General features: G+C 50.3%; 4 protein-coding genes and 1 long non-coding RNA gene across 11 annotated transcripts; 2 read left to right on the top strand and 3 right to left on the bottom strand.

The window, feature by feature from the left end:
• Positions 1–296: 296 nt before the first annotated feature.
• LOC143826969 (kinesin-like protein KIF19) lies at positions 297–21,905 on the bottom strand. 3 transcript variants are annotated; one of them, XM_077316039.1, is made up of 20 exons: positions 21,589–21,905; positions 18,133–18,213; positions 16,247–16,357; positions 15,588–15,675; positions 14,910–15,046; positions 13,942–14,067; positions 13,038–13,232; positions 12,391–12,543; positions 11,199–11,321; positions 10,453–10,612; positions 9,263–9,437; positions 8,310–8,529; positions 7,440–7,710; positions 6,487–6,608; positions 5,447–5,580; positions 4,039–4,144; positions 2,518–2,967; positions 2,248–2,398; positions 1,386–1,493; positions 297–793 (listed from the first exon to the last, which is right to left on the bottom strand). In XM_077316039.1, the coding sequence occupies exons 1-20, from the start codon at positions 21,712–21,714 to the stop codon at positions 717–719; spliced, it is 3,114 nt and encodes a 1,037-aa protein (XP_077172154.1). In that variant the 5' UTR covers positions 21,715–21,905; the 3' UTR covers positions 297–716. The 3 variants fall into 3 exon arrangements, with proteins under 3 accessions (XP_077172154.1, XP_077172153.1, XP_077172155.1); XM_077316038.1 differs by having other exon boundaries at positions 2,248–2,425; XM_077316040.1 differs by lacking the exon at positions 21,589–21,905 and adding an exon at positions 21,186–21,325 and having other exon boundaries at positions 2,248–2,425.
• Positions 21,906–24,518: 2,613 nt separating this feature from the next.
• EIF3B (eukaryotic translation initiation factor 3 subunit B) lies at positions 24,519–43,085 on the bottom strand. Its single transcript, XM_077316159.1, has 19 exons — positions 42,334–43,085; positions 37,841–38,033; positions 36,961–37,080; positions 36,812–36,869; positions 35,802–35,930; positions 34,583–34,740; positions 33,857–33,988; positions 33,689–33,755; positions 32,692–32,738; positions 31,736–31,946; positions 31,072–31,144; positions 29,355–29,477; positions 28,462–28,540; positions 27,669–27,807; positions 27,354–27,479; positions 26,900–26,977; positions 26,114–26,222; positions 25,186–25,302; positions 24,519–25,096 (listed from the first exon to the last, which is right to left on the bottom strand). Exons 1-18 carry the CDS (start codon positions 43,007–43,009, stop codon positions 25,199–25,201), a joined length of 2,622 nt encoding a protein of 873 aa, XP_077172274.1. The 5' UTR covers positions 43,010–43,085; the 3' UTR covers positions 24,519–25,096; positions 25,186–25,198.
• Positions 43,086–47,683: 4,598 nt separating this feature from the next.
• Positions 47,684–73,132, top strand: SNX8 (sorting nexin 8). Of its 3 annotated transcripts, none has more exons than XM_077316400.1 (11): positions 47,684–47,935; positions 61,840–62,030; positions 63,794–63,911; positions 65,580–65,701; positions 66,166–66,246; positions 67,178–67,338; positions 68,236–68,368; positions 68,557–68,625; positions 69,451–69,600; positions 70,600–70,749; positions 71,209–73,132. In XM_077316400.1, the coding sequence occupies exons 1-11, from the start codon at positions 47,869–47,871 to the stop codon at positions 71,296–71,298; spliced, it is 1,332 nt and encodes a 443-aa protein (XP_077172515.1). In that variant the 5' UTR covers positions 47,684–47,868; the 3' UTR covers positions 71,299–73,132. The 3 variants fall into 3 exon arrangements, with proteins under 3 accessions (XP_077172515.1, XP_077172517.1, XP_077172516.1); XM_077316402.1 differs by lacking the exon at positions 47,684–47,935 and adding an exon at positions 50,349–50,533; XM_077316401.1 differs by lacking the exon at positions 47,684–47,935 and adding an exon at positions 61,591–61,703.
• A 166-nt stretch (positions 73,133–73,298) lies between these two features.
• On the bottom strand, positions 73,299–97,841 carry LOC143827498 (uncharacterized). The gene is given in 19 exon segments (XM_077317092.1): positions 73,299–75,288; positions 75,607–75,735; positions 76,437–76,563; positions 76,786–76,853; positions 77,390–77,599; positions 83,383–83,717; positions 83,719–85,495; positions 85,879–86,007; positions 86,507–86,633; positions 86,840–86,919; positions 87,423–87,555; positions 87,823–88,043; positions 92,778–92,917; positions 92,919–94,602; positions 94,875–95,003; positions 96,128–96,254; positions 96,460–96,539; positions 96,901–97,033; positions 97,688–97,841. Coding segments are annotated over 18 exon segments (6,714 nt in total). The 5' UTR covers positions 96,962–97,033; positions 97,688–97,841; the 3' UTR covers positions 73,299–74,131.
• On the top strand, positions 77,551–83,386 carry LOC143827130 (uncharacterized). 3 transcript variants are annotated; one of them, XR_013227195.1, is made up of 3 exons: positions 77,551–78,031; positions 78,972–79,558; positions 82,214–83,386. It is a non-coding gene; the product is annotated as an uncharacterized LOC143827130 (long non-coding RNA). The 3 variants fall into 3 exon arrangements; XR_013227196.1 differs by having other exon boundaries at positions 82,546–83,386; XR_013227194.1 differs by having other exon boundaries at positions 78,972–83,386.
• Positions 97,842–101,162: the final 3,321 nt, after the last annotated feature.

Below are 101,162 nucleotides of genomic sequence, written 5' to 3' on the forward strand. Positions count from 1 at the left end.
CATGTCGTTGTGAATTCTTGCATTGTGCAGGGGGTTGGACTAGATGACCCTGGAGGCCCCTTCCTACTCTATGATTCTATAAGACGTAAGAACATAAGAAAAGCCATGCTGGATCAGGCCAGTGGCCCATCCAGTCCAACACTGTGGCCAAAACCCAGGGGCCCTCAGGAGGTCCACCAGCTGGGCCAGAGCTACAGAAGCTCTCCCAATCTTGCCCCCAAGCGCCAAGATGGCAGAGCATGACTGCCCGGCGAGAATTGGCAAGACACACGTAGAGAGAATCCAAGTCGGTCACGTAAAACGAAGAAACCTTTATTTCTTGAGAACCCAACTGAGTCTCTCGGGGGGGGGGATTCCAAAATCCCCCCCAAGTACGTAACCATATCAAGGGGGCAGTGGAAGCTTAGCCTTGAAGAAAACCAAGTTGTGTTTTGTCCGGAATGTGGTAAGAGGTGGGAGGGAAGGAGTCCATAATCCGGGAACTGAATCGGTGATGGCCTCCAGATCTACTCCTTGCTGCCAGGCGTTTTCTCCCAGCTTCTGAAGGAGGTGTGCAAACGTTCTTTTCTTTGGCTGGCTGCTAAAGCACAGGCCGCTGTCGGTATGATTTCTCAGCTCCTCCCCTTTTCCAGCCTGATCCCCGTTAGTGAGAAAACTTCTTGGCAAAGGAGGACCCTTCTGCTGCCAGGAGCAAAAAATCTGCCTTCCCTCTGCCTTTATTTAGCCTTTGGCAGATTTCTCGGTTTGATGCCTTGACTCTGCTTTGGGTGTCCGGCGGCACTCTCTGCAGGCCCTGAGTGCGAAATAAGGCGACATTTGTCAGCTCCTTGATTACATTATTTCAAAATGACATTGGGAGCTCTCTGAATCAGGTGGTGTCGTGGTTAAGACCGGCCTCGAATCTAGAGAGCTGGGTTTGATTCCCTGCTCCTCCTACACAAGCAGCCACCTGGCTGACCTTGAGCCAGTCACAGTCCTGATAGAGCAATGCTCACAGAGCAGTTCTCTTAGAGCTCACTTGGCCTCACCTACCTCATGGTGAGTGTCTGTTGCGGGGAGAGGAAGGGAAAGGGGCTGGTGAGTCGCTTCTGAGACTCTTTCAGATAGTGAAAAGTGAGGTATAAAAAACAGCTCTTCTTATTCTCCAAAATAGCACGGGAAACCCGTGTGGCAGAACGTTGTCCAAAGAAAATCCTGCCTGGAAATGCTATTTTCCAACCGGGACTGGATTTGCAGTTTCCAGTCGCTGTACCACACCGGCTCTCTCAGCTGACAGTTCTTTCCAAATTTCCCCGGGCGGAGAAGCCAAAAGTAAAAGGAGAAGGGTCTTCCTGAGCCAACCATGGCTGGCTCAAGGCGTTGGCTTTGACAGCCCTGCTACTGACCTTTGACCCTCTTCTGGAGAACCTGGCCTCCGCTTTCCCCCGAATTGCTCTGCTGGACGGTGCTTGGGGCCGTGTCGCTGACCACCAGAACCTGCAACGGGTTATCCTCTGCAAGGCAACACAAACAGAGCGATTTTCCCCCCCTCCTGGGTCGTGACTGGATGCTGCTTTCCACTTCCGCCCTGCCGCCACGAATGAAACGGAAGATCTCTAGGCTTCTCCCGACTACATTCTGGGTTTAGAGTCAAGGAACCCTAAAAAAGCCTTGTTTCGAGTCAGGCTTGGGGTCCTCAACTCGGGCTTGGGAAATTCTTGGAGATTTGGGGATGTAACTTGAGGAGGGCAGGGTTTTTGGGACCTCTGTGGGGGGATAATCCCATAGAGTCCACTTTGTAGAGGGGCCTGGAGACCAGTTAAGGTTGCCAGGCAACGAGGAAGGGAAGGGGAGGCACTTGCCTGGAGAAAGAAAAAGGCCCGGGCCTTGATGCCGATGTCACACAGGAAGTGACATCATCACATCCATGTGACGTTCTGGTACTTGGGCAAAACCTCTATGGTAAAACTGGCTTCTACCATATTTTTGCCCAAATAGCAGAACAGCACCTGGACGTCAACTGGTGTAACGATGTCACGTTTTGGACTATACCAGCAATGAGGTCTGGGCTTCTCTCCTTCTCCAGATAAGTCCTCCAGTTGGGGGGGCGGCACTGCCTGGGAGCAGGGGGCCCCCACCTCTATCTGTGGGTCTGGCAACCCTGAAATCAGTTGTCATTCGAGAGTCTGGCCCAATCGAGGAAGGACAGACTGCCAGCACGTGGCAACGACCCTATGACCAGGGAGACATCATCTCGCACAGCTTCACCTGTTGGGCGGCTGGTGGGAAATTTGATTTTCGCGGCTCCCGACGGGGCGTGATTCGCATGGCTCACGGCGACATCAGGTGACCGGCAAAGCTGGCTCTGAGAGACGTGGTCTGTCTGGCTGGAGGGACTCCGCGGTTTAACTTGCGAGGCCTGTAAAAGATGCCCCTTCCCCCACGGCTGCTGTTAATTCAGATTCACACCTGGGAATCTGCCTCCCGCCATTCCCCCATCCCCCCTGCCCTATTCCCCAGTGGCCGGTTGGTCCTTACCGTCGGGAAAGTGGGCTCAAGGGAGCGCGATCTTTTCTTCCCAGGTTTCTTTCCCCAGAATCTCTTCCTCCCTCTCTCTTTCTCCGGCCCTTTCCAAGGCTTGGGGTACGGACGTTCCTTCCCCTTGGCCTCCGTCAGGACGCCCTCGATGCTCTCGGCGTCTTTGAAGTTATGCTCCGGAGTGGCGCTGGGCTGGAGGAACTTCAGCTCCAACAATTCATCCTCCAAACCGTGCAGGGAAGAGAGCTCGCTGCTGGGGTGTCTGTCCCGGGCCCGGGAGCGGCGGGTGGCCGCGATGAGAGCAATCCGTTTTGTGCCGTCGGCGATCTCCTTCAGCGTTTCCTTTCTCGGCAGGACGTCTGCCTGGGACTTTTTCCGAATGAAGTCGTGGGAGATCGGGGAATTGACCTTGGATGCTGGCTTTTTTGAAGCAACACCAGGGACCTTCGGCTGGAAAGCAAGGCAACAGAAAATGCAGGGCGTGTTCATTTTGGGGTGGGGAAATTCCCGGGGACGGCGGAGTTTGAGGAGAGGAGGGAATTACGGTGGGATATAAGGGCATAGAGTATAGATGGCCAAACTGGTTCTCCAGTTACAATTCCCATGGGTCTCGGCTAGGACTTCTTGGCAGGGGCTCATGAGAATTGTAGGCCATTTTCCCCAAAGCAACTAATCTCCGTTGATCACATGTTCCCGAATGTCCCATCAATCAAAGAAGCTTGTTTGATGGGTACACATCACAGGGCCTTTTTGGTGGCAGCCCCCTGACCAGGAACCTGGCCCCTTCCCTTCCCATCTTTAGGAGGCAGCTGAAGATGGTTTTATTTAGGACTGTCGCCTTGACCTCCATAAGGTAGCTAATAAATGCATTAAAGAAATAAAACAGATTAATAGTCTGGAGGTCAGTTGGAATTCTGGGAGAATTCTGGGAATCCTGCCTGGAGGTTGGCTACCCCTGTCCTTAACAAGTGTCTCACCTTCAAATGAGTTTTGAAGCAGGAATGGTTCCAAGGGTCAGCAAGGTTAATAAATCATATTATGCCTTTTCTTGGGAATAACTATTGGCTAGCAGGCAAACAGAAGGCAGAACAACATTTGAAAGCCATTAAGGAAAAAAAACACCCTATTGCATCAAATGTCACGATTTTAAAAACATGGCATCAAATTCTGTTGTTCTCTCCCACAACTTCTGGGAAATATTTTGTTCTGTGTTGATTTCCCTCCCTTCTGCGCTCAGTTTGCTTTCCGGGTGCTGTTGCCTCGGGTTTTCTGAGAGTGGTTTCGTGGCGGTTTTCCCTTCAAAAGCATTCAAATTTCCCTGCCTGCCCTTTTCCCTCCCCGAGGGGAAAGGTTTGGTATAAATTATGCAGATAAGCAAGATTACATTAGAGTAAACACGGTACACTAGACAAGAGAGATGAGCTTGGTAAGGATAAGTTAGATAAGAGAGGATCAACAGCAAACTTGATAAGACAGATAAGATTACACAGATGAGTTAGACGAGATTTCTGACTGACTGACTTGGTGGAGGGGCGTCCTCAAGAAGTGCAGCAGAGTCGGGCTACGGTTCCATTCCCAGATTTTCTTTTTCCGAGCCGGGGTATTTTTAGCTGATCTGTGGCTGTCGCTGAGGGAAAGAAAACACAGGCGGGTGAGCAAAAGAACAGGCCCGTGTTCTTCAGGGCCTGGAAAACTACCGACCACAGGAGCTCCCTAACCCTGGCTGACCTCTAGCAAAACCCGGTGGAAAATTTTTGGGATTCTTAGAAAACCAGCATGGAAAGGGAGGAGGGCAACCAAGAAAGGGCTGCAAGATGGAAGTGTTCTCATCCACAGTTTTGCTTCTTCTCTCTGTGGAAGGGTGTCAAGCTCCAGGGATGGTGTCTGAGAATCTCCCGGGATTACAACTGATCCCATTAAGAAAATTGCCACTCTGGGAGGTGGGCACAATGCCACCATGCCCCATCCCTCCTCTCCTACCCTCCTCAGCCTCCATTCTCAAAAAATCTCCCAAGTATTTCCCACCCTCGAGCTGGCAATCCTGCTTTTTGGAGCGTGTAAGCAAAGTCCCCAAAACTGGCGTTTTCACTTGCAAATATTCCTTTGTTTCAACATACTGATGTCCCTCTCTTCTTCTGTTCCCAAGTTGGCATCCGACATTCCTCTCACAACAAAGGCAATGACACAAAACTATACATCTTTTAAAAAAAAAACCAGCAGCATAAAGCAGGGGGCAGCGTCTAACCCAGGTTAAGAGTGGCACAACATTCACACAACTAGAAATCCCATTTATTTGTCAAATCAGCTTGTTTTCTGGTCTTAGTGAATCCGGGACCCTGATCAAAAGTAGAGCCCCTTCCCCCCCCAAAAAAACCACTCTGTTTAATTCTACCCGAACCACGCTGAATAAGCCTAGGTAAAAAGGGATAAAGGTATCCCCTGTGCAAGCACCGAGTCATGTCTGACCCTTGGGGTGACGCCCTCCAGCGTTTTCATGGCAGACTCAACACGGGGTGGTTTGCCAGTGCCTTCCCCAGTCATTACCGTTTACCCCCCAGCAGCAAGCTGGGTACTCATTTTACCGACCTCGGAAGGAGGGAAGGCTGAGTCAACCTTGAGCCGGCTGCTGGGATCGAACTCCCAGCCTCATGGGCAAAGCTTTCAGACAGCTGCCTTACCACTCTGCGCCACAAGAGGCTCTTCAAATAAGCCTAACATTCTTGTTTTTCACCACAGTTGTCCCTTTGAAAATGCACAGTAATTTGTGTTTTGGTTCTGTTTCCCACCACCATTTTCCATTCCCCCTCCCCATTGTGAATTCAACCCCTGACTCTTGTAACTGCGTCAATCCCTCCCAGGGAAGAGCAGGGTTTCGCTGGACCAAAATAAGGCGGGTGAAGATCGGAGGCAGTGAGGAGAAGAGCAATACCTGTCGGGTTCTACAACAATCGGGGGCAGTTCAAATTTTGGTCCCCCGGAGAGCTCCTTGTGATCAAGTGATCCTTTCCGGTTCTCTTCTTTATTTATCTCTCCCTGCTGAGCTGAGTCTAGGACAGAGCGTTCCTGAGGAAGCAGAGGAGACATGTGCTTTATACAGGGGAGGACAAACCATGAGGAATAAAAAATAGAACAATGGCAGGACATCCATAGGGTGAGAGAATACTTGGAGGGCTCTTCCATGAGGAGGGGATCTACTTAAATGGTGCTGCTATTGTACTAAATGTACCGGCATAACCGCCTTTCAGATGATAACAGCGGCATCCCAGTAGTGGCGTCTGCATCCCTGCCTTGCAGTTACTCTTCCCTACCACAGGGAGTGCTGTAAAAGCTCCCAGTTTGGAGTAACAACAGCCCCCCAGTGGTTTGGATACATTCCTTGCCTTGCAGTAACCCCACCTCACCACAGAGAGTGCTGCAACGCCTCCCTGATTGGAGTAGTTGCAGCAGCCCGGTAGTGTATCTGCATTTCTGCTGTGCAATACCTCATCTCTACCACGGGGAATGCTATAACACCTCTCTGATCGGAGTAGCAACAGTCGCCTTGTGGGGGGCATGTATTACTGCAAGGAAGAGTCCTTGCAGTAATTCTGCCTCACCACCAGGAGTGCTATAACACCCCCTGATTGGAATGGCAAGAGCCACCTTTGCCTTACAGTAAATCTTTCCTACCACAGGGAGTGCTATAACACCTCCCTGCTGGGAGTGCCAGCAATGTAATGTGCCTGTATTTATGACTCGCAAGTTCTCTTCCCCACCACAGGGAGCGCTGCTCGATAGAGCCAGAACCAGCCTGGTACTGTGCCTGCCTTGCAGTATTTCCTCCCCACCACTGGGGGCAGGGTTTCCAATTTTGCCTTGGGAAATTCCAGGTGTGAGGCTGGTGCCTGTTGAGAGGGGATTCTGGGAAGGATTTCACCTGGAACCTGTTTTGCCACGTATGTTTCTAAGGAAGGAACAGGGTGACCTCACCCGAATGGCGCTGGACATCAGGGAGTGAAATGCAAGCAGACGGTTCAGGGTCCCTTCTTCTAATTCGCGGGAATACAGCCGGTACAGCTTTCCCAGTGGGGGCGGAACAGGGATGTTGTGGTCTGGGGTGAAAGGAAGGAAACAGCAGATGGACAAGGTCACAAGACCAATGATTTGTTTGACACCTCAAGAAACTGAGCAAACTTAAAGCGCTTGGAGATTCGTGCACCCTGGGGCGCAAACTGTGCCAGAAACCCCGAGGTAAAACCATGGCATTTTTGGTGATTCCTAGAGTAGGAGTGATATCACTTCTAGGGGAAACGTCAGCCATCTCTAGGCATGGGCAAAAACGGGTTTTACCATAGAGTTTCCATATATTCCTAGAAAGGTGTGATGTGACTTCCAGGTAACACAATACATAATGTCGGTCATCTCTAGGAATGGCTGGAAACAGGTTTTACCATAGAATTTCCAGAGATTCCTAGAGGGGCGTGATGTGACTTCCAGGTGACATCATGCATAATGTTGGCCATCTCTAAAATGGGCGGAAACTATTTTTACCATAGTTTCCAGAGATTCCTAGAGAGACATTATGTGACTTCCAGGTGACATCATGCATAATGTTGGCCATCTCTAGAATGGGCGGAAACTATTTTTACCATAGTTTCCATAGATTCCTAGAGGGGCATGATGTGACTTCCAGGTGACATCATACATAATGTTGGCCAATTCTAGAATGGGCGGAAACTATTTTTACCATAGAGTTTCCAGAGATTCCTAGAGAGGCAAGATGTGACTACCAGTGACATCATACCATAGGCACAGCGACTGTTTTTTAACAAAATTGCCACTGTTAGTGGAGGCAGGAAATGAGGGCTGGGCGTGGGGCATCCCTCATCCCCATTGGAGGATCAGAGGCCCTACCAGAGACGCCTGCAGAACCAGGGCCTTACCCTTTATCAGCAAGCGCTGCTGCCGGATGATCTCCTCGCACAGGCGCCGGTGCTGCTGGTGGCGCTGGATGAGGAAGTCCTTCTGGCACAGGAGGCTCTCCTTGTACAAGGCGCCGGCCTGTAGCTCCGTGCTGCCCACCTCCAGCTCGTGAGCCCTGCAGAGGAGGCGAAGGACCTCTCGCTGGTCCTCACTGGTGATCTGCTGGGGCAGGAGCTTCTCCATCTGCGAGGCCTTCCTCTTGGCGTTGGCCAGGCGCTGCTCCAGGTCGGCCTGAGCGGGGAAAGGGAAGGGCCCTTGTCAACCACCGGCTTTAGCCCCGCGTTGCAATGTCCTGGGGTGTTGCTCGTTTCACGGAATGCATCAGAGAAGTGGGGCCTGCAACGGTCTCCCTTGAGGACCCTGCACTTTGGTTGCCGCCCCGAGGATGTTGATCCTGTGAGGAAGCCCCCACAGAAGAAAAAGGGTTCGCCACAGAGCTTGCACACGATCCTGAAATTAAACCAGAGACCCTTTGCGCGCTTAAGAAAATGGACATTTATTCCAGCAGGTGCCTTTGTGAATTGGGACTCACTTCTTCAGTTGCACCTGAGTGTTTATCTTTTAGGCAGGCACTTTAGGGGCTGGAATCCCCGTTGGATCGAGGCCCACATCAGCAACCTCGCTGCCAAAAGAAGCTCTCTAAATGACAGGGGATCGCCCAATGACAGAGATGTGGTCCCTTGGAGGAAGCAGCTGCTCTGGATTATCTCTCATGGAGATCCCGCCTCCTTCTCCAAGCTCCTCCCCCCAGGTCTCCAGGATTTCGGAGCTGGTCCTCCTATCCCTCTGCCCTGTACAATTCTTGTACAAATCAGTCCCTCCGCCATTACCTTTAGGGCTGCCGTTTTCCGCTGCTCCGCCAACAACATGTTGATCTCCTCCCGGGCTACGGCCACCTCGTGAGGCTCTGGTGAATCTTCTCGGGACCCCTCTCCGTCTTTCTCCTCCTCCTTCTCCTCCTCCTTCTCTCCCTCCACGGCTTCATCATGCCTTTCATCCCCACACTGCTTGAGATACTTCCCGTCCTGGTGAGCTTTTTCTTGTTCCCAACTGCAAGGAAAGTGCCTTTGAGCGAGAGGCGGTCCCATCTTGGGACGCCCGTGTCCATTGTACCCCAAAGAATCGGGGCCCAATCCACAGGGGGCTCTCCAGCCCACCGTTCCCACTATCCTAGAGCCCAAGATACCACTTCTTTGGCCAGGCAAACCACAACAGATATTATCATAGAATCATAGCATCCTAGAGTTGGAAGGGGTCCTACAGGCCATCTAGTCCAACCCCCTGCTCAACGCAGGATCAGCCCTAAGCATCCTAAAGCATCCATTATGTTCACCAGGGACCTTGCAATACAGGGGTACCCAACATGGTACTGCTTGGCACCCACCAACCCCTTTTCTGATGCCCACCAAGTGGTTGTACAGACAAATCTGGCTGTACAGATAAAGGGGCATCCTGTTAAATAGGACCGTTATCAGCGGTGTCGTGGTCAAGAGCGGCAGCCTCTGATCTGGAGAACCGGGTTTGATTCCTCACTCCTTCTCCACGTGTAGCCAGCTGGGGGAGCTCGGCCCTGTCCAATCCCCCCTCTGCCTCATCTACCTCAAAGGGTTGTTGTGAAGATAATATGGGTGAGGGGGTGGGTGAGCTGCTCCACTCAAGGGCTGGGTAGAAGGGGAATGGACATGCCAACAGGCAAAAGTCCCTGATGCCCAGATCCGGTCTCATCTGCTTGCGAAGAGAACGAAAACGCGACTTTTTGGGGGGATTGGATGGCATGACTCACTCGGCAATGGTCAGCAGGTGCCTCGAGGTGTCGACGTGCAGCTCCATGTTCGTGTTCTCGAGCTCCATGAGGCTGCGGCGCATGTCCATCTGGTCTTTGAACGCCTCGACCAGCTGCGTGCAAAGCTTGTTCATTTCTTGGCGGCTGCTCTCCTCCAGGTCCGGATGGGTCTCGCCTGGGAGGGAAGCACGAGAGGGACCGTTTCTCCCCTTCTGCTTTGACACTGGGAACTGGAATCTCTGGCCCTTCATATTCCTTCGAAAGTGACCCCTAGAGAAATCTCAGGGTGGGGATTCCGGGTTTCCATTGGTCAAGGGGAAGAGATTCTCTGAACGTCCCCCATGCTGGTTTTTCACCAGATCCTGGAGAACTAATTTAGAAATGATACACTTAAATGTTGTGAGAATGCTGTTCGGTTCCAATACTACTCTTATTCAAAGGTTATTGTGTTTTGAATTCGACTAACAGAAGTCCAGAAGCATTCCACCGTATTTCTGCTCTGTTCCAGCAAGACAGGTCAATTAAGGTGGAGAAATGGGATTTATTCCCTAAGAATCAGTTATGATGATGATGATATAGCAAGGATAAAACCGCTTGCTCTAAAGAAAAGCCGAAAGCTAAGTCCACTAGAGGGCAACCTTGAGAATTTAATTACTCACTAACCGTACAATATGGATGTATAATCATAACTGCTTGGTTTTTAAAAGCCATCTGTTCTTGCCTAGACTGAAGCCAAGTTTAAACAGTGCAAAACAAAGCAATTTAGAACCTAAGAGAAGCCATGTTGGATCAGGCCAATGACCCATCCAGTCCAACACTCTGTGTCACACACTGGCTAAAACCCAGGTGCCGTCAGGAGGTCCTCCAGAAGCCATCTCAATCTTCTGCCAAGCATCAAGAAGACAGAGCATCATTGCCCCAGACAGAGTGTCCCATCTAAACCTTGTGGCTACTAGTCATTAATGGACATCTGCTTCAGATATTTAACCAATCCCCTCTCTAAGCTGTCGGTACTCATGGCTGCCACCACTTCTTGTGACAGGGAATTCCATGTCTGAATGACTCTTTGGTGAAGAAGTACTTTTATCTATTCTAAAGATGGGTAAGGTGTCCAATAAACTGTCAGTACCGTGGGAGCCTGCTGGGCCCATAACCCTGTTGGCTGAGCAATTACGCAACAAATTTCCCACCTCTGACGTGTATATCTTTGGCCCCAGAACCGAGCAAACTTCTGTCCTTCTCTTGGTTTTCAACCTTCGCCTTCAAGCGCTCGATCTCCCGGCGCAGGTCCGAAATGATGCTCGTATACTGGGCAATGTGGTAGGAGACATTAAGCAGGTTCCTCTTCACCTGTTGGGTCAGAACCACCACCAGATCCAATCAGAAGAAGAAGAAGAAGAAGAAGAAGAAGAAGAAAACATATTGCAATTCTGCAGCTATCAGATGAAAGGAGAGGTTTAGTGAATCTGAATGTGGAATTTGTGGCCAGAGGATGTAGTGATGGCCACAGGAATTAACAACTCAAAAGGGGAATTTGATAGATATATGGAGGGTAAGTCCATCAATGGCAGTTAGCGATGGTGGCTGAGGGGAACCTCCACATTCAGAAGCACTAAACCTTTGAATCCCAGATCCAAGAGGCAACCTCAGGGGTAAGCCAAGGCCTCTATGCCCTGTTGCTGGCTGTCCAGAGAAACTGGTTGGCCACTGCGTGAGACGGGATGCTCGACTAGATGGGCCACAGGTCTGATCTAGCAGGGCAAGAGGACAAGAGAGGAAGTCACCAAGAGCAGGAAGTGGAACAGGAGAAGCCAGGATAAAGAGACAATATATTTATGTTTTTTACCCCTTTCCCCAGAGCTCTCAAGACACATTCAACTACTGCATGCGCTTCAGAGCTGCCAAACTGATTTCTAGCGCCGTTTGGCTTCCTCACCCGGGTTTTGATGTTTTTCGCTCGATATGCGTAGATCAGGGTGGTCCGAGATTCCTCGAAATAAGTGCTGGCCGGGCTGATGTGAGCGATCATGACAGTCCTGCAGTTTCCTCCCAAGGAGTCCTACTGGATAACACAGCCATTAATAGACCCCCGACAGGACCCAGGGCTCTGAGCCTCATCATAATGCCTCAAAGAAAGGCCTTGGAGGGTTTGGGGATTATCAGCCCACCCAAGAGAGTGGGGAAAAATTACGACAAGCCAGGCAGATACTGAGTTATCTCTCTCGTGAGCCTGTCTTGGATGTGAATTTGAGGTCGGGAAATCCCTAGAACTTTTAGGGGTGGAGCCTGAGGGCGGGGCTTGGGGAGGGGCGGGGCCTCTGGGCGGGTATAATGGTAGTGTAATGCCCAAAGCTGCCATTTTCTGTAGCGGATTAACGGCACTATTAAAGGGCAACAACCTGGAGAAATACTGGGAACAGTGGGCACCTTTCCGGAACTATGTGAAGAAAACTTTTCCGGGCTCTGCAAAAGTTTACAAAACATAAAGAAAGTGAAGCAGCAGATAAATTCTAATGAATTTTTCTTCGCTCAGGAAGGAGGGTTTATATGTCCAGGAGGTTGAGCTGGGTGGGAAGTCAAATCTGAGGCTGTGATTGTGATGTGTGTGTTATTTTTGTATGAGTTTTGTGTTGTTGTTTTTTTGTTCAGTGGTGATGTTGTTTGTAGCATAATAAAATATTTTTTAAAATGTTTTTTAAAAAGCAGCTATTTTCTCCATAGGGAACAGGTCTGTGTTGTTTAATAATCAATTATTATTCTGTGAAATATCCGTCTGGGTTGCCAGCTCTGGGTTGCGGAATACCTGGAGACTTTGGGGGTGGAGCCAGGAGTGGGCGGGGTTTAGGGTGGGGAGAGACCTCAGTGGAGGATAATGCTCTGGAGTCGCCCCTCCAAACCAGCCCTCTTCTCCAGGGGAGCTGATCTCTGTCTCCAGGAGATGAGCTATCGCTTCAGGGCATCCCCAGGTCCCACCTGGAGGCTGGCATCCCTAGCAAGCTTAGGCCAGGACTATCCTCGGACAAATCCCCGGTGCATTTTTAAGCCCGGCCTCTGGATGAACATGCGATCGAGCACCCAGTGGGATCAGCATTACGGGTGCCACAACTAATTCCAAACAAACAGAGTACCTTCAGGAGACGGGTGAGTTTGCTGTCTCGAAAGTTGACATATTGGGCCCGGCTGCCCCCTTTCTCACTGAGGGCATTGATACAGTTTCCCAGGGCCAGAAGCGAACGGTTGATGTGAGCACCCTCTTTCATCCTCTTGCCCCGGTTCTGCGTCTACACAGGAAGAGGAGCAAACTAGTTCGTCTCTGCATCCGGAAGGAACTCGGAGAAATTGGCAACGGGTGGCCAGAAGCAGAAGAAGAGTTGTTGTTTTTTTGAACCCCAAAAGGCATCTCAAAGCGGCTGACAATCGCCTTCTCTTCTTCTCCCCACACCAGGCAGCCTGTGAGGAAGGCGAGGCTGAGAGAGCTCTGGGAGAACTGCAGCCAGCCCAAGGTCACTGAGCAGCCCCATCGTGGGACTCAAAGTGGCTTACAGCTGCCTATCCTTTCTCTCCCCACAACAGACACTGCCCATGAGGTCTGCTGAAGATCTTTCCCATCGCCTCCTGCTAGATCTTTTGACTGGAGATGCTGGGGATTGAACCAGGGACCTTCTGCATGCCAAGCAGATCTTCTGCCACTGATCCACAGCCCTTCCAAGCCTTGGAGGACCTTGACTAAGGAACTATGGGGGCTTGAGGGGTGGGGTAGAGGACTGAGCTGTACCTGAGCTGCTCTTTCTGACCCCGCCAGGTCAACCATAAAGAGCCTCCCGACTCGCACTTCCTCGTTGGTATCCTTCACCCGGTTCGTCTGCTTCACCGTCACCTGGAGGATGGCATGAGACCGGGAGGAGGTCTTGTTGGCGGCCGTGGGCTCCTGAGTGCGTTCCTTGTTCCCTTTCGTCAACAGCTCCATGATCTAAACGAGGCGGAAGAAGAGGCCAGCTGGGCTTGTGGAGGTGCAGAGGTGGCTTTCGAAGACGGATCCAGGGATCCACCGACGGATGGCCAACGAGAACCTCCACAGCCAGGGGCGGTCAATCTCTGAACAGCCATGCTGGAATTTGTTGGCCCCTCCAGGATCACCAGTTGGCCATGCTGTGGAATAGGATGTTGGACTAGATGGGTCACTGGTGCTAGATCATGTTTTGGACAGTTCCATGGATGGTGAAGTCAATTTCAGGGGCCATTTTCCAGATCAGCATTGAATTTGGGCAGGATGACAATACGGGTCTGCCATCTCCTTCCTGCTTCTGCATCTTGTGTCACGGATGCTGGCCCTCCGATGGGGACTCAGAGTGGTGGTGTGAGACAAAGTGTGTGAAGGGGGAGGAAATGCAGCCGTGTGCACCTACTGGACGTTCTTACAGGAAGCCATGATGGGCAGGTCTAGGAATTGCCGGAAACTCTATGATTTCTGCCATAGAGTTTCTGGAGATTCCTAGAGCTACCCGTCATCACTTCCGGGAAGAACCTTTGGTAAGTCCATGAAGATGCCTTTCAATAATATATATCTCACGATGCTGTGCCAATTCTAACAAAAGCTCTGACCTTCTGTGAGCGCTCTGCTAAATTTGTTTCTACACCGGCCGCTCCCTCCTTCCCTACAGAAGGCCGTCCAAGTGTACCTCCTGTGCATTTGTGGTCGACACTTCCGTAATGCCGGCAATTTGGATGCTCCCCTTCGAGTCCTCTCTGAGTTCCAGGAACCCCGAAGATGGATTCAGGAGGTCACGGATGACTTCGTTATAAATCTGAAAGAAAAGGACCGTGTTCTTGAAAGCAGGTGGGGAGGGGGTTTTTAAATCCAGGCTGCGGCAGAATATTTTAGGGTTTATTTAGGTGGGTACTTGGGGTGCCAGCTTCCGGGGGGGGGGGGGCTGGAGATTTCTACTGTACTCTGTGGCAGGATACCTCAGTGACGTTCCTCCTCTCCCAGGTTACTCCCGATGAATGTCCGTGCCTCATCTTCAGGCTCCATTCCCCAAATTTCCAGGAATTTCCCAACATGGTTGGATAGACCACGCAGGGCATCACACCATGTGTGTCCACATGGACCCTAGGAGACCCCGTTCCAAATCCCCTCTCCGCCCTTGGAAGGGCCTGGATGCCCCCCCCCTCCCCTCTTTCTGAGATCACGGACAGCCAGCGTGGAGAACCGAGAACCCATCTTCTGGAGAACCTGGTTTGATTCCCCGTTCTTCCTCCACATGTAGCCAGCTGGGCGACCTTGGGCTAGTCCCTGTTCTTTCGGAGCTCTCTCACCCACCTCACACGGTGTCTGTTGTGGGGAGAGGAAGGGCAGGCGATTGTGATCCACTTTTGAGACACGAGGCCAGCTGGGTGACCTTGGGCCAGTCACCCTTCTGAGAGAGCTCTCTCAGCCCCACCTACCTCGCAGGGTGTCTGTCGTGGGGAGAGGAAAGGAAGGTGATGGGAAGCCGCTTGGAGACTCCTTTGGGGGGTAAAACGTGGGTTGCAAAAACAGCTCTTCTTCTCTTCCTCGGCCTACCCTACTCCACAGGGTTGTTAGGGAAGAAATCAACATGAACACACCACCCCTGAGCGCCTTCTTGGTGGAGCCCAGCCAACCTACCTCTAAGTACGACATGCAGACTGAGTAGGCCATGTCCCCACTGGTGGCCTCAATAGCTCTGAAGAGGTCATGGAGTGTGCGGATGTAGATGCCTGGTTCTGAGTCCACACCCAGCATTGTGTATGTTTTCCCAGCCCCTGGATAAAACCCAGAGAAAGGCAGAGATCAGAATATTCCCCATAACTGTGCCGGACCCGAGTTCAAATTCCCCCAGTTGGCTGTGAAAGCTTGCTGGGCGACCATGATCTGGTTATTCTCTCTTTGGCTAGCCTACCTCACAGGGAGGTTTTTGTGAGGACAAAACGGAGGATGTAAAGGGGCAAAGTGATTCTCCACTGAGAGAAAAACCAAGGAACAATCACGTTCCCTTCCTAAACCATAAAGCACAGGCCAGGCAAGATTCTGCGGGGAGCCTTGAGTTCGAATCTCTACTGTGGAAGTTCACTAAGCAACCTTGGAGCAGTCACACGGTCTCAGCCTGGCCCGCTTGACAGGGTTGTTGTGAAGATAAAGGCAGGGAAGGGTGAATGCTGTTATAAGCCAGTCGGAGTGGAAAGTGGGGGTGAGGGGGGGCTAAATTAAACAAATAAATGTTATGATTTGGCTCTCCCTAATCTGTGATTCCAGATGTAGTCCACAAGAAAGAGCAGACCAACAATACCACTTAAACCCTTTTACCTGTGGGCCCATAGGCAAAAACGGTCGCGTTGTATCCCGAAATGACCCCGTCGATGAGGTTTTTGGTGGTGCACACATACACCTCCTCCTAAGAGCAAGGAAAGGCGGCCGGTCAGATTTCGCAGCACTTCGATGGAGCTCAATAAGAAGACCGTGTGCCTTCGGCTAATCCAAAGCGCAATACAAAACCGCAGTTCATAGCTCTTCTTAACCTGTGGGTTACCCAAGTGGGCCAAAGAGCCCCTCTGCAATCCCCCTCCGAATTGGGCACAGAAACACAGGAGAACCTGCCCCTACTTGGCTCTGGTGTTGACAGAGAGTCGGCGTCCCTGGATCTGATTCAGGAGTTCCCTTGTTTTGGTCATTTGGGTCACAGATAGACAAAGGACAATCGGCCCCCTTTTAGCAGGTTGCCCTCAATTCTTGCATCCGCCCTGCCCAATTCAGATCACAACTGCGGTGCTTACAGGGGAATCTATAATGCTCCTTGGGTCGGATGTGTTTGCTCTTCCATTGCAGGTGCCCACGACTTTCCTGCCATGAACGTCCCACCTGGAAATCACAGCAGCAATTGCTCGAAGAAGGAAGCAGGAATAGGATTTTGCTCCCAGGACGACAGAACCTAAATCATGTCAGAGGGACGGGGGCAATTGCCTCACCTGGCTCGCCGCGTGGTCAAAAACCATGTCGAAGATGAAAGTCTTCTCCCGGGAGCGGTTGGCACGCAAGATGTCGTCCGGATCTTCTGACGGATCCATCAGAACCACCATCTGCCACGGAGAAATGACTCACGAGTTCAGCTTGGCGGACAGAGAGAACAGTGTCATTTTTAAACACTTTTTTATATGTATCAGGAAGGGCATGGCTAGAACAGGCAGGGGCTCATGGGAATTGTAGTCCATGGACATTTGGAGAGCCTCAATTTGGCCACCCCTGGTTTGTTTGATTGTTGGTTGGTTGGTTTTATTACATTTATATACCGCCTTGCCCTGCGGCTCAGGGCGGTTTACATGAAACTCAATAATTACAGCAGATAGAAATAACAATGGTAAATTGTCATTTTTTTCCTTAGTCACCAAGTAAGGTGAATTCTATGGCACTATACACCAGTGAGATCTCTCCCTTTTATGATACTAATACCAATAATAATAATAATTAATAAAATTGCATTTATAGCCTGCCCTTCCTCTAGGACTCAAGAGGTAGCAACCTTTTTAAAAACAGTATTAAAAACAATATTATCATACCTTATTTTAAAAATATAACGGAGCCCTGAAAATATTTCTAAGTCCTTCTGCTCTTGTAGTGGAAGGGCTGATGCAGAGCAAATATCCAGGCTCATAGATAATTTGGCTGGTGTTTTGAACACCTTCTTGTAAGCCCTGCGGAACTGTCCATGGTTCCTCATGGCCCAGTTCTTGCCAAAGGGATCATTCCACCAGACTGGGGCCAGGGCAGAAAAGGCCCTGGTCCCAGTTTGGGGCCAACAGGATAGCTTTGGGGACGGGGATTGTGAACAGGTTTTGCTTCCCAGTTCTTCCTTGTAGGGGATATATGGGAAGAGGCAGTCCCCCAAGATACAAGGGTACCAGTAAAAGGTAAAGGGTGTCAAGCCAAAGCATCTGTGTCACATCAGGGCAAGATAGGTCAAAGCAATCAATAAAATCAAATCATGGAAACAGAATCAAATCATGGCAGAAAACCTGGGGATTATGATATGATCCAATATCCAATCTGGAGCCAGGAATTTCCTGACTCAGAGTTGGTGACTGTATAGAGTCTATATCTTCTTTCATGTCACATGGAGAGTTTGTGTCTGGGAGATGTTCGGTAGAAAATGGAAATAATTAAAATGGAAAATCGAAGACCCGATTTGTTCTCTCTGGACTCTTTGGGAGCGATTTCCCTCACAGAAAAACAAGCACGAGGGGGAGAAACGTATTCCTTTATCTCAAGGAGAGCAGGAGCTGTTTAACCTCCAGGGAAATCCTGCCTTTGAAAGAACCACACGTGACAATGCTCCAGGGGAACTTTGGCAGCGTCTTCGATAAATACATCATTAGGGAGATTTCTGCAGTGCCAGTGTCAAGCCGTCTGCTCTGGGAAGTAAACAAAAGCGACTCACAGGCCGTGAATCAAGCAGAGATAGAGATGGGATTGAACGTTTGGCCCATAGACGGAGGAACCCAAGAGAAGCCATTTTGGAACAGACCAATGGCCCCTCCAGTCCAACACTCTGTGTCACGCAGTGGCCAAAATCCAGGGGCCATCAGGAGGTCCACCAGCAGGGCCAGAACTCCAAAAGAGCTTCCCCTGTTGACCCCCAAATGCCAAAAATACAGAGTTCCCCCACTCTACCTTGTGGCTTGGTCTCTGAACCCATGGATTTAACAGGGACCTCAGTGGGGTACAATGCCACAGTATTTCCCCAATCAGGGGAACTGTATTTGGGAGATGAGCTGCAATTCGGAGGGGATATCAACCCCCACCTGGAGGCTGCCATCCTGACCACCAACACCCCCAAAAAACTGGCTCCTCTTCTTACCTGACCCCCCACCTTGTGGGCGATAATGCTGGCTCCTTCCTCCAACTCCGTTTCGTTAATGGGACGGATGCGGAGAGCCACCTGCAAGCAGAACGGAGAAGCCGCAAGAACTTGAAAGAAAAACCCAGCTGGATTGGCATTCTGCATTTCGAGGAATTTGGGTGCTCTGTAGGTTTAAGTGCGCTCTGCACATGGATGTGTAAAGGGGTTATGGAGGGTGGGGGTGAACCATGTCTTTGTCCCACACTAACTATTCCAGAGGTCCTTGACCTTTTATGAGCCTGGTGGCACCTTCGGAAAGAGCAGTTTGCCGGCTATTGTTCCCAAGAGAGCATGAAGAGTTGATTGTGCTTTTCCTCTCGTGTGCATATAAATGCTGACAAAGAAACGTCAAAGCAGTTGTGTTTGCTCAGGGATTGTGGTTTAATTAAATAAGAGTTTACGGAAAGATTTCACACTGCTTTGGCCAATTTCCATTTTTCGCCTACACGGTTTCTCTCTCTGCAATTCTGACACGGTATGTTGGTCGCCACCCTAACATGGCTGACACAGGAGGCGGGGCCACCCACAAAATGGCGGCCACCACTTCCTTACAGTCACACAGCCACTATCCTTAATTAAAAAAAAAAATCTGCACATCCAACCAAATCTACAACCGCCTTGCTGGGCTAAAGGCCCACCCACTTTTTCAAAATTCTTAGCAGATTCCTGGAAAGTTGTGGTTGTGAATTTCTTGCCGTCTGCAGCGGGTTGGACTAGATGACCATGGAGGTCCTTTCCAACTCTATGATTCTATGACTGAACATCCATATGGGCTTTCAGATAAAGGCTCCTGCTGTTTAGATTTAGTAGAATAATCAATAATCCAGCATGGTGTAGTGGTTAAGAGATTTTCACGGGATGGTCCACACACAGCTAGCTGGGTAACCTTGGGCCAGTCCCAGTTCTCTCAGAGCTCTTCTCACAGATCAGTTCTCTCAGAGCTCTCTCCGCCCCACCAACTTGGCACGGTGTTTTAATGAAGAGCAAGGAGTAAAAAAAAAAAAAAAAAAGCAGCTCTTCTCTCCTAACCCATGACAACATCTGAGAAGTAGCCAGGCGTTCAAATGAGCAAGGGAGTCTGTTTCTAAGCTGGATTTGGACCAAGTCATGAAGCAATCCATACCAAACGTTGCCCCAGTAATTGTATCCCGGTCATACCTATGGGGAGCACCAAACCACACAATAACAATTCTCCGTGAGTGATACATTAATGCTTTTCAGCTCTCGGGTCTAGAATTTTTTTTTCAGACTTTTCTGTTCCTTAATGCCAAAGATTCTGGCAGAGTGATTCCGATCAGCCAGACAGAATAGCCCCGTAGACCAGGGGTAGTCAAACTGCGGCCCTCCAGATGTCCATGGACTACAATTCCCATGAGCCCCTGCCAGCAAACGCTGGCAGGGGCTCATGGGAATTGTAGTCCATGGACATCTGGAAAGGCCGCAGTTTGACTACCCCTGCCGTAGACTCTGCCGTGTGAGGGGAAGAAGAAGAACATGCCGAATTCTCTTGGCCCAAGTATTGCATCCCGTGAAAATCTCTTACCCCTACCCCCATAATCTTCTGGGTCAGTCCCCCTTCCTTTTCATGGCGTCGTGGCTAGAGGACTGGACAAGGACCCGAGAAACCCAGGTTCGAACCCCCTCTCTGGCTGGGTGACCTTGGGCCTGTCATATTATCCCGGGCTACCCTACCCCGCAGGGTTCTTGCAAGGAGAAAACAGAAGGGAGAAGACGTCAGCCACCTTGGTTTCCCAGCGGGGAGAAAATCGGCAGCGCCTAGAGGGATCAAGCAAATAAATTTCTGCCCCACTGGGGGCAAGCACACACTGACACATACCTGTTTTCTTTTTGGCTCCCTTGTTTGAAATTCGACAAACAGGGGAAGGAGGAAAAGGGGTAATGGGTGGGAATTCACCGACGCCACCGGTCAAGCGTGTGGAACTAGTGAGGGGGGGGGAACCCGGGTCCATTTCTCCCTTGCTGTAAAATGTCAGCCAGCTAGACTTTCTAGCCTACCTCTCAGGGCTGTTGTGAGCACCATGAGGTGGAGGAAGCATGAGCCGTAATGGGTGGCCTCATCCGAGTGGGACTGTCACCTATCTGGGGAGGGGGGGATAAAACAGGGGAGGGGACACCCATGCGTACCACCTTGAGCTGTTTTGAGGACACGTGGTTTCAAGAAACACACTAAATAAATAGAATTCTCCTACAAAAAGGTTGAATCATAGAATCCCAGAGTGGGAAGGGGCCATTTAGGGCCATCTAGTCCAGCCACCTGGTCAAGGCAGGATCAGCCTCCAGCATCCAGGAGAAGGATCTGCCCCGTTGAAGACTGCCAGTGAGGGGGAGCCCCCCACCTCCTCAGGCAGCCCCTTGAGTGGCTATGCGGTGCAGGGTTCAGGCTGGGGGATTTGAATAGGAACCTACAAAGGTTGAGGAATCTGCTGTTGTATATGGACATAATAACTAACATATATGTGTGATCTTTGTCCCTCCCGGCTGTTTTGATTGTTTTTAATATTTTTATATCTTTGAGCTCCATAAATAAATTCCAAATGAAATACGTTTTGTATTATACCAAGCAGGTTCCTTACTTTATTCCAGATTGGTTTTTTCCTCCCCCTTTTTGTTTGTCGTTTGGGGGATCTGGATAGACACAAGTTCAGAAACTTTTTGTTCCTTATATTCTTGTATGTTGGCCTAAATATTTATCGACTCGAGTTCCAATCCCGGCTCTGCCTTGGGCAATGCCGGGTGACCTTTTTCTCTGCCTGGCTGACCTCGCAGGCTTGTTGTAAGGACAGTTCTCCAGAAGGAGAGGAGAAGGATGCACAGGCATGCAGGGTTGGAAACATACATTTCCTTTCGGCCTGCTTGGTAAGAAACCTGATTTAGAAAACAACAAAACGAAACCCTGAATCTTTCTTGGGAGGTTGTTCGTTCCTTTTTTCTGTGTTGGGAGATCAGGGGAAAGATGCAGGGGGGGGGGGAGGGAGAAGGATGTGTCTTACCTGTGCTTATTCAAAGCAGGACGTCCGCCCCGGTCTACTTTTGAGTAAAGGGGGAGGAAAAACACAGCAAACATAGCCCTGCATCTCCGCACGCACGCACACACACACACACACACACACACACACACGGTGCATCAACCCATGTTGCAAACCTTGACAGGCTAGGGAGGAGGCTTGCCAACTCTAGGTCGGGGCCTCCTGGAGATTTGGTGGGGGTGGGTCCTGGGGAAGGCAGCGGTTTGAAGACTGCAGACGTCCACGGGCTACAGTCACCATCTGGCAGGGGGACCATGGTCATTGTAGTCCGCGGACGTCCGGAGAGCCAGCTGCCATCCCGGGAGATCCCCAGGGGAGTCCTGGAGGCTGGCAACCTCGCCCGGGTGGGCGCCTTCTGGGCACTCACCACCAGCTGCTGCTCGGCTCGCAGCTCCTTCAGGGCGGCCGGGCTGGGGGTGGCCGTGGCGGTCCCGGAGCCGGGCGGGGGTCTCCTCCGGGCGGGGGTGGGCGGCGCCGTCGAGGGAGACCCCATCCCGCCCGCCGCAGATGCCCAAACTCAGCCCTCCGCGGAGCAGTCGGTGCAGAAAGCGAGCCAGCCGTGCGTCCCCTCGGGGGACAGCCACGCCGGTGACATCACGCGCTTCTCCAAGCTCCGCTCCCCAAAAAGACACAAACAAACACATACACACACACACACAGACACACATCCTAGAAGCCACAGTGCCAGGGCGCTGCAAAACTGCATTTTGAGCAGGAATCGTCCCACTCCACCGGTTGGATGGCTGTCTCCTCTGCGGGGAAAGCTCCGCCGGTTGGATGGCTGCCTGCTCTGGGGCTGTTCGGAGCAAGGACAGGGCGGGGTGGGGGGAGAAAGGTGGGAGCCGCAAGACTGGCGGGGGAAGGTGGGCGCAGCCGGCTTGCCATCTGCACGGGCTCAGAGGAAAGGGCTGCCTCCCTGGGGCTTGTGGAGTTTCATCCCAATTGCAACTAGGTTTTCAAACGGTATTTAGAATCATAGAATCATAGAAGAGTTGGAAGGGACCTCCTGGGTCATCTAGTCCAACCCCCTGCGCTATGTAGGACACTCGCATCCCAATCGCTCATCCACTGTCACCTGCCACCCCCTTGAGCCTTCACAGAATCAGTCTCTCCATCAAATGGGTATCTAGCCTCTGTTTTAAAATCTCCAAAGATGGAGAACCCACCACCTCCAGAGGTGTTTTGTATTGCTATTTTGAGCTGGCTATTCCACACACTGGATTTGGGGCAGAGTTTGAACGTGCTGAGAGCAGGGCGCCCAGGCCGCTTAAAGACCAAAACAGGTTTTCTTCAGATGAGAAACATCTATGTAAAGGGAGAGAGTGTGCTATTTAACTTACTGTATCTGCAGTCGTTCTTCTGCTCAATTGCTGTTCAGGAGGCAAGCAGGGAGGAAGTGAACTCAAAGAAACAGGAAGTTTCCTATGCACATGGCAGATTTTCCATATCCTGACTCCTCCAACCCCAACTGGCTTGACTATGAAGATATTTTAAAATATTGCTTTGGCAGCTGTCGCCTCACAGCCCAAGGAAGGCTCTTTGCGGTGTGACTGAAGGGCAACTGAGGCAGCCATTTTGGGGCTGATCTCCTTAGGGTGTCAGGATTCCAGAGGTGCACCCTGCAGGCTCGATAAGTCTGGGGGCCCCCAATTTAAGGAGACTTTCCACAACAACACAGGCTCATTTTGGGTTTGAGGACTCACTGCCCCTCCCCAGCCATTCTGGTGATGGAAACAAAAAAAAATAATCTAAGACAAAAGAAACACACCCCACAAGGAAATTCATTTATTTGGTGTTGTGTTTTGTTTAAAAGCATAGCACAATTAATGCAAACTTTGCATTAAGTAGAATAACAGATTCTATAGATGTATAAAGGTGAAATGCCCGGCCTGATGGGTATAGCCAAGGAGTGAACAATGCGAAGGATGCTGGGTTGCCGGAGGAAGAAGAAAAAGACAAAAACCCTCAGAAGAGCCCTGCTGGATCAGACCAGTGGTCCACCTAGTCCAGCATCCTGCTTCACTGGGTTTACCAACTAGCAACACCTCGCAAGGGAAATCATAGAATCATGCGAGTGGGAAGTTATTTACAACCTCGATTTGAAGATTTCACCTCCCGTCGATGGGCTGAACGGTCAATAACCAACCCCGCACGGGCTTACGGTTCCATAGCTGGCCCTAGCGGATCTTTTATAATGACCATCTCCAGCCTTCACATCTAGAGCGGAAGAAACCCCCTTGAGCCAGACAAAACTTTCAAGTTCCGCGGAAGTCCTGGGAGCGCCGTCTCTCTTGGATACCTTGCTGGCAAGCCCCACCCATTAATTCTTGACGGAATAGGCAAGGAAAGGCATCCTCTCCGAAACCACAGCGCTCAAATGCCTGCAAAGGTGGTTTCATTTTTTGGCTTGCAGCTTCAGACAAAAACCCTGTCTGGCTGTTCAGGAGCGAACACAAGTCTGTGTATTAGCCGCTCAATGGCATTTCATCTGCCCGGGGGCATCCTCAAAGGGCGCTCCCTTCAAACGCGGTCAGGGTATATTGCTTTTTGACGCTCCCGCCAGCGTTGGGGCACCCGGACAGGAAGCGATTCGGCACCCTGACGACTGATGGAGCACCCAGAAAACCAACCCACAGGCCTGCCTGCCCGATTCAGGGTGTTGGTTTTGACCTTTGAAGCCGTACTCTGGAGCTGACACCAGGATATCTGAAGGACTGTCTTCCCCCTCACATTCCTTCCTGGGAATTAGAATCCCACGAACCACAAAAAACAGGTATGTGTACGTGTGTGAGGGAGAGAGAGCAGAGACAGGGCCTTTTCAGTGGCAGCCCCATAATAATGGGACAACCTCCCCGAGGAGCTGTGCCTGGTACCCCTCACTTTCAATCGTTAGAAGGCAGCTGAAGACAGATTTCTTGACGAACTAGCTGCAAAGCCCGTTCCTAAGAACGGTCTTTGAAAGGGTCCCCCTCCCCCGGCCCCCAGCCAGGCAGCTTAAGGTGGCTTTGGGCTGCAGCTCAAGTGGGGTGGGCAGGGGCTGGCCAGCTCCTTAGCAGGCCCAGCCTAGCAGGCCAAGAGGCCCTCATTAGCAGGCCCTCCACCACGACCCTTTGTCTTGTGCTGTCATTAGAAACGTTGAGCTGACTTATTCCATTTGTAATTGTGAGCCCTCTTGAGATCACATGTTTTAAATACATAAACTAGCAATAAATGCATTCCCGGAGGTCCCGGCCCCCAGGGAAAGTGCAAACCGACCTCCGCGGAAAGGAGGAGAGCCACAGACGACACGAGCCACCGTTGTTTAAGCACAGAGGTCTGCTTTATTTCCATGTTCAACTCGTGGAGAGATCCCGTCGCAATCTGAACGGAGGAGGGTAAAGCCCGCTGTAGTGCTCCTTCGGCACCCTAAAGCACGCAATGCAGAGAACGCGGCGCTCGCTGGCCCCGCCCCGCGCGGAAACCACGCCCGTCCGTGCGCCTGGGACGCCGGGAGAGTCTTTGGCGGACGGGGACATCACGAGCTTGTGGCAAAGAGGCTGTCCGTGGGTAGGCGGCAGTCCCAAGCTACCCGATTCGGGGAGCTCCGCTGGCGTGGAGAGCGGCGAATACTGGTGGGGTGGATTTCCTCGTTTAAAAAAAAAACAGATAACCGGACCCTCCCCCGGGAAAGGAATAAAAATTTAAAAGCAGTGCCTTTCAGAGGACCCCACTGTAGCAGCGGAGGTGTTAAAAGGCACTACAGGGTGTCAGGCGGAACTAACTCTGCGCATTCACTGTCCAGAGAGAGAAAATGGAGGTGTAGAAATTCCAAAAGGTGTGCGGAGACCTTCGGAGAAACCAACGGCGCCTTCCTCGGGGCGAGATATGGTGGGGGGCTGCAAAGGAGAGAGACAAAGATGTTCACAGAGCCCCCGCAGAGTTCTGAATAATCCCCCCAAGTTACAAAGATGGGTTCTGCTTTTACCGCGGCTCACGGACTACTCCGACTCTGTAACGGGGATAATTTCTTCGTTGATGAAAAATTCAATCGTCTCCTCCTCCCAGTCTTCCACGTTGCTGTCTAGCTCGTCCGTGTCCACTCCTGGAAGGGAGGCGGGAGAGAAAGAGGGAGAGGGGGTGGGTGACATTTCAAGCAATTGATTTCATTTATCTGGAAGACTTTATCCCGCTGCTGAACCACAATAAAAACAAGGGATTTCAAACATATTCCCAATCGTATAACCGAAGCTAGAAGCGGTGCGTAAAGCAGCAGTAATAATGGTGACAGCAACCATACCAGCAATTTTAATCTTTGGGGACATTTAAAAGAGCATGAGCTACATCATTAGAGTGGCCAAAGAGCCCTTTCCAATAATTAAGGTAAAGGTAAAGGTAAAGGTATGCCCTGTGCAAGCACCAGGTCATGTCTGACCCTTGGGGTGACGCCCTCCAGCGTTTTCATGGCAGACTCAATACGGGGTGGTTTGCCAGTGCCTTCCCCAGTCATGACCGTTTACCCCCCAGCAAGGTGGATACTCATTTTATCGACCTCGGAAGGGTGGAAGGCTGAGTCAACCTTGAGCCGCCTGCTGGGACCGAACGATAATTAAGACAGCACATAAAACTATTTCAACAACGGACTGCGTAGAAGACAACTGGAGGGAGAGGAAGGAAGAGAACTAGGAACACGTGGGCCTTCTCCGGGCCACAGAATGAACAGCGAGGCAACATTAGACATTGGAGAGGGGGCCTCCACGAAAAAGGCCCTGCTTCTAGCGCCAGCCAATCAGAACCTACTAGGAAGTAAAGCAAGGCCTCTGACGGAGAACTTAAAAGACAAGAGGAAACGTCCAGGACTCAGGGCCTTGCTCTCAAGCCCGGCGGGGCTTCCAAGTGGGGTACGTCTGACTCACCTCCTCTGAGCTCCAGCCGTTCGTTCCTTTGCTCCATGTACAGCTCCTGGGCCATCTTCCGGTACTTCTTGAAGTCTTCCATCATTGTCTTCCTCCTGTCAACCAGCTCCTGCAGAAAACAGACGCTCCCTGTGAAGCCTTCGCCGGAAGCAACGGGGAACCTCCCTAACGGCAGCGGCGGCGAAGGGGCCGCCTCCCTCCGAGGCTGCCGCTCCAAAGCTTGGGGGGGGGGGGCACGGACATGGAGCCAGCTAGCTTGGGGCCTGCGGAGTTTGGCCTCTCCCTCCCCACTGAGGTGGCGGCTTAAGGGCGAGACGGCCACGAGCCAGGATTTCTGACAAGGGCGGGATATAAATCAAATGGTAAATGGATATGAATAAATAAGAACTCTGGGAGTTGGAATGACCTAATGCAGGGGTAGTCAACCTGTGGTCCTCCGGATGTCCATGGACTACAATTCCCATGAGCCCCTGCCAGCCTTGCTGGCAGGGGCTCATGGGAATTGTAGTCCATGGACATCTGGAGGACCACAGGTTGAGCACCCCTGACCTAATGGCTCTTGCTTTCCAGTTAAGAGCTCCAATGAGGAGGACTGAGAGAGAGCCAGTGAGGGCAAACCACGCTGTCACCCTCGGAGAAGATTCATCAATACAGTTCTGGGCTAATGGGAGCCCCCCAACCCAAAGGCCACGAGGGCGGCATCATTCGCTTCCGAGTGTCACTCATTTCCCTCTTCAATTCGTGCTCCGACGGAGCCCCCCGCCCCCGCCCCAAACAGCGGCCTACCTTTGAGGCTTTGGATTGGCTCAGGCGATCCTTCTGTTCAAATATTTTCGAGTACCTCTTCAGGTCTTTCTTGATTTGCTGCGGACACGGAAAAGGGCATCAAACGAGGGCCGGACGGGCGGCATTCGAGTGCTCAGCCAAGCAGGATCGCAGCGGTGTTTGGGACACGAGAGCTTGCGGTGGGATTTGCGGGGTTCTCGAGGGGCTTTGGACTCGACGGGCTTTCCTACGTGCTTTGGACAGGAGATCCCGATTTCTACCCCCAAGGGGGACTGAACTGCTAGGGGGGACCTGTGTTTTCACAATCCTGAAACGCCAGCCAGGCCTCAGAGAACCGCCGATGGAGGAAGCAAAAACAGAGTATTTGGGACAAATCCGGAACACCCCCCGTGGACATGCCCTGCGCGTCCCGTTCAACTCCCCAACCACCCCGAGCCGGAAAGGGAATCAATACCTTTATTTGATCCTGGGTGAGCAGGGTAGGAGGCCGGGGTCTCCAGAGCAACTGGCAGAACCTGTCTTTGATGTTCTTCTGGAGGAGACGGCCTTGGAAAGTCCACAGCCAGAAGGCGTTGTCCACCTATGAAGACATTTCGGTCAGGCCACGCCCGGGGAGGGGGGCATTTGCAGGCAGAAGGTTCCCGGCTAGGTCCCAGGCATGTCCGGCAGGGAGGGCAGGCGAAGGAAAGACACACTTGTCTGTGGACTAAGAGGAAATGGACCCTTTTCCGGATCCACCTGGAGGCGTAAGAGGCCAAAGAAAAGGTACCTTGTGGCTCCACCAAGAGACTGAGGTCACCAGGTATCGGCCGGTAGGGTCCCACTCGACGTCCGAGGCTGTGTAATGTTCGGCGATGTTCATCATGGTGCAGTCAGATGTATCGACGAATGCTAAGGCACCGTTCATGCTGCAGAAAGGAAGGAAATAGGCACGGTTTCAGGCGAGCGCTCTCCCCAAGCAACTGAGGCTACCAGAAATCTCCAAGAACCAGTTTCTGTTTCCCATACTGGGAAACTGCTAGGAACTCAGTTTTCATGGCTTTTTGTCAGAGAAAGCCTCTGAAAAACCTAGATTGGAGTCCAGTAGCAGCTTAGAGAAAAACAATAATAATAATAAAAATTGGTTCTCATATGCTGCTTTTCCCCCAGCCACTTCGCCAAGATTTTTTTCATTTGAGATCAAGGAAAAGTTACTTGACAGGAATGGGAGACCAGCAGAGAAATGTAATTCTGCCAAACTGTTTGAATAACACACAATCTGGCGCTATTCCTTCCTTGGTGCATAGCTACGGCAGCTAGGACAGCCACCCCTCTAGAATGTTTCAAGCCGACCACTGCGCAGACATGATGAGTAAACTCACAGAGGGCTGATGAGAAAACCTCCCCTCCCTACACGCTTAATATTTGTGATTGGGAAGGCCCTCCCATCTTTTCAAATAAAGGTTTCCATCTTCAGCTACACTTTTATACAAGTGATGAAGACCACGCAAACAGCAGAATGTCACGGTCAAGCATTTGGGGGCCCGCAGAGTCTCTTTGCCTTCCCCGGAGAGAATACGTACCTCCTGAGACCGGCCAACACCACGAATTGACCTTGGGGACTCCAGAATATCGTATTGGCTTGCTGCTTATCGAAGATTTCTGGGGAAAAAACCATCGATTAAAACCAGGAACGACCGAACTTCCCTCCCACCCCCTGCTTTTTCACTGCAGGGTTGTTGTTTTTTCTTAAATGCAGCCATTCAAAAAGAACCAGCCATCCCGTCCTGGGAATTTTAGATGCTAGGGATCGCCTGCCTACGAGATAGATCTTTGGAGAAGCCTTAGGATCCACACCGAGCGTCTTTCTGCCACCCTGGAGTCTCGAGACTGATCTAATGACGGTGCTTAACTTTGGCTTGTTCGTTTCTTTGGGAACTTGAACTCAGAGAAACCTAAGCGGCCTTTGGAGGGGCCGACGAAAGCTATCTTCAGCCGAAGAAAGAACTTCTAAGAAGTTCGTGTGGTGAACTCAGCACCAAGAAGGTTTTGCCCTGGCATTTACTGGAGGCCGAGCTCCGCAGAGCAAGGGAAGCAGACTCCAAGACAGGATCTAGGAGGCAAAAGACACAGAACTGTCCTCCATGCAAACGTCACTGTCAAATGATGCAACGACAGAATTTACATTTGGGTTTGTTTTTTTTTTAAAGCACCAGCCTCAGCCTCTCTGCTCTGTTTTCAGCTCTCCAGAGGAGCTGGTTGGCTGCAGTGTGAGATGGGAAGCTGGACTAGGTGGACCTCCTATCTGATCTTCTCTTATGCTCTAATGTGTATATGACGGGCCGTATATTTGAGGACTTGAGCTACAGCTGGGCATGCGCTCGCCCTGACGCCGAAGCGAATGCCAAGTGGGCAAGCAGGCCCCCCTCCCAAACCAGCTCCCAGATCGCTCCTCTTCTGGCTGACGCCCACTTACTGATCAGCTCGATCTTCCCGTTGTTCTTCACGTGGTAGAAGGAGCAGAAGATCCGCGGTGTCTCGCCATGCAGGACGGCAAACTTGCTTCCGTTCGGCTCCCAAGCAAAAGCTATGATGCTTTCTGAAGGAAGAAGAAGAAGAAGAAGAAGAGTTGGTTCTTATATGCCGTTTTTCCCTACCCAAAGGAGGCTCAGAGCGGCTTACAGTCGCCTTCCCTTTCCTCTCCCGTCAACAGACACCCTGTGGCGTGGGTGAGGCTGAGAGAGCCCTGAGATTACTGAAGAAGAAGAAGAGTTGGTTCTTATATGCCGCTTTTCTCTACCCGAAGGAGGCTCAAAGCGGCTTCCATTCGCCTTCCCATTCCTCTCCCCACAACAGACACCCTGTGGGGTGGGTGAGGCTGAGAGAGCCCTGAGATTACTGAAGAAGAAGAAGAAGAGTTGGTTCTTATATGCCGCTTTTCCCTACCCGAAGGAGGCTCAAAGCGGCTTCCATTCGCCTTCCCATTCCTCTCCCCACAACAGACACCCTGTGGGGTGGGTGAGGCTGAGAGAGCCCTGAGATTACTGAAGAAGAAGAAGAGTTGGTTCTTATATGCCGCTTTTCTCTACCCGAAGGAGGCTCAAAGCGGCTTCCATTCGCCTTCCCATTCCTCTCCCCACAACAGACACCCTGTGGGGTGGGTGAGGCTGAGAGAGCCCTGAGATTACTGAAGAAGAAGAAGAGTTGGTTCTTATATGCCGCTTTTCTCTACCCGAAGGAGGCTCAAAGCGGCTTCCATTCGCCTTCCCATTCCTCTCCCCACAACAGACACCCTGTGGGGTGGGTGAGGCTGAGAGAGCCCTGAGATTACTGAAGAAGAAGAAGAAGAGTTGGTTCTTATATGCCGCTTTTCCCTACCCAAAGGAGGCTCAAAGCGGCTTACAATCGCCTGCCCATTCCTCTCCCCACAACAGACACCCTGTGGGGTGGGTGAGGCTGAGAGAGCCCTGAGATTACTGAAGAAGAAGAAGAAGAGTTGGTTCTTATATGCCGCTTTTCCCTACCCAAAGGAGGCTCAAAGTGTCTTACAGTCGCCTTCCCATTCCCCTCCCCACAACAGACACCCTGTGAGGTGGGTGAGGCTGAGAGAGCCCGGATATTCCTGCTCGGTCAGAACAGTTTTATCAGTGCCATGGCGAGCCCAAGGTCACCCAGCTGGCTGCACGTGTGGGAGTGGGGAATCAAACCCGGCATGCCAGATTAGAAGTCCGCACTCCTAACCACTGCACCAAACTGGAAAGGGGGGGGGGGGAGAAAACATGGGTCAGCGGGGTGACATCGGCGGAAGAAGGCCCTTTCTGCTGCAAATCCCCCCCCCCCCCCCAAGCTGCAAGGAAACGCAATGCACCACCTGCATGCAAAGTTTAACCCTGCTGGGAATAAAGATCTCAGCTGGTCTCGCCACAAAGCACCAAATGATTCTGTTCTGTTCCACCGGTTTAAAGTACCGATTTTAACTTGAGGTTTGTTCTGCATTTTAATATTATTTATCATCGTCATTGCACTGAAAGCCACCCTGAATTCCGAGAAGGTAGAAAGGCAGCTAAGACGAGTTTTAAATAAAGAAGAAGCAAAATTAAGAACACTCAGTGACTTTGGGCCAGGCACCCAAAGTCTCAGAAGGAGGTTGTGACGATAAAAGGGCAAAAGAGGAAAACGTATTTGCCCCTCACCTTTCATTTCTACCACATCGACCGGGACTTGTTTCTCTCGCATACGGAATATTTCAAAGTTGGTCACAACACCCTAAAAAACAGGAGAGAGGGAGGGAAGGAAGGAGGGAGGGAGGGAGGGAGAGAAAAGCAATGTTGGATCTTTGACATGTTTTATAGGTGTGAGAATCTCCGATAACTCTCAATAACCAGGTTTCGTTTGAAGAAGAAAAGCTCTTTATTGAAGGAACGATGCTCACAGGGTCCTTGCTAAAACTAGCGAATCAAAACATAAATCCAGCTTCATCCACCCAATGATCACAGCCGTTGATGACAAATGGACAGTGTCCAAGGGGATACAGATGCAATTTACTGACAAGGAGTAGGCAAGTAACAAAGACCAGGTTACATGGCAAAACGTCAATCAAGGTTTTGACAACAGGAAGGGCAGGCCTGCTGCAATGGGTGAGCCTGGAGCCTCAAGGCAGGAGCCTAGAATGCGTCTCCAACATCGGGAGAGAACAAGCCATCAAATTTTCTGTCCAAATGCCGAGCCAGCATTACGGTCAGAGGGCACCTGGATCCCTCTGATTCGGCAGGCAGCAGGAGAACTCTGAAGAACTCTGCCAAGTCCATGGAACTCCCAAGGGCCAGGGCGGGCAAGACGAAACCGGTTATGACGTACCTGTGTGCCCTTGGGGGTCCGGTCGACCTTGACGCAAAGGTAATCCCCGTTCTTCTGCCAGTGGAGCTTGCAGTCCACCACGTTGAACAGATTCCGAACTCTGATCTCCTGCCTGGAGGGCAGCTGCATCAACGTCACTCTTGCGGGAATGTCCTTGTCTTCGGGCACCCAGAAGGCGATGATGTTGCCGCCAGGAGACCAGGAGAAGTCTCTGAGGGACGACGGGAAAAACGCACGTAGGATAAGCAGAGCTCTGCTGGACCAGACTGGAGAGGGTCCATCCAGTCCAGCATCCTGCCTCACTCAGCAGTAAACAACAGGGCAGAGAGGCTGAGACTCTCCCCTAATAAGAGCCTCAAAAGAGCCCTGCTAGATCAGGCCAGTGGTACACCTTGTCCAGCATCCTGCCTCATGCAGGGTGCCCCTTTCAGTGGGGAAGATGCACCACTTCAATCGTTTTTTTGGGGGGGGTTTCATTAAGTTCCCAAAGCAAAGACATCAACAGTTGACTTGCTGTCAAGTTCATAAAATGCTGATCTTATGAATTTAGGTCAATTGTAAGTAGGTGGGCAGCAAGGGATGGGCCAGGGTTTGTCTCTTGGAGCCCTTCCTTGCAGACCCAGGGAATTGCTAATGGCCACTGTGGGATGGCGTGGGAATTCCCGCCAGGACAGGCTGGATTCTGGGGATTTTTTTGGTGGGGGGGTCATCTGGGAATTAAATTGGGTCCACTGTGGGTGGGTAGGTAGTTGTGTCCTGCATTGTACAGGGGGGTTGGACTAGATGACCCTGGAGGTCCCTTCTAACTCTAGGATTCTATGACATTGCCCATTTATCCAGAGAAGGAAAAAAGGAGGGGGGCGTCCATAGAAGCAATGGGGCAACTGTTTCCATGCCTCAGTGAATGTCAAAAGGATTCAGAGCTCAAGAGGGGGGGGGGAATGGGGCACACTCACTTGATCCCACAGATTTTCAAGCTCTTCTTGTCCAACAGGCCCATCGACTAAGGAGAAAAACACCGTCCCAGTCAGTCCATTTATCGCAAATAACTTTGCAAACGCCAGAATCCTACCAAGAACACGCTTAGGGGTTATAAATTCAGCTCGTGAAGATTTGCAACTCTCTCGCTCTCTCTGGCCGGAAAAGAATTCCACGCAAGTGACAATCTTTCTTAGGGACGTGAATATCCGCAGGGGTCCTGCCAAGACGTTGACACGGGTTTTGCAGCCACACATCTGCAGGACCCCCACCTTGCATCGTGGCTGGCTTGTTCCTTGCAGGAGCAACAAAAAATCCAAACGCTGCCCAAACACGGAGGCCGACGGTAGCTTTCGAGTGGGGTCGCCAAGGGGGTGATTCTTAATAATTTACGTGGATTTCAAGCCTCGGCCGACTTACGATAACCCCACGGGGTTTTCAAAGCACGACATGATCAGAGGGGGTTGCAACCCTGGACCCCCTTGGTGTTCTCCCATTCAAGCGCCAACCAGGACTAACCCTGCTTAGCTTCCGAAATCTCACCCAGGCGCTGAGGAGGCACATGGCCGACTAAGACGGGGAGCGTGGAACCCGAAAACAAGACAAAACAGCGATGCCCTCTCTGCTAAAGCGTCTGTAATGCCGTTACAGAGCGGGACTCGGAGGAGAGAAGACAGAGGTGAGAGCGGGGGCCTTGAACTTCTTCTCTTTCTTAACCCCTACCCTTCCATTATGTTTATCCACACCAAGCTCCCAAGCCAAGAAACAACAGTGAAAAACTAAGACAGGGGGAGAGGGAAGGATTAAGCACACGTCCTCCCTCCCACTCTCCCCCTCTGTTCTTCTGCAAGTGGGGGTTTAAGGCTTGCAGATGGCCCAGGGGACACTGCCTTTCCCCTACTTCTGGGCATCTCTGGACAGCGAGCCAAGCATTTCACAGAACCTTTCTGAGACGCACCAACGACGGAGACTTACGGGGGTTTCGTAGATGCTGAGCGTATCGGACGTCATGCGGGCAAAGAATTTCCCGTCGTGGCTCCACCTGAGCAAGAAAGAAATTGGGAGGGATCAGGTTGCAGGCTGCCGGCTTCCCTCTCGGGCAGCCAAGACCGTCCCCCACCTGCTCTCGGCCTCTTAACTTACTTAAAAATGGGCCAGTGGGCGGAGCTTTCGCAGTGGAACCCTCGCTTCTTCTGGCCCGTGAGGGTGTCCCAGATAATGATGGCTTGAGGGTCGTCCTGCGTGTCCATCAGGGGGCTGAAGGTCACCATGTATCTGCATTAAAAGAATAAAAGACCGAAGTCACACAGATGCAGCCGCTGGGCTTTTAGTCCAAGCGTCAGAGACCTGCGCTTCAACACCAGCAGACCGGATGTCTCTTTTGCAGCCTCCGTTCCCAGGACTGTGCCAGGTTTTGGCGGTCAAGTCGCAGCTGACCCTTTCCCTTCGACAGAGAGGCCTGGGGTATAAAACCAAGGAAGCTTCCCTTGGCCTCCTTCAGAGAGAGGGCCCCAATGTTCTCCTGCAGCTCTTTGTTTTAAAGAGGCTTTAACACAAACCCACATACACACGGGCCTATGAGTCCCCGAAGGTGTCTCCAGCACAACAAGACGGCCTTTGAAATTCAGAACACAATTCACCATTCTGGCGATCGTGGCAAGCAGAAAGTTGCAGAGATTTAGCGGCGACCGAGCCAATTCAAGGCCTCTCCCCTCTACCGTGAGGCCGAAAAATTGCACTCATTTAACGGAATGGAAAGCGGTTACAGCTTTGAGGGGCAAGCAAAGCTCAACATCTGAATTGAGCAAAAGACCAAGAAGACACGCAGCGCCCGCCCGAGAATCGTTTTGAGGCAGCTGCTGAGAATACCTTTCGCAGGGCGAGAAGTCGATGAGCTGGACCCCCTGATGGCCAAACTTCTGGATCTGCTTGAATTTCTCTCCGCCCCACAGAGCAATGCCCTTCTGATGGAAGGTAGCCAGGTAGGTGCCCTTCGGCGACCAGCGTACGTAGGTTTCTGTCCATCGCTAGAGGGGGAGAAAAAAGCATCCATCCCAAACGGGAACTCATCTCATTGATTGTATTTTGCTAAAATCAAGTGGGCAGCCGTGTCGGTCGGAAGCAGCAGGACGCATTTTGAACCCAGCGGCTCCTTTAAGGCCAACAAAGTTTTACTCAAGGAGTGAGCTTTTGTGAGCACGCACACCTGTAGGGTGAGGAAGTGCACGTGCCCACGAAAGCTCATGCCTTGAGCAAAGGTTTGTAGGCCTTAAAGGTGCCCCTGGAGTCTAAATTTGGTCGGTACTTTGACAAGCCCAAGACGACATTTGGTGAACTCTGCTGGGGTCGTCAGCCTCTTAAACATCCATTAACGACAAGGAATCTTGTCCCTGACCACCCCCTTTTCCTTCCACTTCCCTCGGATGCTTGGCCCCTAGTCTTAAATAATACGCTACTTGTATTTACAATCGAATACCTGTTCCTATAAAACAGCTGGTTTTGTAAGCTGATTGGCAGAAAAACAGGATGTCAACAGAGCTATTTTTTTAAAAATATATATATATATATCATTTGCTGGTAGAGATGGCCCAGTGACTCTAGAACAGGGGTAGTCAAACTGCGGCCCTCCAGATGGCAGGGGCTCATGGGAACTGTAGTCCACAGACATTTGGAGGGCCACAGTTTGACTACCCCTGCTCTAAAACCAGGGATTCACTCATATTACCCACATGATGGTTTCAGCTGCTAACAGGGCACTGCTCAAAGGAACTGCCCCCTTCTAAGTCCAGTGACTCCAAACAGACTCAGAAGGGCGTAACTCCACTTAGGACTTGCATTCTAAACCCTTTCCCCTCACTCTCCGAAGAATTAAGCTCCCAGCAGTATATCTTCCTGACACGAATACACAAAATATTCCATCTAGCAGGCATTTGGCAAGGTGTTCTCGAAAGCCGAGCCAAATCACATACCGAGCGCCCAAATATTTTAAATCCAGTTGCAGATTGGATTCCTTTGCTTGCTTTTTCCCCCCCTATCAAGTCTTTGAGCACAACACTGTTCTACACATGCTGAAAACCCCCAAACTCACGGGTCTTTCTTCTACTGTCACTGGCTCCTTGACGTCGTTCCAGTAGATAGAGGTTCGGTCTCCTGATTCGAAGATCACGCTGTACTGGTCCCGACAGTCCGGGTCTTCCAGCCAGTAGCGCAAATTGCCCTGTGGGGGCGGGGAGTCGAAAGAAAGGCGGGAGAAGAGACCATTAAGAACATTCCACTGGTGGGCATGAATTACCCTTCCCCCATCGTATCTCCGAGAGTGACGAACGCAAAATGCAAACATTAAAACCTTTTGAGATCTTGCAATTTCCGTGCGTTCTCGTGAATGTCTGACATCTGACGCAAGCCGACGTCCTGCTCACGGACTCTGACATCCCAGGTAAGCTTTGTGAGATGTCTTAAACTCTAAGGACTTCAAAGGTACACCAGAGCATGCTGGCACCTATGTGTTGTTACTGAGTTTGTGTTTTGTGGATTGTTGTGTTTTAGTGGGTTTTTCTTTTTAGGGGACTTGTATTTTACTTATTTTATCTTGTAACCTGCCGCGAGGCGGCTTTGCCAAGAGCGGCAGGTAATAAATTCTAATAACAATAATAACAATAATAACAATAATAACAATAATAATAATAAGAAGAAGAAGAAGAAGAAGAAGAAGAGGAAGAAGAAGAGGAAGAAGAAGAAGAAGAAGAAGAAGAGGAAGAAGAAGAAGAAGAGGAAGAAGAAGAGGAAGAAGAAGAAGAAGAAGAAGAGGAAGAAGAAGAAGAAGAAGAAGAGGAAGAAGAAGAAGAAGAAGAAGAAGACAAAGGCCTTGCCCCCTCTTAGCTCATGACAGCCAGGGCAGTGCAAGTTCCAACATGCAAACAGGAAAAAAGCCACAATGGCCTAGATAGGTGCTTTCTCTGCTAGGGCTCCTGCCTTGTGGGATGGCCTGCTGGAGAAGTCAGGAAAGAACTGCCCTTCTCAGAACTGCAGCTCTCGGGAGTCACAGAGGTTCCCCTGAAGCAAGCCTCACACATCACGAACGCACTTTCCAAGGCTCACCAGATCTTTGAAGGGCTGTTTCTCAGGAATGTCCCAGTCGTCGCTGATGTTCATGTACCTGCAAGAGGGAAGGATTCAGTCATACCGACCGGCACCCGGACGGCCAAGGGCGTGGCGTCTGGGCAGAAGGTGACGGTGCGCGTACTCACTTGTCAAAGTCAGTGAAGAGGTTGACCCTGAAGGTGTGCTGTTTGTCCAACTTGTAGTTGTCGGCGTTCTTCACGGCATCCAGGGCGTGGGTGGGAGAGGTGTATTCCAGGAAAATATACCTGCCACAAACGGACACCGACGCCGTTAGAGATTGCATTCCCCGCACAAGGAAAGGGATGAAACAGAGGGTCAGGCTCTAATGCCACCAACTGAAAAGGCACCAACTCCCAAGTACTAAACTGGGCCAAACCTTGCTCAGCTCCTGAGATCTGGTGAGATCGAGCTAGTCTGGCCCGTCCAGGTCAGGGCGGAATACACCTCTGCACGCAGGAAAAGCGGACAATCGTTCAACCAACAATCCAAGCACAAGACAGCTGCCCAGAAACAAAACTGACTTTCCGGGCAATCTATCTTGCCTCCTGCACAAGCGACTTAAGAAGGGAAATGGAGGGAAATCACGGGAGAAACCGGCTCCGAAACGCCAAAGCAAAGACGAGAACTCAGCAGGCACTTCAACACGGGGCACGTGGGAAGGGAGAAAACCAGCCAAATTCGGCAGCTGTCTGCCTAAAGGCAAGAGCCAAGCTGAGCTTAAATTTTCCAGCCATTTTCCTAAAACTTCCAGGAGGGGGGGAGGAATCCAAGGAGTGAATCACACTAATTCAAATATTCTACCTTTGTAGAGAATTCCCCCTTCCCGAGGCTTTTCTACTTAAGCTGCTTTCCCCCCCACTCAGCTCCGCCGGACTTTTGTAACGGGTGCCGGGAATGCACAGTCAGCAGCTTAGGCGACGGTCCGGCAGCCTGCAACTTTCACGTCAGCAACTTAATTCTCCCAGCCACCAAACCGAATTCGGTTTCTCGTCCTCGGGTACTCACCCTTTTGTCTGCCCGTCAGATTCCGGGTAATATTCATTGGTGATCTTCCCAAACTTGGAGAAAATCTTATGGATAACGTTCTTCAGTTTCTCAAGCCGGTCAGGCCCGACCTGGGGGACGTTGTCCACGACAATCACGGAGTCGATTCCGTCGGCCTCCTGGGGACGTTCTTGCAGGATATCTCCCAGTAATTCTGTAGGGAATAAACAGAACGAAATTGGCATGTTTGGCGTTTTGGGAAAGGAAAAGGCGGCCCATTCGTACAAGACAGAAACCAACCGCCCGCATGAGACCTATTTTCTGATACGAAGCAGATGGACTTTGTACGTGACCCGGGAATTTAGCTTGCTACGTCTCCAAGATATTACAGGACTTCTGGATTTCTTGTGGGACTTTCCCAAACATCGTATCCTAGCTTGCTGAGCACCCACCCATGCTGATTTCAGTAGAAACTGTGCAGGATCCTGCTAGTGACTCAATCCTGGGCATCTAGTCCAAGCCCTACGCAGGACACTCACAACCCTATCGCTCATCCACTGTCAACCGTCACCCCCTTGACTCGACGACCCAGGAGATCTCTTCCAACTCTGATCTTAATACAGCCAGTCATAGTCTCTGTCCAGCTAAGCTCGCAGGGCTGCGGGGACCGAAAGGATTAGACAACTGTGTATGCGGCCCTAAATTCATGAAAACGGACAGAAAGAACTTGCTCCGGCCATGGCGCTGAGCAAGCCTCCCTTCACGCCACTGCTACGCCGTTTGGGCCTCAGCACTGAACGAAGCCGCCTCCGTGGCTACCCGCCACCGCCTTTCCAAACAAAATCACACAGCACGGCCCACTGGGTGGAGAGCGTTACATGCTGCGGCGTTGTTATAATCAGACGTACAGCCACATGCAGGCACCCTAATTACAGCAGCAGAACAAGTTCCCCCTGCTTCCAATGACACCTTTAGTGCTTTTATCACTCAGCGAACTCAAGACACCTGTATGGCTTCGCCCACCTGGATCTGTTCACTTCACTTGCCCTTGCGGTCGTAGCATCCCCGTCTCGGAGGACGATAACAAGATGCGGTTTTAGCATCTCTGGATTGTTACAAGCACAGGACGTTTGGCGCAGCCGTGGCCTGAACGCGACATTTCTTTAAGAAGACGCTTCATCCCCAAATAATTAAGTTAATAATCAGGTGCTGCCAGTTAATTAAGTTAATGATCAGGTACTGCACAGGACCCAAGCTGCATGAGTTTCAAAAAAAAAAAATTTGCTGCTGCATCAGAATATGGCAGCCGGTCAAACGCATTCCAGTTAGGGACAAGAGCACCCAGCTGCCAAGAGCGATGCCCTATCATGACCTCTGGCTGTATTTTTATTTTACAAGCTTCTGAGCAGAAGGCCCATGTTTCTCCTCCACACACCAAAGGAAAACCCTGGACATGAGATGTCTTAACTCCAAAAAGGTAGATAAATCTCGGATTTCGGGATGAGGCTTCACAAGAGCAAGGTGAAGAGACTGGTTCACATGTTGTCAAAGGTCCATGAAGGTTATTGTGGCTAACCAGCCACGGTTCAGCAACTCCCTTCTCATCTCACGGTTTTACCACTTGCGTTCTCCGCCAGGGTTTCGTGACGGCCTTGGGAGGGTTTCGCAAGTGGGTGGTAGGGCATGGCAAAAATCTGGCTTTTTTGACGGTGTTTAGCCGCACGCTTCCTGCCCCAAGGACTGGGAACACGTGCCTCGATTTACAGGCAGTTGGTTATGACTGCCGTCCAGCAAAATCATGAGACGGTTGAGCACCATGGGCTGGAAGTGGCCACGCTTCTTCATATTAAAAGCTCAATCTATGCCATCTCAGCTTGCTTGTTTCCCTTAAAAACTTAGGTCCTCTTTTGCCTGGAGGCCACTGGGTCCTTTTCCCATTAACACAAAATACCTGAGTCATTCTGTCACACAAAAGCTGGACCCACGCGGGAATCTGCATGACGTTACCCAGCTAAAGCTGTTTAACTGCAGTGACTAATAAATGCTATCCCAGCTGGCCACTCAGAACTCTCACCCAGAGATGGTGAAAATGCTTTCAAGGAAAAAGATCTAGCCTTGGAGTAAAACCTCCTGCTGGCAGGGGGCTCCTGGGAATTGTAGTCCATGGACATCTGGAGGGCCGCAGTTTGACTACCCCTGATCTAGGCGGATCAGCACTAGAGTTGGAACTGAGGCGGCCTTAAGAACAACATCTCAAGAGGTCTGCTAGTCCAGCATCCTGTTTCACACAGTGGCCAACCAGTTCGTCTGGAGGGCCAACAACAGGGCAGAGGGGCCGAGGCCTTCCGCTGGTGTTGCCTCCTGGCTTTGGGATTCAGAGATCGAGTGCCTCTGAACAAGGAACTTCACAAGGACCTTGGGATGGTCAGTCTCGCAGCCCATTCTTGGCGTAGAGATTAAACACACCCACTCACCCACCCAAGACTCCCGGCTGGGTGACTGCACATAGGTGGAGGGATTCAAACAGGATGCTTATGCCCCTTCAACGTGTGCTTAGGTGCATCCTGAACACAGCAGTGTGTACTTCAGACAGGCAGGGGCTCTCCAAGGTCCCAAGGAGAAGACTTCCACAGGGCCTACTGCCTGATCACTCGAACTGGAAGCTGGGATCTCCCGCATCCCAAGCAAATGTTCCATCCATTGAACCACAGCCACACCTCTCATGCAACCCTGTGCTGCAGTAGATAACACGCCATGCCTCTTCCCCCCATGAAACGTGCTTGCATGACTTTGGGTGAGCCTCTCTTTTGGGCGCACTCTCTCTCGCTCTCAGCTAGGTCTGCCTCCTAAAGTTGTTTTTGGGAATTAAATAGAAAAGATTCACAGATCTTACTAACCTTGGGTCAGTCATGCTCTCAAGCTGGTCTGAGTCACAGGGTGGTTACAAGAATAGAAGAGAAAAACTTGAGGGTTGTATACCCCTTTTTTTTTTTTACTACCTGGAGGAATACCAAAGCAGCTTACAAACAGCTTTCCCTGCAACAGACACCCTGTAAGGGAGGTGGAGCTGAGAGAGCCCCAAGAGAACTGTGACTGACCCAAGGTTACCCAGCTGGTTGCATGTGGAGGAGGAATGGGAAATCAAGCCCGGCTTTCCAGATTAGAGCCCACCGTTCTTTAACAGTGCTGCAGGGGAGTGACTCTGGGTCAGCTACCCTCTCAGCCTGGCCTTCCTCACAGGGTTACTGTTAAGATATGCTAGATAGAGATCTTTGCACCTTACTGAGGGTTTAGACCAGCTGGGCACTCTTTCAGCCTGGCCTGCCAGCTAGAGCTGTCATAAAAACAAGAGAGAAGAAAATAATGGGGATGCATGAACTTTTCTGGTTTTAGGGTAGCCACTCTCTTCTAAGCCCAGCCTACCACATAGGGATGTGAGAAAAAAATGAAAGGGGGCCCAACAAATCTCACTTTCTCCACGCCTGGCCTACCTGGCAAGGTCATTGTAAAAGCAAGGCAGAGAAATGAACTACAAACCTTATGTTGGGCCTTCTGGCCAGCTGCCTTTTCAAACCTGGCCTACCTCACAAGGCTATCAGGAGAAGAAATGAAATTGGACCCACAAACCTCACTTCCTCCCAGTCTGGCCTACCTGGAGCAAGCTGTCATTCTTGCAAACCTGGCCTGCCTCATAAGACTGTCAGAAGATCAAAACAGAGGAGACTCACAAACCACACTGAATTACATCAGCTGTCCCTCCCAGCTTGGCCTACCTGGTAGGGTCCTTGCGAAAGGCAAGCTAGAGGTACAGAGTGCCTTTGGGCTTGTCACTTTCAACCCTGGGCTACCCCGCAGGGCTGTCACATGAACAAAGCAGAGGGGATCCACAAATTTCTCTCCCTCTCAACTTGGCAATAGCAGTGTCTTCCAACCAGATATCTTAAATGGTTTTAAATATCTGAGCTCCAATAAAATGATTCTCTTTTAATAATTGTTTTCATCCCTAAACCCTTCTGGTTCTTGCCTGCTTCTCAGGTTGGGTTTTCTGTCTCCCTTTATGGTACCTGTCACTGTGAAAGCAAACTGGAGTAAAGGACCATATGGAACAACCCCTGCCCAGTCACTCTTTCCAACCTGGCCTACCTCCCAGGGCTGTCACACCTCTCTCCCTGGCCTTCCTAAGCTCCTGTGCCCGTGTGGACTTCACTCTGCGTTCAGGATGATATCCAACCTCTGACTTCCCACCCTTTGAGCAAGAGCCTCCATCCCGGACCATTCCTTACGATGCTCCGGGGATATTTCTCCATTTAAGTGCCCAAATTAAAGCAATCAATCCAGACATAGACATCCATACATACATTTGACGCATAAGCAACTGACGGCTCTACTAGGACCTCCTTCCCACCTGGCCTGCCTCACAGGGCTGTCATCAGTTCCAAAGAGAGGAGACCCTCAATTCTCCCTCCCTCCCTCCCACCCACCCACCCACCCGAGATGCCACCAAAGCACGGTACCTTCTTCCTCAACATCGTCCACAAAGTCTTCAGGGTCGCTGAAGGAGACACCCTCGTCCTCCTCCTCCTCCTCAGGGGGCTTCTCCTTGTCCGACCCCCCCTCCCCTTCCTCCTCTGCTTCCTCCTTCTCCTCCTCCTCCTTCTTCCCCTCTCCCTCCTCCTCCTCCTCTTCCTCCTTCAGCCCGGGGCTCGGCGTCTTCTCGGGGGCAGAAGGCGGCGACGGGGACGAGGAAGGCGGCGGGGGCAGTGGCGGGGCGGCCTCTTCTTCCTCCTCTTCCTCTTCTCCCTCTTCCTGCTGCTTCTCTTCTTCCTCCTGCTCCTCTCCCTCCTTCTTCTCTTCTTCTTCCTCCTCCTCCTTCACTTCCTCCTCCTCCTCCTCCTTCTTTTCCTCCTTCTTCTCTTCTTCCTCCTCCTTCTCTTCTTCCTCGCCCTCCTCCTCCTTCTTCTTCTCTTCCTCCTCCTCCTTCTCCTCCTTCACGGCCTCGCCTCCCACCTCCTCGTCACCACCACCATCTTCATCATCATCATCTTCGCCCGCGTCGTTGCCCATGGCGGCCTGGGGCTTGGCCGGGGGCTTCCCCTGCGGTTCCTCCTCCTCCTCCTCGGGGGCCGGGGCGGGGGTCGCGGGGGTCGCGGGGTCGGCGGGCGCGGCGGGGCTCTCCTGGGCCTCCTGCATGGCCGCCGCGAAAAAGAGCAACGGGAAGGGGGAGGGGCGCGCGCTCGGACGTCACGCACGCGCGCAACGCTCCCCGACTACCGGGCCATGTGCGCGAGGCGAGCCGGCGGCGCGTCTCGCGAGAGCGCGGGGGGGCCGTTCCAACGCGCGCGTTCCAAAAGGGGGGGTGTTTTTCGCAGGAAAAAAAAAAAAAAGGCCGTCTCGGGGCTATGCGGAGACAGCGCCGCTCTTTTCTTTTTGATTTATTGGATTTATTTATTTGGCATGTCCGATGTGGGGTTAAGGGGTCGGGGTAGGGTGGCTCGTTCCGCCTTCTCTCCCCCCCCCTCTGTTTGCGTGTGTGTTGGTTGGGGCCAGGGCGGTTTGCGTCAGGTCCGTCTTCGGGGCGGGACCATCTCGGAAGGGGTGGGGTGTTTTTTTTTAAACAGAGGAAGGGACATGTTTTTTCTTCGTTTTTTTTTTTTTTTGGAGCTCTCGCGTTTTCAGTTCACTTTGGAAAGGGGGCCGAGGTTTCGGGGGAGGTCGGGTGGGTTGTCACCCAACTCGCCTACTTTTCTCCCCCCCCCGTGATTTTTTTTGGTTGGGTCCAAACTGAAGGGTGGCGCGGCTCACGTCAGCCCCGCTTCCGGGGAGGGCGTTGGCGGCGGAACCATCTCAGAAGGGGGTGTCATTTTTAAGAAATAAAGAAATACTCGTTTGTTGGGTTCATTTTTTTTTTGTATCTCTCTTTCCGAGTTGTGCTGTTTAAAGTTGTACCAGAATAAATAGTTTCCTCTCCTTTAAACTCTCCCGGCTTCCGGGACTATTTCTCAATGGTACGGCCCGACGAGCCTGGCCACATCAGCGGTTCGCCGTTCACGTGACTCTGTTCCCAAGTCCCGGATGTAGCAAGGACCACTGCGCCGCCATGACACTAGAGGCAAAATGAACCTTGCCTGGGTAGCTATACTAATACTACCACCGAGAGGAAAGTCGCTTACTTAGCAGCTGCAGTTTTATTTTAGCGAAGGCAGATTTGCCTGGGATGTATTTACTTGTTTTCATTTCACCTTGTTTTGCAGCTAAAAGTTGCATCCCAAAGAAATTCGCAGCAACCAGATTTTTGCTTAACATTAAATTGCATATGAATCGTATTCTTTGCACAGGTTGAGCTGCGTTCAGATCCGAGTATCGCTTCCTGATGGCTCCATAAAGCGGTTAATAGCAGACATGAAGGTGCTGATGGAGAAATCCTGAATATCTCCATTTCCTGTCCTGTGTCCCTGGATGTGTCCTGTCCTGTGTCCCCCTTTATGTGCTGCAACCAGTTGTTTTGGGTTTTTTATATAGATTGATGGATAGATATATAGATAGATGTGATATATGAGATGCTGATTATTTCCGTTGTTTATTACTGCCTTTCGCACTTGGGTTCAAGGCAGATTTCACCCGGGCGACAAAACATCCCATAAACAGAAAACAAAACCCGGAAACGAACTGATAGGTAAGAACAGGATACATTGAATGATGTGGAAATGACATCCTTTCAATAACCTAAACCAGCCATTCTCAACTGAGGTCCATATGGCCCTCTGGTGGGGGGGGGGATCTCTGGTAGTTTGGAAGGGGGCCACACTCTGAAAACTGTGAAGGGAAGCCCAAAGTGTTGAAGGAGGAGTTCTGGTAACTGCACTGATGAAATACCCTTTTTGGCACGGATGGCGGTCATGAATTTCTAGAAAGCTCGACCTTTGTCAAAGAACAGGGGCAGAAAGCATGTAGTCCCTTCCTTTTGAGTGTTTTTGAATGAACGCATCCAGGAAAAATTAATGCATATGCTTCTCCATGTCCTACAAACCTGGATTGCATATATATTAAATTCATGGGTTCAGAAGTGGATGCAGACACCAGTAATGATTTGAGCTTGTTATTAGGACCCCAGCATGGTCCAAGCAGAACTTAGAACTGAACCAAAAATTCCCCAGGTAACCCCAATTTATATACATGAGCAAAAGATGGATCTTCCCACCAATCGGTGCTCTCGGTCAATTTCGGTTTAAGCTGACTGGATCTGGGAGCTGGGATCTAGCCTTGCGTTGGTCAATTACATTGTAAGCTACGATCTGCCTTGGACCTCAAGCTCATTCTCAGCAGGTCTACAGACACAACAATATAAGACAAGGTATGTTGAGCCTAGTTATTTGCACTCAGGAACTGATCACTGTCCCCTGGAGATGAGCTGCAATTCTGGGGGATCCCCAGGTGCCACCTGGAGGCTGGCACCCCTGCTTATGAGATGTATTACCCTGTTGGTTATGTTTGATTCCACCTATTACAGACCAGTGACGCTTCTGATTCTGTTGGCATCTGTTTCCTGTGAAGCAGCCTACGCTTTGGGCTCAAATAAATATCTAAATAAATACAATTTAATTTATTTATTTAGGAAGCCATCTCCCAAGATGGGGGGGGGGGAGAGAAGGATAGTGGGATTGCACAGTATCAGGCCTATTAAAACAAAACATACCTTTTACCAAAGAAAAATATGTATTACACAGAAATTTAGATATATCTTGGTTGCATACTGAACGGGAAGCAAGGGAGCACGGCAGAAAATAAATGAATTGTAAGGTCAGTGAAAAGCATAATTTGATTGAACCATTTCTTAAATGCCTGTATGAATGTACGGCCGCCTCTTAAAAACGGCAGAGCGCAAGAAATCCCCGTTTTTCTCATGAGGATTGATTCAAATTACTGGTAAAAGACAGAATTTTTCAGCTTGTCAGGACAGCAGCCTGGCCAGATGTTAGATATCGAAGAGCACGGCCCGTTTTTTTTTCAAATTATGATGCAGTTTGATTCCAACCTGGGTCTGTTCCTCTCAGCGGCGTTTGCTGAAGGGACGTTTTTATTCTCACATGGTTGCTCTTGCAGATTAAAGTCTTATCGGGTTTCCCATAATGTTGGTGCTATCTGGACATGATCTACAGTAATCTCCCCTCTCTGGGTTTCCTGTTTTGTCACCATCTGATCACTACTCTCCACTGTAAGGTCTGATAACATTTTCCACTCGTGTTGCTTTTCGGTTGCCACTGGTGGAGTTTTGACTGACTTGTGCAGTTAATCTTACTGAGGGTTTTAATTGTATTTTTGTCCTTGCTTTACACTGGACTGGGCCTTTTCTGGCAGCATTTTTCTGGGGATATTTGGAGAGCCACGGTTTAGCTATCCCTGCCATAGGGTATAGTGGACCTGAAAAAAAATTGGATATTTTCCAGGTCCTGTATATTTGAATTAAAAAAAACCACCATTTTAAAAATCATGCTCTCTTATTTATTCTCCAGTTTTCACTCAAGTTATTTAGCAGTATTACGGCACACCACTAGACGGCCCTCTCCTTGTCCCTTTCAGAGATACTACCTGAGATTTTTCCGTTTCTTTTTTATTCTGTGGGGGATCTTTTCTTTAAATCTCAAGCAATAACGTTCCAAATCTCCACTGCAAAGAGAAACCCTTGCTTCCCACATTCGGTCGTGTGGTCTTCAGCACCCCATCCTAAGCATGTTAACCAGGTAGTAAAGCCGGGCTTGCCCCACGCCAGCCACGAAACCAGATGGGACTCCCTCCGACTTCTGATGCCCTCAGGTCAAAGGGAGCCGGGTGGTGTAGAGTGATGTACTAGGAACTGGGAGAATCAGGTTCAAATCTCCACTCTGCCACAAAGTTCACCAGGTGACCTTGGGCCAGTTCCAGACTCTTGGCCTGACCTACCTTGCAGGGTTGTTGAGAAGATAAAACGGCGGAGAGGATAATTATACAGGCCACCTTCGGTCCTCTTTGCAGAGAATGGAACACATGAATAAATTCACAGTAGCCCCACTACAGCAATCCTGTAGTCTTTTCAAGGCAGTAGGCCCAACAGAGGTGGTTTGCCTCCCTCTGCAGGGTGACCCTAACTTCCTCGGTGGTCTCCTATCCAAATCCTAACCAGGGCTGACCCTGCTTAGCTTCCGAGATCTGACAAGATGTTCTGCTGGCTCAAAAGCAAGGTGGGATTGGCACCCCAGATAACAATATTAATGTATTATTAATAATAATTAATTAATTGCTTGTTGATTTGATTTGAATTTTAGACCTCCTCTTTCTAACAACTTGAGGCAGGTTCCATCAGGCCTAAAAGCCAGTAAAAGCCCCTACCCCAGACTCTCTCATCCCACCCCACCCCACATCACCCCCATTCTGCCCCCCCCCCCGTATAGGGGCACTGGATTAAAATGTATGCGTTAAAACGTGCATGCAAACAGTGACTTGCAAGACGGTTAAAAGCAACACTCAAATGCATCATTCCAACAACTTTAAAAGCAAACTTTATTATTATTATTTTATTTATTATTATTTAAATTTATATACCGCCGCTTCCCGATCGGGCTCACAGCGGTTTACACAATAAAGGGATAAAACACAATAAAACGATTACTGAAGGTAAAGGAGGACACACAAAAGTTGTGGGTTTTAAAACAAAGAACAATTTCAGTATTAGCGAGGGGGGCAGGAGGGCGCGTTACGGGCGACTCTCCGCAAGCATTCCAAACAGCTGGCTCCGGAGCGACTCCGGAGCAAGGGGCTCGCCTTCAGACGCAGGGGGTTGACGCGGAAGCGAGCCAGAAAGGCTTCCCTCCTCCCCCCCTGCGTCCGGCATGAGCTTGCCAAGGACGTCCCGCTGAGCCGGCGTCGCAAAGCGGAGTCACTCCGGTTCGTCCCGCCGCGGTCCGCAGGAGGCTGAATTCGGAGCGGGCCTGCCTTGGCCGGGGCTTCTCGCCCGCCCCTGCCGGAGGAGGCGGGGAAGGGAAAGGAGAGGAGAGCTCCTTCCCTCCTTCTCTCACATGACTGCGGGCGAAGAGAGAGGCATGGACGGGGAGTCGCCCGTGGGCACCGCCGCGGGCGCCACAGGTAAGGCGGGCGGGCGCACGGAGAGACCCCCGCGACCCTCCTCTTGCACCCGTGGGGGAGACGGGACTCTTTGCCCCCCTGGGAGGGAGGCTGGGAGGGAGTTGCCTCCGTAAACGCAAGCCTTCCCTGGAAATTTAAGCTTGCCAACTTCCAGGCGGCGCCTGGAGGTCTCCCGGAATGCCGCTGCAGAAACCAGCCCCTCTGCAGGAAAGGACAGCGGGCTCCGTGGCGTCGGTCAGCTCTCCTGCTTGCTCCTTCCAGCCTTCTCCCCCCCCCCCCACCAAATCTCCAGCCAGAGTTGGCAACCTGAACCGACACAAGGCTGGGGGGGGGGGTTCTCCCCAAGAGGAGAGCGTCTTGGGTAGGCGTGAAAGTGTCTGTTATGTGGCTAATGAAAATACTGCCAGGGAGGCTGCCTGGTGTTGAGGTTGAGAGTGGCAGGTTCTAATCCGGAGAACCGGGTTCGATTCTCCCTCCTCCACACGCCGCCAGCAGTCCCAGTTCTCTCCGAACTGTTCTCCCCGTTCAGCCGTTGGGAAGAAGGGAAAGGGGTTTATAAGCTGCTTCAGAATGCGAAAAACTGGGTTAAAAATAAAACAAAGCAGCTCTTCTTCATTTTTGTGCGGGACTGTGGGGTTGACAACCTCCAGGCAGGAGCTGGAGATCCCTCAGGATCTGAACTCGACTCCCAGAGCTGGAAACTCTAGGGTATAACATTTTAAGGGCTGGTCGTCATTCGTTTGTGTAAATATAGGCATTAATAGTAATAAACACTAATAGTAGTAATGATTTAGCAATACTATAGTAGTAAAAATTTCCATCTTTAGACATTTTTAAGCAGAGTCTGGACAGCCCTGTGATGGCGAGGCTAATTCTGTGAAAGTTCAAGGGGTTGGCAGATTACCGTGGACAGGGTTGTGAGTGTCCTGCATAGTGCAGGGGGTTGGACTAGATGACCCAGGAGGTCCCTTCCAACTCTGTGATTCTATGATTCTAAATTTCGTCTCAACATCCGGAAGAAGTTCCTGACAGTTAGAGAGGTTCCTCAGTGGAAGAGGCTTCCTCGGGAGGTGGTGGGTTCTCTGGAGGTTTTTAAGCAGAGGCTGGAGAGCCATCTGACGGAGAGGCTGATTCTGTGAAGGCTCAAGGGGGTGACAGGTGACAGTGGATGAGCGAGAGGGATGTGAGTGTCCTGCATAGTGCAGGGGGTTGGACTAGATGACCCAGGAGGTCCCTTCCAGCTCTGTTATTCTGCGATTCTAATAATTCTGACAGGCCCCACTTCCCACTCAAGCTCCCTCCAGTGGCAAACGGCATAAAATCACTTTTTGCGTTTGTGGCCTCCAAAGGTAATTCAGATTGGGAAACAGGTTTTTGTTTTATTAATATCGAGCAGGGGTGAGCCGACTTTGGCTCCCCACATGTCAATGGACTCCAATTACCATGAGCCCCTGACTCTTGGGCCACCCCTGATAGAGAGGTTTATAAAATTACGCGGGGACGGGAGAGAGTTGAGAAAAACAACTTTTTCCCCCGTCCCTTTCCCCAAATTCAAGAACTGAAGGGCATCCAGTGAACCTGATGGCCAGTAGGTTCAAAACAGGCAAAAGGAAATACTGTTTTACACCGAGAGGGACCGAAATGTAGTATGTGGTGACGGCCACAGGAATAAACACACCTTTAAAAGGGGATGACAGATTCATGGGGGAGGAACGGATAGGCCAACAGGTAAACCAGGGTGCTAGATTACTGGTCTATTCCAGCAGGGCTCTTTAGATGCTCTTATTCTAGGATAAATTTCTCGGGTTTGTTTAGAAGCTTTGAGCGGGAGGGCTGCAATACAATGTACCATTTTGCAGCGGCGTTTTCTGATTTGGGTAATCCAGGTTACGCGCTGCTTACGGTTCATATAATAGGTGCGTTTCCCCTCTTTGATTATGTTGTTTTCTGATTTTTGCCGCATGCCTGGCGGAACCTCGGTGAGAGAGCCAATTTATAAATAAATACCTATTCCCCGCAGTGAGATTCCACAGGGGAAGCTGGCAGAGTCTCAGAAAGCAAGTGGGAAGGTGTCGGGTTTATCCCGTAGCTGCAGAGTGAATGAAAAGGGGCAGGGAATGTCCAGCCTTAATCCCCCCCCACAACCAAAACATATTTCAGCAGTCAAAGTGTTGTGGTTAAGAGCGGCAGCTTCTAATCTGGACAGCTGGGGTTGATTTCCTGATCCTCTTCCACACGCAGCCAGCTGGGTGACCTGGGGCCGTCACTGTTCTCTCAGAGCTAGTCTTGCAGAGCAGTTCTCTCACAGCCCCACCTCCCTCACAGGGTGTCTGTTGTGGGGAGAGGAAGGGAAGGTGTTTGGAAGCCGCTTGGAGACTCCTTCAGGGGGGGTGAAAAGAGAGGCATAACAAACAACAAGCCATTCTTCTTCTAAATTCTGAATTTTGTCATCCATAAGATTCTACTTTCAATCCCTGGACTCTCCTGTTTAAAGGATCTTGAGTTCGTGGCTTTTGGGCAGAATCCCTCCGAAAGCTTTTGGTTTAGAACGCGGGGCGGCTTTCGACCCATGATGCTCAGCCTTTCCTGTTTCTAAAGGTAAGGTCTTGTTGATCTTTCCGCTTGGGCTTGGAGTATCGCAACGGTGAGATGATTGATACAGAATCGGACGTTGGATCTGTCATTGGACCGGCTTCAGCGCTGTTGAACAGAAGCCCTGCTGGGGACAAGCCCCGCCATACCTGGCCCATTTCTCTGAAAACGTTTGACAGACCCCAGGGAAAGTGTCGGGGGACAAGGTGGCCCCCCTGGGTGCCATGCTGGGGACCCCTGGCGTATTCCGTTAGTTCCTGCCTAAGATCTGGCTCAAGGAGACAGCTGTGCGGTGCGTTTTTAAAGCGCTGATCTTCGTATAATTTGGATCGCTCTTTGGGTTTCCGGGGGGCTGATTTGACTGGTGCAAAATGCCACGCGTTTTCTTTTGGACTGATCGCTTCCCGGGCTGGTGGGGTGATGTCAACAATATTCAGGCATCCTGTTTCCAGCGGCATCTAGCCAGGAGCGTCCCGGAGGGCCCAGCGCGAGTGCTAAAATGACGGCCGCAGATCTCATGTTTATCCCGAACCGTAGATCCTCAGAGGTTTATATGGCTCCTGCCCACGGGGTGTTCCTATGAGGTTATCTTGGCGAATAGCCGCGGGGCAGGCTTCATGAAATAATCCGTTATTTATAATCTTTTACTACACGCTTGCACGGCCCGGGTGGGGACGCTACTGGAGAAATCTATGCCGTGAATCTCCGCCGTCCGGAGGGAAGTGAAAATATTAGGTTTTCCGGGCTTCGTGGCTGTGGTTTAGGTCGTTTTTGTCTTTCTTTCTGAGAAGAAGTTGGTTTTTATACCCCGCTTTTCACCCCCCAGAAGGGGTTTCAAAGTGGCTTCCCCTTCCTCTCCTCACAATAGACACCCTGTGAGATGGGTGGGGTGGGGGGAGCTTTTGGAGAACTGCTCCAGGAGAACAGCGCTAACAGGACTGTGACTAGCCCAAGGCCACCCCAGCAGGCTAAAAGTGGAGGCGTGGGGAATTAGAAGCTGGGGGATTCTCCAGATGAGAAGCTGCCGCTTTTGACCATGACATTCCACCAGGATTTTTGGCCTAGAGAGATTCCCAGCTGGCCGTGTCCGGCCTCTTATGACGCCGGCCGCAGTTACAGGCGAAAATTTGGGGCTTAAAACGGCCAGAAAACCCAAAACACAGCCTGGAAAACCCAAAACGGCCCGCTGATTCCGGCTGCGAAAGCCTCCCGCAATGAATTGATAGCCAGGCTGGGATTGGGACACGTTTCTCCCCTATAACAAATCCCACACAGCCTTGTAAAAAAAAAAAAAATGCCACACAGTCTAGTAAAAAGAATGCCTTTGGCTCGATCCCCAAGAAAATGCAGAGTATCCCAGATGTTTTTCATTGGGAGTTGTTTTTGAGCCCCAGCGTGTGATTTTCCTGGCCTGAGGAGAAGAGGCCAATTGACATTTCTGTCATTCGGGGAAGTTCTCTTGGAATTGGAGGAGAGGGGGATTTTTAAGCATGCGGCCGCAGCTGCACATTTCCTCCCATGGACCTTCGTACGAGGAAGTCTGTGGCGAGCGGTTACAAAGATCCACTTTAGGAAGCTGAACGTTTGGCTCAAACGTCAGGTCGAGTTGCATGCCAGGATTCGTTGCGGGCACTTCGGGAAAGCTCAGAATAGGGGCCTAAGAAGCCAACTTCCCGAAAAGGGCCGTTCCTGCTTGAACAAAGAATTGAGCAGGGTTTTAGTCCTTGAAATGGTTGGCAGTGTGACGTCCCAGGGCTGAAGTGTCGTTTCAGGATTTTCACGAAGCCACTTCCCCTTCGGTGACCTTTGGCATGTACTGGAGGACCAAGGGTTGGTTCACACAAAGATCCACTCCGCCATCCCCCCCCCCAAGCTAACTTTGAACAGGCATGACTTCCCAAAAGGCGTGTGTGAACCGCCAGATGTGGGTTTAGTCTCCCCCCACCTTGATTTTCCCAACCAAAAACAGTCATGGGAAGCCCAGTTAGGGAATCATAGAGTTGGAAGGGATCTCCGGGGTCATCTAGTCCAACCCCCTGCACAACACAGGAACTCACTCCTAACTGCTCACCCACGGTGACCCCAATTTCGTGACCCAATGATTTCCCCCTCCCCAAAAGGCAAGCGTAGCCTTTGGTACGTGCAAACTGGGGGGTATTTTTGCATTGTCGCTGTTTACCGAATTTGAGATTTCGGTGGTTTGTTTGCTTTGACTTGTAAGTTGCTTTGGGAAATGGGGCTAGAAGAGTAATTTAAGAAACCCTGGCAAATATTTACTGGGGATTTGTGGAGTTTGCTTCCCAGAGATTGCGTTTTGGATTGTGCCTTTGGTCAGGCGACTGCATTCGGTCTGAAACTTCGGATTCTACTTTACGCAGGGAGTGATTCATGGATATGTCAATCAATGATGACTGATGGGAAACTCCACCTTCAGAGGCATTAAGTCTCTGAATCTCAGAGCCAGGAGACAACACTAGAAGACCTTGGCGTGTCTGCCCTGTTGTTGGCCCACCAGAGGAACTGGTTGGCCACTGCATGAGACAGGATGCTGGACTAGATGGACCTTCATTGGTTTGATCCAGCAGGGCTCTTCTGTGGTTCTTACGAGGGGAAGGTCTCAAGCTCTAAGCTCAGTTGTTGGCCCTCCAGAGGAACTAGTTGGCCGCGGTGTGAGATGGGATGGTGGACCAGATGGACCACTGGTCTGATCCACCAGGGCTTTTCAGATGTTCTTATGAAGGCCTCAGCCTCTATGCCCTGTTGTTGGCCCTCCAGAGGAACTGGTTAGTCACTGTGTGAGACAAGATGGTGGAATAGATGGACCTCTGGTCTGATCCTCTGATGTTCTTATGAAGGCATCAGCCTCTATGCCCTGTTGTTGGCCCTCCAGAGGAACTGGTTGGCCAGTGTGTGAGACAGGATGCTGGACTACATGGACCACTGATCTGATCCAGCAGGGCTTCTTCGGTCCTTATCAGGGCTTAGCCTTTATGACCTTGTCAGACCCTGTTTGTTGGCCCTCCAGAGGAACTGGTTGGCCACTGTGTGCGACAGGATGGTGGACCAGAAGGACCACTGGTCTGATCCAGCAGGGCTTTCCAGATGTTCTTATGAAGGCCTCATCCTCCATGCTGTATTGGTGGCCTCCCAGGGGAACTGGTTGGCCACTTTGTGGGACAGGATGCTAGACGAGATGGTCAGATCCAACAGGGCTCTTCTGATGTTCTTAGGCTGATGAATGAGTCTTATTATTGCGTCCAGATTTCTGGCTCTGACAGGGAAAGGAAACATCTGGTTTTGCAACAGGGAAATTGGGATCCATCTTTTTTTCTTGAGGCCCAAGGCAGCTGTAACGCAACCTCAGCTTCCCTTCCTGAAGGACCTTCCATCTTAATTCTTGAGGAATGCTTTTCCTCTCTTCTTGGTTTCAGTAGCGTGCGATGACGCGAGCTCTCTGACTCAGGGGCAGTTTCGCAAGAGTAAACTCTGTCTGTTAAGAAACGAAAAGCTTGTGGTGCTTTGGGGTAAAAGGTCAGTCGATAAGGTGTTGAAATTTAAAAGATGCATTACAGTTGATTGGACAGCCCTCAAGTGCCTTGAACTGCGTCCTGTGATTGTTATCAATATTATTATGTTTACCAGAACAAGAGCTAAGGAGCTTTCTATTTAAAGTAACACAGCTACCGGTAACAGCAGCTAAACGGGAGAGAAGAAAAGGACTTGGCAGGTTTCCAGGAACGCTGGTGGTTATTCCCCGTCTTATCTACAATTTGCTGATATGGAAATGATAAACTCCTTCCAAGGAGGCGGCTGTATGCTGTTCAGTTAAAGGGGATATTTGCGACTGGATAAATATTCTGATTTTTTTTGTTGCTGTTGGCTGCAGCGTCTCGTATCAATGACAGCATTATTCACCCGAGTGTTTTTGGCAGATAATCTCGGGCGCGTCCCTCCCTGGCCCACGGCAGCCCGATGATAAATGTGTCACTAACATCATCTACAAATCCTGGCCGGCCGAGAGGGCTGCAATCTTTCCATCGCCTGCCAAGCTGGTGAAATTGCGGGGGCTGCTTCATGAATAGTATGACTTGGCACGGAAGTCAATCTCGGCTTTATCAGCGTGAAATATCTCAGGACCGAGTTTTGCTGGGTCGCACCAATATACCTCAGCATCCTCTTCCCCCAAAGGGGTCAAGCGTACGCCTTGGGAACGTGGTACACAACCACTGACCGTGGAGGTTCTGCTTAGCAGTCGTGGTCTGTAGGAGGGGTCGCCAACTTTTTGGAGCCTGAGGTATCTTCAGCATTCTGGCACAACGTGGTCGGCCCAGCCACACGACGGCTGTAGAACGCATAGCCAGCAACAAAATGGCTGCCGTAGCTATCTGATTTCTAGTAGGTGGGGAGCTGCCTGCGATGGAAGCTCCCTCGTGCTGTCAGCCAACGCTACCTCGCAGGGCTGTTGTGCGGACGAAACAAGAAATCAGAGGAAATACCGAAGCAAATTATAACAATGCTTCGTTTTCAGTTCACAAACCTGCGTCAAACCCCCCCCCACACACACACACACACACACATTTTGGGGAACTGTGGCAAGCCAAAATGGGGTGGGGAGGGGGAGGGACCTTTCCCCCGCTCCTCTCCTGTCCCTCCCCTCTCTCCGTCTTTTTGTTAGCGGTTTGTTCCGCCTGCCCAAGGAAACGGGTCGGATTGATGGATTGTTTTTCGCAAATGGATTCCGGGTGCTTTTCCTTCCCCGCTGCCAACGGAGCCTGTGGCCAGTGAAGTTCATCCGCTCGTGTTTTCACACCTCAGAGTTTTGGAGTCTTCAGAAATGCACGTTCTTTGGAAGGACTTGTAATCATGCGCAGCCTTCCTGTTTATCTGTCCTGTCCCTTGCCGGGCTGTCCGGGGCAGCAGGAAAAGAAGGGCATCCGGGCAGCGGACATAGCCCGTGACTTCCCCATCGGTTCTGCATGCCGGTTTTCTTCTGAAAAGAGGAGTGAGCGTGCTCTTGAGTAATGCAGCCTTGCCAGAAAAATTGAGCAAACGCAGGGCCAAGTTTTGGACGGGAGGGGAGCCAGGGCAGAGCGAGAACTCTTGCAGAGTCAAATACGGATATTGCAGAGCGAGGATTTTGGGCTCCCCTAACAGAGACGCTGCCTTCACCTGGATGGGCCAGGTTGGCCCCATCTCATCTCAGAAGCTAATTCGGGTTAGCTCTTGAATGGGGATTGACTCGGAAAGTTCCGGGTCTCTACCTAGGGGCAGGCAAACTACATCTCCAGCCTTGAAAACCTTACGGCAGGGGTAGTCAACCCGTGGTCCTCCAGATGGCCATGGACTACAATTCCCATGAGCCCCTGCCAGCATTTGTAGTCCATGGATATCTGGAGGACCACAGGTCGACTGCCCCTGCCTTACGGGATCGTCATAGCTGAACCACGATTTTATGTCACTTGACGGCACAACAGATACATTTGAGTCCAACAGCGCCTGCACAACCGTGAAAAGATACAGGCCACGCCGAGGCAAAACGAAGAGAAAGAAACAAAAGTGGGAAACCAAAAGAAGCCTTTAACAGTTGAACAAGCCCTGTGCATTTTGTGTTCAGCTTCTTCATCAAGGGTTGTACGGGAAGGAGTTGAAAAAGTACCTAGGAGCAAATTCGCGCTGACGAAGCTGAACTGCAAACTATTCAGCCATTAAAGATTCTTTTCCTTTTGCAACATCTGTTTAAGGCCAAAAAGTTGCAGTATGGGGGTCGTTTTTTGTGTACACACCTTGCGAACAATCGCAACCTCCCTCCCACCGTTTGCACACGCGAATGCTGATACCCAGAATTCAACGTCGTTGTTCTTAAAGGCGCCACTGGACTCCAAATTTGCTCTGCGGAGTCAGACCAAAACGGCCGCCTTAACCTGAATCTGACAACAGATACATTGTGCTGAGGCTGACCGCTGAAGCAATCTGACTGAGGATCAGTTCGTCGAGTGACTCTCAATGAGCACGTAGATTCCCGCAACCTTCGTGTAGACGGAAGCGTGAGCAAAACGGGCGATTGAATAAAACGCCGACGCTCATGACCCAAAGAAAGAGCCATCTTTTTAATCGCCCCCCTTCCCCCTCTCCCCCGGTTTGGCTACCTCCAGGCCCCGGACACAAAACCTCTGTTTGTTAGAGGAACAAGACCATGTCCTCGGAAGACCCGGAGCTCGGGGAAAGCCAGGAAACCTCCGATAAACAGAATTGCGCTGTGACATTTGGGGTTTCTTGTTGCTGAAACAAATTGCCTCCTGCGTATCGCTTAGGAGCCACAGTTTAAAGAGAGACAGAATCCTCATTTGTCCAAAGGACACTTGGGTAAGTGTCCCATTCGGGCTCTGTAACAAATGGGGATTTATTGATGGTTCCCTGACTCGCGGTTCCAGGGCTGCAGGGGAGAAGGAAAGGTTCAGAACTAAAGGCACGCAGGCCAATCCAGAGTCATTTAAAAGGGTAGCACGTCCACCTAGGATACAGGGAGACGAGGATTAGCAGTTCTCGGTTGAGGAATTCCTGGAGATTTAGGAGGTTGATCCTTGGTAGGGCAGAGTTGATCTCCTTGAGTTTATCATTAGCTTGACGCATGTTCACCGTAGTGTAATCAGCATTTTTTCACATGCGCCAGGCCCACCAGCTGGGTTCTTATTTTTCTGGGTCCTACTTTGCCGCGCTGAGTCATACAAAATCACTTCCAGAGCCCTGCAGGTGGCCCAGAATTCAGGTGAGAGCCAGTTTAGTGTAGTGTTTAAGAGCCGCGAACTCTAATCTGGAGAATCCGGTTTGATTCTGTACTCCTCTTCCAGACGCAGCCAGCTGGGTGACCTTGGGCCAGTCATGGTTCTATCAGAGCTCTCTCAGGCTCACCCACCTCACAGGGTATCTGTTGTGGGGAGAGGAAGGGGAGGCGATTGTAAGCTATTGTAAGCTGCTATCTTTGGGTATTAAAAAGCAGGGTACCAAAAAACAAAAACAAAACAGCTCTTCTTCACAGTCATCTTATGTTATTCTAATTTTGTGGCAGCTGCAGTGGCTAACAAATAGTCTCATGTTTAACCTCAGGCCTTTAACTGGAGGCCTTTAAATAGCTCTGTTTAACTGGAGGCCTTTAAACCCACAGCCAATCAGAAGCACTGATGGGGAAAAGCCCCACCCAGCCCCGCCCACTTTCTAAAAGCACTCAGTTATTAGATAGATTCAGGTGGGTCACTGTGTTTCTCTGAAGCAGCAGAGAATGGTTTGAGTCCAGAGGCACCTTTAAGACCAATCAAGTGGTATTCAATGGATATTGATATATCCTTGGAAAGCAAAGACACACGTGAAAATTTATACCTTGAATAAAACCTGCCACCTGTATTCATCCAAACGCTGTGTAAAATTCACTAGGAGCATGCAACCAACTTGAACAAGAGAGACCCACGTCCAATGGCACTGGCTGTATTTTCTGGACAGACTTCCTGCAATCTATTGATAAGCTCCAATGATAGACCAAATTTTTATTTTCCCAGGTATCTTGCAATCACAATTCAAGGCTCAAAAATGTTGGGACCCCCCAGATGATAATTTTCCAGTATCATTTTCAGAGACGTGTGGCTTATTGAGGCTGGAGCCGAGGTTTGGTGCAGGAGGGAGTGGTTTGTGTATGATTATTAAGCTGGATTTTAGGTGGAGCACAGAGCTTGGGGGAATGGTAGGTGTTGAAAGCATGCTTATCCAAACCGGTGTGAGCAAGTTTCGAGGTCCTTTGGGAACTGGGGTGGGGGGACTTGGGTCATCATGGCTGCCTGAGGGGATTGTCGGTTTGGCTTGTTGCTTGAGGAATTGCACCATGAGGGGTTTGACAGGGATTTCTATATCTTGGGGAGGGGGTGTGGCTGAGTGGTGTGTTATTAGGGCTGCCGACCTCCAGGTGGGACCGGGAGGTTTCCCTGTGGCATTGTACCCTGCTGAAATCACCCTGCCATTTCCAAAATCTCCAGCTATTTCTCCCCCTGGAGCTGGCAAACCCATCTGCTATACTTGGACACTTTTCTAAACTAGGTGAAGCATCTGGGAAAAGGAAGGATTCAAGTTTCTGTGGGGTCCAAGAGGGAATTTGGGGGGGAGAAGGAAAACAGGCCAAAGCAAGATAGCGACGAAATGTGTGTGTTTTTGTCTTTCGACACAAAACTGGAAACTGCTGTGTATCAGTCTGCCTCTCTCCGGGGTCTCATGCATTTTGAGCCTGTGGAGGCTTTTGACATTCTCGTTCAGAGGAGGGGGCGTGGTCCCCAAAATGACTGCCACAGTAGGTGGAACCAGACACAAAAGGGCTGCCGCAAGAGGCCCAACCAATGAGAGAGAGGTTGCGTGTAACTCGTAATAGTTAGCCTTCAGCCTTCCACGCAGAGGCTCTGCTGAGTAGGATGCCTTTTTAAATTAACATAATGTTTAAATATTTTCTTGCTCCCACATAGCTTCACTCGTACAGGGAAGAGCGCCTTCTGCTGTGGTGGTGGGAGCTACTGCCAAAGCAACACCTTAGAAATTTGCATAGCACATCAGATCTCACAAGTCCTGTTAGGCAAAATCCTCACCAGGCCCTAATCCAGGGTTGGCCAAACTATGGCTCTTTAGAGGTCCATGAAACACAATTCCCATGAGCCACTGCTAGCATGGTTATGCTAGCATGGGCTCATGGGAATTGTAGTCCATGGGCATTTGGCCCGTCACCATTTGGCCACCCTTCCCCTAACTTGCTCAACATCATAACCCGGGAATTGCCTTGCTGCATCAGACCAAGGTCCTGTATTCTTCTAATCAACAGTGGTAGAGCCCAGTGCTGGGTGGTTCTCCCCTTTCCCACTACATTGCCCATCTGATGTCTTGGAGGTACACTGCTCCTGAATACGGAGGTTCTATCCCTAACTCATCAAACCGTTGACGATAGGCTTCTCCATTTAATTAAACGGACTGAGAATGGTAGCCAGGGCATTTGTTAAGTCTGGGAAGGTCTCCCTCTGAATTTAGGAACCCTGTTGATTGCTCGTTCTTCCTCCCCACCCTGCCTTTTTGATGAGCCAGTGTTTGCTTTTTACCATTAGTCGTCTTAGGTGTGTCATCCTTCCGTGGCTGTGATTGATGGCCACAAGGAGCTGGTGATGACGACAGACTTTCGGGGGAATTGTATCGGCCAGTGACTATAGCTATGTCATTTATGTTTTGTAGATCTCACTAGGCTGGGATTCAAATCTTGACATGGGGTTGCCAGCTCTGGCTTGGGAAATCCCTGGAGACTTTGGAGTAGGAGCCAGGAGTGGGTTGGGTTTGGGGCAGGGAGGGGCCTCAGTGGAAGGTAATGCTACAGACTCCCCCCTCCGGAGCAGCCATTTTCTCCAGGGGAACAGGTGTCTGTCACTTGGAGTTGAGTTCCAAAGGATCCTCAAGTCCCACCTGGGGATAGGCCATCGTCATGTGGTCCAGAGAGTGCATTTGCTTTCTTTTTGGAAACAAGATTCCTCCCCGGTCCCTTAATTACACACTTATAGAATCATAAAGTTGGAAGGGACCTCCCAGGTCATATAGAATGCAGAAAATTGGGGCAGAAACTGACTCGTGGTCCCCCTCCAGCTGTGGTTGCCTCTTCCCTGCTTCCGTTAAGGGAGTAACATAGGCCAACCTCACAAGGGTGTTGTTAGCGTTGCGGAGATAACGTACAGCGATTGGCCGCAGGTGTTCCGCTGGGCGCTTCTGTGTTAGTGCAAAGGAGATGGATGGGAAGGAGGGGCAGGGCCTTACCAGCCACGGTTGTAATTCCAGGAGAGAATTCTGACTTTACGTGCCTCCAAGATCCTTTCAAAATGATGCTATATTCCAAAAGCATCTCTCCCCTTGCCAAGGATAAACCTTTAACGATCGATTGGCTGTAATTGCTGTCCGCTTTTCTCCACGAGGCTCACGGCCGATTGCAAAATCGGAAAAGCGAGGCAATGCTGACAAACAGTATCGGACACAAGGTAGACAATGCCACAGCTGGGCGTCAAGAGCCGACAAGACAACCAGGATCGGGCGCACAATTAGCCACGCGCTGCGTGTTGGAACAGATTGGGATGTCAAAATCCCTCTCCACCTTCCAAGAGGGGTTTAGCTTTGATCTGGACTTGGCCTTCGCAGCCAGGCAGGTGAATTCGTAGCTTTCGTTTTCGTGAGACGTGGATTATTAGGTGCATACATGCTTTTAAGCTCCCCGTTCCAATTCTAATTACAAATCAATTAAACGTATCAGTTGTGTAATTATAGGGAGGCTCGCCAACCTCCAGGTGGCCCCTGGAGATTTTGAACCATCACCAATTGACCTCAGGGCAACCAAGATCAACTCCCCTGGAGAAAACGGCTGCTCTGGAGCATGGACTCAATGGTCCCTGCCCTGCGCAGAGTCCGTCCCCCAAATTTCTAGGAAGGGCCCAACGGACCATTGGCAACTCTATGGAGAAAGCGTAGAGATAGAATCCTAGAATTACAGAGTTGGTTAGGGACCTCCTGGGTGATCTTGTCCAGATGGCTTGCTAGGGGAAGCGGGTAAGAAATCTAATACAATAATAATAAAATAGCAAAGTTGAGAAAGGCTGGGTTAGAGCGAAAGGCAAGGTTCTGAGACAAGAGTTGGGTTCGAATCCCTCCTCTGCCGTGGATCCTCTGGGCCAGGCACAAGTTACCAGCCTAGGCCACCTGACAAGGTTGTGGTGAAGGCCACAGACTTTGGGTCCCCACTGGAGAGAAAGGTGAGATATAAAATAAAGTCAGAGCACAAAGAAGCCCCTCGCAGGATTGTCGTGAGGGTAAAGCTTTGCAGAACAACCCCTCCTCCCTCGACCCCGTGGAAATCCCGAGCCTTCGCCTTCCTCGCTGGGGTTTTAAAATAACAGTTCCTTTCCTTCCCGGTGCCGGGAGCAGGATCCAGCCGTGCCGTGTCAGCCGCCCGGATTCTTGCGTTAGCACAAACAGGTCGAACAGGAAATGCGGGCCTCTCGCCTTCGTTGGGCTCCTCAGATGTAAAGACCTGGCGGGCTTTTGGAGGGTTTCCTCTCTTCTTTTTTTTTTGCCGAACTGTCATTCAGGCTCAGCGAAAGTTAGAGAAGAAACTGCTCGCTCCTTGGTAGGCACAGCGACCTTGCGGGGCGTACGACTTGTTCGGGGAAGCCCAGCAGAGATGGCTTTCCGGTTCTCGCAGCCCCAAACGTGGCACTGGATGTCCTGAATTTCTTTCTCCTTCTGCCTTGATTCGCTCCCAGATTTGGCGAAGCCGCCGCTGACTGAGAGGAGGGATCCCGAAGAGCCACCGATGCAGACGTCCCCGGGGAACCCTCTGGTGGTCTCTCACACCCTGCCGGAGCTGCTGGGCAAAGACACGGTGCAGGTGGAGCTGATCCCGGAAAAAAAGGGTCTTTTTCTGAAACACGTGGAATATGAAGTTTCCAGCAAGGTAAAATCATCCGGGAGGGGGACAGGGGGAGTGAGGAGTCCGTGTTCTCTCTTTTTAATATATATTATTAGATTTTTGTTAATGATAGAGAAACAGAACAAAAGAAATCCTTATACACTCGGGTTTTAAAGGTCTCCACCTCAACACTCCATTGTAAAACTTCCAATCTTCCTGAAATGGTTTTGGAAGACAAAAATCTTTAGCGGCTACTGGTAGTTTCCAGGAGTCCGTGTTCTCAACGAGAGAAAAGCTGAGACTCTGCGCTCAAAAGGGTCAAATTGAGGATTCTTTCGCATTGTCTTTTGCGGGGGTCTTTTGGAGGAGTCTGGGCACAACAGAGATGCTTCCATTGGTCTTGGGCTACCTTGCTGACCTCGGGAGGTGTGGGCAAAAGGGGGGACACCCACAGCCAAGTTTTGGGGGCTGGGGAGAGAAAATTGGGCGTTTTCTTCCTTTGGTTGCAGCCCAGCTTCTCCTCTGCACAGTTGAGTGGCTTTCAGATGGGAAAGCGGCCTACTGCTTGGCGCACTGAAGGTCCCAGGTTCAATCCCCGGCATCCCCAGTTACAAGGACCGGTTGCTGATGTAGGGGAGAGCAGCTGTTTGCAAACTTTGTACTCCAGTGTGAAGTACACCAGGCCTTGCCTCATCCTCTCTTCAAGCCGGTTTGGGAGGCCCAAGCTGAAAGCCGGTCCTGTAACTTGGAGGAGCCTGTGCCGGTTGGGCAATGAACTTCAGAAGTAAGGACAGACTGGCTGGCGGACTGCATTAAGTCGCCTCATTTCTAAATTGTCCTTCTTGGCTGGTTGGGAAAAAAACTCAAGAAGTTGTGAAAGTGGGAGCTGGCATGGTGGATCGGATAGAAGAGGGGTCCTCTTGGGCACCCCCTGGCTTTTTCTGGGGCCCATTTTGGGGCCGCACCCACCGAACAGTGTCCAAATTCCAAAGGTGCTTGCAGGCTCCCCAGAAGGGTGGGGACCCCTCGGTTAGAGCGTTGGTCTAGGATCCCGGTGGACTCTAATCTGGAGAACTGGGTTTGATTCCCCACAGGCAGCCAGCTGGGTGATCTTGGGCTAGTCACAGCCCTCTTAGAGCCATTCCCATAAAGCAGTTCTCTCAGGGCTCTCTGAGCCCCACCTGGCCCCCCAGGGTGCCTGTTGTGGGGAGAGGGAGAGGAAGGTGTTTGTAAGCTGTTTCTGGACTCCTTGGGGTAGTGAAAAACAGAGCATAAAGAAAAAAAACAGTCCTTCTGCTTCTAACATGAAAGCACGCTGGGTGACTTTGGGCCTGTCACAGACTCTCATCCTGGCCTTCCTCACAGGGGTGTTGGGAGAAAATTACAGAGTGGAGGACTATGTAGCCAGCCTCTTCAAGTCCCGACTGGGGTGAAAAGTAATTAAATTAATTGTACGCGCACATGGATTCGAAAGGTCTGCCCACTCCAGAGCAGACCGTTAACGCTGTTGTCAAAAGGGATCTGCTTAGTTGGAGCTTGCACACGCCAAACCGCAGTACACAAGGAGCAAGGAGCTCACAAGCTAAACAGAGCCTCCATGTTCAGCGGCAGTGCAGCTGACGTGGCTACAGAGGGGAATGAGCAATGAAGGCAGAGGAGGCTGGCGGCTTTCACCCCTTGCGTAGCACCTTTAGGGCTGGCCGTCTGCGGGAGCCAACTTACTAGCCCAGAGGGCGCTTTGATTCCCACGGACGGCCCACCGTCCTGCCGAATCGCTGAGCGTCCCTCCCTCGTTCTCCGCCCCGCAGCGTTTCAAGTGCTCCGTGTACCGACGGTACAACGACTTCGTGGTCTTTCATGAGACGCTGCTGCAGAAGTTCCCGTACCGGATGGTCCCGGCTCTCCCGCCCAAAAGGATGCTGGGAGGTAAGTCAGAAGGGAGCCTGGGGGGCTGGACACGGCGTTTGCGGAGATGCGCCAGGAGGTACGCAGGCTAAGCGGCGTCTGTAGGGCTTGGATTGGTGTAAGGTGGCAAACCATCTCTGCATGCGTCTCGCCTTGAAAACCCTAATGTCATCGTGGGCAATAGCGGTTGATGGGCTTTCTCTTCCATGAATCCGTCTAAATTACAGAACTGAGCTGTATGGGAGGGTGGTATAAAAATCGAATGAATGAATGAATGAATGAACGAATGAACGAATGAACGAACGAATGAACGAATGAACAAACGAATGAATGCATGAATGAATGAATGAATGAACAAAAGAATGAATGAACAAATGAATGAATGAATGAACGAACGAATGAACAAATGAATGAACAAACGAATGAATGAATGAATGAATGAATGAATGAATGACTCTTTTACCACTGAGAACCCCCTGAACCATTCTTCAGGCTTTGAGAAATACCAGAAGCAGCTCCATCATGCATAATATGGTTGGGAAGCAGAGCTGTGGACACGCCCCACCTGGGGCCCCTCCCCACCCCTTCCATTTTGGGAGTGGGGGTTAGTTTAAATGACCATGGATGGTCATATCACCTGATAAATATTTAACAACTTCCTTTTCCCACCGCCAAGCTCTAGCGCCCGTTGTATTCCTGGACACAACGAGCTTTGCCCCTAGTATATATATATACATAAATTAACTAACTCCTTCCAGGGCTTTCAAGATACCCCAGGGCTTCACAAAACCCTGGCTGAGAAAGCCTGTTCTAACCCAACAATCGTTGAAAACAAGAAGCAAAAAATTCGAGCGCATGCAGCAGATGGTAGAGCTCCATTCTGACTCTACGCCCTCTTCTTGGGCACCAAAGGCTCTATGGTTTGAAGCAAATGACAAAGGCTGAATTTAGCATAGTGAGGTGTTTGCGCAGAGGAGAAAGAGTTTTCCCCCATCTCTTCTTGGGCTTTCTGGGTACAGAAAGGATGCTCTCTCTGTTCTCTCTGTGGTTTCTTCCCTTTTTTTAATGCGGTTCTTGTGAATCCCCGTTTTTTGCTGTTGTAAAGAAACAGGGAAATGAAGCTGACATTTAAGGGGCAAGGAAAAAGGAAGCAGGGCCGGGGATTTTCACGCAGACGTCCGTTTAGGTGGAAGGAGGACGGGGAACGCAGATGTGCTACCAGCTTTAGTCCTTAGTTGGCTCATTCTTAAACGGGTCTTAAACGAGCTGCCATTTCAGGGGATCCCCAGGCCCCTCCGGGAGGCTTGAATATCGAGATAACAAAGTAGAAATACACCCAGGTCGATATGCACAAACAGGAAATAAATAAATCCTGTAAGTTTCCCACAACTTTGTATATTTCAACTGGAAGTCAGTGTTAAGCTGAACACAACCAGCATTCCAAGGTCATGACTAGTTTCGTAGTCGGACTGTGGCACACAAAAGCTTACAACCTTGACTAGAACTTTACTGGACTTACGTAATCGGCTGACAAAGGGTGTTGTGGCACACAAAAGCTTACAACCTTGACTAGAACTTTACTGGTCTTATGGAATCGGCCAGGTTCTGTCTACAAGGTGTCGTAGATGCCCACGTTGCGGTCTCTACAAACCCTGTTGGTACCCTTCCCTGCCCTTCTTTCCCCCGCAGCCGACCGAGAGTTCATCGAGGCGAGGCGTCGAGCGTTGAAGCGCTTTGTCAACCTGGTGGCGAGGCACCCCCCGTTCTCTGAAGATGTCCTCCTCAAGCTCTTCTTGTCCTTCAGCGGCTCGGTGAGTTCTCCGACCTCCTGGGGAGGGGCGTCCAATGGGCAGGCTCCACGCCCCGTAGGGCCCCTCCCCTAACTGGGCCTGTGGGTTTGGCTAGGGAGGGTGCAGGATCTCAAAGACAGGATCTCAACTCTAGTTTCTCCCATCCTTCCCCTGAAGAGAGCATCAGAAGAACTGGATCAGACCAGGGAGGGTCCATCTAGTTCAGCCTCCCGTCTCACTCAATGGACAACCATTGAGTTCCTCTGGAGGGCCAACGGCAGGGCAGAGAGGCCGAGGCCTTCCCCTGGCTCTGGGATTTCAGAGGTATAGTGCCTCTGAATATGTAGGTTCAACTCAGTCACCATGGCTAGGAGCCACAGGTAGATAGATCCCCCTAAAGCTGTTTATTCCTCTAGCCAGCTGCAGCCAGCTGACAGCCAATCCCACCCTTCCTGAATCTTTCTTCTTCTTCTTTGCTTTTGAAGGATGTGCAAAACAAACTGAGAGAGCTGGTCCAGGGCGTGGGGGATGAATTCCTGATCTGCAAGTTCGCCACCCAAGCGAAGGTATTGTCTGCCTGCCCCTGGAACGCCGTGTCTCTTCCTCTGGGCTTCCCGGTCAACTGTTCTGGCATAACCCCGGCAATGATTCATGCAGCTGCCATTGAATCCGTGCCTCCAATCTGGAGAGCCGGGTTAGATTCCCCGCTCCTCCTCCACATGTAGCCAGCCGGGTCACCGTGGGCCGGTCACAGTTCTCTCCGAGCTCTCTCAGCCTCACCGACCTCACAGGGTGTCTGTTGTGGGGAGAGGAAGGGAAGGTGATGGTAAGCCATTGGGAGGCTCCTGAGGCTTGCTGGGTGACCTTGGGCCATCCACAGTTCTCTCGGAGCTCTCTCAGCCTCACCTACCTCACAGGGTGTCTGTTGTGGGGAGAGGAAGGGAAGGTGATGGTAAGCCATTGGGAGGCTCCTGAGGCTTGCTGGGTGACCTTGGGCCATCCACAGTTCTCTCGGAGCTCTCTCAGCCTCACCTACCTCACAAGGTGTCTGTTGTGGGGAGGGGAAAGGTGTTTCTAAGCCGCTTGGAGACTCCTTCAGGTAGTCAAAAGTGGGGCCCCAAAAAACCCAGTTCTTCCTCTTCTGCATTTCCCACCACTGTGCTGAGTCAAGGTGGGCTGGGACGAGAGTTGCCAACCTCCAGGGAGGGCCTGGTGAACTCCTGGACCTGTCACCCATCTCCTGGTGACAGAGGTCTGCCCCTCTGGAGGAAGCGGCTGCTTTGCAGGCGGGGCTCTAAGGCATGACGTCTTTGAACACAAGGAATCTTTGGGTAATTTTGGCATTTGCATTTTGAGGGCTGTTGGCATTTTGGGCCCTCGCGCACTGCTCCCCCCGCCCCAGCTTTCTCCCTTTGCCCATGTGGTGCACCTTTTGGACAGCTGCCCTTGCAGGATTGATCAGCGCCCCCCCCTCCGCCCCGCTGCTCTCTCCCGTAGGATTTCCTGCCTGCTGACATCCAGCTCCAGTTTGCGGCCAGCCGGGAGCTGATCCGGAACATCTACAACAGCTTCTACAAACTGCGGGACCGGGCGGAGAGGATAGCCACCCGCGCGGTCGACAACGCTGCTGACCTCCTCATATTCGGGAAGGAGCTGAGGTGAGAACAGGAAGGCAGGTGGGGGGGCCTCAGAAGGACGCAAGAGAAGCCAGGTGGGGACAGGAGAGCCGGGAGGCCTCAGGAGGTCCCCCAGCAGGGCCAGAACTCCAGAAGCCCCCCATGTGGACCCCCCAAGCACCAAGAATACGGAGCGTCCCTGACCCGGACATAAGAACGTAAGAGAAGCCATGTTGGATCACGCCAATGGGCTCTCCACTCTGGGTCACTCAGTGGCCAAAACCCAGGGGCCCTCAGGAGGTCCACCAGCAGGGCCAGAACTCCAGAAGCCCTCCCACTGTGGCCCCCCCAAGCGACAACAATACAGGGCATCCCTGCCTCTTTGTGGCCGATGCAACAACGTCCTTGCATCTAACTGGAATGATACTTACCATGGCGGACACCGCGGAGGCTGGGGCTGCCGGTGAGCGCTGTGATTTCATGAGTGTCTGTTTTCCTGCATAAAAGATGCACCCCGCTTTGAGCTCACAAGAATCGGGATCTTACAGGGGGTGGGGGGGGGGCTTGGCCCATGACGGCCTAGCCTACCCCGCAAGGTGGTGGTTGTGTGAAATAAAACGGATGGGCGTATTTCTATTTACTTATGTATGCCTCCCACTGAAAACATTCAAAACAGGATTAAAGCCCTGCGCAGTTCCGTTCTTGCCCGTTGGCGAATCGATCTGCCCCCTGGTCCACTTTATGCATGTGATGTTGCTATTCAGATTCTATTTTCTAATTTGGGGGTTGTTGAATAACCAGGAGATGAACCGGCACTCCTAACCACGACACCAAGCTGGCTCTCACAAAACCAACTATCTAAATGTTAATATCAGGAGGGAGCGTCTCTGGCCTTTTGTGTCCGCTCATCCCACGAGAAGGGTGCATTTCTCCCCACAGTGCTCTGGGCTCAGACACGACCCCACTTCCTTCCTGGGCTGCTCTGAACAGCAGCGCTTGGGGCAACCTCAAGCAAGCCCTGAAAGGCCTCTCGGTCGAATTCGCACTGCTGGCAGACAAGGCGGTCCAGCAGGTAAGCCTCCCGCAGGGCCGCCCATCTCCTGCATGGGGCAGGGTGAATCTCCTGAGGGGGTTGGGTTGGGGGGGGGCTTCAGAGTCGGCCGTCTCCCCCTGCCTGGCTTGCGCCGTGAGTCTGGACTCCGCCGCAGGGAACTTCCCCGCCGCCGTCGCTTCCGTTTCACTTGCCCTCCTGCTTTCTAGGGTAAACAGGAAGAGAATGACGTGGTGGAGAAGCTGAACCTCTTCCTGGACTTGCTGCAATCCTACAAAGTGAGCTTTACTGGTCTGCGCGGGAGCAAATGGCTTAGAAATGGCTCGTGGGCATCTCCTGGAGGGCTTGCTGTGGGCAAAACGGACCCAGTTTAGACGCCAAAGGGAGTGTGGGATGAGTGGGTGACCTCTCTCGGGGCGTGCTGGGGCAAGCGACCGGGGTGGGTGGGTGGGTTGTGTCTCAAGGGGGTCTGGAATTCTCCCACCCGAGGCAGATGTCCATATAGTGCCAAGGCTCTGCCAAAGTCCCGGCTTGTTGAAAGATATCTCTTTATTGAAGCGAATGACGGACAGAGAGCAAGGTTGCACCCTTGCTAGAACTGAAGAACCAAGCCCCGCCCACCCTCTTGGAATTAAGCGTGCTGAATTATATGTCACGCGCAAGCTGTTTACTCCCTTGTAAGAAAAGCATTCTGAAGAGAGATGGTGGGCCACACAAATAAATCTGTTAAGGGCTACGCAAATAAATCTCTCTCAGCCGCAACTACCTCATAGGGCATACATTGTGCAGAGAGGAAGAGAAAAGTCTGTGTAAGCCATTTCCAGACTCCTTCGGGTTGTGTAAAGCGGGGTATAAAATCCAGCTCTTCTTCAAGGCTACCCCAAGAGTTCATGCCACGCGGTCCTCCTCAGCTTCCACGAGGAACGGCTGACAAACATTTGATGGTCTTGAGGACTAGAAGCTTCAAAAAATAAAATCAAAACGCCTAAACCGCCTTTGCCCCTGCCTGTAAATGTCGCCTCTTTACCCATCCGCCTCCGTGCACAGAAGACCGGGCGGGATCGGAGAATGACGACCCCCTTTTTGCTTCTGTGCCGCACCAGGACTTGTGCGAGAGGCACGAAAAGGGCGTCTTGCACAAGCACCAAAAGGCTCTGCACAAGTACAGCCTGATGAAGCGGCAGATGATGTCGGCCGCCGTCCAGAACAAGGAGCCGGAGACCGTGGAGCAGCTGGAGTCCCGGATCGTGGAGGTACAGAATTCTAGATTTTTGCTTCTTTGGACCTTTTGGGAGCCCTTTCAGGGGGTACCCAAGGGGGTCTGCAGTTTAAGAGACCGGTTCCAGCCCTGTAGAAACTTAGAGACCAAGCGGCTTTTCAGTGGGAGAAACTTTCAAGATTCAGGGCTCCCTTCGTCAGATACAAATAGACATGTAGATCCGTTGCTTTATACCTCACTTTGGCCCTTGAAAGTTCATACCCCCAAAACCTTGTTGCACTCTTAGGTGCTCGTGGACTCCATTCAGTTCTTTATTTAAACAGTCACAGGCCAGAAAATACTCGTGGCCTCGAACCTAGCTGTTTTTAAATAGTAAATTTGTAGCTTGTAAGGCTGTGGGTTATGTTTTGGCCTTTGGTGCCCTCTGCTGTTCATTGCCTGACTCTTTATTTTTTTTGTAGATTCAAATGGTCCGAAGTAGCACAATCAAATCAGAGTCTACTCTAAAATCAAAGTCCAGGTGCGACTGGACTCTGATTTTATCATAAATTTTGTGTTTGCAAGCGACGGGGAGAAACAAGACTCAAAATGAATGAGACAGGGAGCTAGATTGTCCTGCTTTGCCAAAGCCAACGGGGCATGGCCCTAGATTTTTATGCCGCTTGTTTCTTTTTACTGCTCTCCCGGCAAGCTGGCTCGCAGCGATAAACAACAAAATACATCCAAGTGGGAGGCCATGTTGGTCTGAAGCAGGAGAACAGATGTTGTCACGGAGTGTCTTTTGCTCCCCGTTACGGGGTTGCTGGTCCTAACCAGATGCCTGGCGGAAAAAGCTCTGTCTTACGGGCCCGGCGGAACTGAGCCACTTCCGTCAGGGCCCGGGTGACCTCTGGGGGGTCATTCCACCAGGTGGGGGCCAGGACTGAAAATATCCTGGACCTGGTTGAGAACCTGAGAGCCTCGGCTGAAGATGTCGGGCTGGGCCCTCTTCCAAGCGCCCCCGGGGTTAACCGCGTTTCCCCTCTTCTCGCAGCAAGAGAATGCCATCCTGACGATGGAGCTGCGGAATTACTTCTCCCTCTACTGCCTGCACCAAGAGACCCAACTGATCCACATTTACCTGCCGGTCACCTCGCACATCCTGGGGGCTTTCGTCAACTCCCAGATCCAAGGCCACAAGGAGGTGAGTGGGACATTCGCGCAGCCCCCCCCCTCGTCCCACGGCATGACGGATGAGCGGTTTATCGACTAATGATCCCGGCCACCCCCTGGAAAGTTACATCATAGAATCACAAAGTCAAATATCCTTTCAGCTCTCCAGGGCCTCAGACGGAGGTCTTCCCCATCCCCTCCTGCCTGGTCCTTTTAACTGAAGATGCCGGGGGTTGAACTGGGACCTTTTGCCTCCCAAGCAATACAAATATGGGAAGCAAATCAGGCTCCCTGACCCATCCCGGCCAGTAGATGACGGGAATTGAACCCGGGGCCTTCCGCGTGCCGAGCAGAGGCTCTCCCACTGAGCCACAATGGCCCAATGGCCCAACCCTTTAACCAATTGTTTTAGTACCTCACCCCCACCCCCACCCCCAGCACGTTCCCCTCTTGGCCACGCGACCGTCCCGTGTCCTTTTCTGTCTTCCAGATGAGCAAGGTGTGGAACGAACTGAAACCCAAACTGAACTGCCTCTTTGTCGGATCTGGCAACGCACCCATGTCCCCTTTCGCCCCCTAGCAGGGCACCTCCTTTTCGGGCCGATGCTCTAGGACGGGACGGGCAGCACAAGTCGGGAGAAGGAGGGAGGCCGGTGGGGTTTGCACAAACACAACCGTTCCAAGGAATCGTCCCGGCGGCTCCCCATGAGACTTTATTATCATTCGGACGCTGCTTTGGATTGCTCTGCAATCGATCGGCCACCTGGAAACGTGACCGCACAAGGAGGGAGAATGCCCGTCTTCTTTCCCCCTCTTTCCTTTGTATTATTTTGGGGGCCGCACCTTTCTCCCGGGTTTTCTGTCGCTTCGTGGCCCTCCACCCATCTGCTTTGTGCGTTTTGGAGCAGCCAGCTGACGACAAGCAAGGAAGGGGAGCCACCAAAGGGCCAGATCCGGTGGAACGGTGTTTGGATGTCCATGTCTTGGAGGCGAAAGACCAGCCACAACTTGTGTAGGTGACAAGAGCCAGGGGTCCATCCAGTCCAGCATCACATCTCACCCAGTGGCCAACCAGTTCCTCTGCAGGGCCAACAACAGGGCAGAGAGGACAAGGCCTTCATAAGAACATTAGAGGATCAGACCAGGGGTCCATCTAGTCCACCTTCCTGTCTCACATAGTGGCCAACCAGTTCCTCTGGAGAGCCAACAACAGGGCAGAGAGGACAAGGCCTTCATAAGAACATTAGAGGATCAGACCAGGGGTCCATCTAGTCCACCCTCCTGTCTCACACAGTGGCCAACCAGTTCCTCTGGAGGGCCAACAACAGGGCAGAGAGGACAAGGCCTTCATAAGAACATTAGAGGATCAGACCAGGGGTCCATCTAGTCCACCTTCCTGTCTCACACAGTGGCCAACCAGTTCCTCTGGAGGGCCAACAACAGGGCAGAGAGGACAAGGCCTTCATAAGAACATTAGAGGATCAGACCAGGGGTCCATCTAGTCCACCCTCCTGTCTCACACAGTGGCCAACCAGTTCCTCTGGAGGGCCAACAACAGGGCAGAGAGGACAAGGTCTTCCTAAGAACATTAGAGGATCAGACCAGGGGTCCATCTAGTCCACCTTCCTGTCTCACACAGTGGCCAACCAGTTCCTCTGCAGGGCCAACAACAGGGCAGAGAGGACAAGGCCTTCCTAAGAACATTAGAGGATCAGACCAGGGGTCCATCTAGTCCACCTTCCTGTCTCACACAGTGGCCAACCAGTTCCTCTGGAGGGCCAACAACAGGGCAGAGAGGACAAGGCCTTCATAAGAACATTAGAGGATCAGACCAGGGGTCCATCTAGTCCAACATCCTGTCTCACCCAGGGTCCAACCAGTTCTTCTGGAGGGCCATAGCTGTGGGGGTGATTATCAACTCCACGTGGAGGAAACCAGATTTAGAGAGGACCTGGTAATCTCATAGTAGTCCAGTGCCTTAAAGAGGGGTGGGGGAGTAGAAGACCTTTAAACAAAGAATTATCTGTAGGCAAATTCTCAAATGATGGCCTCTCCTTTTCAGGCGCCATCTCTGCTATATGAAACACAGCAGATTCTGTGTTAATGTTTTCTCCTCACCTCTTTGCATTTTTGCAAGTTTTGGGATAGCCAAGGTGTGCAACGTGGCCTTGTCTTCTCCCCGTGCTTTACACCAACAGGAGCGATGTATTTTGGGGAGGAGGGTCTGCGTTTTGACCAAGCACTTTATTGAAACTGCAGGAATTGGAGAGAACGTTTTGCCACAGCTGGCGGGCCACATGTTTACAAATGGTTGCGACAGCCCTCGTCCCCCTAAAAACTCTGTCGACAAATTCTGTTACCCCCAAATTCTGTATTTGTAAAAGATGAACAAGAGTTGTATTACAAAAACAAAATCAGTTATACGTGGCTTTGTTACTTGGATCTCGGCTTTAGTAAAGGCGGGCGAGAGACCAAAGGCAGACTTTGGGGACATGAAAGGAATATTTCTCACACCCTTTCCGCCCAAAAACGGAATTAGCTGCTACAGAGCCTCAGTGGCTTCAGTCTTTTAAGAATTTATCTGAGGAACAGCGACACATACAGGTTTGGTAAAGGAGGGGCGAGAGGCTCCTTTAATTTCTAATAAACTTTTCAGATGGACTTCTCACAGCTCTCTCTAGATTTGTCAACAGCAGACAGCCAATCCATGGCTCTCCAGATGTCTAGGGACGACAATTCAAAATGAAAGCCGAATGAGCTGGCTGTTTGCCTTCTCCAAAGTATAACCCTGATCTTAAACTAACTTGTTTTATAATGGCCTAGACTTAAATTAACTGAGGAATAGGAATCTGGGCTTTTGACCCCGGGAATATGCGAAACGAGCTGACGGTGAATCTGAGCAAACGAGGGGGAAAGAGAAACCCACTCAACCTAAAATCTTCCTCTTTGCCTCTGACCCTAATGGTAGGGTGTAGCTTATTCCTTACGGCATCCGGCCAGCATAAAATGTGTTCGCAGATATTCCGTGGAAGGAAATTCAGAGCAAAGTAGGATACAAATGTTTTGCTGTATGTTCAGACATGACAGCTGAACAAGTGATAGCAGTTTTAAAATTTTATAACTAGACAATAAGTGAACAATATTTAAATTGGATAACACGTAAACAAAAAAGAAAACATGCACTCCTGTAGTCATTTGGGCTGAAAGGCAAAGATCATATTTATACCCAGAAAGAATTAGATGGGCAAGTAACCAGATGTAGCAAACTTCTCAGAGGAGGGGAAAGAAAGCAAATGCAATCTTATAATTTCAATTTAAGGATACACAAACATAAAGTATATACTATAGCTACAGATGTTTCTCATGCTGAATGAAACTACACACTTCTTTAACACCTTTGAAAAGTGCTTTGGTTAATCTCTATCTACATTCGGAGCATTTGAAGGTTTATTCCCTCTGTGGGCCCTTTCGTGTCGTTGAAAAGTGCTACTGTGACTGAATCTCTTTCCACAAATTGAGCATGCAAAAGGTTTCTCCCCTGTGTGGGTTCTTTGGTGTTCCTGAAGACAATAACTCCTCCGGAATCTCTTTCCACACGTTGAGCATGCAAACGGTTTCTCCCCTGTGTGGATTCTCTGATGCTCTAGACATGGGCTACTGTGACTGAATCTCTTTCCACACACTGAGCATGCAAAAGGTTTCTCCCCTGTGTGGCTTTGCAGATGTCCTTGAAGTTTGTAACTGTGACTGAATCTTTTCCCACACTCTGAGCATTCAAAAGCCCCTGTGTGAGTTTTCTGATGTAGGTGAAGTGGGCTACTGTGACCGTGGGCTTTTTGATGGTATTGAAGATTGCGTCTCTGACTGAATCTCTTTCCACAGTCTGAGCATCCAAAAGGTTTCTCCCCTGTGTGGGTTCTCTGATGTACTAGAAGATTACTCCTTATAGTGAATCTCTTTCCACACTCTGAGCATTCAAAAGGTTTCTCCCCTGTGTGAATTCGTTGATGCCGCTGAAGACCGCCACTCTGACTGAATTTCTCTCCACACTCTGAGCATCCAAAGGGTTTCTCCCCTGTGTGGATTCTCTGATGCTGTTGAAGACTTCTACTCCGACTGAATCTCTTTCCACACTCTGAGCATTCAAAGGGTTTCTCCCCTGTGTGGATTCTCTGATGCTGTTGAAGACTTCTACTCCGACTGAAGCTCTTTCCGCACTCTGAGCATTCGAAAGGTTTCTCCCCTGTGTGGGTTCTTTGATGTTGATGAAAGTGGCCACTCTGACCGAATCTCTTTCCACACACTGAGCATTCAAAAGGTTTCTCCCCTGTGTGGGTTTTCTGATGTTGATGAAGACAGTAACTCTTACGGAATCTCTTTCCACACTCTGAGCATTCGAAAGGTTTCTCCCCTGTGTGGGTTACGTGATGCCGCTGAAGAGAGCTGCTGTGACTGAATCTCTTTCCACACACTGAGCACTCAAAAGGTTTCTCCCCTTTGGGTATTCTTTCATGCCCACGTAAATGAGATATATTTCTGAAGTCTTCCTTGTTCCTCTCATCATCCTCTGCTGGAATAAACAGAGAAATCCTGTCAGCACCTGGGAGGGACTGAGGACCCTTTGGCCTCGGCCAGGTCAGCTGAACTGCCCCTCTGCCTTTCCCAGGAATATCTAATTTTAAGGAGACACCCCACCCCCAATAGACACAGCTGAGCAGTTGTCCAGGATGAGTTTTGGAGCCTCCAGATTTCAGGCCCCCAGGAAGCCTCCCTCCCTCTCCACCGGGCTGCATGATTGTTCCAAACCGAATGTCGCTCAGAAGAGGATCAGAAACCCCTGTGTGTGTTCCTTGCCTGTTCCCTAAACATCACCGTGAGGGATACTCACTCTCAGCCAGCTCATTTCGGAAGGAAACCTGCCCTCGGAGGCCTCTGGAGGAACCAGGCAGCCTTTCTTGGGCTACAAGGCCCTCGTCTGTCTCCACCATGGTCTCTCTCTTACTTCTGGCTTCTTCTGCTCAGAGAGAGAGACACAAAGAGAAAGCTATCATCCTTCCATGAACAAAGAAAGAAATTCAAGGGTAGAAAATACTTATCCTTCAACAAGAGGTGCCATCTAATACCAGTTATTTTATGTCTTAGACAGAATAGTTAACTTTTCTTGTTTTTCTGCTGCTGAACTGGGTATACTGCCCTTGTTGGTGATGTCTTATCTTAAAAGACTTCATCAACCTTTATACATATACGTCCAAGAACAGGATCTGCTCTCCTCGGGTGTCCTCTCCTCGTGAACTCGCTGACCGTACAAAGATTCGTGACCCAGGAAGATCATTTCCAGACCCCAGGTGGAGCGGGTCTTTGCAATCCCATCCAGGGGGAAAGGTGTTTTGGGAAAGCTGGCATCAGAAGGAGGAGGATCTGGGCCCTTTCATTAGCTTTCTGAGGGTTGCTCATCCATCTCCTTTGCTGCAGGCCTGGACACCTTCTCTGGCTTGGATGAAAGACACAATCCTGGCCTCAGCTGTCCCTGGGCAAGAACACACGTGAGGACACAGGAAATGCCTCTGCATGCCAAGAACCAGCTCTGACATGAAGCTACAGCCCCTCCCCAAGAAGAGGGACAGGTCTCAAAACAGTGCAAAGCTATTCGGTGCTTTGATTCCTCCTTGAGCACAATGGCTGCCATCCACAGCTTTGGCCCCAGTGTGGGATCCTTACCCAGAAAGGCCAGATCCTGAGAGATCTCCCGCATGACTTCCCCGTGCAGGGCTCTTTGTCCGGGATCCAGCAGGGCCCACTCGGCCTCCGTGAAAGAGACGGACACCTCCTCCAAGGAAAAGGGGCCCTGGAGGAGAAAACAGACCCCCCCCTCAGAGATCTCGCCTGGCAGAGACTGACCCCCGGAAGGGAGGCGTCTGGGAAGGGACAGGGCGCTTGGCTTGGGGTGGGTCAAGGGGAGGGGACTCAGAGCATCTCCCGCCTGGACCCCTCGTAGAGACTGCAGAGGCAGAAGCCCCCCGGGGAAAGGAGGAGGGACCCAGGCTGTCCCCCCTCTCATCTCTCCTACCTGGACTGGAGGGGGAACAGCCATTTCTACACCTCTGAGAAGATGGTTCAGGGGCATCTCTCCACTGCCTGTGAGTGAGACAAAAGAGGGAGGGTCTCCCCTGAGAGCCAGCTTGGGGTCGTGGTTAGGAGTGCGGACTTCTAATCTGGCGAGCCGGGTTTGATTCCTCGCTCCCCCACATGCAACCAGCTGGGTGGTCCTGGGTTCGCCACAGCACTGAGAAAACTGTTCTGGCCAAGCAGTGATATCGGGGCTCTCTCTCCATCCCCCCCCCTGCAGAATTACAATCCCAGACCAGAGAATCCCCCTTTCAACCCCTCGTTTCTCCCTCGCAGTGAAAGAGATGGAGGACCCCCACCCACCGCCCAGCCCCATGGCCAAAGGGATGCAGACCTGTCCCTTGTGTGTGTCTGCATGCCTGCTTTGGGGGGGGGGTCTATGGCATTATACGCCCCCCCCAATGTCCGGGAAGGCCAGGAGCTGAGATCCCACCACCTCTCTCTCTCTCTCTCTTTTGCAGAATTAAAATGATCAGGAAGCGAAGGCCAGATTCCTACACCGGATCGTTCTTCCTCCCCCGCCCCCCCATCCCCACGCTTCTTACACAGTGGAGGGAAAGCGATGCGGAAATCTGCATTTCTCTCTTCGGATCCCCCCTCATGCATGACTCCCTCGCAAGGAGACCTTCCGTGGATCGAGCTGCAGTCCTCCCCCACTTCCTCGCAAGGAGCTTGTCTTCTCCTCCCCCCCCCCCCTCTCAAAAAAATAATCAGCCTCTCTAGGAAACAGCTCCGGCCCCTTAACCCCTGCAGTGCTGGACAGTAAGGGACACGCTCCCCGGACTTGCACGTGCGGACCGGATTCCGGCCGGGCTGCAGATCAGTGGGGCTCCTCGGGAGTCACCGCGCCCAGGAGTCCCCCTGTGTCCTGGACTCTGATTTTATTGCTCTGTATGCAGTGCGGGCAATGCAATCGACTCATTTGCTGCGGGATCCCCGCCTCGGGATCTAGTCAGTTTCCGGTGAAAGGGGCCGGACTCTTCCTCTGTGGGGGGAGGGGGGGGGGTGCAGAAGGGCGGAGGAAGCTCTGATTGGCTGCAAAGAGGGAGAGCTCCAGATCTGCAGAGGAAGAGATCTGCTGCAGCAGCAGCAGCAGGAGGGAAGAACCCCGCGCTTGATCCGGGGAAGGTTTCCTTGCAAGGAGGTGGAGCAGGATCGTGGCCGGACCCGGGGAAGGTTTCTGTTCTGTATGTAGTTCTGTAGGTGGATCGGGGCGGGCAGTGTAATTGACCAATTTGCTGCGGGATCCCCGCCTCGGGATCAGTTTCCAGTGGAACTGACCAATGGCGCCCCCTGGTGGGGAGATCCACTGCCGGTGGCGGTCCCGAGGGGATTCTCGGTGCGGTTCTGCCTCCCTGCCCTCCCAGCCAATGCAGACGGACTGGGAAGGGGCCAGGGAAGGTTTCCTTGAAAATAACTCATATTGGGGGTGGGTGGGGGGGTGGGAGTAGATCTTAGAGAAGTCCCCTTTCTCCTTCCTCCCTTTGTGTCTCAACCGCTGCAAGGAGATCCGTTTGGACTCCCACCCTGCAACCTCTAGGATCAGCAGCTCCTGCACCAGCTGTAGGAGGTTCTGCATTCTCTGGTGTAGGATCCCAGTTCCCCTACCCGGGTAGTTCTAATAAAACACTTTATTATACATTTATTATTATACTGCCTGCCCTGCCTGGTCTCATCATTATGAGCTCTGCTCCTTTCGAATGCAAAATATCCCACGTTTCCAAGGGCCGTTTCAGTTCTGCAAAATCAAGATGCCTCGGTCAGTCACACGGTCTTCATATCCTGGAGGGGAACTTCCTGGACCTTTTGGGGCTGGGAGGGTGCTCGGGGGAGCACAATACAACTGCAATCCCCCCCCTCCAAAACAGGCACACCCCCACTCCCAAAAGGATCTCTGTGCTCCAGGGATCCATTATAATTCTGGGAGATCTCCAGGCCCTGCCCTGCCTGGAGGCTGGCCTCTGTCTTAGGCATCACTTTTCCTCCTTTCTGGTGGTGAACCATCCGTGTCTCTAAGTACAAGAGGAAAAGCAAGTGTGAACCTGGAGTTCTGTAGCTTGTGGTTTTAATTGTGGCTCTATTTCCTTCTGCCTTGCTGATACCTGTTTCCCTCTCCTTCTTCCCCAGTAAGTTTGGGGCAACTGAAGAGAAGGAGATGGAAGACCCGGACCCGAAAGCACCAGGAGTTGGAAGGAGGTCGAGGGAAGACCCTCATCCCGGACAGGGGGGCCTTTATTTGTGTACATCAGCACAGGAGTATAACCAAGTTATTTATTCACGGTCATGGAGCAGTAGTCCACGCAGTACAGACGTAATACAAATAAGAACCGTCTACTCGTGTCATGCTGAAATATAACACGTATAGCACTGATCACTACAAGGCTTTCTAAAATAATATTTTACGGATTAATAACCCATTTCCTTCTTGTTACAGTTGCCAGCCAGACAAATCTAACGATATTTGATGGACGTGATTTCTTTCTGGCGGATAGGACAAGTGGGAAGGTGTCGTTTCCTCAAGCCTTGAGGACATTCACAAAGTTTTGTTGCTGATGCCTCCGAATTTGGTTATATAGCGGACATTTGAACAGGACACGCTTCATGGTCTCAAGGTGGCCCTCTTTACCTACGCAAGCACGCAGTTGGTAGCCTCTCAGATAGGCCAAGGATGGGATGTTATGCCGGAAGAGGATAAAAGATCATCTATAGTCTGGGTTTGTAATATTGATCAAGTATGGCCTCGGATTATCCCCGATGAGGTGATCTTCCCTAAAAAGAGAGTCCAGTATTCTGTTAAGGTCGTGTTGCCGCTCCATCTCTGTCACCCTTGTTTGTTATTTTGCCATGTCATATCCCAAGGGGAATGGTAGAGGACAGGAAAGCCTGGAGGATCGTTGTCCATGGGGTTGCGATGGGTCGGACACGACCTCGCAACTAACAACAACAATAATCCCAAGGCCAGAACAAGTTGGTCAGAGACGCCATGCTCAGTTTTTTACTGAGCGTGGATTGCCATGGTGCGGAATAAGTATCAATATCAGACCCTTATCAGACCCTTCTGAGGGAAAAGTTGTTATTTAGTAGCTGCCAAATCCCTCTCAGGAATTCAGATTGATTTTATTCCGCACGCTCCAAATTACCTGATCAGATTTACTGGTGCCTCATACATCAGCTGGGTCAAGGCCTTGGCCTTAAAGATATTTATTGCATCTGGGACAGAACGTCCTCCTTTCTGACAGAAAAAACTTTTGAATCCTGCCTGAGTTTTTCTGGGCGCTTAAAGATATTAATATATGAGCAGATCTTGCCTGGAATGTAACAAAGCAAAACTACAGGCACAGAAAGAGGAGGCTCTTCTAGGAGAAAAAGAAAAAGAGAGAGGCAGGAGAGTTCACGCAGGGAAAAGCCAGCGTGAAAGGGAAAAGGAGGCAGAATAGAACATGGGAAACCAAGGTTTGAAATTAAATGGAAAGAAACAGAATTGTGAAGCCTAGTCCTCCTTAAACTGAGGAAAGATACGGGGGAGAACCAAAAAAAAATTCCAAAATATCATACAATGGACGAGGTGGAAGCATTTTTCTTTCACTTTGAAAGAACCTGAGCAGATTTTCCTGAGGAACGCATGGTGTCATTTAGGTCCTCAAATCTGTGGTATTTTAAGTGAAATTTATGTGGAAATGAGGGGAAGAAGAGAGCAGAAATAATGAGTTATTCACAGGAAGGGTTAGAGGTAGACTGGGATGGAAGGCAGGACAGAGCAGTTGGGCCTTCAGGGAAACATTTCCCCATAACCGTGTTAAAATTTTTAACTGAGGGGGAAACATTTTACCTCAGAAAAGCAGACCTCTCCCTTGTTAAAAAGGAGGTGGTTTCTTTCACTTTGAAAGAACCTGAGCAGATTTTCCTGAGGAACGCATGGTGTCATTTAGGTCCTCAAATCTGTGGGATTTTAAGTGAAATTTATGTGGAAATGAGGGGAAGAAGAGAGCAGAAATAATGAGTTATTCACAGGAAGGGTTAGAGGTAGACTGGGATGGAAGGCAGGACAGAGCAGTTGGGCCTTCAGGGAAACATTTCCCCATAACCCTGTTAAAAATTTTAACAGTGGGGGAAACGTTTTACCTCAGAAAAGCAGACTTCTCCCTTGTTAAAAAGGAGGTGATTTCTTTCACTTTGAAAGAACCTGTGCAGATTTTCCTGAGGAACGCATGGTGTCATTTTTGCCTCAGAAAAGGAGGAGGAAAATTTTTGCCTCAGAAAAGCAGACTTCTCCCTTGTTAGAAAGGAGATGGTCCGTAGGCTGTTTCCACTGCCAGACAGAGGGACACCTGAAAAAGAACTGTTCTAACCTTTAAAAACCCCAAATACCTCCTAGAGAAATTTTTTTAAAAATTCAGTGATGAAGGATGAAGAGATGCCCGCCATATGTCCACCTAGGGAACATATAGAAATGGTCCCTCAACCACATTGAATTTTAAAAGTGAACCAAGCACTGGAGGAGTTCAATAAGGAGTACATAGAAAATCACGAGGTAAATGAAGCGAAAGATATATGGACTGAGACACAGCGCCTGAATTCACCCTTTTAAAAACACAATATGTTACCACAGATACCTGCCCTCTCAGAAATATAGAATTAAGGGCATTGGTGAGGAAGTAGTTGAAGTGCAGAAGCCACACCGAACGTGAACTATCAAGGATACTGGGGTCCTTTTCTAGTGGGTGTATGGGAAGAACTGGAAGCGCCCATTTTATTGGGAAATTATCTTACTGAGAAAGCGGGAACTATTCACATTATCACATGAAAGCCAGCTTGGTGTAGTGGTTAGGAGTGCGGACTTCTAATCTGGCGAGCCGGGTTTGATTCCCTGCTCCTCCTTCACATGCAGCCAGCTGGGTGACCTTGGGCTAGTCACAGCAATGATAAAGCTGTTCTGACCGGGCAGAGATATCAGGGCTCTCTCAGCCTCACCCACCTCACAGGGTGTCTGTTGTGGGGAGAGGAAGGGGAAGGCAACTGTAAGCCGCTTTGAGACTCCTTCGGGTAGAGAAAAGCGGCATATAAGAACCAACTCTTCTTCTCCTTCAGTAATATCAGGGCTCTCTCAGCCTCACCCACCTCACAGGGTGTGTGTTGTGGGGAGAGGAAAGGGAAGGCGAATGGAAACCGCTTTGAGACTCCTTCGGGTAGAGAAAAGTGGCATATAAGAACCAACTCTTCTTCTGCTTCAGTAATATCAGGGCTCTCTCAGCCTCACCCACCTCACAGGGTGTCTGTTGTGGGGAGAGGAAAGGCGGATATAAGCCGCTTTGAAACACTTTTGGATAGAGGAAAGTGGCATATAAGAACCAACTCTTCTTCTTTTTCAGTTTTATCAGGGCTCGCTCAACTTCACCTCCCTCACAGGGTGTCTGTGTGCGAAGAGGAAAGGGAAGGCAAATATAAGCCATTCTAAGACTCTTTAGGCTAGAGGAAAGTGGCATATAAGAACCAACTCTTGTTCTTCTTCAGTAATATCAGGGCTCCATCAGCCTCCCCTCCCTCACAGGGTGTCTGTTGTGGGGAGAGGAAAGGCAAGGCGACTGTAAGCCGCTTTGAGACTCCTTCGGGTAGAGAAAAACGGCATATAAGAACCAACTCTTCTTCTGTAATGTCTCTGCTGGCCCAAGAACCAACGCCCAGATTGTCTTGTTGAACACAGGTACGTTTATTTGCACGGCGGTTAAAAGAAAGCTGAAGCAGCAACCAAGAGGCGACAGCAAAGGAAGAACAACCCAGCAGAAAAACAAGGTTGCTTAAACGCATCACAGATGTGCTAAGAGAATGAACCATCTTAAAGAAACCTACATCACACCGGATGCTAGGCATAACAGTTACCAGAGAGAACCAAAGTTTGGACTTCAGCACACACGCTGTAAAAATAGCAACCCCCAAACTGTTCAGAAAAAACAGGTTTTCAATTTTTCCTATCTGAAAATTGGAAAGCAATGGGGGGGGGGTAGTTACCCTTGACTAGGGCGAATGGATCTTGCAACCGGCCCTGGTGATGCTCACCCTCTAGAGATGTTTGTGAATGAAGGATCCTGGCTAAGGTTATGCCAGTAGCAAAGAGGCATTCTATACCTCTTACCCTCCCCGTGTCTATCTCCTTGCAGGATTTGGGGGGGGGAAATTGGATTTTACCAGTCTTTTAAAATCATTTTTTTTAAATTAAATGCTGGTGTATCACCGCCTTTGATTAGATTTTTTATATCAAATAGATAAGGAAAAGAAAAAGCATTAAAAATCATGTTTTATTGAGTTTTCAAAGAATTATTTTTTAAAGCCTGAAGAAAATAGTAAGAACAGAAGAAAGTCAATACCCAGATACTGAAGACCAAATAATAGGCCAGCTGTTACTGTTTCAGTATTTCAGCAATGTATATAAAGTATATTAAAGTTCACCTACACTCCAACTATTGTAATTGTTACCAGATGTTACACAACTCGAGGATTCTGGTTTACTAATTTAACATAATTTAACATGATTAGCTTTCGCTTTGTGGGTTCTCTGCTGTGTGGGTTCTTTGATGTCGTTGAAGAGTGCCGCTCTAACTGAATCTCTTTCCACAAACTAAGCATCCAAAAGGTTTCTCCCCTGTGTGAATTCTCTGATGCCGCTGAAGAGAGCTATTTTGACTGAATGTCTTTCCACACTCTGAGCATCCAAAGGGTTTCTCCTCTGAGTGGGTTCTTTGATGATGTGTTTGAAGAGTGCTACTCTGACTGTATGTCTTTCCACACTCTGAACATCCAAAGGGTTTCTCCACTCTAGGAGTTATCTGATGTTCTTGTAGATGGCCTCTGTGATGTAATCTCTTTCCAGAGTCAGGATGCAAAAAGTTTCTCCCGTTTGTGGATGCTTTGATGTTGTTGAAGAGTGCCACTCTGACTGAATCTCTTTCCACATTCTGAGCATCCAAAAGGTTTCTCCCCTGTGTGGGTTCGTTTATGTCGTTGAAGAGTGCTACGCCAACTGAATCTCTTTCCACACTCTGAGCATCCAAAAGGTTTCTCCCCCGTGTGGATTCTTTCATGTTCTTGAAGATGGCGTCTATGACGGAATCTCTTTCCACACTCTGAGCATCCAAACAGTTTCTCCCCGGTGTGGATTCGTTGATGTTGTTGAAGAGTGCCACTCTGGCTGAATCTCTTTCCACACTCTGAGCATCCAAAAGGTTTCTCGCCTGTGTGGGTTCTTTGATGTCTTTGAAGACTGCTACTGTGACTGAATCTATTTCCACACTCTGAGCATCCAAAAGGTTTCTCCCCTGTATGGGTTCTTTGATGTTCTTCAAGATGGCGTCCCTGACGGAATCTCTTTCCACAGTCAGAGCATGAAAAAGGTTTCTTTCCTGTGTGGGTGCTTTGATGTTCCTGAAGATTCTTACGTTGACTGAATCTCTTTCCACATTTTAAGCATTCAAAGGGCCTCTCCCCCGTGTGGTTGCTTTCATGTTGCTGAAGATACCGACGTTGACTGAATCTCTTCCCACACTCTGAGCATCCAAAAGGTTTCTCCCCTGTGTGGGTACTCTGATGTTGTTGAAGACTCCTACTTTGACAGAATCTCTTTCCACACTCTGAGCATCCAAAAGGTTTCTCCCCTGTGTGGGTTCTTTGATGTTCTTGAAGATGGCCTCTGTTACCGAATCGCTTTCCACAGTCAGAGCATGCAAAAGGTTTCTCCCCTGTGTGGGTTCGTTTATGTTGTTGAAGATGGGTTTTCCGAGAGAATCTCTTTCCACACTCTGAGCATACAAAAGGTTTCTCCCCTGTATGAGTTACTTGATGTTCCTGAAGATGGCCTCTATTACGGAATCGCTTTCCACAGTCAGAGCATGCAAAAGGTTTCTCCCCTGTATGAATTTTTTGATGTTCTTGAAGATGGCCTCTGGTACGGAATCTCTTTCCACAGTCAGAGCATGCAAAAGGTTTCTCCCCCGTATGAATTGTTTGATGTTCTTGAAGATGGCCTCTCTGACGGAATCTCTTTCCACAGTCAGAACATCCAAAACGTTTCTCTCCTATATGAGTTATTTGATGTCCTTGAAGATGTTGTCTCTGACGGAATCTCTTTCCACAGTAAGAGCATGCAAAAGGTTTCTCAACTGTGTGGGTTCTTTGATGGTGTTGAAGACTGCTACTTTGACTGAATCTCTTCCCACACTCTGTGCATTCAAAAGGTTTCTCCCCTGTGTGGGTTCTTTGATGTCGCTGAAGATTAGGTCTGTAATTGAATCTCTTTCCACAATCTGAGCACCCAAACGCTTTCTCCCCTGTGTGTGTTATTTGATGTTGTTCATATTTGCTTTTGTGAATGAATCTCTTTCCACACTCTGAGCATCCAAAAGGTTTCTCCCCCATGTGTGTTCTGTGGTGCACAAGGAGATGTGATCTATCTTTGAAGTACTTTCCACACTGAATGCATTTCCTTGCCTCCATTATCCTGTGGTTTGGAAAATGCAAATTCATTTTTGTTCCAGCTTGCTTCTCAACCACAAGGCTGCCTTTCTTTCTCTGTGGTCGGCCTCGATTCCCATCCTGTTCTTTCAAGTCTTCCTTTCGAACTCTCAGTTCCTCCGCCTCCTCCTTCTTCTGGTCATCCTCTGCTGGAATAAAGAGAGAGGTCCTGTCAGCGTCTGTGAGGGCTGGAAGGTCCCCAGGCATCTACTGACTGCAGGAGAAGACGGATTGCCAACCCGGTAGCCTCGTCCTGCTTGGCTGATCTGAACACCCCTCAGCCTTATCCCAGAATATCTACTCTTTAAGGATACCTCATTGCCCCTCCCCCCAGACAGCTGCAGCGGAGGTCCTGTTCAGAAGGAGTTTTGGACCCCCCAAATTTCAGGCCCCCAGAAGGCCTCCCTCCTCCCTTCCCTTCTGCAGAAGGCTGCAAGATTGTATGAAACCAAAAGCTGCTCAGAAGTTCATCAGAAGTCCCCTGTGGCTGTTCATTGCCCCTTCCCTGAGCATCACCATCAGAGATACTCACTCTCAGCCAGCTCCTGTGGGAAGGAAACCTGCCCTCGGGATCCTCTGGAGGAATTTGCCAGGAATTCTTGGCTTGCGAGCCCTTTGTCCGTCTCCACCAGAGTCTCTCTTGGACTTCTGGCTTCTTTTGCTGAGAAAGGGAGAGAGAGAGAGAGATCATTCTTCTATGGGGAAAGAAAGAAATTCAAGCATTTAAATTCTGTTCAGAGGCTGGATCCGTGGTCAAGGTCAAAGGCCACAATCCCACCTTGGGGTCCCAGAAGGTATAGGCCAAAGGGAAGCCAGGTGAACGTTATCCTCATGACGTGCTAAGGGGGCTTGAGAGCTTCCTGGGTCATCAAGATGACCACTTTTGTGCATAGTAGGGTTACGTGGCAATCGTTACACACAGGTATTTGTAATACAGCAGGAAACGGTCTTCTACCCTGTCAAAACGTCCTACTTGATTAGTGGAACTGGAGATGTTGGGGATTGAACCAGGGGCCTTCCGCATGCCAAGAAGGAGCTCCGCCACCCACCCACAGGCCTCCCCAAGGCCTCAAAAGGGTGGACTGCTACTCAATATTTTGATTCAGGCCACATCAAAATGGCAGCCATTTGCAATTTTGGCCCCAGTGTGGGATCCTTACCCAGAAAGGCCACATCCTGAGAGATCTCCCGCATGACTTCCCTGTGCAGAGCTCTTTGTCCGGGATCCAGCAGGGCCCATTCGGCCTCCGTGAAAGAGACGGACACCTCCTCCAAGGAAAAGGGGCCCTGGAGAAGAAAGCAGACCCCCCCCTCAGAGATCTCGCCTGGCAGAGACGGACCCCCAGAAGGGAGGCGTCTGGGAAGGGACAGGGCGCTTGGCTTGGGGTGGGTCAAGGGGAGGGGGCTCAGAGCATCTCCCGCCTGGACCCCTTGCAGAGACTGCAGAAGCCCCCCTGGGGAAGGAGGAGGGCCCTGGGCTGTCCCCCTCTCACCTCTCCTACCTGGACTGGAGGGGCAGCAGGTGCTTCCACACCTCTGAGAAGACGACCGTTCAGGGGCATCTCTCCCCTGCCTGAGAGGGAGACAAAGGAGGGAGGGAGGGTCTTTGCTTGCTTGTTCCCCGATTCTTTTATCACCTGATTCTTCGTACACTCAGCAAGCTTCTTCACACTATTTACTAAATTCTGGGAGAGGTAGCAGGAAAGGCAGGAAGGAAGGAAGGCAGGAAGGAAGGAAGGCAGGAAGGAAGGAAGGAAGGGTGTTTGCTTGTTTGTTTTCTTTCTCAAACACCACTTTTTCACGCTTTTTACTAAATTCTGGGGGAGGCCAGAGGGAAACATTACGTGTGCACAAGCCTCAGAGATTGTAAAGGCTGAACGCAAGTTTCAGACCTTTGTACCTGGCCTGGGTGGGAGGGAAAGAGGGTGGGGGAAACAAGGCCGCCCGGGGAAACAAGGTTGCTGTTTTATGTATTATTTTATGAGTAAATCCATGGGGACACAGAGTGCTGCAAATGAATTCCGCATCGTGTGACGAAGAATTTAATTTTTTCCCTGACCGGCACCCTCTACCCACCAAATGCACCCAGCCAAGAGGAGTCCTTCCCACAGGTAGGCGCATCTTGGGCACGATCCATGGCCTGCGCCTTCTGCCCCTCCTCGGGCGGAGCTCCTTCGGTGGCTTCGGTCTTCACGGAGGGTCCCAACCCCTGGAACAAAAGATGAGGAAGGGAGGAGAGCAAGGAATGGGTCTCTGCAACCGCAAGGATTATCTAGGGGGATAACAAATTATCCAGTCAAAGAGGCCGCTGACGGAGGCTAAGCAGATGCTGAACAATCCGGAAACGTTGCCACAAGCTGGATGGGCAGACCGGATTCTGAACAGGCTACTGCAGTACAGTGGGGCTTCTCGGGAGTAACCCAGTCCTGGGCTGCCCCTCCCTCCCTCCCTCGTGCAGGGCTGGGGCTGCCCTTACGGCCGTCCTGGAGGGAATGCAAGGGACCTTCTCCTGTGAATGGCAAGAGAAACCCCACCGCAGTTCTGTGCCACCCAGTTCACAGCAGAGCCTCGCCGAAATGTTTCCCCGTCTGCTGCGCCCTCTGCCCCCCCCTCCGTCCCCCGTGGGGCCTTGGGAGCTTGGCTGGGTCCCAGGTCCCTCCCGAAGATGGGGCTGCCGGGCAACAGAGCCTATGGAAAGCAGAGGTCAGCTGCCTTCGTGGACCCATCCGTATTCAGAGAGAGATTATTTACTATCAAAGATCATTGGCCTGTAGTTATAAAAGGGACTGGTGACCCCTCCCTTCCCTCTCTCTTCCAACATCTAACCCCCCCCCCCCACCCCACGATTTACTTACAAGGAAACCTTCCCTAGATCCGGCTGCAAGCCTCCCCCACTCCTTTGCAAGGAACGTTCCCTGGATCTGCGCCTTGCCTCTTTGCTGCTGCTGCTGCAGACCTGACCTCTCTCTTGCCAAAAAGACACTCCCCCCCCCTGGATGACACTTTCCTCTCTTAGCCCCGCTCCCGTGCTTGGCCTCTCTAGGAAAGAAATCAGTCCCCTTAACCCTTGCAGAGCTGGGCAGAAAAGAAAACAATCCCCTCTTCACCTTCCCTCGCTCAAACAGACTGACCAAGTGGATTCCGGCCGGGCTGCAGCTCAGGGGGGCTCCTCGGGAGTAACCCGCCCCGTTAAGGTTGCCTATAGCATAGAAATGACCTGAGACATGCTTTCTTGAAAATATGCAAAAAGATTAACCGCTCTATGGACTAGAATCCATTGCAAAGTCTAATCGAAATGGTCTCCATATACTGTGCCCATAGCCCCGTAGGGATTTTAGGACTCAGCTGGGTCCTGAGTCCCTCCAGAGAAATAGAGGCTAAGGGAGAGTGCTTGCACTGGAAGGCTCACGCCTTGAATAAATCTTTGTTGGTCTTAAAGGTGCTCCTGGACTATTGGGGCGGTGGAATAGTACTGTCTATGGACAACCAAAACTTCCACCTAAGATGTTTAATACAAGAGCCTCTTGTGGCGCAGAGTGGTAAGGCAGCAGATATGCTGTCTGAAAGCTCTGCCCATGAGGCTGGGAGTTCAATCCCAGCAGCCGGCTCAAGGTCGACTCAGCCTTCCATCCTTCCGAGGTCAGTAAAATGAGTACCCAGCTTGCTGCTGGGGGGTAAACGGTCATGACTGGGGAAGGCACTGGCAAACCATCCCGTATTGAGTCTGCCATGAAAACGCTGGAGGGCGTCACCCCAAGGGTCAGACATGACCCGGTGCTTGCACAGGGGATACCTTTACCTTTAAGCAGTTACATGACCTCTCCTACGTTTTCTTAGATGCCATACAAGATTTCTTTTTTACAATTTAAATTTTCATACGCACAAAAATTCAAAACATACAATATAGCTGCAGATGATTTCCACATTGACTGAAACTCCACGCTTGGAGCATTCAAAAGGTTTTCCCAGTCAAAAGGTAAACCTTTGTGTCACAAATGGGTCCGTACAGGGAAGCAAATACCTTAATTTATCATGAGCGGAAGACAATGCTCCTGGTATAATTTCATTAAGAAGTTTCCCCCTAGGATCTGTGTAAAGTGGGCACTCCAATAGAGAGTGTGGCACATCTTGAACTGCTGGGTTCCCACAGACACAGAGATGTTGCAAAAGAGGAATTTGAGCATATCTCCCAGTCAGAACAGAAGAGGGCACTGACTAAAATCTCAGGGCTAAAAACACTACCCTTAGCTTGCTCACATATATATATTATCCAGATACAGGGCTCTGCTGTGATCTTTCTTAAGGGTCTTAAACCACAGGGCACACCTGGACTGCACAATGTTTGCATCCTGGAGGAAAACACACTCTCTTAGGTCTTTGTTATTTCCTAATTTTGCTATCAATCATCTTGGACAGTGTAATGTGAAACAATACCATCTATGAAGGCAGAAAGTGGCCCTTTAACTTCTAGGGCAGAGTTAAAGCACTGATGGCTGAAAGACTTTGTAGTAGGCAGTCTATTTTTCTTCCACCATTTAGCAGGGCTAGATGAGCGCGAGGTCTAAAAGAGGGAAGTCCAAGCTCTGTCCTTATCAAGTTAGCCTGGGCCCCTTTTGGGACACATCTCATGAAGGTGTTCTGAATGGATTGTAAGCCACTGAGCGCTTGCTCCTTCCTGCCCCAAACTTCAATACCATACAGTAATCTGGGGATGATCTTAGTCGTGAAAAGTTTGATACCTGGTTCTATGAGGTGTCCCCCCTTTGTAGGGTAAAATCTCATGATTGCCCCCAAGGTCTTTAATTGCTGAGGCTTTTAGGGATGCTACATGGACATTTCATGACAGGGTGTCAGAGAATGTCACACCTAAATACTTAAATGATTTTCATTATTCGATTTGGGTGCCCTGTATGCTCCAAGTTGATCTTTTTGGTTTTCTTTTAAAGACAATGATTTTTAGTTTTGATAGTTAACAGTTAGAGCATCCTCTCTAAAGTAATTACCCAATGTATTCAGCAGCCTACTTAATCCAACTCCGGTCAGAGAGAAAATTGCCATATCATCCGCATACAGCAAGACGGAGATTTTCTGCTGGCCTGTAGAGGTTGCGACAAATTGTATGCTGGCTAATCTCTGCACTATATCGTTAATATCGTTCTTTTATTTTGTTAATGCCAGATGTTTTTATGTATCTTGTAATTTGACTACTGGTCTAGTGCCGTAATAATAAAGACTTGACTTGATATCGTTAATAAACCAGTTTGAGACAGTTCGGTGTAGTGGTTAGGAGTGCGGACTTCTAATCTGGCATGCCAGGTTCGATTCTGCGCTCCCCCACATGCATCCAGCTGGGTGACCTTGGGCTCGCCACGGCACTGATAAAACTGTTCTGACTGAGCAGTGATATCAGGGCTCTCTCAGCCTCACCCACCCCACTGTTAGCGTTGCATGAAGCGTAAAACCGTTGTAGTGGTGTGTCACCTCGATGTGACAGAAGAACACAAGCAACACAGGTTGTAGGTTCCTTAGCAGTTATTTTATGTACAGAATATTTACAAGTTATCCAGCAGAGTGCTGCGCGCACAATGGCATTTCAGAGAGGGAAGAACAGCTTTCCCATCACTCCTTATATACACAACCTATGTACATGCAACCTTCTCTAATATTGCATCAGCTTTCTATCCAGCCAATAGAAGCATTTGTGCTGTGTCATTCCTGTGCACCTGACACTTCTCACATGATCAGTACCTGTCAGTTAGATCAGGTTGATCAACTTCACGCTGTTAGCTGTCACTTGGTACATTATACCAACACCCACAGGGTGTCTGTTGTGGGGAGAGGAATGGAAAGGCGACTGTAAGCTGCTTTGAGCCTCCTTCGGGTAGGGAAAAGCGGCATATAAGAACCAACTCTTCTTCTTCTTCTTCTTCTAAACAAATTAAAGAGCAAAGGAGCCAGGACCCAGCCTTGATTGACTCCGTTTCTGATTGGAATATCCTTTGTTGGTCCCACTTTAAGTTTTGCCAATGTGTCAGTATGTAATTGGCGCAAAAGGGACATAAGAAGCTCATCCAACTATGTCATATGTAGCTTCTGCCAAAGCTCCCTAGCGATAGAGTCAAAGGCTGCTGCTAAGTCAACAAAGGCCACATATAAAGTTTTGGCTGGACCATTCATTCCAGAAGCAGCCAGATGCTAAAGCGTTTGGCAGTGATCTATTGGGAATGTCCTTTTTTGAACCCCGCTTGCTGTGGGAAGATTGCATTATTTTTATCGACCCAGTCTTCCAGCTTTTTAAGTAAAAATTTACCATAGATCTTAGAAGATATGTTTAATAAGCTAACTGGACGGTAATTGTATGGGTCTGTTTTATCCCCTTTTTTATGTTTTGGGACTACAATACTTGTCTTCCAACCTTCTGGGAATTTACCCATGTTGTTGATTTGTGTAAACATCTTGGCTAAGATCAGAGACCACCAGTCAGGAAAGGTTTTAAAGAAGTCAGAGGGTAGCAGATCTTCTCCAAGTCATTTGCCTGAAGCCAGCGCTGAAATTATATCTCTGACCTCTGTTGCTGCCACCGGGGCCCTGTGGATTGTCATCTGTCCCAGAGAGCTGGGATAAGTGGCTCGCAGTTCCAAATTTTTTTGAAAAGTGATCAAACCAGGTGTTCGTGGAGTTTTGAGCTTCCAGTTGCTGATCAAATCTCATCAGACCCCAGAAGGGTGCCTCGTTTTTATCTTTAGTGACTATCTCTAATGTCTTCCACATACCTTTTGCATAACCTTTATTTTTTGTTTTTGGGCTTTTTTTGGATCAGGTTTACTTTTAACTTTGCTGTCCTTCGCATGTTAGATTCGCTCTGATCATATCTGCTCCTTCTCAGGCAATTTAGTAACTGCATTTTAGGCTCTCTGCACTCTTGATCAAACCAATTGTTCTTCGGATTTTGCCCAGCCCTTATAGATTTGTCGCTACTGAACAGAGGTTCGAGGAAGCTAAGTATCTGAGCCAAAGGCAATAAAGCATCACACTCCCGGTCTGATGGTAGCTGCTTTTCCTTCACAGTATGGTAAATTAGCAAAAGAATTAGGGAGGTCTTCCTCAACGGAGTTATCTAGTCGAACTGGCTCCAGTAAGGCCGGGCATTGTAAAATTAATGAGGGTACACTTGAGGAATTGAAGGCAAGAATAAAATTTTTTTTGCTGGCTGCAAATAATTGATGGGATCTACCTTTACGAGGTCTATTGAATCATGGTTCATCTTTAATAATTTTATTTATTTATTTATTTATGATATTTATATACCACCCACTCCGGAGGCTCAGGGCGGTTTACATGGAACGTATGAACAGTACATGAAACAATCCATAACATATGAATAAGCATAACAATAATACTAATAACTGAGAGTGGTAACTGTGTGGGTTCATAGATGCTGCTGAACATGGAATTTCTGGCTGAATCTCCTGCCACACTCAGTGCAACTAATACGGTTCTCCCCTATGTGGCTTGTTTGATGGCGTTGAAGACCGCCATTAACACTGAAACTCTTTCCACACTCTGAGTATTCTGTCCCCCTTGTGGGTTCTTTCATGTTGCTGAAGAGTACTACTTTGACTAAATCTCTTTCTACACTCTAAACATTCAAAAGGTTACTCCCCGGTGTGGATTCTTTGATGATGTTGAAGAGTGTCACTGCAACTGAATGTCCTGCCACACTCTGAGCATCCAAAAGGTTTCTCCCCTGAGTGGGTTCTTTGATGTTGTTGAAGAGTGCCACTCTGACTGAATCTCTTTCCACACTCTGAGCATCCAAAAGGTTTCTCTTCTGTATGGGTTCTTTGATATTTGTGAAGAGTGTTAGGGTGGCTGAATGTCTTTCCACACTCTGAGCATCCATACGGTTTCTCCCCTGTGTGGGTTGTTTGATGGCGCTTAAGATCGCGTCTCTGACTAAATCTCTTTCCACATTCTGTGCATCCAAAAGGTTTCTCGCCTGTATGGATTCTTTGATGTTCCTGAAGATGACCACTGCGACTAAATGTCTTGCCACATTCTGAACATACAAAAGGTTTCTCCCCTGTATGGATTCTTTGATGTTGTTGAAGAACACCACTGCGACTAAATGTCTTGCCACACTCTGAGCATCCAAAAGGTTTCTCCCCTGTATGGATTCTTTGATGTTCCTGAAGATGACCACTGCGACTAAATGTCTTGCCACACTCTGAGCATCCAAAAGGTTTCTCCCCTGAGTGGTTTCTTTGGTGTTGTTGAAGATCACCACTGCGACTAAATGTCTTGCCACATTCTGAGCATGCAAAAGGTTTCTCTACTCTATGAGTTACTCGATGTTCTCGAAGATGGCTTCTTTGACAGAATCTCTTTCCACAGTCAGAGCATGCAAAAGGTTTCTCCCCTGTATGGATTCTTTGATGTTCCTGAAGATGACCACTTTGACTAAATGTCTTGCCACACTCTGAGCATCCAAAAGGTTTCTCCCCTGAATGGATTCTTTGATGTTGTTGAAGACCACTGCTGCGACTAAATGTCTTGCCACACTCTGAGCATCCAAAAGGTTTCTCCCGTGAGTGGGTTCTTTGATGTTCCTGAAGACCACCACTTTGACTAAATGTCTTGCCACACTCTGAGCATCCAAAAGGTTTCTCCCCTGTATGGATTCTTTGATGTTGTTGAAGACCACCAATGCGACTAAATGTCTTGCCACACTCTGAGCATCCAAAAGGTTTCTCCCCTGAGTGGGTTCTTTGATGTTCCTGAAGATGACCACTGCGACTAAATGTCTTGCCACACTCTGAGCATCCAAAAGGTTTCTCTACTCTATGAGTTACTCGATGTTCTCGAAGATGGCTTCTTTGACAGAATCTCTTTCCACAGTCAGAGCATGCAAAAGGTTTCGCCCCTGTATGAGTTGTTTGATGTTCTTGAAGATGGCCTCTCTGACTGAATCTCTTTCCACAGTCAGTGCATCCAAAAGGTTTCTCCCCCGTGTGAGTTCTGTGGTGTACAAGAAGTTGTGATCTATTTTTGAAGTACTTTCCACAGTAAATGCATTTCTTTGCCTCCATTATCCTGTGGTTTGGAAAATGCACATTAATTTTTATTCCAGCTTGCTTCTCAACCACATGGCCGCCTTTCTTTCTCTGAAGTTGTCCTTGATTCCTTTCCTGGTCATTCACGTTTTCCTTTCGAACTCTCAGTTTCTCCACCTCCTCATTCCACTGGTCATCCTCTGCTGGAATAAAGAGAGAGGTCCTGTCAGCCCCTAGTCCTGCTTGGCTGATCTGAACACCCTTTCCCCAGAATATCTACTCTTTAAGGATACCTCATCCTCCCCCAAACAGCCACAGCTGCCCAGAAGGAGTTTTGAACCCCCAAGAAGGCCGCCCCTCCCACTCCTGCAGGGTGTATGATTGTATGAAACCAAATGTTGCTCAGGAGGGGGTCAGAAATACCCCAGGGCTGTTCATTGCCCCTTCCCTGTGTATCACCGTCAGAGATACTAACTCTCAGCCAGCTCCTGTGGGAAGGAAACCTGCCCTCGGGATCCTCTGGAGGAATTCGCCAGGAATTCTTGGCCTGCGAGCCCTTTGTCCGTCTCCACCAGAGTCTCTCTTGGCCTTCTGGCTTCTTTTGCTGAGGAAGGGAGAGAGAGAGAGATCATTCTTCTATGGGGAAAGCAAGAAATTCCAGCATTTAAATTCTGTTCAAAGGCTGGATCCGTGGTCAAGGTCAAAGGCCACAATCCCACCCAGTGTCAGGGGAATGGATCTGTGAGGAAAAGCACCTCAAGGCTTAAGGTGGTTATTAAGTGTCCTGGTCCCACCTGCAGGTATTCCTGCCTTGGGTCTCCCTTTTGAGCAAACAGCCTGATCTTTGTCAAGGCCGGACTTCAGTAGGTGGGAGCTGGTTCCTTGAGAGACCCTATATCCAGTCGTGAAACCGGGAGGGAGGGGGATAAAGGGGGCTCTGACGGCCTCTGGGAAATCCCATCGAGGAGGGCCCTTGATTGGGTTGTTGACCAGATGAACTTGGGGTCCCGGAAGGTATAGGCCAAAGGGAAGCGAGGTGGACGTTATCCTCATGACGTGCTAAGGGGGCTTGAGAGCTTCCTGGGTCATTAAGATGACCACTTTTGTGCATAGTAGGGTTAGGTAGCAACCGTTAACACATATACTGCTGCGAGGTTACCAATGACAGGACTCCCGTAGCACCCAGGACATCTGTACAGATGGCCACTGAATTCGATTAAACTCATGTTTGAGGTCTGACGGAACTGCCAGGGGATGTAAAGTTTCCCTCCTGTAGAACCAGGCCCAAACCCACCCACCCGCACCCCATGCCCACACCGGTTGTGTGTTCCCAGATCTCCACGGTCCTTGTCATCATCAAAGAAAGCATGATATTTCAACACAAAGATAAGGTTTCACAGCTCCTTGGCAACCTGAGGCCACAGGCTTGAGATAGCAGCTCTACACTCGCCACCTCCAACTGGCTACGGATCCCTGGCCCTAAAGAGGCACGTCGGACCTCCACAAGGGCCAGGGCCTTTTCATTCCTGGCCCCCACCTGGTGGAAGGAGCTCCCTGAGGAGATCAGGACCTTCCTGAACTACCGCAATTGTGCAGGGCCTGCAAAAGGGAGCTCCTCCCCCAGACCTAGCTAGGGATTGGCCATTCTATTGTTTGTTGAAATGATGCTCTAGTGGGGGATCAAAATGGCAGCCATTTGCAATTTTGGCCCCAGTGTGGGATCCTTACCCAGAAAGGCCACAGCCTGAGAGATCTCCAGCATGACTTCCGCGTGCAGAGCTCTTTGTCCGGGATCCAGCAGGGCCCACTCGGCCTCCGTGAAAGAGACGGACACCTCCTCCAAGGAAAAGGGGCCCTGCAGGAGAAAGCAGACCCCCCCTCAGAGATCTCGCCTGGCAGAGACTGACCCCCGGAAGGGAGGCGTCTGGGAAGGGACAGGGCGCTTGGCTTGGGCTGGGTCAAGGGGAGGGGGCTCAGAGCATCTCCCGCCTGGACCCCTTGCAGAGACTGCAGGAGCCCCCCTGGGGGAGGAGGAGGGACCCGGGCTGACCCCCTCTCACCTCTCCTACCTGGACTGGAGGGGCAGCAGCCGATTCCACACCTCTGAGGAGACGACGGTTCAGGGGCATCTCTGCCCTGCCTGCGAGGGAGACAAAGGAGGGAGGGAGGGAGGGAGGAAGGAAGGAAGAGTTTTTGCTTGTTTGTTCTCTGCCTCAAACACCAAGCTTTTTCACGCTTTTTACTAAATTCTGGGGGAGGCCGGAGGGAAACATGAGGTGTGCACAAGCCTCAGAGATTATAAAAGCTGAACGCAATTTCCAGACCTTTGTACCTGGCCTGGGTGGGAGGGAAAGAGGGTGGGGGAAACGACGGGGAAACGAGGTTGCTCCTTTATGTATTATTTTATGAGTAAATCCATGGGGACACAGAGTGCCGCAAATGAATTCCGCATCGTGTGACGAAGAATTTAACTTTTTCCCTGACCGGCACCCTCGACCCACCAAATGCACCCAGGCAAGAGGAGTCCTTCCCACAGGTAGGCGCATCTTGGGCACGATCCATGGCCTGCGTCTTCTGCCCCTCCTTGGGCGGGGCTCCTTTGGTGGCTTCTGTCTTCACGGAGGGTCCCAACCCCTGGATCAAAAGATGAGGAAGGGAGGAGAGCAAGGAATGGGTCTCTGCAACCGCAAGGATTATCTAGGGGGGCAACAAATTATCCAGTCAAAGAGGCCGCTGACGGAGGCTAAGCAGATGCTGAACAATCCGGAAACGTTGCCACAAGCTGGATGGGCAGACCGGATTCTGAACCGGCTACTGCAGTACAGTGGGGCTTCTCGGGAGTAACCCAGTCCTGGGCTGCCCCTCCCTCCCTCCCTCGTGCAGGGCTGGGGCTGCCCTTACGGCCGTCCTGGAGGGAATGCAAGGGACCTTCTCCTGTGAATGGCAAGAGAAACCCCACCGCAGTTCTGTGCCACCCAGTTCACAGCAGAGCCTCGCCCCGAAATGTTTCCCCGTCTGCTGCGCCCTCTGCCCCCCGTCCCCCGTGGGGCCTTTGGAGCTTGGCTGGGTCCCAGGTCCCTCCCGAAGATGGGGCTGCCGGGCAACAGAGCCTATGGAAAGCAGCGGTCAGCTGCCTTCGTGGACCCATCCGTATTCAGAGAGAGATTATTTACTATCAAAGATCATTGGCCTGTAGTTCAAAAAGGGACCAATGACCCGCCTTCCCTCTCTCTTCCAACATCTAACCCCCCCCCCACACACACACACACACACACGCGATTTACTTACAAGGAAACCTTCCCTAGATCCAGCTGCAAGCCTCCCCCACTCCTTTGCAAGGAACGTTCCCTGGATCTGGTTCCCTCTTTGCTGCTGCTGCTGCAGACCTGACCTCTCCCTTGCCAAAAAGACACTCCCCCCCCCTGGATGACACTTTCCTCTCTTAGCCCCTCTCCCTTGCTTGGCCTCTCTAGGAAAGAAATCAGTCCCCTTAACCCTTGCAGAGCTGGACAGGAAAGAAAACAATCCCCTCTCCACCTTCCCTCGCTCAAACAGACTGACCAAGTGGATTCTGGCCAGGTTGCAGCTCAGGGGGGCTCCTTGGAAGTAACCCGCCCCGTTAAGGTTGCCTACAGCATAGAAATGACCTGAGACATGCTTTCTTGAAAATATGCAAAAAGATTAACCGCTCTATGGACTAGAATCCATTGCAAAGTCTAATCGAAACGGTCTCCATATACTGTGCCCATAGCCCCGTTGGGATTTTAGGACTCAGCTGGGTCCTGAGTCCCTCCAGAGAAATAGAGGCTAAGGGAGAGTGCTTGAATTGGAAGGCTCACGCCTTGAATAAATCTTTGTTGGTCTTAAAGGTGCTCCTGGACTATTGGGGCGGGGGAATAGTACTGTCTATGGACAACCAAAACCTCCACCCAAGATGTTTAACACAAGAGCCTCTTGTGGCGCAGAGTGGTAAGGCAGTAGATGTGCTGTCTGAAAGCTCTGCCCATGAGGCTGGGAGTTCAATCCCAGCAGCCGGCTCAAGGTCGACTCAGCCTTCCCTCCTTCCAAGGTCGGTCAAATGAGGACCCAGCTTGCTGGGGGGTAAATGGTCATGACTGGGGAAGGCACTGGCAAACCACCCCGTATTGAGTCTGCCATGAAAACGCTGGAGGGCGTCACCCCAAGGGTCAGACATGACTCGGTGCTTGCACAGGGGAGACCTTTACCTTGACCTTTAAGCAGTTACATGATCTCTCCTACGTTTTCTTAGATGCCATGCAAGATTTCTTTTTTACAATTTAAATTTTCATACGCACAAACATTCAAAACATACACTATAGCTGCAGATGATTTCCACAGTGACTGAAACTCCACGCTTGGAGGATTCAAAAGGTTTTCCCAGTCTGGGAGCTCTTTAAAGCCACTGAAGAGGGCCACGGTCACTCAGTCTCTTTGTACTCTCAGAGCATCCGGAAGGTTTCCCCCCTGTGTGATGGCACGGGAGATGGTCACTCATACTGAATCATAATGAATCTTCTTATACACTCAAGACAAAAGTTATTGCACTAGGCCGTAGGCCATTAAAATTGTTAAAAATACACACAGAATAAAAAGTACACAATTCGTACGTTCTGCTCATTTGCCCACAGTATCTGCCACTAGGCTAGCTTGTATCTTTCTTGCAGCCAACGCAAAGGTGGTAAACCTTTGTGTCACAAATGGGTCCGTACAGGGAAGCAAATACCTTAATTTATCATGAGCGGAAGAAAATGCTCCTGGTATAATTTCATTTAGAAGTTTCCCCCTAGGATCTGTGCAAAGTGGGCACTCCAATAGAGAGTGTGGCACATCTTGAACTGCTGGGTTCCCCCAGATACAGAGATGTTGCAAAAGAGGAATTTGAGCATATCTCCCAGTCAGAACAGAAGAGGGCACTGACTAAAATCTCAGGGCTAAAAACACTACCCTTAGCTTGCTCACATATATATATTATCCAGATACAGGGCTCTGCTGTGATCTTTCTTAAGAGTCTTAAACCACAGGGCACACCTGGACTGCACAATTTTTGCATCCTGGAGGAAAACACACTCTCTTAGGTCTTTGTTATTTCCTAATTTTGCTATCAATCATCTTGGACCGTGTAATGTGAAACAATACCATCTATGAAGGCAGAAAGTGGCCCTTTAACTTCTAAGGCAGAGTTAAAGCACTGATGGCTGAAAGAGTTTGCAGTAGGCAGTATATTTTTCTTCCACCATTTAGCAGGGCTAGATGAGCGCGAGGTCTAAAAGAGGGAAGTCCAAGCTCTGTCCTTATCAAGGCAGCCCGGGCCCCTTTGGGAAGGGCTAAGACACATCTCATGAAGGTGTTCTGAATGGATTGTAAGCCACTGAGAGCTTGCTCCTTCCTGCCCCAAACTTCAATACCATACAGTAATCTGGGGATGATCTTAGTTGTGAAAAGTTTGATACCTGGTTCTATGAGGTGTCCCCCCTTTGTAGGGTAAAATCTCATGATTGCCCCCAAGGTCTTTATTGCTGAGGCTTTTAGGGATGCTACATGGACATTTCATGACAGGGTGTCAGAGAATGTCACACCTAAATACTTAAATGATTTTCATTATTCGATTTGGGTGCCCTGTATGCTCCAAGTTGATCTTTTTGGTTTTCTTTTAAAGACAATGATTTTTAGTTTTGATAGTTAACAGTTAGAGCATCCTCTCTATAGTAATCACCCAATCCGTCCAGCAGCCTACTTAATCCGACACTGATCAGAGAGAAAATTGCCATATCATCCGTATACAGCAAGACAGAGATTTTCCGCTGGCCTGTAGAGGTTGCCACAAATTGTATGCTGGCTAATCTCTGCACTATATCATTAATGTCGTTCTTTTATCTTGTTAATGCCAGATGTTTTTATGTATCTTAAATTTGACTACTGGTCTAGTACCGTAATAATAAAGACTTGACTTGATATCGTTAATAAACAAATTAAAGAGCAAAGGAGCCAGGAGCCAGCCTTGCTTGACTCCGTTTCTGATTGGAATATCCTTTGTTACAGATCCTGATGGTCCCACTTTAAGTTTTGCCAATGTGTCAGTACGTAATTGGCGCAAAAGGGACATAAGACGCTCATCAAACTTTGTCCTATCTAGCTTCTGCCAAAGCTCCCTAGCGATAGAGTCAAAGGCTGCTGCTAAGTCAACAAAGGCCACATATAAAGCTTTGGCTGGACCATTCATTCCAGAAGCAGCCAGATGGTAAAGCGTTTGGCAGTGATCTATTGTGGAATGTCCTTTTCTGAACCCCGCTTGGTGTGGGAAGATTGCATTATTTTTATCGACCCAGTCTTCCAGCTTTTTAAGTAAAAATTTACCATAGATCTTAGAAGATATGTTTAATAAGCTAACTGGACGGTAATTGTATGGGTCTGTTTTATCCCCTTTTTTATGTTTTGGGACTACAATACTCGTCTTACAACCTTCTGGGAATTTACCCATGTTGTTGATTTGTATCAACATCTTGGCTAAGATCAGAGACCACCAGTCAGGAAAGGTTTTAAAGAAGTCAGAGGGTAGCAGATCTTCTCCAAGTCATTTGTCTGAAGCCAGCGCTGAAATTATATCTCTGACCTCTGTTGCTGCCACCGGGGCCCTGTGGATTGTCATCTGTCCCAGAGAGCTGGGATATGACCATTTATGCACTGGAGGTTTCATTCTGGGCTGTAGGCTAGAGTTTTAGTCGTGGCAGGTTGCTCTACCTCT

Source organism: Paroedura picta, chromosome 17 (assembly GCF_049243985.1).
Source record: "Paroedura picta isolate Pp20150507F chromosome 17, Ppicta_v3.0, whole genome shotgun sequence".
NCBI classification, from domain to species: Eukaryota; Metazoa; Chordata; class Lepidosauria; order Squamata; family Gekkonidae; genus Paroedura; species Paroedura picta.

Excerpts from the sequence above, each read along its gene's own strand:
- SNX8 (XM_077316400.1), top strand. The coding sequence starts at position 47,869 with ATGACTGCGGGCGAAGAGAGAGGCATGGACGGGGAGTCGCCCGTGGGC. Across the intron at positions 63,912-65,579 it reads GCCCAAAAGGATGCTGGGAG|CCGACCGAGAGTTCATCGAG; the intron begins GTAAGTCAGAAG and ends TTTCCCCCGCAG. Across the intron at positions 69,601-70,599 it reads TGGAGTCCCGGATCGTGGAG|CAAGAGAATGCCATCCTGAC; the intron begins GTACAGAATTCT and ends CTCTTCTCGCAG.
- LOC143826969 (XM_077316038.1), bottom strand. The coding sequence starts at position 21,714 with ATGGGGTCTCCCTCGACGGCGCCGCCCACCCCCGCCCGGAGGAGACCC. Across the intron at positions 14,068-14,909 it reads TCTGCATGTCGTACTTAGAG|ATTTATAACGAAGTCATCCG; the intron begins GTAGGTTGGCTG and ends CTTTTCTTTCAG. Across the intron at positions 2,968-4,038 it reads TGAGGACGCCCCTCCACCAA|CCGAAGGTCCCTGGTGTTGC; the intron begins GTCAGTCAGTCA and ends CTTGCTTTCCAG.
- EIF3B (XM_077316159.1), bottom strand. The coding sequence starts at position 43,009 with ATGCAGGAGGCCCAGGAGAGCCCCGCCGCGCCCGCCGACCCCGCGACC. Across the intron at positions 27,808-28,461 it reads GTGTTGGCCGGTCTCAGGAG|CATGAACGGTGCCTTAGCAT; the intron begins GTACGTATTCTC and ends TCCTTTCTGCAG. Across the intron at positions 26,223-26,899 it reads GCCAATCCAAAGCCTCAAAG|GAGCTGGTTGACAGGAGGAA; the intron begins GTAGGCCGCTGT and ends TGTTTTCTGCAG.